At 49.2% G+C, this 102,105-nt stretch overlaps 9 protein-coding genes and 2 long non-coding RNA genes across 37 annotated transcripts; 8 read left to right on the forward strand and 3 right to left on the reverse strand.

Moving 5' to 3' along the window:
* The first annotated feature begins 2,226 nt into the window (after positions 1-2,226).
* Positions 2,227-7,015, forward strand: LOC101156067 (CD59 molecule (CD59 blood group)). Its single transcript, XM_004086043.5, has 5 exons — positions 2,227-2,365; positions 3,917-3,992; positions 4,875-4,976; positions 5,814-5,887; positions 6,357-7,015. The coding sequence occupies exons 2-5, from the start codon at positions 3,938-3,940 to the stop codon at positions 6,477-6,479; spliced, it is 354 nt and encodes a 117-aa protein (XP_004086091.1). The 5' UTR covers positions 2,227-2,365; positions 3,917-3,937; the 3' UTR covers positions 6,480-7,015.
* LOC144983573 (uncharacterized) lies at positions 4,995-5,421 on the forward strand. Its single transcript, XR_013647306.1, has 2 exons — positions 4,995-5,054; positions 5,283-5,421. It is a non-coding gene; the product is annotated as an uncharacterized LOC144983573 (long non-coding RNA).
* LOC144983569 (uncharacterized) lies at positions 5,323-6,357 on the reverse strand. Its single transcript, XR_013647302.1, has 2 exons — positions 6,030-6,357; positions 5,323-5,926 (listed from the first exon to the last, which is right to left on the reverse strand). It is a non-coding gene; the product is annotated as an uncharacterized LOC144983569 (long non-coding RNA).
* Positions 7,016-7,685: 670 nt separating the features above from the next.
* Positions 7,686-16,897, forward strand: mlpha (melanophilin a). 10 transcript variants are annotated; one of them, XM_011494511.4, is made up of 16 exons: positions 7,686-7,958; positions 8,514-8,672; positions 10,206-10,427; positions 10,834-10,946; positions 11,020-11,064; positions 11,351-11,409; positions 11,490-11,579; positions 11,698-11,800; positions 11,873-12,066; positions 12,181-12,261; positions 12,367-12,594; positions 13,188-13,358; positions 15,277-15,438; positions 15,920-15,976; positions 16,220-16,262; positions 16,385-16,897. In XM_011494511.4, exons 2-16 carry the CDS (start codon positions 8,563-8,565, stop codon positions 16,420-16,422), a joined length of 1,716 nt encoding a protein of 571 aa, XP_011492813.1. In that variant the 5' UTR covers positions 7,686-7,958; positions 8,514-8,562; the 3' UTR covers positions 16,423-16,897. The 10 variants fall into 10 exon arrangements, with proteins under 10 accessions (XP_011492813.1, XP_023805239.1, XP_078786403.1 ...); XM_023949471.2 differs by having other exon boundaries at positions 11,701-11,800; XM_078930276.1 differs by having other exon boundaries at positions 7,747-7,958; positions 8,511-8,672.
* A 6,840-nt stretch (positions 16,898-23,737) lies between these two features.
* Positions 23,738-40,976, forward strand: lrrfip1b (leucine rich repeat (in FLII) interacting protein 1b). 10 transcript variants are annotated; one of them, XM_023949460.2, is made up of 19 exons: positions 23,749-24,290; positions 27,228-27,314; positions 28,089-28,106; positions 28,293-28,340; positions 28,881-28,925; positions 29,098-29,148; positions 33,707-33,784; positions 34,105-34,140; positions 34,496-34,621; positions 34,845-35,015; positions 35,090-35,182; positions 35,924-36,016; positions 36,290-36,382; positions 36,724-36,853; positions 39,774-39,823; positions 39,896-39,995; positions 40,072-40,151; positions 40,485-40,589; positions 40,838-40,976. In XM_023949460.2, exons 1-19 carry the CDS (start codon positions 24,201-24,203, stop codon positions 40,946-40,948), a joined length of 1,605 nt encoding a protein of 534 aa, XP_023805228.1. In that variant the 5' UTR covers positions 23,749-24,200; the 3' UTR covers positions 40,949-40,976. The 10 variants fall into 10 exon arrangements, with proteins under 10 accessions (XP_023805222.1, XP_023805228.1, XP_023805216.1 ...); XM_023949448.2 differs by lacking the exons at positions 39,774-39,823; positions 39,896-39,995; positions 40,072-40,151; positions 40,485-40,589; positions 40,838-40,976 and adding an exon at positions 37,053-39,438; XM_078930245.1 differs by lacking the exons at positions 33,707-33,784; positions 39,774-39,823; positions 39,896-39,995; ... (1 more) ...; positions 40,485-40,589; positions 40,838-40,976 and adding an exon at positions 37,053-39,438.
* Positions 40,977-43,706: 2,730 nt separating this feature from the next.
* Positions 43,707-51,803, forward strand: cdk15 (cyclin-dependent kinase 15). Of its 4 annotated transcripts, XM_078930287.1 has the most exons (14): positions 43,707-44,197; positions 45,967-46,107; positions 46,182-46,276; positions 46,601-46,680; positions 46,743-46,837; positions 47,016-47,078; positions 48,065-48,254; positions 48,338-48,458; positions 48,526-48,619; positions 48,931-48,994; positions 49,139-49,187; positions 49,308-49,450; positions 49,566-49,674; positions 51,665-51,803. In XM_078930287.1, coding segments are annotated over exons 1-14 (1,584 nt in total). In that variant the 5' UTR covers positions 43,707-43,858; the 3' UTR covers positions 51,666-51,803. The 4 variants fall into 4 exon arrangements, with proteins under 4 accessions (XP_078786413.1, XP_078786412.1, XP_078786414.1 ...); XM_078930286.1 differs by lacking the exon at positions 51,665-51,803 and having other exon boundaries at positions 49,566-49,817; XM_078930288.1 differs by lacking the exon at positions 51,665-51,803 and having other exon boundaries at positions 48,131-48,254; positions 49,566-49,817.
* A 74-nt stretch (positions 51,804-51,877) lies between these two features.
* LOC101156794 (frizzled-7-like) lies at positions 51,878-54,354 on the forward strand. Its single transcript, XM_004085228.4, has one exon. It carries the CDS (start codon positions 52,523-52,525, stop codon positions 54,176-54,178), a length of 1,656 nt encoding a protein of 551 aa, XP_004085276.1. The 5' UTR covers positions 51,878-52,522; the 3' UTR covers positions 54,179-54,354.
* A 2,020-nt stretch (positions 54,355-56,374) lies between these two features.
* On the reverse strand, positions 56,375-57,392 carry LOC105358118 (claudin-24-like). Its single transcript, XM_023949490.2, has one exon. It carries the CDS (start codon positions 57,247-57,249, stop codon positions 56,509-56,511), a length of 741 nt encoding a protein of 246 aa, XP_023805258.1. The 5' UTR covers positions 57,250-57,392; the 3' UTR covers positions 56,375-56,508.
* Positions 57,393-60,158: 2,766 nt separating this feature from the next.
* Positions 60,159-61,286, forward strand: dph3 (diphthamide biosynthesis 3). The gene is made up of 3 exons (XM_023949493.2): positions 60,159-60,326; positions 60,576-60,650; positions 60,821-61,286. Exons 1-3 carry the CDS (start codon positions 60,219-60,221, stop codon positions 60,887-60,889), a joined length of 252 nt encoding a protein of 83 aa, XP_023805261.1. The 5' UTR covers positions 60,159-60,218; the 3' UTR covers positions 60,890-61,286.
* A 3,390-nt stretch (positions 61,287-64,676) lies between these two features.
* Positions 64,677-73,818, forward strand: adgrg7.1 (adhesion G protein-coupled receptor G7, tandem duplicate 1). Of its 2 annotated transcripts, XM_023949442.2 has the most exons (16): positions 64,677-64,811; positions 66,177-67,283; positions 67,364-67,468; positions 67,536-67,645; positions 68,035-68,175; positions 68,247-68,329; positions 68,591-68,733; positions 68,934-69,059; positions 69,896-70,077; positions 70,361-70,513; positions 70,583-70,695; positions 71,097-71,446; positions 71,626-71,707; positions 71,778-71,930; positions 72,251-72,407; positions 73,052-73,818. In XM_023949442.2, exons 1-16 carry the CDS (start codon positions 64,778-64,780, stop codon positions 73,241-73,243), a joined length of 3,231 nt encoding a protein of 1,076 aa, XP_023805210.1. In that variant the 5' UTR covers positions 64,677-64,777; the 3' UTR covers positions 73,244-73,818. The 2 variants fall into 2 exon arrangements, with proteins under 2 accessions (XP_023805210.1, XP_023805208.1); XM_023949440.2 differs by having other exon boundaries at positions 70,361-70,695.
* Positions 73,819-76,738: 2,920 nt separating this feature from the next.
* LOC101165863 (target of Nesh-SH3) lies at positions 76,739-95,915 on the reverse strand. 5 transcript variants are annotated; one of them, XM_023949424.2, is made up of 22 exons: positions 95,720-95,915; positions 89,250-89,429; positions 88,384-88,452; positions 88,182-88,314; positions 87,316-87,497; positions 87,170-87,222; positions 86,822-86,852; positions 85,157-85,234; positions 84,193-84,387; positions 83,991-84,068; positions 83,467-83,640; positions 82,734-82,799; positions 81,071-81,133; positions 80,865-80,990; positions 80,446-80,535; positions 80,155-80,364; positions 79,309-79,414; positions 78,521-78,600; positions 78,279-78,308; positions 78,049-78,207; positions 77,857-77,979; positions 76,739-77,754 (listed from the first exon to the last, which is right to left on the reverse strand). In XM_023949424.2, exons 1-22 carry the CDS (start codon positions 95,784-95,786, stop codon positions 77,639-77,641), a joined length of 2,409 nt encoding a protein of 802 aa, XP_023805192.1. In that variant the 5' UTR covers positions 95,787-95,915; the 3' UTR covers positions 76,739-77,638. The 5 variants fall into 5 exon arrangements, with proteins under 5 accessions (XP_023805192.1, XP_023805195.1, XP_023805193.1 ...); XM_023949427.2 differs by lacking the exon at positions 83,991-84,068; XM_023949425.2 differs by lacking the exon at positions 82,734-82,799.
* Between the last annotated feature and the right edge of the window lie 6,190 nt (positions 95,916-102,105).

The following is a 102,105-nucleotide window of genomic DNA, read 5'->3' on the forward strand; positions in this document are numbered from 1 at the left end:
AACCACCACCAGACCAGACCAGAGCCACGACCAGAACCACGACCAGAACCACCACCAGACCAGAGCCACGACCAGAACCACGACCAGACCAGAGCCACGACCAGAACCACGACCAGACCACAACCACGACCGAACCAGAACCACGACCAGACCACAACCACGACCAGACCACAACCACGACCAGACCAGAACCACCACCAGATCAGGACCACGACTAGACCAGAACCACCACCAGACCAGAACCACCACCAGACCAGACCAGAGCCACGACCAGAACCACCACCAGAACCACCACCAGACCAGAACCACGACCAGAACCACGACCAGACCACAACCACGACCGGACCACAACCACAACCGAACCAGAACCACGACCAGACCACAACCACGACCAGACCACAACCACGACCAGACCAGAACCACCACCAGATCAGGACCACGACTAGACCAGAACCACCACCAGACCAGAACCACCACCAGAACCACGACCAGAACCACCACCAGACCAGAGCCACGACCAGAACCACGACCAGACCAGAGCCACGACCAGAACCACGACCAGACCACAACCACGACCGGACCACAACCACGACCGAACCAGAACCACGACCAGACCACAACCACGACCAGACCAGAACCACCACCAGATCAGGACCACGACTAGACCAGAACCACCACCAGACCAGAACCACCACCAGACCAGACCAGACCAGAACCACGACCAGAACCACGACCAGACCACAACCACGACCGGACCACAACCACGACCGAACCAGAACCACGACCAGACCACAACCACGACCAGACCACAACCACGACCAGACCAGAACCACCATCAGATCAGGACCACGACTAGACCAGAACCACCACCAGACCAGAACCACCACCAGACCAGACCAGAGCCACGACCAGAACCACCACCAGACCAGAGCCACGACCAGAACCACGACCAGACCACAACCACGACCGGACCACAACCACGACCGAACCAGAACCACGACCAGACCACAACCACGACCAGACCACAACCACGACCAGACCAGAACCACCACCAGATCAGGACCACGACTACACCAGAACCACCACCAGACCAGAACCACCACCAGACCAGAACCTGCAGCTGTGAGGGTCAGGGGTTTTAACGGGCTGCACCCGTCCCACATCTACAGCTGGGTCTGGAGACTCGCATGAACCTCTGGACTCAAGCGCAGGTCTACCAGACCTTCAAGCATCTGTCTGTGGCTGAGCAAACAGACAGCCGCTGGTGCAGAAACGGAACCAAGAGCAGCTGGGGTCTGGAGAAAACTGCTCAAGATAGAACCTCATCTCCATGTGAATCCATCCTGAATTCAGAACATCAACAAACCCAACAGACCCCACTCTCACACCCAACAGACCCCACCCTAAGACCCCATCCATACACAGTTTCCAGTTGGCTCATCCGTGCTCCAGTTCCTGACCGTTTACCTCGTCTCTGCTCCTGCTCCTACACCTGGCTGTGGTTCCTGTCTCCGGCTCGACTCGCGCCTTTGACTGTCTCCCCAACCACGGCTGGATGAAGCTCGTCTGCTGGACTTTTATATATGTAGTTGTAGATTTAGATAAGTTAATTCTTCTCTAAGAGTTCTGGTAAATCGCCTGTCCGTCCTGGGGGAGGATCCCTCCTTCATGTGGGCACCCCTGAGGTTTCTTCGTTTTTTCCAGAATCCGGTTTTTTAGGAGTTTTTCCTTACAGAGAAGGGGGGTCTAAGGGCAGGGATGTTAGAGTATGTTATTGAATTCTATGACTTTATAAAACTTATAATTCATCTTTAATACTCAGTAATTGGTTTGAAGCCCATTGAGACGACTTTTACTGTAATATTGGGCTATAAAAAATGAAAATGAATTGAAATGCAGCCGACCACACCCACAAACCCAGCAGGGTAGTTCTCGTGACCACCCGGGTCACTGACTGGGTTCTGGTTTTTCAGAGGTATTAAATGTGAAAGTCTGAGTTTCCTTTTTACTGCGGCTTTTGTTTCTTCATCTTTCCCCAACTTTTAGTTGATCTAGAACCAAAAACATGGACCTGAGGAGATCCATGGTTCTAGACCTGCAAAGGCAGCACAGAACCAGGCGGATCCTCAGAACATCTTAGATCTGTTTGATGTCTGCTTCCATCAGCTGTCAGCATTGATGGTTCTGCTCAGCAATCAGTCCAGCTGGTCGACCCAGAGAACAGTATGGGCTGCACAGATGCCACCCAAGTTCATGTGGAAAAAAGGCCCCTCCCACAAGGCGGGGCTTCTGAGCTGAACTCTACAGTCAGTCATTCTGTGCTCCTCATCTTTTGTCAGGAACAGTTCTGCTGAGCTACTGCTGGGTGAGTACGACCGCAGAACGCAGGGGGGGGGACTCGGGGAGCAAGACGAGAAAACAGGCGGCAAATGAGGGAAAACAGGCAGAAAATTAGGGCAAACAGGCAGTAAACAGGCAGCAAATGAGGGCAAACAGGCAGGTGAGCAGGTGGCAATGAGCTGGAAAACAGCAAATGGTGTGAGGAAAACAGGCTGCAAACCAGTGAAACACAGAATAGCAGGCGACAAACAGGTGGTTAGAAAGTTTACAAACAGATGTAAACAAGCGGAAAAAAAGGTCCTGGTGGAGAAAGGGCGTCAAAGAAGAGGGCAAACAAGGTAAACCGGCAGCAAAGAGGGGCAACTAGAAAATAAACAGGCACCAAACTGATCAGCAGGCAGCAAACTGAATAAACAGTCTGTTTCCTCTCATGTTCCAATACTTTCTGTATGACTGTTTCAACATGGGAAACATGATAAACGTCTTTAGAAGGGTTTGACACTACAGTTTTGCTAAACGGACCTTAGGCTTGGTTGATGTCCCTTAAACTGTCAGTTGACGATGTTTGCAGTAAACCATCGGGATGGACCATGATATCATCGAGGGGGGGGGGGGGGGGGTTATATAGGTATTACTATATAGTTATTGGATCAATATTATTCGTTATTTTACTTTATTAATTTATTTTATTTCCCAACTAATGACTCATCCGCGATGATCCAGTCTAAACTGAGGGAAGTGACTTTAACAAAAAAAGTAACAAACAGGTAACTGCCAGGTAATGAAGAGCAACGCCCAAGGGGAGGGGCTTATCATTTAAAGGGGGTGACGGGATCCCGTCACAAAACCGTTCAAACAATCATGTGGATTTGTGTTTCCAGTCGTGTCTCGACTAAATAAAGGCTGATGTTATTCCCACATGTTCCCGTGCAGCCAGCATGCAGATTGCAGCGTTTCCCGTGTGGATTTATGTTCATCAAAGGCTAAATGTTGTTAGCCCGTGTTAGCCTCTCTTAACTCTTCTTCCAGCTCCGTTCTTCAACAGACAAAGCACTGACCACACGGATTAAAATTAAAACGATGAGCAAACAGGCGCTTCATCATAACCGTAACTTTAATAAAAGCACGTTTAGAAGATCATCTCCTATATCACGGAGCTGACATGTATCTATGTATGTAGCCTCTCAGTGGAACTCATTTCCTCTTCCAGTTTGTCAAACCCTACTGCACATGTGTGAATGATTTATTCTGACCTAAAGTGTGACCTTAGTGAACGATTGTTATATTCTGAAAACACTTTTCTGGTCCCATGTACACGGTTGGATTCTAATCCGTCCATTGATCCCATCAAGATATTTGCACATGTAACTGCGGTTTATGGGGTCCACTCTCAGCGTGGGGGGGGGGGCGTGGCATCACGATGGTGTCTCTCCATCGTGATGTCAGTCACCCATCACCATCGTCCATCGGCACAACCCTACTGGACGTTTTCTTCATCTTATCTAACGTTGATCAGGTGGTAAAGAGGGGAAACCTGAGAAAACAGCAGCCAACATGACTGTCATGACTGTTACAGGAGAGCTGTGCTGAGGAGAAAATGAAGCGCACCCTGGGATTGTGTCTGTTGATCTGTTCAGCTCTGCTTGGACCGGGTACGTTTGTTTCATCACTCTGCTGCTCTGATATCACTAAAACACCGCGAGTCGTGGATGCAGCCATCATAGAAGAGGAGTCTGTTATTATGGGATGTGCAGCTCTTGAGAGACTACAACTGCTGAAGATTCAGTGTTTTGGGTAGCTTAGGTTGTGCACATACTGATGTGCCCTGCAGGGAATAAACTCATGGTGGCAGAGCAAAGAACAGAGATCTCTCAGCAGGAAAGAGCCAACTTCAAGGAAAGCAGGAGTTCCACCATCAGCGTCTCTTTACTGACCGGAGCTTTGAAACGACAAAAGCTCAGAGAAGGTCCAGATCCACCACCCTGGTGGTTCTGTCATCCTGATGGTTCTGTCACACTGATGGTTCTGTCACACTGAAGGTTCTGTCACACTGATGGTTCTGTCACACTGAAGGTTCTGTCACACTGATGGTTCCTTCAAAAGAGTTTAGAAGAAGAAAACACCCCCAATAGAAATCAGAACCCTTTAATGTCACATGGGAACTGACCAAAGATCAAAGATCCGGGTCAGAACCGGACAGAGAATGGACCTGTGGATGAGACAGTCAGGACCCATGTTGTAAGATGATCGATTTTTGACTGAACACAACTCTTCAGTGTCTGTCAGAACCAAAACCAGGAAAAACCAGCTCAGCACATCTGATTTTGATCCGATTCTCTGACAATAGAACTTGACATCTCTAATAAGCTTGACTCTTGTCCAGACAGAAGCTAACATTTACCTCCAGCTGTAGGTCTTTCTGGTTTTGGACCAAACAAAATCTATGGGGCCCTGAAGAGGAGCTTTTAATGGAGTTGGTGGATGTTTGGAGTTCTAAAGAAAAGGTAGAACATGTTCTGGTGATGTTCTTTCAGGTTCAGCTATCCGTTGTTTCAACTGTAAAGACTACACGGGCAGCTGCACCAAACAACGCGACTGCAGCTACGACGACGCCTGCCTCACACTCAGCGAAAGAGGTATGTCTGCGCAGCTGAGAAGCATCTGCGCAGCTGAGAGGTGTCTGTGCAGCTGAGAAGCATCTGCGCAGCTGAGAGGTGTCTGCACAGCTGAGAAGCATCTGCACAGCTGAGAGGTGTCTGTGCAGCTGAGAAGCAACTGCGCAGCTGAGAGGTGTCTGCACAGCTGAGAAGCATCTGCGCAGCTGAGAGGTGTCTGCGCAGCTGTAAAGCTTCTGCACAGCTGAGAAGCATCTGCGCAGCTGAGAGGTGTCTGCGCAGCTGAGAGGTGTCTGCACAGCTGAGAAGCATCTGCGCAGCTGAGAGGTGTCTGTGCAGCTGAGAAGCATCTGCGCAGCTTAGAAACTAGAATAGAATGGAATGTCTTTATTTCTATAGCACTTTTCACAGAGCGAATCACAAATTGCTTTACAAAGAGCATAAAATCATATCAAAACAAAGAAAAGTAATAAAATACAATAATAATAATAGTAAAACAAAAAAACTAGGACTAAATCAACAAAAAGCTCTCTTAAATACAAACGTCTTAGCCTGTGATTCAAAACTCTCAACGGAGTCGATCTGACCCAACGACAATGGGAGGGAGTTCCAAAGATGAGGAGCAACAGCCTGAAATGACGGATCTCCTCTGGTCTTAAAGCGGGTTTTTGGAACGCTTAAAAGATTCTGGTTGGAAGACCTCAATGATCGGGCCAAAGAGCATGGGGTTAAAAGGTCAGATAAGTACGACAGAGCTTGACCATGCAAGGTCACAAAAGTAGAATTTTAAAATCTGGAGATGTCTGCACAGCTGAGAGGTGCTCTTTTGTCAGTTCTTGACCTGTTTTTGTCCTGTAGGTGGGATGACCTATCGTCAGTGTCTGAAGTACTCGGACTGCGAATACAACCGCCTGGCCCAGATGTTCCCCCAGGTAGCAGATCCTCCAGAACACCTGCATCCACAAAAACTACTGAAGAAGAGAAAGAACAGAATATTGGTTGAATTCTGTTACAACCAGACTTTCTGGTCTGAGTCAACCTGTGATAAATCAAGACTAGGACTAAAACACCTACCATGTTTGGGCCCTTGGTCCAGTTCTGTTTCTGCCAAGGTTTGATTCCAACATAGTTTCTTATGTAAATGTTTGAAGACGCACGTGAAGGCGGGGACTGCTGTGGTCTCACTGCTTACATTCCAGAACTCAGTTCTGTAGACCTGCTGGCTTGTCTTGGAAACTTCCATACTGAACCTTTGCAAAGTAAAGATTTGCTTCAAATCCCCAGTTTGGGTCAAACCGAAGTGGACCACTGCAGATGTTAGACAAGGTTCTATGAAGAGTAAAATCCAGATTGTTTTTTTTTATGGTAAAATGTCTCTGACTCATTTGGTCTCTGTTCCAGGTTTCCAGGTTCACCTTCAAGTGCTGCAACTCAGACCTGTGCAACTCTGCCCCCCACTTTGCAGCGAGCTCTGTGATTGGTCTGCTGTCCTCTGTGGCCATCATGTGGTGGTGCATCCACTGAAAGCTCAGCGGCCCCCCCTGGAGTCTCGACAGCTCAGCATGAAGGCCAAGCTTCAGCTTGTTCATCAACGTCTCAGCTCCATCAGCAATACCCTGATCCAATTGCCAGCCTCCATCCCTCCATCTATCACACGTCTGGGGGGGGGGGGGGGGGTTGTCCTCCCCAGCAGAAACCACTAGGATCTGCTGGATCACAGCTCAGCAATAGACTGCAACAGCTTCAAAGTGTCTTAAATGTTTTCCTTTTTTTCCTCACTTTGTACTAAATGTATCCTGAAACCTTCTTGAATGGTTTTCAACCTGAATTGTTCTTAAACATTTTAAACATTTGTAAAGTGTTTCCAAAATGTTCCTGGAATCCCTAACGTTCCCTAAACGCTGCTTCAACTTTCCTGAACTGTTTCTGAAACTGCTTCCATTCCAAAAATGCTTCCTTAACATGTTTGACCGACCTGAACAAAGAACTGGGATCCATCCTGTCTTGACTGTAGAAGCCGACTGCAGCTTCAGCTTAAAGCAATAAAGGTGTGAACTCCTGTTGGCCTGGACCTGATGACATGAAGAAATAAATGTTGGTAATGTCTGGTGATTAAGAGAGAACCTCATCAAGGTTCTGTTCCTCAAACCTTCCATCAGAACCAGGGCGGGCCATGCCCTCCCTCTTTTCAGAGTAGAAAGACCCAGAAGTGTCTCATCTGATGAGGAAAGCTGGCCAGGAGCTTCATTTGTTCTCTCCTTAACCCTTGTGCTATCCTAGGCACTTTAACGTTGGGAGTTGGGTCATCTAGACCCACTAGACAGACGCTGAACCTATTTTCTTCAATGATTTGTGATCTTCACTGGTGTCCATGGATTCCATGAAATCTTTCCACCTTTATCCACCTTTGTCATGGTAGGGAGAACACGTCAGTGGAAGGGGGGGGGGGTCATCTAAGACAGCACAAGGGATAACAAGGAAAACACATATAAAACCCCACAATCCGCTGAAGTCACAAATTGAAGCCTGTTTTTTCATTACCGGCTGAGGCCCTCTAGTGGTGTAAAGAGGTTACTGTCTGAACCATAGAACACAGCAGGTGTGTGTTGTATAAACCCCTCTTGTATTTAAGGTGGACCCCCTAGTGGATCAGATCCAGGGGTCCACCCATCAGACAATCGGACACCAGCCACTCAGACCAGAGTTGGAGGGACCACCACACGCCCCCCCAGTGCCAAAGAGCAGGGGGGAACAGGAGCTTTCCATAAGTTTTCTTCAAAAAAATGTCCAGGGAAAGACTCCTTCAGTCCAGATGTGTTGTTTCAAAACAGCGTCCTAACCCCACTAAATCCTCTGGATGAGATCATTGTCCCTGTTCAGAGAAACCTGTTGCGTAAGCCGTCAGCCTCTCAGTGTCAGCTTCAGGCGGTGGGTCATGTGATCTGCTGATGATTCTGTGTCTTCTGGATGTGTCTTCAGTCTGGAACTGCATTCAGTGGAGGGGTGAGTTTCTGCCTGCTGCCTAAATGTTCTGTCAGAATTGCATTTGTGACCTTCCTGCTTTTGTTGATGAAACTCTAGTCTTCCTTAACGTGGACGGTTGGTGCACGATGACTGTCAGCAGCAGGCATGCTTTTACTTTGAAAGCCTGAATGCCAGTGTGAGATTTCAGGAGTAAATGTGATGAAACAAACTTTTTAAGAGTCCTGTTGTGATCAGGAAGTTCAGGGTGTGGCATTGTTGTGTTTGTTCAGTGACCCTTCAGTGTCTCCAGGTACTTGAACTGTTTTTTTTATTACATTTATTCCAAAGAAGTTTACTGTACATACAGGTGAGTTTACTTTGGAATCTGGACGTAAACTTAGAGAAAAATCCCTCAGAGATTCGGACTCTTGATCTTGGCGGTCTAACGCTGACCGCCGGTCATTTTAGCTGCTAAACGATCGTGACGTTGGCTTCAGCTGAATGATTTAAAAGTTTGTTGCTTAAAGTTCTGATGTTCGATGCTGATTCTCTAAACTCGTCCTTCTCTGTTTTTGTAAAAATAACTACCAGCAGACCCTGATCTGGAACTGATCGTCTTCAGTTATTGATCACCTTCAGCCTCATGGAGCGAAAACTGGATCTTTCCCGCCTGACAGATGAAGAAGCCAAACACGTGTGGGAGGTGATCCAGCGCGACTTCAACCTGCGGAAGAAGGAAGAGGAGAGGCTTGGGTGCGTTGACGCTTTCTTCTCTTGATTTCTGTTCTTCCTCTTTTCAGCTGAACTTTGCTTTTCTGAATGAAGTGAAGGAATATTTAACTTTTTATAACTGATTAGCTGGATGACAGCAGGAACTCTGAGTTCATTTCAAAAGTTTGTTTTTCACATTATCATGAAGTCAAGCAGCTGACGAGCAGCACGGTGTTGCCATGGAAACAGTCAGCTGAGCTATGTGTTTGTTCAACAGTCAATTTGTTGTGAGCCTGAGAATCGATTGGTTCATGTGACGCTTGCAGGAATGTTAGCATGAAAGACGTTGTTGTTGCTGCTGATCACACTGCCATCACACGGAGCTAGTCCACAAAGACACCTCTGTGCACTTCCAAACTTCAACTCCCATCAGCCCCAGAGCCAGCGGCACAATGAGCAGGGGTACCAGGGGACCTCCAGGGATGTCTGAGAGCATGGGGGAACATCAGCAAAGGGCAGGGAAGATGTAGGAGCATCAAGAGATGTTAAGGAACACATGGAACGTCAGGAAACATGGAGGGACATCAGAAAATGTGGTGACATTTAAAAAGCATGTTTAGAAACAGAGCAGAACCATAAGAAGTGAGAAGGAACACTGATACACATCAGCAAACAATAAGGTGGAAACTTCAGGGGGCATAAGGTAAAGGGGACATGACGGAACAACAGGGAATGACAGAGAACATGGGGGACATTAGGAAAGTCTAGGGATGATGTTGGGATGTCAGAGAACGTGGAGAAGCAATGAGGAATAGAGGACAATGTTGTGGAACTGCAAAAAATGTCATGGAAAGATGGACAATTGAGAGAGGCAGGGAATGTCAGGAACCATCAGGGGATGAAGACAGGAGAACTCCAGGGAACACTGAAAACATCTGGAATCGAGGGTTGTTAGAAAACTGAGGGGAACATCAATAAAGATCCAAGAATGTCAGGAAACATCCAGGCATGTCGGGGAAGAACATCAGGAAAGGTCGTGGTGGAAAGCTAAGAGGATGTCAGCGATCATGGGGGAATGTCAGCGAATGTCAGGGGAACCTGTGTTTTCCAACATCCTCTGCTCTGGCATGTTCTAATTGGCTGGACGCACCAGGTAATCAGTCATGAGTAGGGCTTGGATATCTGGAAATCCTGCAGACACACCGGCCCCCCAGGCCTGGAGTCACCATCGCTGTGCAGGAATGGCTCATGGAGGGACATTGGTAAACACGTGGCTGAACATCAGACAATGTCAAGGAACATGGGCAGAGGGGGGTGTCAGAGGAAGTCAGTGGGAGAACCTTGGGAATATGGGGGCATATTAGGGAACATTACCAGCCATGGAGGGACAAAATAACAGCCAACTTGTTGAGCTTTTTCACCGACAAATGTCTGGACCAATAAATGTGAAATACTTCAGACATGGCAGAAATGAAGACAAAAGATTCAGTTCTTTCCTCTGTGCCATAGTTGCTGTGTCTATTCTTTAGCCCCTCCCTCCATTAAACTTGCATTCGGATTCCCTTTCTGTTGCAGGGAACTGAAGAACCAGATCGAGAAGGAGGACACAAAGAGGGAGCTACTGGGCTCCCAGAGCAGAGTGTCGGACTCACTGTGCATCCGCTGCCTTCAACCCTTCAAGTTCCTCGTGAACAGTAAACGCCAGTGTCTGGACTGCTGCATGTACACCTGCAAGTCCTGCAGCCGCTACAATAAGAAGGAGCGGGGCTGGGTGTGCGACAACTGCCGGATGACCAGGTGAGACTTAATCAAGCAAGAAGACCCTTTGATTCTGACACATGTTGGGTGTTTGGGAGAATCCCTGCTGTCTGAGTGTCTGCTGATAAGATGAGGCTTTAAAAGTTGAATGAGGTGTTCCCAAAGTTAGTCCTGATTGCTGGATGGGTCAGAGTCAGACTCTTTCTAGACTGAGGTCCTGGTCCAAGACAAAAAGAGGATATAAACAAGGTCAAGTATCAGTAAACTGAGAACACAGTTGTTGAACCCAACCCTAACAACAAAGGAGTTGTGGATCCACAGGCACAGAGAGCAGTCTGCGGTCAGCAGGTACAGTCCATCCTGATTGGATGACAGGGCACACCGCTGTGCTTCTACTGAAGGTGAAGACTGCCTTGGCTAATTTCCTTTGTGTTTTGGGTCTTAGAGTGCTGAAGATTGGGACTTTGGGTTGGTACCATGACAATGTCAGGAACCGTTTTAAGCGCTTTGGGAGTGCCAAAGTGATGAGGTCCCTGTACAAGAGGCTGAATGGGGAAGGTAACTCCAAGCTGCTTTTATTCATCAAATCCTCTCTGTCTTTGCCTTAAAACTGCTTCCTCTTGATTTACAGGCGTTCGAGATGACGACACTCAGAGCATGCCAGACGTCCGCAGCCGTAAGATTACTTACCGAGACTGCATGTCGCACAGAGCTAAAGAGTAGCTACAGGAGCACAGCAGCATTAGCTGCTAGCTAACTACTGAGAGAACTTTGTAAACTTAATGGCTGACCATTAACCCCAACGGTTGGAGTTGCTGTCAGTCGAGCCTTGGCTTTAAGTGAACCCCAAACTGCTACAAGTGTCTTTGTAAAGAAAGAAATGGCTAAACCAACGATCACTTTTTTAAACGTTCAGGTGTTTTTCAGAAGGGCAGGTGAGTGATGTCAACTGTTTGTTACAGATGTGTGCAACGGTAACGAGGAGGATGGAGGAGAGGGCGAGGCCCAGCGCTACAAAATGGTAAACACCATTTAACAGCTAGAATAGCATTAACGAACCGCCGCCCACATCAGTAACTGAGATACAGGCTCACCTGTCAGATGAGGAAGAACAAGCGCCTACTATCTGTCCATCCCATGGATTTTGACTCGGAGGAGTATTTTCTTCATTCACGTCGCCCATCTATGCAGGTAAGCAGCCGCCCGACGTCGTCACATTTGGTTTTAAAGTTCACCAAACGGGAAACCACCAATCAGACGAAGTTCAATGTGTTCAATGACCTCATGTGAGTTTGAGTTGTCTGTGCAGCAGATGCAGGAGGATCGGTATTACAGGAACGACGTGGACTACGACAATTACAACCAACGTGCCAACCGCAGGAGGAGTCTGGATCGGCATGCAATGAGAGCAGGTCAGTATTGACCACGGTGACCTTGATGTTTAGTTCAGAAGCAAATCTCATGCTTCCCGCCTCGATCTGCAGATGACCACGCAGAGAACCGGATGGTCCGAGCCCGCTCTCTGTCTAAAATCAGCTCATCTGTGGCCCGTCAGCAATACGTCGACACCTCGGATGAGGAAGAGTACCAGCGATACCCCCTCATGTACCAGCAGCCCCCCCATCGTCGCAGGAACAGCAGAACCACCTCTCAGGAGAACCTGGGCCAAGCCCCACCTGTAAGAGTGGAGAGCCGACTGAAGAGTTATATGTACTCTATTACACAACGGGAAGCTTTTACTCAAAACACTGAGGAAATGGGTCAGAACCAACACTTTGATCCGTTTCTGCAGATAAACGAGCTGAACAAACGAATGTCTGCCATTGAGAGCCTGCTGAGCCGACTGGAGGAAAAGATGACACCAGCTGATGAGGTGAGGCCAGACCAGAACCTTTCATTGGAGCTGCAGAGATGGAACAGGCCAGAACCAGCCTCTCAGAGTTCTGTTCAGAAAGCCGTCACCTGTGTGCTCCTGCAGGCGGCGTCTGCTAAGAACGAAGAGGAGAAACTACGACGGAAGCTGAGCGAGCTGGCGGGGAACCTGAGCGACAAGGGCCTGTCGTCGGACGAGGAGCCCGGGAAAAAGTTCTCCTTAGCGCTGAAAGGTCACAGCAGCTCGAGGTCCGGTCCAGTGGCCCCTCTGGTGGCTCTGAAGGACAAAGAGTTAAGCTCGTCCAGCGACGAGATGCCCACCGAGACCCAGAAGGTACGTGGTCCCGGGGATCAACTTCAGGCTTAGCATGAAACAGAAAGAAGGCAGGAACCTGGAAGTTCTGACGACATCCAGCAGGTCCAGCATGCAGCCCATGTTTGGCTCCACCCACTACAAAGTCCTGAACCCACTTCAGTCTCCAGAAGCTTCCAGGTTCCTGCGGTGACTTGCTTCATGGGACTTCTGCATGGCTTAGCTTCCTCCAGAAGTATTCCAGCTCCTCATTTCAGTGAAGATACTTGTGTAGATGTTTGCCAGGATCTCCTCTGTCCTGGCTGGTCAGAACCAGAGACCGGGCCTGCATTAACTCTGGGTTCAAAACGTGAACATCTGCTGTAGAACCACGGACAGATGGACCAGAACCAGTCTAATCCAGTGTCTGCATGACTAACAAGGCGTGTCCGCAGCCTAACCCATGTCAGGTTGTTGATGTGAAGCTCAGCAGCTACCTGCCTGGACCCCAAGAGGACTACTAGATCTGGTCTGAGTTAACCGATCCTGGACTCCGGGCGTTCAGTGGGGTAGCTGCTGCTGGACTGGTTGTTGTTTTCCAGCTGCTAATGTCTGTCCCTCTACATGGCTTTCAGAGATCCGCCGCCGCCGCCCTCTGTGACCTCACCACTGAGGTCCTGAGAACCATAAATGCCACAGAAAACGCAATGGTCGAGTACGGCCTCGCAGAGCCGATCGACAGATCCTACTTAGTCGGCACTGATGTAAAGCAGGCCGATGATGCTTTCAGGGAACTTGAGGAAAATGTAAGCTTCCACCATAAACTGCCCTCCTCGCCCCCGCTGAGCCCGCCCCCTGGCTCGTCTGAAGCATGACAGAACGTCTGGCCTGGCTTCAAACCTCCCGGCTGCTGTGTGTCCGGTCAAACAGGGCTGGGTTCTGGGAAACATACTGGGCAGGGTCGGCTCCAGTCCGGGTCACAGAACAAGTCTCCCACCATAAACCGACCGTCTCTGTCCAACCTTCCCCATAGCTACCCCAGCAGGAAGCCTCCCCCAGGTGTTATAAGGAGGGAGGAGGATCCACCTGCATGAACCACCAAGTACCTGGTTTGACTTCATAAAACAAGAGACTTTCCTGTTGATGATGGTGAGGGGGAACTAGAACGAAAACAAAACATTGATAAAAAGTGTAATAAATCTTCTGTTTATCGTCAGACACCTGAAATGCAGATTATGATCCTTCTGGTCTGAACATCCATCCTCATGTTTACACTCACCGTCCACTTTATCAGGTCCAGGGTTGGACCCCTTTAACCTTCAGAACCGCCTTAATCCTTGTGTACGGCATAGATCCAACACGGTTCTGGAAACATTCCTCACACTTTGGTCCATGTTGACATGACAGCATCAGTTGCTGCAGATTTGTCTGCTGAACATCCATGATGTTGGTCTCCCGTTCCACCACATCCCAAAGGTTCTCTATGGGGTTCTAGTGACTGTGGAGGCCGTTTGAGTCCAGAGAACTCATTGTCATGTTCTAGAAACCAGTCTGAGATGATTCCAGCGTGATGACATGGAGCCTTATCCTGCTGGCAGCAGCATCAGAAGATGGTCCACTGTGGTCAGAAAGGGATGGACATGGTGAGCAGCAATACTCAGGTAGGCTGTGATGTTGGAACCATGCTAAACTGGTTCCATGACAACACCACCACCACCAGCCTGAACTGTTGATACACGGCAGGATGGATCCATGCTTTCATGTTGTTCTGACCCTAGCATCTGAATGTGGCAGCAGAAATGGAGACTCATCAGACCAGACAACTTGTTTCCATCTTCTATGGTCCAGTTTTGGTGAATCTGTGAGAATTGTAGCCTCAGGTTCCTGTTCTTAGCTGACAGCAGTGGTACCCGGTGTGGTCTACTGCTGCTGTCGTCCATCTGCCTCCAGGTTGGACGTGTTGATGCTCCTCTGCAGACCATGGTTGGAACCAGTGGTTCTTTGAGTTCCTGTTGTCTTTCTATCAGCTGGAACCAGTCTGACCTCTGACATCAACAGGACATTTCTACCCACAGAACTGCTGCTCACTGAATAGTTTCTCTTTTTTGGACCATTCTCTGTGAACTCTAGAGATGGTTGTGGGTGAAAATTCCAGCAGATCAGTAGTTTCTGAAATCTTCAGATCAGCCCGTCTGGCACCAGCAACCATGGTTCAAAGTCACTTCAATCACCTTTCTTCACTGTTCTGATGCTGGTATGAACTGCAGCAGATCGTCTGGACTATGTCTGCATGCATTGAGTTGCTGCCGTGTGATTGGCTAATCAGAAATGTGCCTTAACGAGCAGCTGGACAGGTGAGCCTGATGAAGTGGACCGTGAGTGTACATCTGGACGAAAACTAAAACTCTGAAGGCCTCCAAAGGTGAAAGATCATGATGACAACATTGAACTCTGCAGGTGACAAACGGATGGATGTGGGATAAACATTGAGCAGCTTTCACATCTCAGGTTTTTACCAGATTCAAAAACAGGAAGAGTCCAAATCTTTCTGGACCTGTTCTCAGGACAGAACCGACCTCCAAGGAACTCCAGGATGAAAGTCCTCCAGGAGTAGACCTGGGAAACCACCAGTGTGTTTCCACAGAGACGCAGCCCTGCAGCTTCCTCCTTCTGACCGTCTGTGCCGCCAGCTGACCTGCTGTGTCTGCTGTCTCACCTGTGCAGGTGTACGTCACAGCTGGTCAGTCCTACGATCTGGAGAGCAAGCTGCAGCGGCTGGAGAAGAGCGCCAAGAACAGATTTGGAGGTACCACAGACTCCGATCTCTCCGAGCTGGAGGATGTGGTGGCGCTGACTGCCGCCAGAGTGCAGAGCGCAGAGAGCGAGGTGGGCGGGGCCTGAATGTTTTTTACTATGAATGTTTGTGAAGGTAGCAGGAAATCTGTGATGGCTAAAAATAGAACATTAGAACAAGGCCATTGTGTACACTGGCCTGTGTTACCTTTGTAATCTATTACCTGTGTTGCTTAGGTTATCTGTGTTGTCTCAGTTACCTTTGTAACCTGTGTTACCTGGGTTGACTGTGTTTCTGGCTTACCTGTGTCACCCGCGTTGCCTGCTTACCTGTGCTACATGTGTTACCTGTATTGCCTGGGCTTGGGGAGAACGTTCACACAGATGAGCACCCGGATGTCACCCCCCCCCATCCTTAAATCCCAAATGGCGAGAACTGAAAGAATGCAGACGGTCCTGGTCCAGTCCAAGACCCTGCTCACCAAAAATGTTGACAGCAGACAAACCTTGAAGAAACCCACGTGGTCCTCATGCAGATCACAGAACATTCTGACTGGGCTGTTTTTTCCTGCAGGTGTCCGACATTGAGAGTAAACTGGCTGCTCTGAGCGCCAGCGGCCCCAGGAAGAAGGTATGTCTGAACCAAAACTCTCCAGAACCCTCACAGGTGTGTGAAGAAAGTCCAGATCTTCTAAACATCCATCATGAAGACTCTATTCACACTCAAACCCAGTGGTGTCAGACGCTGCACCATAGCCTCTGCTGCAGGGTCTCCTCCACGTGTGTGAGCCTGTGGATCCAGCTTCATGCATGAACTGGGTTCTGTTCTGACCAGCCTCCACCAGCCGGTTCTGATCAGTCTGGAACTTTGCAGGTTTCTGGATCTCACATGAAGAAGAGGGCCGGTCCGGATCTGAGTAAGAAACATTTCTGGATCCGCGTCTGAAGTTCTGAAAAGATCTGAAACAGCCCTGACTCATGGATGGATGGTGTAGTGTCTGCCTGTTCTCAAACCCAGCACTGTTGTTCCTGTCTGCAGAGACCAACGGGGCTCACTGGAGGTCCAACATGGTCTGATCTGGAACCAGACTGTCCCGGCTTTTCTTCACACCCCTCCTGCTCTTCATCCTCACATCTGTAGCCCACCATCATCTTCATCACAATGAATCACCATGAGAGCCTGAAGGGAAGAGGAGGAGTGGTGATCAATAGATCCACCAACGCTGACGCGTCAGTTTACCGAAAACTGAAAGATCTGGATCCTGAAGGTTCTGACGTTAGACTCACGTTCACCAAACAGTGGAACGGAGAACAGATCTACGATCCATGGATCTATGACCCATGGATCAGTTAGATCCCAAACGAATAACAGATTTATGACCCGTGGATCTGTTAGACACAGATCTAGCTTTAGGATAGATCTATGGTGGATAGATGTGTTAGACACCAGAACCCATCAATCCCCAGAGCTTCCTGTTGATGTTTAAATGAGGAATCATACATTCTAGAGCTGGTATTTATCCCGATCAATAAAACACCTTTTTGAACAATGTTTTTATTGTTTTACTTCTGGTGTGTTCAGTGGCGGTTTTTGATGTGGGTGATGTGGGCGGTCGTCCAGGGCGGCACATTACAGGGGGCGGCATTTTCCAGGGTGCGCTCTTCCAATGGCATGTCTGCAGTGTTACGCATAAGGAAGTAGATCAGCGGTATAGGAGACTTTCAGCTTCTACTTTGACATGCCTTTCAACAGACAGTACTTTGCACTTTTATTTTGACACATCTGACACTGAACATCGCATCCATGTCTTCATCCTCTCCCCCCTCCACACTTATGGTGCAAAAAAACAAAAGAAGTAAACACAACAGGATGAAATAACTAATAAACACGTAAAACTTCCACAGCAGACCCAACGTGCATGTGACCACTACATCTGAAGGTTTCATTTTGAATGTTGCACGGCCTCCTCTGCTGCAAGACACATGCGGCCTCACCTCTTTGCGGTAGTCTTTGGAACATATGTCAAAAAACTCGAGAGGGGAAGCAACTCACCGGTGGCTGGGTGAATCACACCAACAGGTAATTGGGAGTCATTTTAATTTTTTCAGTCTAACACTCATCTCTAAGCCGCAGCTGCCCGCTCCTGTATTAGGCTACGTTCACACCGCAGGCTGAAACGACCCAATTCCAATTTTTTTGCCCCTATGCGACCTGTATCTGATCTTTTCATGACAGTCTGAATGATACAGATCCCATCTGTTCAAATGGGACCCAGGCCACTTGGGTATGTGGTTCTGAATCTGATACGTATCCGATCTTTTGAAATGCGACCTCCGCCAGGCCACATGAATCCGACCCGTACGTCATCGATACGCTACCAACGTCATCAGTCTGAAGTAGGCGGGAACGAGAACACAAACATCAACCATGGTGGACGATGCTGCAGAGACCAGTCAGTGGAAGGGAAGCCAGGTCACCGATTGATTCATATTTGGGGTGACAGCTCTATTCAGGCCAAATTCCAGGGCTCTGATCGCAACCGGGCGGTTTTTGAAAACATTTCCAGCTAAATGGTTGAGCGTGGGTACAGACGATCCATGTGCCAGCGACAAATAAAAAGCCTCCGAGCCAAATCCAAGGAGGCTAACGACTGGAACAAACGAAGTGGCCGTCAACGTATCACCTGTCCATTTTACCAGGAGCTGGACCGCATTTTGGGGATAAGCCCAGCGTTCAGCCTCTAGACCTGTTGGACAGCTGCTTTGGCCAAGAGGAGCCCGAGGAGGAGAGCCCAGGTCCCACAGCTGTCGCGGCCAACCTGGCTAGTCGCTCTAGCCGTGGCCAAAAGCCTTACTCTCTTCCTTTTTAATATTCTTCTTAAAATGAGAAGATTGTAATTGTGCTGGCTCCTTTGTGAAAGTAAATGTATTAATGCAAAAACAGCTGCACTGTTGACAACACTGTTGTTGACGTCCATTGCTAACGTTAGCTACTTCTGCTAACGAGTGACGTTGTTCCCCGTTGAGGGCTCTGCAGTGTGAACGTAGTGTTAGTGAAGGAACCGCGTATGTCAGCAGGAAGGGGGGAGGGGGGCAGACTGCAAGGAGCACAGCCTCCATTACGCAACACCTGGATCATGGCGTGCTGTTGGATCACTCAGCAGCTCATGTTAATATTTATCAACTATTGTAGATATTTTTATTGTTTAGTTGGTGTCAGTATTTAAGACAGCAGGAAATGCAAGAAAACAGCTGAACTTTATGACATCATTACTAAACTAGAGATCATTTTTATGAATGGATGTGGGTTTATGGAGGATTTCTACTGTTGGTGTTTCATAAAATTAGGGAAATGTCAAATATGGTTGGAGTAATCCCACTGATGAGTTCTATGATTTAGTTTGAAATGTTAGATAAGACCTAAAAATGGTATTAACAATAAGTTTATTTACATCCAATCCCTCTGATGTGTTTCACAAAGACACACACAGGACCAGAGACACACACAGAACCAGAGACACAAAGGACCAAAGACACACACAGGACCAAAGACACACACAGGACCAAAGACACACACAGAACCAAAGACACACACAGGACCAGAGACACACACAGGACCAGAGACACAAAGGACCAAAGACACACACAGGACCAGAGACACAAAGGACCAAAGACACACACAGGACCAAAGACACACACAGGACCAAAGACACACACAGGACCAGAGACACACACAGGACCAAAGACACACACAGGACCAGAGACACACACACAGGACCAAAGACACACACAGAACCAAAGACACACACAGGACCAAAGACACACACAGAACCACAGACACACACACAGGACCAGAGACACACACAGGACCACAGACACACACACAGGACCAGAGACACACACAGAACCAAAGACACACACAGGACCAAAGACACACACAGAACCACAGACACACACACAGGACCAGAGACACACACAGGACCCAAGACACACACAGGACCAGAGACACACACAGAACCAAAGACACACACAGGACCAAAGATACACACAGGACCAAAGATACACACAGAACCACAGACACACACACAGGACCAGAGACACACACAGGACCCAAGACACACACAGGACCAGAGACACACACACAGGACCAAAGACACACACAGGACCACAGACACACACACAGGACCACAGACACACACACAGGACCAAAGACACACACAGAACCAAAGACACACACAGGACCAAAGACACACACAGAACCACAGACACACACACAGGACCAGAGACACACACAGGACCCAAGACACACACAGGACCAGAGACACACACAGAACCAAAGACACACACAGGACCAAAGATACACACAGGACCAAAGATACACACAGGACCAGAGACACACACAGGACCAAAGACACACACAGGACCAGAGACACACACAGGACCAGAGACACACACAGGACCAAAGACACACACAGGACCAAAGACACACACAGAACCACAGACACACACACAGGACCAGAGACACACACAGGACCAAAGACACACACAGGACCAAAGACACACACAGAACCAAAGACACACACAGAACCACAGACACACACACAGGACCAGAGACACACACAGGACCAAAGACACACACAGGACCAAAGACACACACAGAACCAGAGACACACACAGGACCAGAGACACACACAGGACCAGAGACACACACAGGACCAGAGACACACACAGGACCAAAGACACACACAGAACCAAAGACACACACAGAACCAGAGACACACACAGGACCAGAGACACACACAGGACCAAAAACACACACAGGACCAGAGACACACACAGGACCAAAGACACACACAGAACCAAAGACACACACAGGACCAGAGACACACACAGGACCAAAGACACACACAGGAGCAGAGACACACACAGGACCAAAGACACACACAGAACCAAAGACACACACAGGACCAGAGACACACACAGGACCAAAGACACACACAGGACCAGAGACACACACAGAACCAGAGACACAAAGGACCAAAGACACACACAGGACCAAAGACACACACAGGACCAAAGACACACACAGAACCAAAGACACACACAGGACCAGAGACACACACAGGACCAGAGACACAAAGGACCAAAGACACACACAGGACCAGAGACACAAAGGACCAAAGACACACACAGGACCAAAGACACACACAGGACCAAAGACACACACAGGACCAGAGACACACACAGGACCAAAGACACACACAGGACCAGAGACACACACACAGGACCAAAGACACACACAGAACCAAAGACACACACAGGACCAAAGACACACACAGAACCACAGACACACACACAGGACCAGAGACACACACAGGACCAAAGACACACAGAACCAGAGACACACACAGAACCACAGACACACACAGAACCAAAGACACACACAGGACCAAAGATACACACAGGACCAAAGATACACACAGGACCAAAGACACACACAGGACCAAAGACACACACAGGACCAGAGACACACACAGGACCAAAGACACACACAGGACCAGAGACACACACAGGACCAGAGACACACACAGGACCAAAGACACACACAGGACCAAAGACACACACAGAACCACAGACACACACACAGGACCAGAGACACACACAGGACCAAAGACACACACAGGACCAAAGACACACACAGAACCAAAGACACACACAGAACCACAGACACACACACAGGACCAAAGATACACACAGGACCAAAGACACACACAGGACCAAAGACACACACAGGACCAGAGACACACACAGGACCAAAGACACACACAGGACCAGAGACACACACAGGACCAGAGACACACACAGGACCAAAGACACACACAGGACCAAAGACACACACAGAACCACAGACACACACACAGGACCAGAGACACACACAGGACCAAAGACACACACAGGACCAAAGACACACACAGAACCAAAGACACACACAGAACCACAGACACACACACAGGACCAGAGACACACACAGGACCAGAGACACACACAGGACCAGAGACACACACAGGACCAGAGACACACACAGGACCAAAGACACACACAGAACCAAAGACACACACAGAACCAGAGACACACACAGGACCAGAGACACACACAGGACCAAAAACACACACAGGACCAGAGACACACACAGGACCAAAGACACACACAGAACCAAAGACACACACAGGACCAGAGACACACACAGGACCAAAGACACACACAGGAGCAGAGACACACACAGGACCAAAGACACACACAGAACCAAAGACACACACAGGACCAGAGACACACACAGGACCAAAGACACACACAGGACCAGAGACACACACAGGACCAGAGACACACACAGGACCAAAGACACACACAGGACCAGAAACACACACAGGACCAGAGACACACACAGGACCAAAGACACACACAGGACCACACACACACACACAGGACCAGAGACACACACAGGACCAAAGACACACACAGGACCAGAGACACACACAGGACCAGAGACACACACAGGAGCAGAGACACACACAGGACCAGAGACACACACAGGACCAAAGACACACACAGGACCAAAGACACACACAGGACCAGAGACACACACAGGACCAGAGACACACACAGGACCAGAGACACACACAGGACCAAAGACACACACAGGACCAGAGACACACACAGGACCAAAGACACACACAGGACCAAAGACACACACAGGACCAGAGACACACACGGGACCAAAGACACACACAGGACCAGAGACACACACAGGACCAAAGACACACACAGAACCAAAGACACACACGGGACCAGAGACACACACAGGACCAGAGACACACACGGGACCAGAGACACACACAGGACCAAAGACACACACAGGACCAAAGACACACACAGGACCAGAGACACACACAGGACCAAAGACACACACAGAACCACAGACACACACAGGACCAGAGACACACACAGGACCAAAGACACACACAGGACCAGAGACACACACAGAACCAGAGACACACACAGAACCACAGACACACACAGGACCAGAGACACACACAGAACCAAAGACACACACAGGACAAAAGACACACACAGAACCACAGACACACACACAGGACCAAAGACACACACAGAACCAGAGACACACACAGAACCAAAGACACACACAGGACCAAAGATACACACAGGACCAAAGACACACACAGGACCAAAGACACACACAGGACCAGAGACACACACAGGACCAGAGACACACACAGAACCAAAGACACACACAGGACCAAAGACACACACAGAACCAGAGACACACACAGAACCAGAGACACACACAGGACCAGCGACACACACAGGACCAGAGACACACACAGGACCAAAGACACACACAGGACCAAAGACACACACAGAACCAGAGACACACACAGGACCAGAGACACACACAGGACCAAAAACACACACAGGACCAGAGACACACACAGGACCAAAGACACACACAGAACCAAAGACACACACAGGACCAGAGACACACACAGGACCACACACACACACAGAACCAAAGACACACACAGAACCAAAGACACACACAGGACCAGAGACACACACAGGACTAGCGACACACACAGGACCAGCGACACACACAGGACCAGAGACACACACAGGACCAGAGACACACACAGAACCAAAGACACACACAGAACCAGAGACACACACAGGACCAGAGACACACACAGGACCAGAGACACACACAGAACCAAAGACACACACAGGACCAGAGACACACACAGGACCAGAGACACACACAGAACCAAAGACACACACAGGACCAGAGACACACACACAGGACCAGTTATTATTAGTTGTTATTTCTTATTATTAATATTTCCAGGCTTTGTTAGTTTTGTTTTGCAGCATGTTCATATATCATTTTGACAAAATTAATGTTCCTGTTTTCACTCATATTTATCTTCAAAAGTTCAGTTTTAAAGGTTTAAAGGTGTAAAAGTTTATCTATAGTGTGTTCACTAAATGTTTATCTTCTTGGCCCAAAACCTAAAGCCTGTTTTTAATTTAGGCCCCCGTGTGACTGAGTGTGACCCCCCCTGAAATACAAGTCTGAAAAAATCATTCATTTTTGTGTAAAATGTTAAATAAAAGATATGGAACACAAAAGGATGTCGTCACATTTTGTGTCTGTGTGTGTGTATGTGTGTGTGTGTGTGGGGGGGGGGGGGGGGGGGGGGTTACCCGCCCAGGGAGTAAGTTAGTGTAGAACCGCCACTGGAGGCTCGTGCTTCGGTCACACCGTTCTATTTCGGTGCATCACCGTTGACGCTCCTTCACAATAAAAGCCTGTCGTGCTGCGTTCACGGCCCCCACGCGCTGAAGGGGGCGGATTAACGGATCTGTTGACGCTGCCGCGCGCGTTTCCCCGGCAGGACGCAGACTGGCGCGGGCGGGGAGTCGCTCCTCTTCCGCCTGACCTCCAGAGATGCTGCTGGCGTTCCGACCGGGACGTAGGTTCTGCTGCCCGAACCCCCGCAGCGCGGCGGTTCCGCATCCTCTGTGGCGCATCACGGTCCCGGACTCAAAGCTGAAATTCGGATCGGGTTTAAGGTGGACCAGCTCAACTTTGGACCTGTTCGGAACGCGAAGTCTGCCTGATCTATTATTGTAGTCATGCGTGTCAGAACCGTAACGCTGGTCCACATGAGAGACGGAAGCGTTTTGGTCCAAACGGAACCAGGCCTCTAAACGCCTTTATTGGACCGCTTTACATCCGCGTGCCTGCAGGGAAGAGTTCTGCTGAAGGATCCAACAGAACCATGGAAACCCAGGGACCGGGCCGGAGGAGAACCCCGAACCGGGACAAGCTGAGCGCGGAGGACGACGCGCTGACGCAGATAGCACGTGAGGTGAGGGGCCGGTGATGCTGCAGGTGCAGCGGTGGGCGGGGCCTGGAGGGGGGGCTTCACTGGACTGAGGAAAAGATCAAGGGAAAAGAAGTTAAAGTCCGGATTTTCAGACTCTGGTCCCAATCAGGGAGAGGAAAGTTCGACCACGAAGAATGTAACTGAGGACGAGGAGGATGGGGATGAAGATGAACCACAGTGTCTGGTCTGTTGAATGTGCGTGTGCGCGTGTGCGTGCGTCTACACACATGGCGCACACAGCAGGCAGTCCCTGACCCACAGAGGCCAGACAACAAAACAAGCCCGCCCCCCTTAATCCTCTGCTGCCGTAATCCTAACCTCCTTCTGGCAGAATCCAGTCTGAGCTCAGAGGTGAAGAGTTGCCTGTTTGAAACTGGCGTCAGATCGGTTTGTAGGGATCAATAAGCTGATCAATAACCAAACATACTGAAGCCTTTGAGCGTTTTTCTAGACGTTCAGACTCTGAACATCAATATCTTTGATATTCTTGCTGATAATCGTTTTCCTTTAAAATTTCAAAATACAAATTTTAAAGAGGAACGTTCAGAGTAAATTCTGAAATACTGGATCAATAACAATATTGATCTATTGCATTAACAAGTAAAGAAAAAATCATGAAAAAAATGACCATGTTAATAATGTTGATCAGGTGTGTTGAAACCTGAACAGGTGAGTCTTCAGTTGAAAGTGTGGAGATCAGGCAGTAGAACGTTCTAGAAGCTAGAACCAGACCAGCTGGTGTTCTCCATCCACGGTGAAAAAATGACGATTAGAAATTCAATCCGATGATCTTTAAAGAGACGCAGATTTGAGGCGTAACCTCAGGGAATCCGTTTCTGATGGTCCAAGACTTTTAGGAGTAAAAATGAAGCAGAATGAGCAGGTTCTAGACCGGGGGACGGTTCTAGACCGGGGATCGGGTCTAGACCAGGGGATGGTTCTAGACCAGGGGTCGGTTCTAGACCAGGGGTCGGTTCTAGTTCAGAGGTCAATTCTAGACTGGGGGTCGGTTCTAGACCAGGGGTCGGTTCTAGATCAGAGGTCAATTCTAGACCAGGGGTCGGTTCTAGACCAGGGGTCGTTTCTAGACCGGGGGTCGGTTCTAGACCGGGGGTGGGTCTAGTCCAGGGGTCGGTCTAGACCAGGGGATGGTTCTAGACCAGGGATCGATTCTAGACTGGGGGTCAATTCTAGACCAGGGGTCGGTTCCAGATCAGAGGATGAACACCTGCGGCCCTCGGTGGTTTAATTTCTGTGGAAAACTGATTCAAATGACTCTAAGACGTAAAGCAGTAGTGAGCAGTAGTTCATGGGTTAAGGATTTTCAATAGCAGTAGTGTGTGGGTTTATGATTCTCAGCAGCAGTAGTGCGTGGGTTAAGGATTTTCAGCAGCAGTAGTGTGTGGGTTAAGGATTTTCAGCAGCAGTAGTGTGTGAGTTAGGCTTTTCAGCAGCAGTAGTGCATGGGTTTAGGCTTTTCAGCAGCAGTTGTGTGTGGGTTAAGGATTTTCAGCAGCAGTAGTGTATGGGTTAGGATTTTCAGCAGCAGTTGTGTGTCGGTTAAGGATTTTTTAGCAGCAGTAGTGTGTGGGTTAAGGATTTTCAGCAGCAGTAGTGTGTGGGTTAAGGATTTTCAGCAGCAGTAGTGTGTGGGTTAAGGATTTTCAGCAGCAGTTGTGTGTGGGTTAAGGATTTTCAGCAGCAGTAGTGTGTGGGTTAAGGATTTTTTAGCAGCAGTAGTGTGTGGGTTAAGGATTTTCAGCAGCAGTAGTGTATGGGTTAGGATTTTCAGCAGCAGTTGTGTGTGGGTTAAGGATTTTCAGCAGCAGTAGTGTGTGGGTTAAGGATTTTCAGCAGCAGTAGTGCGTGGGTTAAGGATTTTCAGCAGCAGTAGTGCGTGGGTTTAGGCTTTTCAGCAGCAGTTGTGTGTGGGTTTAGGATTTTCAGCAGCAGTTTTGCGTGGGTTTAGGATTTTCAGCAGCAGTAGTGCATGGGTTTAGGATTTTCAGCAGCAGTAGTGCATGGGTTTAGGCTTTTCAGCAGCAGTTGTGTGTGGGTTTATGATTTTCAGCAGCAGTTTTGCATGGGTTTAGGATTTTCAGCAGCAGTAGTGCGTGGGTTAAGGATTTTCAGCAGCAGTTGTGTGTGGGTTTATGATTTTCAGCAGCAGTTTTGCGTGGGTTTAGGCTTTTCAGCAGCAGTTGTGTGTGGGTTTATGATTTTCAGCAGCAGTAGTGCGTGGGGTAAGGATTTTCAGCAGCATTAGTGCATGGGTTTAGGCTTTTCAGCAGCAGTTGTGTGTGGGTTTATGATTTTCAGCAGCAGTTTTGCGTGGGTTTAGGATTTTCAGCAGCAGTAGTGCGTGGGTTAAGGATTTTCAGCAGCAGTAGTGCATGGGTTTAGGATTTTCAGCAGCAGTTGTGTGTGGGTTTAGGATTTTCAGCAGCAGTAGTGCATGGGTTTAGGCTTTTCAGCAGCAGTTGTGTGTGGGTTTATGATTTTCAGCAGCAGTTTTGCGTGGGTTTAGGATTTTCAGCAGCAGTATTGCATGGGTTTAGGATTTTCAGCAGCAGTGGGTTTTAAATGTCAAATGAAGTCGAACCAGGAAACTAGAAAGTTCTTCCTTCCAGGAGGCCAACGTCAAAGCTAAGATCCGTTCCAGTTCAAATGAAAATGTGATCACACAAGAGGAGGGAGAGGCTGAGGGCGGAGCCTGGTAGGTAGAGGAGTTCACCACCTTTGAAGAAGATCGCTCTCTACAGGCAGGTGGAGGTACTGCTCACTCTGACTCGGTTACCTGCAGCTGAGCTGCGTAGCTCCGCCTCCAGCTCAGACCAACAGGAGTATTGATCCATGTCTTTGTGTCAGTAATCATTCAATCATTGCTCAGTGACATATTTGATTGACGGGTGTGTCCAGGCCGAGGCCAGACTGGCGGTGAAACGAGCGGCGAGAGCCGAGGCCCGCGAGATCCGGATGAAAGAACTGGAGAGACAACAAAAGGAGGTCAGCTTCCTCATTTTAAGTGACTCTGTGATTTACGACATCAGCAGTGATGTCATCAGCAGTTACCTACCTGGCTGGGGCCAGAACCTGTGAAGTGTTGACCCCCAATCAGAGCTGCCTGTGAAGCAGCAGGTCATCTGACAGGTCATGTGACTGCAGTTCAAAGGTCACCCAGAAGGAGTAAACAGTCTTCAGCCGGCTGCTGTGGTAAGTCTGCTCCAAAAACTCTGGTTTCTGCTCGGTTCTGTCCGACCCGGCAGTTGTCGGACACGTCTGAGTGGTTCTGGTGCTTTTATGACTGCAGAGGAAGGTTTTAAAGAGAGGAGAGGACAGAAGCTCAGGATTGATGTGGTCAGAAGGTCACAGGACAGCAGATTGCAACATTTAACGCCAGAAATGTCCTCTGAGCTTCAGATTCCTGTTGGTCCCACGTGCTCTTATTTTGGTGGGGAAAAACAGGAAGTCAGCCGTTTATCAACAGGTCTGACTCGGAGTTCAGACATTTGTTTTCATCAGCAGAGGAGTGCTGAGCCTCTAGAGAAGGCAGCAGAACCTCCTCATGGACCTGATGGTTCTGTCACAACAGGTGTGCTGCGCAGGTGAACCCGACCAGGTTCTGCTGCACCCAGAACAGCTTACAAGAACATTGTGAGCATCAGTTGAAGACCTGCAGCTTCCACGTGCCTGCAGGTGTTCACAATAACCCAACAGGTGTTACCTGGAGCAGGTGAGCTCACCTGTGCGTCTCCTCTGTGTCTCCTCTCTCTCCTGCAGCTGTTTCTTAGTCACAAGGTAGGCCCACCTTCATTCCAGCATCTGCCTCTGCAGCTGTGATTGGATTGTTCTCCAGAGAGGGGCGTGTGGGTGGGGCCACAGTTCAGACTCAAGCCCCGCCCCTCCCAGCTGGAGAAGAACTCAAAACAGCAGACTCGATCATGTGACCACAGCCAGGTTTCTGAGGCGGGGTCTCTTCTGCAGAGGTGTTACGGCGTGGAGAACAAGTGGGGGCACATCGAGCAGTGGATGGTAGGACCTGCTGCAGGGGTGGGGGACATGCTGGGAGGAGGGGGGGTACTGCATGCGGGGGAAACCACTGCATGCAGGGGGGGGGGGGTACTGCATCCGGGGGGAACCACTGCATGCAGGGGGGGGGTACTGCATCCGGGGGGAACCACTGCATGCAGGGGGGGGGGGGGGGGGGGGCTGGTCCCCCCCACCCTGATGGCGCCATCATGACATCATCAGCAGCAGATGTTTAAAAGCAGTTCTGACCCGGTTCTGCCCAGCTCCTGCAAACCAGAACAGCCTGGGAGGTTGCATGTTCTGCATGAGCTTGCGTCCATGTGGATCAGCGGTCTGGGAACCCCGTCTGAAACCCCGTCACTGTGTCGTTCATAGAACCTGATGTCTGACTGATTGTGACGCATGTCTATGTGCACGCCCTTGTGCACGTACGTGCATGTCTGTTCCTATTCTTTGCCCTGTTCTCGTCTGTCAGGCGCTGCAGCCCTGCACGAGACTCTTCTCCTCCTCTAACCTCCCTCTCCTCTCACCTCCTCTTTGCAGGAGGACACTGAGCGCTGCTCTCGCTTCTCTCGGAGACACACTTCGGTCTGCATCTTTTTTCCTTCTTGTCGCTGCAGTTACCTGCACAGGTGTCACTGACGCAGACAGAGCTCTGCTGCCATTGGCCATGCTAACCTGTGATGTCATTTGGTGGGCGTGGTCCTTTTCAAGCGCGCAGACGTAGATGTGCTCATGGATCTTCATCTCCTGTCTGCAGGTTTCGGACGATGAAGAGAAGATGTCAGTGGGAAGCCGCGGCAGCCTCAGGGTGAGTCCGACCCGTTCAGAACCGGTAGGTTATACAGACAGAATCAGGTCCAAGGTGCTGCAGGGTCAAAGGTCAGCAAAAGGTCACTTGAGCCAGAGCGATGAGAAGATGAATCATGCTGGGACGGGAGGATTGTTCCCTAGAAAAAGTGGCAGGTCCTCGTGGTGGTTTCAGATTTATGGTGACGACGTTTTCTCTTTAGTTTCCTGATGAAAAGACGTTTCCTCATTCCAGCAGACATGTCTGACTTCATGGAGGTCATCTAACCTTTGACCTCTGTGGCTCAGTAGTCTCCTCTCCACTGCTGTGTCCTTCAGATGCTCCCTGTAGGGGGCACCACTGTGACAAAGCTGCCTCCATCTGACCTCCTCCATGTCCTCCTCCTCCATGTCCTCCTTGATGTCCTCCTCCACCATGTCCTCTTCCATGTCCTCCTCCTCCATGTCCTCCTCCACCATGTCCTCCTCCTTCATGTCCTCCTTCATGTCCTCCTCCTCTATGTCCTCCTCCATGTCCTCCTCCACCATGTTCTCCTCCTCGATGTCCTCCTCCATGTCCTCCTTCATGTCCTCCTTCATGTCCTCCTCCTCTATGTCCTCCTCCATGTCCTCCTCCACCATGTTCTCCTCCTCGATGTCCTCCATGTCCTCCTTCATGTCCTCCTCCATGTCCTCCTCCACCATGTTCTCCTCCTCCATGTCCTCCTCCATGTCCTCCTTCATGTCCTCCTCCTCCATGTCCTCCTCCATGTCCTCCTCCACCATGTTCTCCTCCTCGATGTCCTCCTCCATGTTCTCCTCCTCCATGTCCTCCTCCTCCATGTCCTCCTCCTCCATGTCGTCTTCCATGTCCTCCTCCATGTCCTCCTCCTTCATGTCCTCCTCCATGTCCTCTTCCATGTCCTCCTTCCTGTCCTTCTCCTTCCTGTCCTTCTCCTCCATGTCCTCCTTCATGTCCTCCTTCATGTCCTCCTTCATGTCCTCCTCCTCCATGTCCTCCATGTCCTCCTCCACCATGTTCTTCTCCTCGATGTCCTCCTCCACCATGTTCTTCTCCTCGATGTCCTCCTTCATGTCCTCCTCCATGTCCTCCTTCATGTCCTCCTCCTCCATGTCCTCCTCCTCCATGTCCTCCTCCACCATGTTCTTCTCCTCGATGTCCTCCTTCATGTCCTCCTCCTCCATGTCCTCCTCCATGTCCTCCTTCATGTCCTCCTCCTCCATGTCCTCCTCCACCATGTTCTTCTCCTCGATGTCCTCCTTCATGTCCTCCTCCTCCATGTCCTTCTCCATGTCCTCCTCCTCCATGTCCTCCTTCATGTCCTCCTCCTCTATGTCCTCCTCCTCCATGTCCTCCTCCACCATGTTCTTCTCCTCGATGTCCTCCTTCATGTCCTCCTCCTCCATGTCCTCCTCCATGTCCTCCTCCTCCATGTTCTTCTCCTCGATGTCCTCCATGTCCTCCTCCACCATGTCCTCCTCCATGTCCTCCTCTATGTCCTCCTCCTCCATGTTCTTCTCCTCGATGTCCTCCATGTCCTCCTCCATGTCCTCCTCCTCCATGTCCTCCTTCATGTCCTCCTTCATGTCCTCCTCCTCTATGTCCTCCTCCTCCATGTCTTCCTCCACCATGTTCTTCTCCTCGATGTCCTCCATGTCCTCCTCCACCATGTCCTCCTCCATGTCCTCCTCCTCCATGTTCTTCTCCTCGATGTCCTCCATGTCCTCCTCCACCATGTCCTCCTCCATGTCCTCCTCTATGTCCTCTTCCTCCATGTCCTCCTCCATGTCTTCCTCCACCATGTTCTTCTCCTCGATGTCCTCCATGTCCTCCTCCACCATGTCCTCCTCGATGTCCTCCTCCATGTCCTCCTCCTCCATGTCCTCCTCCTCCATGTTCTTCTCCTCGATGTCCTCCATGTCTTCCTCCACCATGTCCTCCTCCATGTCCTCCTCTATGTCCTCTTCCTCCATGTCCTCCTCCATGTCTTCCTCCACCATGTTCTTCTCCTCGATGTCCTCCATGTCCTCCTCCACCATGTCCTCCTCGATGTCCTCCTCCATGTCCTCCTCCTCCATGTCCTCCTCCTCCATGTCCTCCTCCACCATGTTCTCCTCCTCGATGTCCTCCTCATCGATGTCCTCCTCCATGTCCTCCTTCATGTCCTCCTTCATGTCCTCCTCCTCTATGTCCTCCTCCATGTCCTCCTCCACCATGTTCTCCTCCTCCATGTCCTCCTCCATGTCCTCCTCCTCCATGTCCTCCTCCATGTCCTCCTCCACCATGTTCTCCTCCTCGATGTCCTCCTCCATGTCCTCCTCCTCCATGTCCTCCTCCTCCATGTCCTCCTCCATGTCCTCCTCCACCATGTTCCTCTCCTCGATGTCCTCCTTCATGTCCTCCTCTATGTCCTCTTCCTCCATGTCCTTCTCCATGTCCTCCTCCTCCATGTCCTCCTCCTCCATGTTCTTCTCCTCGATGTTCTTCTCCTCGATGTCCTCCATGTCCTCCTCCACCATGTCCTCCTCCATGTCCTCCTTCATGTCTTCCTCCTCCATGTCCTCCTCCTCCATGTCCTTCCTAATGTCCTCCTCCACCATGTTCTCCTCCTCGATGTCCTCCTCCTCCATGTCCTCCTCCTCCATGTCCTCCTCCTCCATGTCCTCCTCCTCCATGTCCTCCTCCACCATGTCCTCCTCTTCCATGTCCTCCTTCATGTACTCCTCCTCTATGTCCTCCTCCATGTCCTCCTCCATGTCCTCCTCCATGTCCTCCTTCATGTCCTCCTCCTCCATGTTCTTCTCCTCGATGTTCTTCTCCTCGATGTCCTCCATGTCCTCCTCCACCATGTCCTCCTCCATGTCCTCCTTCATGTCTTCCTCCTCCATGTCCTCCTCCTCCATGTCCTTCCTAATGTCCTCCTCCACCATGTTCTCCTCCTCGATGTCCTCCTCCTCCATGTCCTCCTCCTCCATGTCCTCCTCCTCCATGTCCTCCTCCTCCATGTCCTCCTCCACCATGTCCTCCTCCTCCATGTCCTCCTTCATGTCCTCCTCCTCTATGTCCTCCTCCATGTCCTCCTCCATGTCCTCCTTCATGTCCTCCTCCTCTATGTCCTCCTCCATGTCCTCCTCCACCATGTTCTCCTCCTCCATGTCCTCCTCCATGTCCTCCTCCATGTCCTCCTCCACCATGTTGTCCTCCTCGATGTCCTCCTCCATGTCCTCCTCCTCCATGTCCTCCTCCTCCATGTTGTCTTCCATGTCCTCCTCCATGTCCTCCTCCTCCGTGTCCTCCTCCTCCATGTCCTCCTCCATGTCCTCCTCCACCATGTTCCTCTCCTCGATGTCCTCCTTCATGTCCTCCTCCTCTATGTCCTCTTCCTCCATGTCCTCCTCCTCCATGTCCTCCTTCATGTCCTTCTTCATGTCCTCCTCCTCTATGTCCTCCTCCTCCATGTCCTCCTCCATGTCCTCCTTCACCATGTTCTTCTCCTCGATGTCCTCCATGTCCTCCTCCACCATGTCCTCCTTCATGTCCTCCTCCTCCATGTCCTCCTCCATGTCCTCCTCCACCATGTTCTCCTCCTCGATGTCCTCCTCCATGTCCTCCTCCTCCATGTCCTCCTCCACCATGTCCTCCTCCATGTCCTCCTTCATGTCCTCCTTCATGTCCTCCTCCTCCATGTCCTTCTCCATGTCCTCCTCCACCATGTTCTCCTCCTCGATGTCCTCCACCATGTCCTCCTCGATGTCCTCCACCATGTCCTCCTCGATGTCCTCCTCCCTGATGTCCTCCTCCATGTCGTCTTCCATGTCCTCCTCCATGTCCTCCTTCCTGTCCTTCTCCTTCATGTCCTCCTCCATGTCCTCCTCCTCCATGTCCTCCTCCTTCATGTCCTCCTCCATGTCCTCCTTCATCTCCAGAACATCTATGATGTGGTCCTCTGATGGATTCAGTTCTGATCCATCCTGGTCCCAAACAGAACCTTTTCTTCATCTCCGCTGCCTCCTCTGCCTCAGAGTCTCTGAACCAACATGGCTGCTCTCTCTGCTTCACCTGTCCTTTGGTGACACCTGCACCTTCCTCCACCTGCTCCACCTGCTTCCCATGCGTCTCTATCTCATGTAGATCTACACAGACCCTCTCTGATCTTCTCCATCCTCATCCTCAGGGGAACCATCTGACGTTCCTCTGACCTCCGTCTACCCTCTACAACCGTTTTTCCTAACTTCATGGTGACTCTTCTCGCTTCCTCGGTAGAACATCTCTGTTCTGCCTCAGACTGGAACCAGAACATTGTCCAGATCCCTCAGAGATCCTGTAAACACCTCGGTCAGAACTTTGTCAGATTCTGAAACGTTCCACCTGTCCGCCTTCAGCAGGCTTCTGAAACTTTAGGCCAGGCTGCAGTTCTGGCTGAAGGCCCGACCTCATTCATTGATCAAAGTCTGACTAACAGAACCGTGTTCTCTCTCCTTCTTTTACTTCTGCTCCTCCTTTTTTGCTTCTCCTGACTCCTCCTTTCTGGTCCCCCCCACCCCCCACACCCCCCCAGCCGTCGGACTACAGCAGCTTCCTGGGTTCTGGTTCTCGGGCCTCCTCCAGGGCCAGCTCGGCTCGTGCCAGCCCCGTGGTGAGCCTCCTCTCTGGGTTTGTCTCTGAGTTTTTGTTCCTCCTGCTGGCCCCTTAAAGCTCAGAACTCCCAGGTTCTAATCTAGTTCTAAAAGGTTCCTCTTTGGTGGTGGAGAACCCTCGGTACTCATCTCTCCTGAAAAACACTCAATGTTCTCCATCTGGTGGTAAATCTGAAGTGTGTTCAGTGTGTGAACCCAGGACCCGTGAGAGTGTGGTTCTGAACCTTTGACAGCTGTGGTTTAGCCAGACTTGGGTCAGCAGGTCCACGGCAGACACACAGGTGTGGGTCGGTTCACTGAAGTGTGGTTCTGTGTGTAGGTGGAGGAGAGAACGGACCGGGACTTCCTGGACCGAGTAAGCTTCCTTTCTGTCACATCAAGTTTGAGGAGTTTTTATTTAATATTGCTTTATTTAGATGAATTTGAATTTCTAATTTCAATCTTTTTCAACAAAATAATGACACTTTTTTATGAGTGTAGTTGTTTTTAGGGCTAGAGAGGGTTTGACAGAAACTGATTAGGATGATTAGAAGTCTGGAGTTGAATGTTTATTGGATTTAAGTTTAGTCTTCTGATCAGCATCTGAGGCTGAAACGTTTCCTCTGCACATCGGATTATGACCGACTTTTAGTCAGACTCCTTCAAACGCGGTGACTTGTAGAAGTCTGAGAACTGAACCCAGAACCTGAACTTGAAATGTCTGGTTTCAGGGCTCCAGGACCGCATCCACGCTGTCAGCGGCCACTCTGGCCTCTCTGGCCGGGGCTTCATCCCGCAGAGGAAGCTGCGACACGTCCGTTTCCCTGGAGACGGAGGCGTCACTCAGAGAGATGAAGGTACAGCCAGACCTGGACCTGGACCTGGACCTGACTTGACATGACTTGAACCAACCTGAACCTAATCTGGACCTGACCCTGACCTGGACCTGGACCTGATCTGTCCACATCCATGCTAATTTAGAATTTAAGGTCTAGAATTACAAGACAGATAACGTTTTTGTTAACTAACCTTCACGATCAGCTGATTCCAAGGGTTTGTCACAAATGCTGAACTCCTCAGGACTCGCTGGTGGAGGCAGAGGAGCGGTACCGGCGAGCGATGGTGTCCAACGCTCAGCTGCACAACGACAAGACCATGCTGATGTACCAGGTGGAGACGCTGCGGGAGGAGCTCAGCGACACCGAGGAGCTGCTGTGGGAGGCCCGACGGCACCGCGACGACACCAGCAAGGTCACATGACGGAGTGATGTCACCTCAGGCCCCTCTACCATGTTTGCGTCTTTGCTAAACACGCGTCTCCTCAGGAGCTGGAAAGAGAGCGGCACTCTCACAGCGTTCTGAAGCTCCAGTTCAGGGACCTGGAGGACATGCTGAGGCAGACCGAGGACCTGCTGACGGTACGTCGTCTCATCTGTCCATCATCACGTGGTTCCTGCCTTACTTTTAGAAACTTTTAGTGTACAGGAACCGACTGGAAACTCCGTTCAGCTTCTTTTGCAGTAAATATGAACACAAACATTTGAATGACCCGTTTTCACGCATAGAAGTAGCAGCAGTACAACAGTCAGATCGGGGCCCCGATCCGACCGGAGCCCCGATCCGACCGGAGCCGCTCACAGGGATGGAAGAACCGCATGTTGCCGACCCCTGACCTAGCGTATTCTGAGTCATTGATAGGATCATTTTCAAACGTCATTTTCCCGTCTGCACCTGATTCACAACGATTGAATAAAGAAATCCTCAGACATGCAGTTCAAACCTTAATTTTCTGCATGTTTGTCCTCCATCATAAGAAAATGCTACAAGAACGTGTCCCAAACAGCTTCCTCAGTGGAGTGGCTCTTAAAGAACGCCATGAAGCATCACTCGCCGTCACCCTGCCAGCATCACAGGCTAAGCCCTCAAACAGACAAACACGTTGTACAGTTAGAGTTACACAAACGCTTGTTCTACAGCAGATGTGTTTGCTAACATCAGGTTTAAGCTCGGATCACGTGACCCTTCATGCTTCCACTAACAAGTACTACCTCCTGCTTTCTCCCTTTTACTACTTCAATGCTTTCACCTCAATGACGCCACCTGCTGGTCTACAACGCACCGCTGACTTGTGGTGCCCCCTACTGGTCTGCTGTTGACAGGAAGTGTCGGATTTGCGCCAGAAGAACAGTGCTCACTGTCAGGAGGTCTCTGACCTGCAGGAGGCGCTGCAGTGGAAGGAGAAGAAGATCGGGGTACTGTGGTTCTGCCTTCACTCTTCAGTTTCCAGAGGCAGGAGCAGAACCGATCCGGAAGTTCTTCTCTGAACCTCAGGTCAAAGTGGGACCTGAAGGATGTCGGAGAGAATTTTTAGAAATATCAGTTTTTCAGTAACTCAGCCAGAACTGGATCTATTCTGGTTCTGATTTTGCCTCAGAAAACTTCTCCTGCATGCGTTAACATATCAGCTTCTCACTTCCTGCTTCCTTCCCTGCCCACTTCCTGCTTCCTGGGCTCCTCTTCGACAGGCCTTAGAACGGCAGAGAGAGGTTTCTGACATCATCCGGATCGAGCGTGACCGGCTCAGAGGCGAGGTTGTTCATCTGCGAGATTCTCTGAAGGTATCAGGACAACGCTGACGTCCCACCCAGCTAAAAGCTCTGAAAATAATCAACAGCAGCTCCGTCTCTGCTAGATTCAAACCTTTTTCTACATCTTAGACAACGTGCAGACAGTTTAGATCCCTTCTTCTTTGTTTAAACGATGAGTTGTGGAAGGGAACTGTCATACTGAGAGCAGTTTTTCCTGTGACTCCTTTTTGCCCCCAGGGCATTTTACCTCTGTGTGATGTCATAACGTCACCTGATGACTTCATCCAAACCTTGACTGTCTGTTTATCTGATGATTTCTAACGCCGTGACTGCGGCTCATGTCCCGTTTATCTTGACTTTGTTCTGACCAGAAACATGGAGTGGAATGTCTGGATGCCAATAATGGAGAGGTGGTTGAGGGCGGGGCTGAGGATGATGTCAGCACAGAGTCTGGCGGGCAGCTGGAGGAGTGGGCTGACAGCGACAGAGAAGGCACTCTTGGTAGGAACACATTCAGACCAGTCTCTAACCTGATGTTTGCATGAACGTCTGCACGTTTTAATCAAAGGTGACCTTGTGATTTGGTCCTCTAACACCCCCCACCCCCCCAGAAGACCAAATCCTGTGAGATCAGAACCTTTGTTCATTTTCCTCATCACTGTGCGACGCGCTCCTCCAATGTTTCCTCGTGATCTTTCAGGGAGAGCTACCCTGGGTCCACCGGCAGAGGGCGGGAAACTCTCTGATGAAGATATTATGGCCCATCATGGGGGAGGGGGCAGAGACTTTCAGCCTCCGAGCTCCACTCCCTCCGTTAAAACTATACAGAGCAGAGAAAAGCAGAGAATGGGCCACAAACACCAACACAGACACGAGGAGACCAAAAGACAAAAGAACAGGAGAGAACAGAACCCAATCAAGAGGTGTCCACCAGGAACCGACGGACACCCCCCTGCCAAAACGCTAATCAAGGACCCGACGGTTTCAGCTGATAGGAACGGCTCTACCGAGAAAGTTTTCAAATCCAGACTTGTTCCTCCTCGACCTGCTAGAGATATTCTTCTGGACCACAGAGCCACAGTGCTGAACCTTCTAGCTGTCGAGAAGAAACCATCTGCAGAAGAAACTACCTGTTCTGTTGGAGGTCTGGAACAGAGTTGTCCTTTGACTGGTCCGGAGAAAGAAGGACTGATGACAAGCAGCCGGAAGAGCTCAGAGGAGGATGCTGGTTCTAACATGTCCTCCTTGACCAAAGAGCAGGAAGGGACATGTGACGTTGGTACTCAGACCCCAGGCAACCATCTGAGGGAGTGGGGACCACATGGGATGGATGAAGACACTGTAGAAGAGAAAGTAGTACCAACAAGATGGCCTGTCGGAGCTGAAGGCAGCTCCTTCTGCAAGGATCATTTAGGTCATCCTGAAGTTCAGTGCTCTGAAACCAAACTGGAACCTGAAGGAGATGGTCCACCTCATTCTAGAGGAACCAGGAAAAACCTGAAAGATTGGAGGATCCATGAGGCCAGAGCCAATCAGATCCTCAGAGGTTTCTTTGAACATACCACAGGGCAGGAATCAGACAGCATGTTGGTTGCTGTGAGGAACACTTTTCAAGGATTGGTCCATCGTTGGACTTCTGTAACTAACATGACCAAAGTCTTATCAGAAGTTCTAATCTCTCTTCACAAGTGGATCATAGATCTGGACAACCTGATGACCACTGGAGTGGAGTCGGACCAAGGAGATGCAGGGCCAGAAGAACCAATGAGACGCGTCTCTAATCTTTCAGCAGAAGGAGGTTTGATGCATTTCAGACCAAATCAACTCAGAGAAGATCCTGCATTTGTGGAAGTTCCCTTAGCTGGGTGGTCCACAGCACCGAGGTCGGTCTGGTCAGCCCCAGAGATGCTACAGCCTTATGGATCCACAGACCAGGAAGAGAAACAGACCATAAGAGAAGAATCTGAGATCAAATCCTCCCAAGAAGAGGATTTAGGAGACCATCCAGCCATGTCCAATTCTGCTGCTTCAGAGACAGAAAGCTTCACGGAGGATTTTGTATTTGTTGATTCATATTTTGCTGAACCGCTTCAGCCGTCATTTAACCCTAAACCTCCCCTGGGTCAGCCAAGAGCAGAAGATGGGAAGCTCCATGTCGGACAAAGTTCTAAGGTCAGGAGGCTAATTGAGACAACGGCGGAGGAAATCAAAGCCATGGCGGTGCCGGAGCTCGTGATGGTGAGTCTACAGGAAGGAAGACAGCTCAACGGGCTGTCCTGGTTGAACGTTGGCTCCACCCAAGAGCAGCCGTCTGGAGACATGGACAGCTGTGAGGAGGCTGATGAGGAGCAGGATCCTCCCCCCGGAGAATAGTCTGGGATCAGAGGAACGACGAACAGTCAGAAGGAGGTTCAACCGGCGAGCAGCACAAATGCAGAAATGGATCAGGAAGGAGGACCACTGGACCATAGGAGAGAAGAAGATGTTGACTGTAAGCTGTCATGATTTCTCAGATCCTCAGCCTCTATTGCTGTTCAGCATCCAACCTTCATCCAACCATGGTGCCTTAAACCAGTGGCCCCCCACCTTTTTCATGCCACGGACCGGTATGACGTCACACAAACTTTCACGGACCGCTCTTTCAAATTTAGGCGGATGATTATTGTAGCAATACTAGAATGATGGAGGATCAAATACGTGACAAGACGAACCCTGTGCTTTTATTTTGACATCGCACAGGTCTCATCATCCTCTCGCTTTACTGTCTATTAAATGTAGCTTTCTTGTTTTGTAAGTGGAAGGCTCCTCTTCTGGGGTAAAACCTCCAACCATCATCCAAACCTCAACCATCATCCAACCATCATCCAGCCTTCCATCATGCAGCTTTCTCCTCCATCATCACTCAATCATTGAACCATCAGGGATGGACAGATACTGGTGGATCTTCTCACTGGTTTCAACTCTGTGATGTAAGCTTCCATGATGTATGGTGATTTCTTTGGATGTAGAAATCTTGGGTTTGTTTCTGACCATCAATTTATTGGATGATATTCTTTAAATAAAAAAATTAAAGAAATGTTAATGAAGACTCTGTTGTGGTTTCTCACAGTCGTCGTCATGACACTTTTATTCTGAAAAGGTCTCCAGAGTGTGATGAGAAGAGAAGCTGGGTATTGTTTCTACTCACTGCCAAACTGATTTCCAGTTCATTCCAGAGGAAGGATTTGTTGTGGTGACTGTTCAGTACTCTGAATTTGGCCTGTTGACCTTCTCATCTCTGAGGATGATTTTGTTCAATGGCTAACAGGTTCAGGTGAAAAACAGCATTTTTATGGATTAGATAAAGACTGACAGCGTCAGTCACCGACTCTCACAGACGGGGAAGCAGATGAATGTTTTCACTGGTTCTGCTGCGTTTCAGAACGCCACCTGAAGAAACTGTTTGAGGAAAGAGAACGCCTACGAGACCAGGTACGACCCACAAATGCACGACCCATGAAGGTCCTCGTGCACTAACGTCAGAGGAGCCTCACCTTTGTCCAGGTAAGGCTGCTGCAGTCCCAGCTAGACCAGAGGAACGCCGCGGTCCAGGAGGAGCGGTCCCTGGAGAACGGGCTGGATTCCCACGTCCTGGAGCTGCAGCGTGAGTTTCTGTCCTCCTGACGTTCTCAGAGGTTTGGCAGACGGAGATGTTTTTGGCTTCACTCTGATTCTTTCAGGAGAGGCCAATCGCCAAATCAGTGAGCTGAAGTTCAAACTAGTGAAGGCGGAGCAGGAGGTCACGGCTCTAGAACAGAACGTGAGTCTGTGCAGCTTCCTGTCAATCAGACGGCGTTCGGTCTGCAGAAAGAAACGGCAACACTGAGGCTTCAGGACCTCAGTCCAACACAAAGTCCAGAACGGTTCTAGGATTCATGAACAAACAGACAAAACCACAGCTGGAAAGAAAGCGACAGAACAAAGTCATGAAATCATCTAATTACATCTGAATCTCTGTAACTCCACATTCAAACCAACAGACTTTATGAAGTATTTGCCTTAGTAACTAAATGAATACTTTGGTATTTCACTACCAAAGTTCAATGTCAGGTCAAATAAACTCAGAGTTCCTCTGAGAGTTCTCTGTGTCCAGGTGATTCGCCTGGATGGTCAGGTGACCCGATACAAGACGGCATCTGAGGCTGCAGAGAAGATAGAAGACAGTCTGAAGGTGGAAAAGAGGAAACTGCAGAGGGAGGTGAGAGCGCCCCCTTCAGGAGGGACCCTCCCCAGCAGGGTTCTCAGATTCTGGGTCTGGAGGGCCGGCCTCCTGCTGGTTACCTGGATCAATAGGGTCTTAGGACGCCGGCCCTCGAGGCCTGGATTCTGACTCCTGTGTTCTGAAGTGCTTTATTGAAAAAGTCAATGCAGTACCTGTTATAGATTCCAGACGTTCTGGTTCTGGAGAGACACGCTGATGTGTCCATGTTCTCCGTTCCCCTGCAGCTCCGCTCGGCTCTGGACCGCATAGGTGAGCTGGAGGCCGCCAACAAACACCTGAGCAAGCGCCTGGAGAAAATGAAGGCCAGTCGGACGGCTCTGCTGGCCCAGCAGTGACCCCGCAGTGGTCCGAGGAGCCCCCGCCAGCAACGGAGCCGAGACACGATCACCCGACGGATCCATGGTAGAGGACGGCTTTATCTGCATCAGCATCTGTGCCGGAACAAAGACTTTCACATGAGCTTCATCCAGGACTTGATGGACCACGAAGCAGCTGGATCCTGGACCCAGGATCCAGCTGCTCATCCTCCTCCACCAGAACTCTGGATCTCTGCTGTGCTACACTTGTGCTTTGGTTTCCTCTCAGGAACAGTGACCTTCAGTCTGTGCTGCGTCTGACCGTAGGAGGAACACCCTGACCTGGATTGTGTGCATGTGCGTGTGCACGTGTGTTTTGGGGGTTCCGTTGGATCTGTGTCAAAAACCAAAACCTTTTGGTGTTCAAGGTTTCTGATGGATTATTGTTACTTAACGGACTCACCTGAAGTCATGTGACTTCTTCACCTGAACACTGACGGTCGAACAGGACGGTTTAGTTCTGACAGAACATCACCCTTCTGTGAACCGCTGCCCCCTACAGGCCAGACCGTCTTTCAGTCCGGTCCAGGAACGAACACATTCAGGCTGGAGCTGTTCTAACCCCACACACACACACACACACACACATTCTCCGCTCAAACGGGTCACAAAGTGACAGAACAAAACCAGAACCTTTGTCGTGAACTGGACCCTTTTCATCGTCTGAGATGTCATTGATTGTAGATCAGATATAGAGTTATTATCAGAGATCAGCACATCCAAAACCAAACCCGGGACAGGTGAGACTGCTGCCCCGCCTACTATAGCCAAGTGGGCGGGGCAGCAGTCTCACCACAGAACATGGACAGATCTAGAGTAAAGAACTTTCTCAGAACTGTGTTTAGTTTCCAGCAAGCTGATCAATCTCATTGATTAGAACTCCAAGGACCCCCCCCCCCCCCCCCCCCCCCCCCCCCCGATTTCAGTTCTTGATGATCAGAAGATGTTCTGCTCCAGGAACCATGGATAATCCATGAAGGTTCCCTCTGGTTTTCTTTGGAACCTACAATAAAAAACGCATGTGTCTCTGAGGAACAAGTTTCTGATCCTCCATCACAAGTGCCTTTCACTAATGCAGGTGCTAAAGCAAGGTTCTACCTGCAGGTGAACCTCTACCTGCAGGAGAACCTACACGTGCAGTAGAACCTTCACCTGCAGGAGAACATAAGGCCCTAAGACCTGAGACCCTTAGAACATAAGACCCCAAGACCTGAGACCCTTAGAACATAAGACCCTAAGATCTGAGACCCTTAGAACATAAGACCCCAAGACCTGAGACCCTTAGAACATAAGACCCCAAGACCTGAGACCCTTAGAACATGAGACCCTAAGACCTGAGACCCTTAGAACATAAGACCCCAAGACCTGAGACCCTTACAACATAAGACCCTAAGATCTGAGACCCTTAGAACATAAGACCCCAAGACCTGAGACCCTTAGAACATAAGACCCCAAGACCTGAGACCCTTAGAACATAAGACCCTAAGATCTGAGACCCTTAGAACATAAGACCCCAAGACCTGAGACCCTTAGAACATAAGACCCTAAAATCTATGACCCTTAGAACATAAGACCCTAAAATCTATGACCCTTAGAACATAAGACCCTAAGACCTGAGACCCTTACAACATAAGACCCTAAGATCTGAGACCCTTGGAACATAAGACCCCAAGACCTGAGACCCTTAGAACATAAGACCCCAAGACCTGAGACCCTTAGAACATAAGACCCTAAGATCTGAGACCCTTAGAACATAAGACCCTAAGACCTGAGACCCTTAGAACATAAGACCCCAAGACCTGAGACCCTTAGAACATAAGACCCCAAGACCTGAGACCCTTAGAACATAAGACCCCAAGACCTGAGACCCTTACAACATAAGACCCTAAGATCTGAGACCCTTGGAACATAAGACCCCAAGACCTGAGACCCTTAGAACATAAGACCCCAAGACCTGAGACCCTTAGAACATAAGACCCTAAGATCTGAGACCCTTAGAACATAAGACCCCAAGACCTGAGACCCTTAGAACATAAGACCCCAAGACCTGAGACCCTTAGAACATAAGACCCTAAGATCTGAGACCCTTAGAACATAAGACCCCAAGACCTGAGACCCTTAGAACATAAGACCCCAAGACCTGAGACCCTTAGAAATTAAGACCCCAAGACCTGAGACCCTTAGAACATAAGACCCTAAGATCTGAGACCCTTAGAACATAAGACCCCAAGACCTGAGACCCTTAGAACATAAGACCCCAAGACCTGAGACCCTTAGAACATAAGACCCTAAAATCTATGACCCTTAGAACATAAGACCCTAAGACCTGAGACCCTTAGAACATAAGACCCCAAGACCTGAGACCCTTACAACATAAGACCCTAAGATCTGAGACCCTTAGAACATAAGACCCCAAGACCTGAGACCCTTAGAACATAAGACCCCAAGACCTGAGACCCTTAGAACATAAGACCCTAAGATCTGAGACCCTTAGAACATAAGACCCCAAGACCTGAGACCCTTAGAACATAAGACCCCAAGACCTGAGACCCTTAGAACATAAGACCCCAAGACCTGAGACCCTTAGAACATAAGACCCTAAGACCTGAGACTGCTGACAGCTGCATAATCAACAAGTGAAAGCAGAAGATCTCGGTGCAACTGTTACCTGCCAAAGGGCAAGCTGTCACTCAGTCAGGAAGGGTTGCATAGGCCTCGCCTTCCAATGTTACAGAGAAAGGAGGAGGGGCTACAGGAAGGAGGTGGGGCCTCTTTGGTTCATAAAAAGGTCCAAACATCCTGACTGGCTGACTGCAGTGGCAGCTACACGCCACTGGGGGGCAGCAAACATCTCCCAGCACTGAATAGACACTGTTGTTCCGGGGGGTCATGAGACCCTGTCTGCTCCTCCTGAACCACGTGAGTCACATGAACAGGAGAAGAAGAGCAGGCATCACGGAGGAGAACAACATGGAGGAGCTGTCCCGCTCCGTCAGGGAGGCTGGCTGCTGGGTCAGGAGGTGCTTCTGTGGAGAGGAAGAGGAGCATGGAGAAGAGAAAGACAGCAGGAAGGAAGAAGAAGAGGAGGAGGAGGAGGCCTGCTCTGGAAAGAACAGGAGCTGGACCTCCCTGGCTGCTGCTGAGGTATCTCTTCAAGAGTCAGGAGAAACACCCGACCGCTGCAGCGCCTCCCTAAAGGGGGGTCCTCTTTATGTCCCCTTGGTGGAGGTACGTCACCGACCGGTAGAGATGCCGTCAGCACTGAGCCGTTCATGACGCCCAACCACCAGGAGGCGCTGTGTGCAGGAGCCGGTTCCATTTGGTTCTTCGGACTACAACATTGTTTCTAACCTGATGGTTCTTCTACAGCAAAGCTTCTTATCCTGAAGCTGATTCCACCAAATGTTCTGGCTGTTCTCCACAGCAGCTTCAACTTCATATGAGCAGCGCTGTGGAGAACACAGGAACGCTGCGTAGAGACAGAGAGATTCAGGTTCAATTCCTGTAAAACCCACAGAACACCCAAACAATCCTGATGGAGGAAAACGCTTATGAACATTGATGTGAAGCAACAGAAGGTTTAAAAAGACCGGAGACAGAATGTAAGGGAACATGGAAGAACACTGAAAAAGAACAAAGAAGAACATGGAAGAACATGGGAGAACATGGGAGAACATTGAAGAAGAGCTTAGAAGAAAATAGAAGAACATTGAAGAAGAACAAAGAAGAAAATGGAAGAACATTGTAAAACGTAGAAGAGCATGGGAGAACATTGAAGAAGAGCGTAGAAGAAAATGGAAGAACATTGAAGAAGAAAATGGAAGAACATTGAAGAACATAGAAGAACATGGGAGAACATTGAAGAAGAGCGTAGAAGAAAATGGAAGAACATTGAAGAAGAACAAAGAAGAAAATGGAAGAACACTGAAGAACATAGAAGAACATGGGAGAACATTGAAGAAGAGCGTAGAAGAAAATGGAAGAACATTGAAGAAGAATATTGGAGAACATTGAAGAAGAACAGAAGAAAACGGAAGATCATTGAAGAACATTGGAGAAGAACATAGAAGAAAATGGAAGGACATTGAAGAAGAACATTGTAAAACGTAGAAGAGCATGGGAGAACATTGAAGAAGAGCGTAGAAGAAAATGGAAGAACATTGAAGAACATAGAAGAACATGGGAGAACATTGAAGAAGAGCGTAGAAGAAAAAGGAAGAACATTGAAGAACAATATTGGAGAACATTGAAGAAGAACACAAGAAAATGGAAGCACTTTTAAGAAGAACATTGTAAAACATAGAAGAAGAAAACGGAAGAACTTTGAAGAAGAACGTGGCATAACAATGAAAATTAATGCTGTGTTTCCTGATTATGTTTCCTAGGGGTAGCATATAAAGCGTAAACAGGATGGGTCCTAAAACTGAGCCCTGTGGGACTCCGTAGTTGACTCGAGTGCACTGAGAGGAAGGCAGAGAGGCATTTATCATTGTTAATATGGGATCATTAATTAGGGGAAAAGTTTCTTTAAAAAGTCTACTGGGAATTGGGTCTAACAGACACAGTGTTCAGTCACTGGTCCCAGTTGGCTTGAGTCATCGTTTCTATGGTAACCACTCTCGCCAATCAGGAGTGAGCTTGTTGGAAGAGGCCACGCCCCTTCCACTTGAAAGCAACAGGAGACCTGTCAAAGGTTTTCAACGTTGGAGGTGGGGGCCAGGGGGAGGGGGTCACTCAGTCTAGTTCTTCTAAACAGTCAATAGGAAGAACATGGGGGGGGGGGGGGGGGGCAGTGACAGGGAAGAATCATCCAGAAAAAACAGAACAGATTATCAGAGCACCATGGCCGGTTTTCAGTCTCATCACCTGGAAGAACACATCAGGGCGGGGTTATGTGGAAAACCACCCCTCCCTTTGTGCTGCAGTGCTGGTCGTCACATGACGACACCTGTCGTCAGGATTTCCCTTAGTTGTAATTGGCTGACTGTGCTTCTCAGGTGGATTCTGAGACCGGCTCCTCCTCGGTGTCCCGGTCTCACTGGTTCCACACTCTGCAGACCCGACGGCTCAAGGTTCACCGAGGACGCAGCAACAGCGACCCCCTGAGAGGAGCGCCGGGCCCCAATCCCTTCACCTGGGTCAGCTACTGAGTCACAGGGGTGGGCGGGGCCATGACCATGTGACGTGTGACCTAATGTGTACACGTGTTCAGAAACCGGGCCTGGAGTTTGGAGCAGTGCAGTCGTACCTGAGTCTGGAGAAGCTGGGAGAGGGAGCGTTTGCCTCCGTCTACAAGGGCATCAGCAGGTTAGAGCGCCGCACGCTGATGACATCATAAGACTGAGTCACATGACAACCTCCACAAGAACCAGCAGGTTCTGACTGAGCACAGGACCAAGCACTCTTCTCAGGTTTGAACACAGAGTGATACACAAACAGGACTGCAACAATCGCACAACAACAACACAGTAAGGAGACCAAAACCATGTGGGCAGAACAGGGACTAAAGTCTTCCTGTCATCTGACGCTAAAGATAATCTGGATTAAAAGCCTCTTTAGTCCGGTTCTCGTGTTCCACTGCTCTGACGCAGAGTCGACTGAAGTTGAAGAGTTCCTTCTTTTTCTGTCGAGGATCAACGGGCAGCTGGTGGCTCTGAAGGAGATCCGGATGAACACAGAGGAGGTCGTCCCGTTCACCGCCATCAGAGAAGGTAACCAATCACAGCCTGACAGGGTTGACATGGGCGTCCACTGATGCATGCGTGTGCTGCAGCATCCCTGCTCAAACGGCTCAAACACGCCAACATCGTCCTCCTGCACGACATCGTCCACACCAGGGAGACGCTGACCTTCGTCTTTGAATATGTGGTGAGGAAGACCTCCACAGCATGTTCTGTCTGACCAGCAGAGGGAGCTGTTGATGCTTTAGATTGACCTGAACCCCGCAAACACCAGGAAGCTTCAGGCAGAAACAGCTTTCTGTTAACGTTTAATCCGTGAACGCGTCCATCCCATAAACCTCTGCAGTGGTTCTGTCTCGCTGCAGCAGACGGACCTGGCCCAGTACATGACCCAGCATCCAGGAGGGCTGCACTCCCACAACGTACGGGTATGTCCACCTCACAGGAGCTGCAGGCCCCTCCCTTTCTGCTGCAGGCACCTCTAGGGCTGCAGGCTCCTCCCCTTTCTACAGGCCCCTCCCCCTGCTGCAAGCCCCTCCCTTTCTGCTGCAGGCTCTACCTCTGCTGCAGGCTCTTCCCCTACTGCAGGCACCTCTAGTGCTGCAGGCTCCTCCCCTTTCTACAGGCCCCTCCCTTTCTGCTGCAGGCACATCAAGGGCTGCAGGCTCCTCCCCTTTCTACAGGCTCTACCTCTGCTGCAGGCTCCTCCCCTACTGCAGGCACCTCTAGTGCTGCAGGCTCCTCCCCTTTCTACAGGCCCCTCCCCCTGCTGCAGGCTCCTCCCCTACTGCAGGCACCTCTAGGGCTGCAGGCTCCTCCCCTTTCTACAGGCCCCTCCCTTTCTGCTGCAGGCACATCTAGGGCTGCAGGCTCCTCCCCTTTCTACAGGCCCCTCCCCCTGCTGCAAGCCCCTCCCTTTCTGCTGCAGGCTCTACCTCTGCTGCAGGCTCCTCCCCTACTGCAGGCACCTCTAGTGCTGCAGGCTCCTCCCCTTTCTACAGGCCCCTCCCTTTCTGCTGCAGGCACATCTAGGGCTGCAGGCTCCTCCCCTTTCTACATGCCCCTCCCCCTGCTGCAGGCTCCTCCCCTACTGCAGGCACCTCTAGGGCTGCAGACCCCTCCCCTATCTACAGGCTCCTCCCCCTGCTGCAAGCTGCAGGCTCCACCTCTGTTGCAGGCTCCACCTCTGCTGCAGGGTCCTCCCTTTCTGCTTTCTGCTGCAGACTCCTCCCCTCTCTACAGGCTCCTCCCTTTCCTCTGCAGGCTGCTCCTCTGCTGCAGGCTCCTCCCTTTCTGCTGCAGGCTCCTCCTCTACTGCACGCACCTCTAAGGCTGCAGGCTCCTCCCCCTGCTGCAGGCTCCTCCCCTGCTGCAGGCACCTCTAGGGCTACTGGCTCCTCCCTTTCCTCTGCAGGCTCCTCCCCTTTCTTCAGGCCCCTCCCCTGCTGCCGGCTCCTCTAGGGCTTTGTGTTTGTTCCAGATCTTCATGTTCCAGCTGCTGCGCGGTCTCTGCTACATCCACAGCCGCAGGATCCTTCACAGAGATCTGAAACCGCAGAACCTGCTCATCAGCTACCTGGGGGAACTGAAACTGGCCGACTTTGGTGAGGAACGCCCCCTGCAGGCTGTTGTGAGCCGCTTCACAGTCGGAGCAGGAACATGAACCTTTCTCCGGGTTCTGGTTCAGGTCTTGCCAGGTCCAAGTCCATTCCCAGTCACTCTTTCTCCTCTGAGGTGGTGACCCTGTGGTACCGCCCCCCCGACGTGCTGCTGGGCTCCACCGATTACTCCGTGGCTCTGGACATGTGGTCAGTGCGCCTCCTGCTGAGCGCCCGTTGCCGCTGGGCTCATTTAAGTTTACCGTGCTTCCATCAGGGGGGCGGGGTGCATCCTCATCGAGATGCTGCAGGGGGCGCCGGCGTTCCCGGGGGGGCCAGACGAGCTGGAGCAGCTGAAAAAGATCTTTTCGGTCAGTGAATCTGTGGTTCTGTAAATGCACCCAATTCCTGTGAGCGTTAAAGATTGTGTTATTTGTGTATTTAATTGATCCTGTGTGTGAAATGTTGCATTATTGTGTGTAACATTTGTGTTAATGTTTATGACATTTGTTTTGGTGTGTGTGTTTGTGTGTTCTATGGTGTTTGATAAACTTTGTGTTTGTAGTGGTTGTGTTAGCATGTGCCAAGTTGGTTTTGTGTGATTGGTTGTTGTGTTTAAGTGTGTGTTGTGGGTCATGTTGTGTGTTCCAGTGAGTTAAAAGTTCCCCTCCTTTGTTCTCAGGTTCTGGGCGTTCCATCCCAGATCAGCTGGCCTGAACTCCGCCTGCTGTCCAGCGACAGTCCAGGTGAGTGTACCTGTCTGCTCCTCCTCCCTGCATCTGTGGAAGAAGTTTGTGGTGTTTTTGTGCGGTTTGTGTTCAGGTGTAATGCTGAGGGTTTAACATGTTTGCAGATGATCTAATGTTCTCATGTCTCTTTTTTTCCCCCAGACCATTTTGTTCCCTGTGAACCCAAACATTTCAGAACCATTTGGACCCGGTAAGCTCAGCTTTTTAGAGGAACCTCACTTCCTGCTCATCCAAGCCAGTAGCAGCAGCTAGCATGCTAACAGCTGGCGTGTAGACCTGCTGGTTCTAGGCCTCCTCTGTCTGTGATCAGGCTGGAGCAGCTGCCGCCAAAAACTGAAGACCTGGCCCAGGAGATACTGAAGGTGGTACCAGCCGAGCGGATCTGTGCCCAGGAGGCCCTGCATCACCCGTACTTCAGCACGCTTCCTCCCGCTGTCATGCACCTGAGAGACAGTAAGAGCGCCACCTACCTGCAGAAAATGCAGCACTGGTCATTGTGCTGTTCTCACTGCAGGTTCTAGTGACCCGTCTCACAGAGCCGGGTTTAAAGTGGGTCCCTGTTTTTCAGCCGTCTCCATCTTCAGAGTTCCTGGAGTTTATCTGGAGACAGAGTTCAGCGATATCTTCCACCCCAGAAGAAAGGCCAACTCCTCCATGCTGACCGCCAACAAATATTGGTAAAGAAAGGTCCAGTCAGAGACCGCCAGCAGCGCCTGACAGACAAGCAGAGGGGAGAAAATATGACGGACTGCTGCCATACATCTGAACTATGAACCATAAAGACGGTCCGTCAATAAAAAAATGTTTGTTTTGGTTAAAATAGCACAGGAGGCGGAGCTCCGACCTGTTGGGTTCTAACTGAGGACACTGAGAACCTCCAATGCTTTCTGTCTCGTGATTCAAGAACCCAATTTGGTAGAACCAGAACCAGCAGATTAATCCTCACATCCATAGACAGTAATAGCAGTCAAATGTCCGGTTGAAAGACCGGTGGGGGGGGGTCTACAGGAGGGGGGGTGGATGCAAAGATGACGCAAAACCAGCAAACATCTGCATACTGCCCTCCCCACGGCAGATACAGGTGTAAGATGGACAGACGGACGGACGGACGGACGGACAGATGGATGGACAGACGGATGAAGGGATGGATGGATGGATGGGTGGATGTGGGTGGATAGATGGATGGATGGGCGGATGGATGGATGGATGGGTGGATGGATGGATGGACGGATGAATGGATGGATGGATGGATGGATGGATGGATGTGGATGGATGTGGGTGGATAGATGGATGGACTAATGGATGGATGGATGGACTAATGGATGGATGGATGGATGGATGGGCGGATGGATGGATGGATGGATGGATGGATGGATGTGGGTGGATGTGGGTGGATGTGGGTGGATAGATGGATGGACTAATGGATGGATGTGGGTGGACTAATGGATGGATGGATGGATGGATGGGCGGATGGATGGATGGATGGATGTGGGTGGATGTGGGTGGATAGATGGATGGACTAATGGATGGATGGATGGATGGATGGGCGGATGGATGGATGGATGTGGATGGATGTGGGTGGATGTGGGTGGATAGATGGATGGACTAATGGATGGATGGATGGATGGATGGGCGGATGGATGAATGGATGGATGTGGGTGGATGTGGGTGGATAGATGGATGGACTAATGGATGGATGGATGGATGGATGATGGATGGACTAATGGATGGATGGATGGACTAATGGATGGATGGATGGACTAATGGATGGATGGATGGATGGATGGGCGGATGGATGGATGGATGGATGGATGGATGTGGATGGATGTGGGTGGATAGATGGATGGACTAATGGATGGATGGATGGATGGATGGGCGGATGGATGGATGGATGGATGAATGGATGGATGTGGGTGGATGTGGGTGGATAGATGGATGGACTAATGGATGGATGGATGGATGGATGGATGGGCGGATGGATGGATGAATGGATGTGGATGGATGTGGGTGGATGTGGGTGGATAGATGGATGGACTAATGGATGGATGGATGGATGGATGGATGGATGGATGTGGGTGGATGTGGGTGGATAGATGGATGGATGGGCGGATGGATGGATGGATGGATGGATGGGTGGATGGATGGATGGACGGATGAATGGATGGATGGATGGATGGATGGATGTGGATGGATGTGGGTGGATGTGGGTGGATGGATGGACTAATGGATGGATGGATGGATGGATGGATGGATGGATGGATGGGCGGATGGATGGATGGATGTGGATGGATGTGGGTGGATAGATGGATGGACTAATGGATGGATGGATGGATGGGCGTACTGATGGACGGACGGACAAAGGGCTCCGTTGAAGGTCCATTGACCTCAGATGGTGGACCTAGAACAGTGTCTGAGTTCTACTGGTTCTTTGCAGACGTTCCGTCTGAGCGCTGGTTTGGTTGGTCGTTGCTGAAGCGTTTCTTCCTCTCTGGGGTTTCCAAGTTTCTCCTAAACTGGTGTTTGTGGAGAAACTCTGCAAACTTTTCCAGTCTTCACATTTGACGATGTTTTGTCACAAAGGACATGAATTAGCATAGCCGCACGAAAACAAGTTGGAGGCTTTTGTTGTGCTCATGTTGTGCATGAATATTTAATCCTCATTTTCAGATTCTTCTGAGTGACAGGTCACATCAAAGGACGCTGTCTGATTGATGGCAGAGATCAAAGACAGACAGAACTTTGCTGCATACTTAACTGTTATCTGCTGGTTTGATCATGAAATCAACATGTTCTGAAGACGGCCCGACTCCTTTTGATGGTTCAAGTCTGTCGTTTACATTATCTTTGAGTGGCTCTTTCTCCAAACCGCCATCAGTCTGATCAGAACCACCAGAACCAGGTGTGGTTCCTTTCAGTTTGGTAGAATGTTGAGAATCCTGATGGTCTTTGAACAATCAAATCTGAAAGGAGAACTGAGGGCAGGTCTGCATCAGTCCACCCCCCCATGGACAGTCCAGCCCCTCCCATCAGCGACTGAATCTACACAGAACCAGCAGCCACCAGTGGAAGACTGCGCAGAATCAGAGGTTCTAGAGGTCCAGCCTGAGATGATGTGATGCTGAGAAAACACGGACCTGGACAGAACCAGGATCTTATTTTCCAGTTCTAGTGACAGAACAGAACCTCTGAGGAAGCATTCTTTCTGGATCCTCCATATGATCCAGTCAGAACCAGAGCCACGCTCCATGCAGGGTTCAGATCTGGTTCTGGGAGCAGTGCCCAGAGACTCGCCTCATGTAAAACGCCCCGCCTGTTTCAACCAATCAATGGCTGTGCTCTCACCGTGTGATAGGCGGATGCTGGGGGGGTGCTGCCCCACCCTCATCCTCCACACACTAAATAGGCCCGTCACCCCCACACAGCCCGTCAGACTCGCAGCAGGTCAGTGTGAACGAGTCCAAATCCAGTCTGATCCAGATCCTGAAAAGCCTCTCTGACCCGTCAGGACCTTCTGCCGCGGCTGTGATGACACCTTGCTGGTTCTGGATAACCACCTTGGTTCTGGGATGGTTCTACCCATCCGCCATCGGCCAGCACGACCGCAGTTTTTCGGTTCCAGACCACGGTCTCTGCCAGTCCATCTCTGTCCCGCTCTGCGCGGACCTCGCCTACAATCAGACCATCATGCCCAACCTGCTGGGTCACTTCAGCCAGGAGGATGCTGGGATGGAGGTGCACCAGTTCTTCCCCCTGGTTCAGGTCCAGTGCTCGGCGGACCTGCGGTTCTTCCTGTGCTCCACGTATGTCCCGGTGTGCACGGTTCTGGCAGAGGCCATCCCCCCCTGCAGGTCTCTGTGTGAGAGGTCCCGGCAGGGCTGCGAGCCGCTCATGAACAGGTTCGGGTTCCAGTGGCCCACAAAGCTCGGCTGCCAGAACTTCCCGGCTTACGGCACGGGGCAGATCTGTGTGGGGCAGAACTCCAGCGACAGTTCTGATCCGAACCTGGAGCTTGAGACCAGAAAAACCAGCCCAGCATTCTCCTGCCCTCTGCAGCTCCAGGTGTCCCCCCACCTCCACTACTCCTTCCTGGGGGTGAAGGACTGCAGCGCCCCCTGCGACCCCTCCAGACCCCACGGACTGATGTACTTCACGGAGGAGGAGTTACGGTTCAGCCGCCTGTGGGTGGGAACCTGGGCGGTCCTGTGCTGCTGCAGCACCCTGTTCACCGTCCTGACCTTCCTGCGGGACCCCAGGCGGTTCCGGTACCCGGAGAGGCCGGTCGTCTTCATGTCCGCCTGCTGCTTCATGGTGGCAGCCGTCCACGCCGCCGGCTCTCTGCTGCAGGACAGAGTGGCGTGCTTGGACCAGGACAGGGGGTACAAGGTGGTGGTCCAGGGCACCCAGGTGGAGCTGTGCACGCTCCTCTTCAGCGTCCTCTATTTCTTTGGCATGGCCGGCTCCCTGTGGTGGGTGGTACTGTCCCTGACCTGGTTCCTGTCTGCTGGGATGAAGTGGGGCCATGAAGCCATGGAGGGGCTCTCGCTGTACTTCCACCTGGCGGCCTGGGCCGTGCCGGCAGCGCAGACCTTCATCGTCCTGGTGACCGGGCAGGTGGACGGGGACCTGCTGACCGGTCTCTGCTCAGTAGGAGTGTACAGTCTGGATGCGCTGCGGGGTTTCATCCTGGTCCCGCTGTCCGTCCACCTGGCGGTCAGCGCCGGCCTCCTGCTGGGCGGCTTCGTGTCGCTGCTGCGCGTTCGCCTCATCCTGAAGGTCAACGGGAACCGCACAGAGAAGCTGGAGAGGCTGATGGCGCGCCTGGGCCTGTTCAGTGTGCTGCACGCCGTGCCGGCGGCGGCCGTCGTGTGCTGCCACGTCTACGAGCTTCGGATGCGGCCGCACTGGGAGACCGCGTGGCGCGTGAAGACCTGCGCCTACTTTGACGTCCCGTGTCCAACAGAAAACACCCGGAACGTCACACCGGACCTCAGCGTGTTCCTGATAAAGGAGTCCATGACCATGATTGGAGGCGTCACGTCGGGGGTTTGGATCTGGTCCTGGAAGACCCTGCAGTCCTGGAGCTGCTGCTCTCAAAGACCAAGCACACGAGGATCCAAGTCCAACGGTTCTGGTAAACCACTGAGGTTCTGCTGCAATAAAGAGCCGTTTGAACTGGAATGATGTGGTTCCAGGAAAGAACAGACATTCTAATTTGAGGTTTTTATTTATTCATCAAGGTGGGTTAAAAGCAGCCGTTCATGTTTGTATTTGGACCTTTGAAATCACAGATTCTGCTGAGTCGGCACCAGACAAAAATGTGTTTCTGTTTCTAAGAAAAATAAAAACGGATCAGAACATGTGGTGTTTGGTTTTCCTGCTCAGTTAGTAAAAATCTAACTCCTGGTTTGGGAACGCATGAAGATCCCAGGGGCCTGTTTCAGAAAGGAGGTTCAACCAACTCTGAGGTTGAACTTGAACTCTGAGTTGGTCAATCGGGAGATTAACAACTCTGAGTTTTCTGTTTCAGAGAAGCTGATCCGAGTTAGATCAATCAACTCTGAGTGGACTGATTCGGAGGTAAGCGTGCGCACCGCGACTATAAGAAGCCATTATCAATGGAGCGCAGATATCACGAGTCACCATGGCAACCGTGAAAAAAAGAGGTCTGCGTATTTTTCTCCAGCTGAACTTGACGTGCTGCTGCAGAGTTACAGTGAATATGAGCACATATTCCAGAAGAAAAGCAACACCGCTGCATCTGCAAAACAGAGACAGTTAGCGTGGAAAACATAGCTGCTCAAGTTAATGCGTAGGTTTGCTTTTAAATCATTGCTATAAAATATTGGCTGTAATAACTTTTTAAATAGCGTAAGGTGTGAAATAAAAAATGGTGATATTTAGGAGTACTTTTGAAGTGTTATTCCTGGTTTAATAGCATGAAATGCTGCATAGTGTACAGAACCAATCTGGGGGGAAATGCATTTAACGTCGGTAATGTTTAGAGGACTTTTCTGTTAACCTTCCCCTCTTGCAAACGTTGGTCATTTTAATATTAATACATGCAATTGTGTTTTTCAAAGTGAACTTTTTCGGGGTTCACTTCCCGTTGGAAACCCTCAACCTCCAGAGCGGATTAAGAATGACTCCAAAACAGTTATTCTGGGAATGACACCTTCTCTTTATTTAACTAAGTGCTCCGTCCTCCGAACACACAATATATACCACGCACACACCTTCGCTCCGTGCTCACCCCCCCCCCCATCTGCACCTGCACTCGCCCCTCCCCTTCTCTCTCGTGGATCGCACCCCGCTCAGCACACACACACTGCAACACTACCCTTGTATTGATCAAGTGGTATAGGTTTATATGGGATTAAGAAAGTAAGCAGTGCTAGCAAATTGTGTTTCCAAAAAGTAATTGTTACATTAATCTAATTCAATGTCCCTGATTTCATTTTCATGTAGATGCAATCCTGCAGGAATTAAAAGAACATGGCAGCAGCTAAAAGTGAAAAAAAAATCGAGTCTTCTCAAAATCCTCCACGACGTAAATGTAATTTTCTATGAATTAATGCAGCCTCCTCGTCTATTGGGTCCTCCAAAAAAGAACAAGCCATTCTTGTCACTTAGACCGTCTCTGTGTGACGGAAATGTGGGCAATGAAGGTTAAAGCGAAAAATACCGCTTCGTCTTTAAAAAGGGGAGGGGACCGGCAGAAACCTTGAGTTTAGAGAATAAAACCTGCTCCCGACCAGGTTAGGTTCACAGCGTAAGTAACCATGGACACTGACTCCGAGTATAAGTTACCTCTCTTTCAGAAACGGGTTTGACTTACTCTGCTTTCTCTGGTTTAACAAACCTCCCATTCTGAAACGGAAAACCCAGGGTTTCCCTGATTTCAGGGTTAACGCACTCAGAGTTTACACTTAACCTCCTTTCTGAAACAGGCCCCAGAAGTTAAAGCATAACCCAAGCTAGGAACGTGTGCAAACGGACCATAGACCGTCTGGTTCTGTTGAGTCTCTAAGGACCAGCACATCCTGGAGAACCATGAAGGAGGCTCCAGGATGTCAGTCCCAGGACGGGTTCTGTGGTCTCACTAAAGCACCTTCAGCAGCAGCAAATAACTCTGACCGTCACTCCATTATCAGCTGTTTGTCAAATGAGAGAACATTCTTAGAACTCAAACCACACGTGGTCCAAACACACGGATTCTGACTGCAGGAGCAGAGCGTCCAGCACCAGACCTGGAGGAACCAGAACCCCCCTTTGGTTTTGGACGAGAACGACCGTGATGCCATGAAACCAAACTCGGACCTTCAGTCCACAGCTCAGCACCAGCATCTCCGTTTTCTCAGAAAACTGCAGGTAGAGTCCGACCCGTCCAGATGTTCATCAGAACAGTCCGGTCCGGATCGTACTGTTCCTCTACATCCGAAACACAGAACCACCAAAGACCTGGAAGCTTCAGAATCAATTTCCAGGTTTGAGTCCAATCCAAAACACTTATGTCAGACATACTCTGTTCTGGTTCTGGCCCGGCGGTGGGCTCCCTGCAGCTGGACCAGCGGGATTCGGACAGGAAAGTTCTGGTTCTGTGTGTCCAGGTCCAGACAGGAAGTCAGCAGCAGTCCTCCCGCCCCCAGGTGCAGCACTCCAGCCGTCCAGCCCCAGAAGAGGGCATCTCCAAACTCCCAGCGAGGAGCCACGTCCGGTACCGACCCATCAAAGAACCGAACCACTGCCTGGTGGGCAATGTAGGACACTGGGACCAGAACCAGCAATCCAGAAACCACACAAAGAGCGCCCCCTGCTGCTTTCAGGGTCCTCTTGCAGCTCCTCTCTTGCAGGCGACGCCAGCATCCGTTGACCAGGTCCAGACCCGGGATGGCGAGCAGCAAGCCCATCATCCCAAAGCCCAGCGAGCCGCACACCAGGACCCGGGCCAGCCTGATGTCGGGGGGCAGGCCCAGCAAGTTGTTGTAAGGCCGGCACTCCCGCAGGCCCGGATCCTGCAGAACGCAGGTCCCCCACAGACCCAGCTGGAAGGTCTCTGCCGGCAGAAGATCTGTGGACAAGCTGAGCCAGGACGGAACCAGGGCGGTGGCGAGAGAGCAGAGCCAGGCCGCCAGCGCCACCAGAACCCCCAGCTGCTCCAGGACCTGCCAGACCTGATCCATGACTGTGAGGCTCTGACTTCCTGTCATTGAGACTGTGTGAGCGGGGTGGGGGGGGGGGTGTTCTCTTTGCATAGGAACAGAGCCTCACAGTCTGGAAGCCACTGCTGCCCCCCCCCAGAGCCGTCAGCTGACAACAACAGCTGTCTGTGAGGCGGAACGCATGTTTGACTTCCTACGGCGTCACGCTGCCCCGTGTCACCCTGTTCCCCCAGGAAACAGCTGATGCTCTGAGACAAAACTGCCCCCAGCAGCTCACAACTGCCCCCAGCAGCACACAACTGCCCCCAGCAGCACACAAATGCCCCCAGCAGCTAACAGCTGCCCCGAGACTTCCTCTGTTGATCCAGAACCAGCATCAGTCCAGAGTCCAGTAGGAATTCAGTCCAAACACTAACAACTACATAAACCCACTCTGAGACTAATCCGTTATGGATCCATTTCTGTCTGAAAACGGATCCATTTGTTCGGTTAGAATCCAGAAACAGGAACCTCCGTCTGTGGATGAAGGTCAGGAAGGCTTCAGTCAGGAGGAAACGTCGGTTTAAATCTCACGGCTTCCCCTGAAGTTCTGCCCTGATCCTAATACCCCTCCAGAGATGCCCCCCCATAGCCAGACTCCTGTAGACCTGGATGGAGCTGAAGAACCGGGTTCAGCCTCATTTAAGGCCAGATGAGCAAAGTTCAGAATGACTCTAATGGAATTATTAATAAAGAAAAGTCGTCATGAAGCAGAACCAGCAGGTGGATCCACCATTATGGTTCATGTTGACTTATGGTTCACCTGACAGACGTGTTTTCTGTGTCTACAATGTGAAAGTACTGATTCAGAATCTGCTACAATGTTTTAGTATTTGTAAAAATCACAGCAAGTCATCAGGAGTCTGGGCTTCACTAGACCCCCCCTTCATCCAGCTGTTTGTAAAAACTTTATTTATTCTGACACATCTGTCATGACAGACATTAAAGAATGTAGTAAAAATCACTTTTTATGTGTGACTCCTTTCTGAAGTATTTGAACAAACATAAATAATAATTATGTTGAGAATTCCTGCCTTCCTCATAAAGAAGCGGCTCAACTTTAATTAAATGTTAACGTCACAACAGAAGAGAAAAAGTTTGGACTATTTAACCCTTGTGTGGTGTTCATATTGTTGTTACTCAGCCAGTGTTCGTGGGTCTGTTGGACCCGTTGCTTGTTGTGGTTTTTAATGCCTCACAATCAAACACTTTGATGTTAAAATACTCGACAGATGTTTACCTCATCCAATTACAATCAGTATATTTGGTTAATATTTGCCCTTTAGCTTTGTTAGATCACATTCATAACTCATTATTTAAAACGTGATAAAGAAAATCAATTAAAAGCAAGATATGAGTGGAAACAAATTTTCAAGTGAAGCAATGGTTTTCAAAACTACTGCCTTTATTTATTTGAACACAGAAACTGAACCCATTCAGGTGCACAACACAAGCTGAACACATAGAGTAAACCTATTAGTCTAGACAACACATCAGCCCCATTGAACACATGGCCTCCTAGCCACTAGCCTGTACAACACATGGTCCTGCTGCTGACAGCCTGGTCCTGTGGCTGGGTGCTGATGCTCAATCTAAATGGCAAATGGTAAATGGCGTATACTTATATAGCACCTTTCTTCCAACAAGGACAAAGCACTTTACAGTCACACACACATTCACTCACACATTCAGACACTGATGGCGGCTCCGCTGCCAAACACAGGGGCCCGCCTACCACCAGAGGCAAGGTGGGGATCAGTGTCTTGCCCAAGGACTCATGGGCGTGCAAGGCGGGAATTGAACCTGCAATCTTACAATCATGGGTTGACCGCCCTACCGCTGCACCACGGCCGCCCCAATCTAATCATCTTCTTCAGAGTCACTGTCAGACTCTGAATTTTCAGAAATGTGATCCTCTAATTCTGAAACCTCCTCTTCTGAATCGTCTCCCTCTACATCATCATCAAAAACGTCTCTCTTCTAAAATCAATTCCATCTGCGCAGAAAGCCTTTTGGCCATTTTGATCAGTTGTGATAAGAAACCACACTGGCAAAGCTATGTTTAACGTGTCCCGCCTCCAATTTGTAGCAGATAAAGAGCGAGATATTAAAGATTCCCGCAAGAAAGTCGAATGGTCAAATGTGCGGGAGAACGAGAGCAAACAGAGTTGATTCTTGAATTATTCTAACAATGTTGTAACCTTGTGCAGGAACCGCAGGTGCAGAAACAGAACTCACATTTACAGTGAATCTTTCTCTCTCTGCCTCTCTCTCTCTCTCTTTCTCACTGGTCACACACACACACACACACACACCCACACACCCACACACACACAGCAGGCCCAGACAGGTGGAGGACAGAGTGTAGGTACATAAAACATAAATTTCCACACTTCTATTAGCCCCGGGTCCAGTGGACCCGAACATCTTATATGTAATAGAAATGTGTTGGGGGGGTATACGGTGTGTGGTCATTAAAAATATCTGTTCTTCACAGAAAATGAGCCAAGGCCAGTGAGTTTGAGTCTGAAAAATTAATTAATTGTATCATTTTTCTTTTGATAAAAAATGAAAACGGGTCCCACAGACCCGAACACCACATAAGGGTTAAATAAATACATTTCTATGTCCAACGGTAAGGGTCAAACATTCTAGCTCCTTTTGGTTTTAGTGATTCATCCTTAAATTATCTGGAGCCTTTTATTCCAGCACAGATATGAGAAATTCTGGAGATTTATTTTAATTTTAGAAGAACTTCTAACAGAACTTAAACAAAAAAAGACTAAATAAGGCAGAACTTTCCTAATAAACAGATGAAAAGCTGCAGAAAAACAAATGAAGTTTAAACATAAAGAGTTTACAATTAAACTTACGGACTCCGTTCATTATTTTCAGCTCCTTTACACCTGAAATCTGAACATTTAGGACTGAACGTTAATCACAACAAACACGTCACGGGCCGTATTCACGGGGCGCTCGTCGGTGACGTCATCAGGAAGCGCCGGCCCGGAGCCGTCAGAAAAATGTCCGCGTTCCACGATGAAGTGGAGCTCGAGGACTTCGAGTACGACGAGGACACGTGCGCGTACTACTTCCCGTGTCCGTGCGGGGACCGCTTCGTCATCACGGAGGTGAGCTGGGCGCGAGGAAGATGAGGGCATAGAAGGGCTGGGTCCTGACGGAGGGCTGCTGACGTCATGAACATGTGCACGCGCTCCTGCTGTTCCATGTGGTCAGACGGAGGGGATTCGAACACTTAAAGAAGTCCCTTTGAAACGATGTTACCGTCACTTTAGGGGAACATTCCACCTTAAATCCCTTAGAGCTGCTTTTCCTGCTGTGACGTCACTGAAGACCTGAACCTGATTTTGGCATTTTAGGAGGATCTGGAGAACGGAGAGGAGGTGGCCACGTGTCCCAGCTGCTCACTCATCATCAAAGTCATCTATGACAAGGTAACCCCGCCCCCAGGGGAGGGAGGGGGGGGGGGGTCCAGAGTGGGAAGGGGGTCCACAGAGGGGAAGAGGTCCACAGTGGGGGGAGGGGTGGGGATCCACAGAGGGGGGGGGGGGGGGGGTCCACAGAGGAACGTTCAGGATCCAGACTAAAGTTGTTTGTGTTACAGGAGGCCTTCATGTCTGGAGAAACCATCCAGGCGCCGCTGGAGCCCAAACTGGAGCGGGCCCAGTCCTAAGGGGCGGAGCTTTTAACCAAGGCTGACTTAGACACACCTGGAGGGAACGCTTCCACTGAACCAGCAGCCAGGGTTCTGCAGACCGGTTCTCATGAGGAGCATGCGGTCTGACGCTGAAGATGACCCCACAACGCCGCCATGACAGACGCCGCGCACCTGAACACGAAGGGGGATGAGCGTGCTCAGAAGGTGTAAAGTCATGTGACCTCACACCTCTGAAGATCAGAAGACTGAACTGCAGAGGAGCCAGATCTCCAGGATCTGCTTCGCCCTCTGGTGGTGAACTGATGAAACTGCATGAAGAAAAACGTGACTGAAAAATTAAATAAGTTAAGAAATTTTTTATTGATCCCACATTGGGGAAATTCAATTAAATAAAGAGTTTGTAATCCTGCCAGTCCACGGCTGGTCAATCCTGGTGCTGAAGGCCCACGCCCGGGTCCTGAAGGCCCACGCCCCGGTCCTGAAGGCCCACGCCCCGGTCCTGAAGGCCCACGCCCGGGTCCTGAAGGACCACGCCCGGGTCCTGAAGGACCACTGAAGGCCCACGCCCGGGTCCTGAAGGCCCACGCCCGGGTCCTGAAGGCCCACGCCCGGGTCCTGAAGGCCCACGCCCGGGTCCTGAAGGCCCACGTCCGGGTCCTGAAGGCCCACGCCCGGGTCCTGAAGGCCCACGCCCCCGTCCTGAAGGCCCACGCCCGGGTCCTGAAGGCCCACGCCCCGGTCCTGAAGGCCCACGCCCGGGTCCTGAAGGCCCACGCCCCGGTCCTGAAGGCCCACGCCCGGGTCCTGAAGGCCCGGGTCCTGAAGGCCCACGCCCCCGTCCTGAAGGCCCACGCCCGGGTCCTGAAGGCCCACGCCCCGGTCCTGAAGGCCCACGCCCGGGTCCTGAAGGCCCACGCCCCGGTCCTGAAGGCCCACGCCCGGGTCCTGAAGGCCCACGCCCGGGTCCTGAAGGCCCACGCCCCGGTCCTGAAGGCCCACGTCCCGGTCCTGAAGGCCCACGCCCGGGTCCTGAAGGCCCACGCTCGGGTCCTGAAGGCCCACGCTCGGGTCCTGAAGGCCCACGCCCCGGTCCTGAAGGCCCACGCTCGGGTCCTGAAGGCCCACGCCCGGGTCCTGAAGGCCCACGCCCGGGTCCTGAAGGCCCACGCCCGGGTCCTGAAGGCCCACGCCCCGATCCTGAAGGCCCACGCCCCGGTCCTGAAGGCCCACGCCCCGGTCCTGAAGGCCCACGCCCGGGTCCTGAAGGCCCACGCCCGGGTCCTGAAGGCCCACGCCCGGGTCCTGAAGGCCCACGCTCGGGTCCTGAAGGCCCACGCCCGGGTCCTGAAGGCCCACGCCCCGATCCTGAAGGCCCACGCCCCGGTCCTGAAGGCCCACGCCCCGGTCCTGAAGGCCCACGCCCGGGTCCTGAAGGCCCACGCTCGGGTCCTGAAGGCCCACGCCCCGGTCCTGAAGGCCCACGCCCCGGTCCTGAAGGCCCACGCTCGGGTCCTGAAGGCCCACGCCCCGTCCTTAAGGCCCACGCCCGGGTCCTGAAGGCCCACGCCCCGTCCTTAAGGCCCACGCCCGGGTCCTGAAGGCCCACGCCCTGCTTGTGATTGTTTCTCCCTCAGCAGCTTGCTGCTGATTGGCTGAAACACCAGAATGAGGTGGTCAGCATCAAGCAGTCCAGGATGAACTGGAACAGGTTTGTGGTTCTTCAGGACTTCAGGGTTGGAGAGTCCTGCTTCAGGCAGCAGCAGACAAACATCTGCAGCCTCTACTCTCTGGATTCAGGAACCCAGAAGAACCCTGCAGACCTCCAGAACCTTCAGCCAATGAGAACGCTGGAAATGGAACAGCTGGTCTTTACTGAGCGTTTCACACCGAAGCGTCTGAGGAACGACCGCTGCACCAAAGTCTGATCTTTGGAGAGGCTGCTGGTTTCTTTGGACCAAAAGAGGAACTCAGTCAGGGTTCTGGTTCTTCCAGGTTCTGCCTGCTGTCCATATGGAGAGGAGCTGAAAGCTTTTTTACATCCAGAACAGAAAAAACGAAGTCCTGATGAAATGTTCTGTTGTTCTACTGATTCAACAATAACGTTCTCCCAAACCTTTATTAGGATCTGTCTGCAGACAGGCTCCTCCTCTTCATCACCTTCACTGTTTTCTTTAAGGTTCTACCTTCTTAACCAGCAGCAGTTCCACCAAACATTTCAGAATAAAAGCATCCGTTTGATTAATCAACTCTGGAACCAAACATGAAGAAAAACAGCTTTAAGAACCCTCTAATGTTTGGATGGAGATACAAGAACAGACGTTCTCATGTGGCGTTCACTGCCCTCCTCTGGAAAGGTTGGTCTGCAGACACGTTTCATTTTAGAACAAAGACTCGGACGTTCTTGTACATTTAAACTGATAGAACATCAGAGAACTTTGATCAGACGTTCTGCATCCTTAGAAACGTTTGGGACACCGGTTCCATAAAGAGAATCAGCAGACTCACCGTCCCTCCTTCAGACCAGACCAACCTCCACCTGCAGACATCAGTCTGTTTGCTAAACTCACTGCAGGTGGAAGCAAAGGGGCGGAGACTAATTCCAAGGTGAGTTCAGGAGCTGCAGGGGATTTTCTTCCAGCAGATGACGGATAAGAATTTGTTTATCAATGTAGTGTTTTTCTTGGAAAGAACCACCAGGTTCTTCACGGTGGAGGTCAGAACCTTCAAAAACAGAGAAAACCAGAAAGAAATCACAAAAAGCTGAAATAAAAAGACCTTCAATGTGTTAATGAGTCTTTGAGGTCAGTGGAGGACATGAACGTGACAGAAAGATGACCAGAACCGGAGGAGCAGAACAGCTGGGTGTCCATGAACCGGCACATCAGCGGTTCTAGGGGGAGCGTGTGCCGCCGGTTCCTCAGGTCATTTCTGACTCTTAAGCTTTTCAGTGGAACGATTGAAAGTGATCAAAAACATCAAACGCTCCAACATCCAGATCCTGATGGATCAGAGGAATCAGATTTTACTTTGAAATGTTCTCCTTTGATACTGGGTTCTGTTTGGCAGCGGTTCTAATGTTCAGGGCTGCTGCCACTGGGGGGCGCTCCAACACAAACCATTTCAGCCAGAACCACAGACAGAATCTGGTTTGACGGTTCTCATCTTCTCCAGTCCTTCAAAGACTCAAACTTAAACTGATGTCTGAACATGGATCTAGACCCGAACTAGACCTAGACCTGGTCCCAGCGACCTGTTGATAAGTCCACATCAGACCGGTCAGAGATGTTGGAGGAGGTTCTGTCCGTCCTCAGATACCAGCGGGTCCAGCAAAGGTCTCCAGTGCGCTCTGGGGAGGAACATGGACTCAGGATGAGGATTGGTTCTGGTGTTCTCCAGACTTCATGTTCACCCGCTGACAGAACCCAGACATGTCTAGTCTCTCTGGTTCTATTTTTAGAAGCTGTAACATGATATCCGTCCTACCACATGACCCCCTCCCCCCTCCACGACCTGATGATCCAGATCAGGTATGATCCACACCTGAAGGTGGTCTGGACTGCTGGAGGACATGACTGTCACAGAGGATGGAGGAAGAGGAGCTGGCTGCAGCTCAGGAGGAAGGTTCTCTAAAGTTCTCATGGTTTGCAGACCTTCTCCATCAGACTCCTCCTATGTAAATCCTGGACACACCTGGATTCACGGAGATCAGATTTTGTCCTCATCTCAGATCTTCTGGAGAACCTGAGGCTCTGCAGATGAGCTGCTGGTCCCTTACAGACGGACTTTGAACCGCCGCCGCACCTTTTACAACTCGGCCAGCATTCTGGAGCATATTTTCACGGACACTTCCTCCTCTGCAGGTGACATGCTCCGACATCAAGAGCTCCTGGTCTTCGCCACGTCATGGAGCACTGCCTCTGCTGCATTTCCGTGCTTGGTAAGAACCACACCGACATTTCAGAAGCAGAGGGTCCAGAACCGGGTCTGGTTAAAACCTCCTCAGAGTTTCTGAGGGTCAGGAGGAACTTCTGCACCTTCAGTCACAGAGACTTCAGCTGAAGGTGAACGTTTGAGAGAACAGATCACTTTGTGGGTAAAAATGTCACTCTGGTTAGAGATCCGGTCCTCAGACCCGGGTCCTCCAAAACCAACCAAGCCTCTTGAAAGACCGAGCTGCTTTCGTCAGCAACCTCCTGCAGGCTGAGCTCTCCTGGACGAGGAGGCTCCTGCTAGAAGCTGAGATGAACCTGATGTTCCTAACGTTCCTCTCATGGAGTAAAGACAGAGCATCAGCTTCAGCTCCTGTCTGCCTGTTGGTGATCGTCTGCAGTTCAGTTTCAGGTCATGGCTAAACTAAAGTAAAGTAATCAGTGGACAGGATAGGCTCCAGCACCCCCGTGACCCCGAAAGGGAAAACACGGATTAGAAGATGAATGAATAAATGAATGAATGAATGAATGAATGAATAAATGAATGAATGAATGAATGAATGAATGAATGAATGAATGAATGAATAAATGAATAAATGAATGAATGAATGAATGAACTTCTTACAAACGGAGATTCCCAAACCAAATGAAAACAGCAACAGTAATTCCTATCTATAAGAGTGGAGACAAACTAATTTACAAACTGTAGACCTGTTTCTATAGAAAACAGGGTCTTTCTCGGTGTTGCTGTGAGCGATAATGTCGATCAGGCCAAAGGAGGACACTTCACACCAGGAAGTTATGCAGGAAACTCAGAGATTTACGATTCTGGCAGATCTGTTGTTGTGGATGAACCTGTTTCTACGACATCACAATGGACTGTAATCCCAGTGAAATCTAGCACTGAGATAAGGTCGTTGTGAGTGTTTGAAGTGTTGCCACTTTAGAAAGGATAGTGATAACGGAGGACAGCATGTTTGTAAACTCACCTAAACACATCTGACCCATGGAATCAAATGGTGCCTTGGTTTTCCTGTTAGCAGTTCATAAACGGTGACACATTAACCTCTTGAGACCTGAGATCCTCGTGATCCTCTGGATGTCCTCGTACCTGGGCGCTGTGGCTATGCGTGCAGAGGGTTATCTGTAATGTTAGCTCGGCTCTTAAGAGGTTCAAAAAAACAGTTTGTTCAAGTAGATGCTGGAAATGTGGTTTTACCTGAAGGTCGACACTGCTGTGATGGTTTTGTCTTCACAGCTAAATGTTGCTAATTCGCTAAAGAACTAGCAAAAAAAAACAAAAAAACACAAACAGAGTACTTCATGTCAGCAAGATTTTTGATTACTCTGACACCAACGTTTTGTTTTGACAGCTATTCTGTCCTCTGGAGCGCAATCCAGCCGCTTCTCATTGGTTAGGATGACTTCACCAACAAGCACTTCAGTTTCCATGGAAACAGAGAATACTGTGACGCCATTTGCTCCAACTGACACTACTATGGACACCCCTGCATTCACTGGGACTACCGTGGACACCCCTGGATTCACTGAGACTACCGTGGACACCCCTGCACTCACTGAGACTACCGTGGACACCCCTGGATTCACTGAGACTACCGTGGACACCCCTGCACTCACTGAGACTACCGTGGACACCCCTGCACTCACTGGGACTACCGTGGACACCCCTGCACTCACTGGGACTACCGTGGACACACCTGGATTCACTGAGACTACCGTGGACACCCCTGCACTCACTGGGACTACCACAGACTCTCCCACAGAGACAATTGGTCCCACTGACGCCAACACAGACCTGCCTGTTGTCACTGAGACCACCGCAGACCCCCCAACTACCGCTAAGAACACCATGGTGCCGTCTGATCCCACTACTGCAGACCCCCTCTTTACCACTGAGAGCACTATGGACCCACCCAGTTCTCTGGAGCCAACTGAAGCTCCAGGCAGTACTGTGGTCCCCCCAGATGGTGTAACTGAACACTTACAGAGTTCTCTAGGTACAACAACTACACCCAACGAGTCCCCCACCACCATTAGATACACCACTGTGAACCTGACACCAGAGTCCACCAATGATACAGACCTGACGAACGCAACTCAAGGAACTCCCTTTACCACACTCACCACCACATTATCATACTCCCACACCATGCCAGACATGATCACAGATGGTACCTCTCCAACCCACCCGACTACTCAGATTTTAACTTTATCTCCTCAGAATCCAACTACTATTACTACTAATACGTCTACTAATACTACTACTGCGTCTACTCTGGCACCTACCCCCACTACCCCTTCCAGCCCCACCCCCATCCCCACTACCCCTTCCACACCAACCCCCATCCCAACTACCACCTCCACCCCCGCCCCCCTTGTTTGTGCTAATGGTGGGACAGCACTGGGGAGCATGGTCTGCATCTGTCCGGATGAGTGGACTGGACCAACATGCTCCCTGCGTAGGTGTTTTTTCTTAAGGCCACGCCCATTCCATCAGGTGGTTTTCCAGGTCAGACCTTCTCTGATTCTGTCTTCTCAGAAAACTTCTGCAAGGCCGCAAAGGTTGAAGAATTTCAGTTCCCGCGCACCTTAGTAGGCTTTTTTGCATATTCTGAAAGAAGGTGTCCGGCTGGAACAAGTGGTGGTAAGTCTCCACCCATGAACACAGACCTGACGTAGTTCCCACTTTAACCCTGAAACTGCCCCCTCAGCTGGAAAACCTCAGGCTTCAACCAGATGTTTGCCCAAAGGTCCAGTCCCTGGATTTGGCCCCGTTCGTGTTTTTCAGTGTGAACAGACGCTGAGCGACATCCTGCAGAATGTGAGGAATGACCGTCTTGTACAAATGTGTTCACCTACATCAGGGCTGCTCATTCCTGGTCCTGGAAATCTACCACCATGCCTGTTTTCCAGCTCTCTCTGCTCTGCTTGATGCTGATTAGCTGGACCAGGTGTGTTCATTCAGTCAAACTGTGGAGACAAATGATTTTGCGAATCAGCAGCTAGCAGGACTTGGAGATCTGCAAAACAGGCAGAGTGGTAGATCTCCAGGACCAGGAATGAGCAGCCAGATCTAAATGATCAGATGATCATTAAAAGGAACAGTCTTTCAAAGATCTCCAGATTAGAGTTCTCTCTAAAATCTCCAGATTAGAGTTCTCTTAGAGACCTCCAGGTTCATTCTGTGACACTCCTGGTCCTGATCATCAGCTCACCAGTGGAGCAGATCTGGAGCTTCTGGCTTCCAGCACGCAGATTCTAACTTCTCAACCAGAGGAGATGAAGTCAGAAAACATCACAGCCGCCGCCCAGATCGCCAACACTTTGCTGCAGTCTCCAAACGCCACAGAGGTAGAAACAGACTGGTGGGGGGTGAGGACCTGGGCCAGCGGCTGGTTGGACTGTGATGTCATGTGTTTCAGGGCGTCAGGGCAGCAGCCATGGCCACCGTCAGCCAGCTGATGAGCGCTCCCGTCAACACAGAGGAAAACAACGCCACCCAGAGGTAGAACAGAATGACTCCACACTGCTGCCAAAGGAGAAAGAGGCGTGGTCATAGGCTTTCACACAGGGTTAGGGATATGATGGCCTTTATTGAAGCTCCGCCCTCCTCACAGTCTTCTAGCAGAGAGATCCTGTGATGACCCCACAGTTCCTGTGTTCCTACTGCGCTAGCTAACGGTGGAAACCACATTCAGAGCAGCCAAAGCTTCAGAACAGAATCCGGTTCTGAGTTCTGGTTTAGCTGATGTCTGTTTGTTGACAGTCTGACCCAAACTCTGGACAACCTGTCTGTGAACCTGAGCCGCAGTCACAACACATCTCAAGTGGTTCAACCAAACCTGGTGGTCCAGTCGGCCCACGTCTTGGATGGTGACTCTCAGGGGATCCAGTTCACCTCCCTGGCAGGTTGGTGAGACACAAAGAACCAAACGGCAGAAGGAAAACTGAAGCGGATTTCTGTGGTTCTGCCCTACCTTTAAAAAAAAGACATCTTCAGTTTGAAAAAAGCATCAGTATCATTTATCAGTATTTTGTGTGATTGTCTATCAGTTTGTTGGGGTCATGACCCTCCAGCTCTGCTTTGATAAAAACTCTCTGGTTTTTAGGAACGTCTGGGAATTTTTCCGCCAACAGACTCCAGCTGAACACCAACGCTCCAGACGTGGTGGTGGAAAACGGGACGACAGTGGAAGCGCTGGTTTACCTGCGATTTCGCTCGGGTCAGCCAACAGGTGAGGTTCCACACGTCTAACCAAAGAGGTTTAACAGCCGCTGACTAATTCAGGTACCAGCAAAACAGAATCTGACAATAATTAACGCTGTCAACCAACACTGACTTATGCACTTAACCAGCTCATGGCTGCACTAACTAATGCAGGTAATCAACGTCTATCAGCATTAATAGGAAATGAACTAGTCCAGTTATTTATGATGGAACCTGCAGATGAATGAGAATCTACACTGATGCATTGGTTACAACCAACTGTTCTGTTCTGCTTGACCTCCAGCAGCTGTCGTTCATCCTCCTCATCCTCACCTTTTCTGAGCTGCATTCATTCCTCTGCTTCTCTGACAGACTGTTGTTGTTTTCTCCACTAAATCCTACTTTTGTTGACTCTGTTTCTGTTTTTGGACCGCGAGTTAGCCGTGGATTTACCAAGTGTCCCGGCGTTCCCTTACGATCTGGATTAACCCTTTGGACCGTTTACTGGAGCTCCCTCTCACCTCTGACCCTGATCATCATGGCTCCTCTCCCTGCCCACTTTCAGTGAACAGCTCTGCTCATGTCTGAGCTTCTACCAAACCTTTAACTTCTGAGTCTCCGTTTCTCCTGGGTTATCCATCCTATAACGTTACGCTAACCAATGCAGTTAACCATCACTGGTCATTACTAACTATTGCAGGTAACCAGCAGTAAATTTTGCAGTCAACCGGCGAACCTGCACTAATTCCTGAGTTCTTAAATTCATTTTTTTCAGACACGTTTTTGTCAAACGTAGCTTACATGTTTGGTCAGAACACCTTCGTCAGAGTGGCACTAACTCCTGTGTTCTCCTCATGGTGTCAGGAGGTTCCACTCAGACGGTGTCCAACATCTCCATGGGTTTTGTCCTCTACCAGAACAACCGCTTCTTCACATCAAAACGGTTCAGGGGGCGCCAGGCTACCATCCGGGTCCTGTCCGCCACCGTCCGGGGCGAGGAGCGCAGCATCACACCAGAACACGTGGAGCTGCAGTTCAGACCAGCAGTGAGAAGACTCAATGTTCCACCAGACCCAGAAAGAACCCCGTGGTTCCCATCATCGTCGTTTAAACACCAATCACTGATATCATCTACTTAGGACTATCAAACACATCCTTTCCCCACCCCCACACTAATCCAGCCAAACGCAATCAGATCCATGACCAATTCTGTTTCCCAGGTCCCCCCTTGCTAACATCAGCTTCCTGTTTATACACCCCACCCCCCGGCAGCAGGGAACAGAGACACAGCTCAGCTCAGAGGTTCTGACAGCAGTTCTTGCCTTTCAGGTCCCTGAGGGGTTCCTGCTGCACGACTTCTCCTGCGTGTTCTGGAACTACAGCCTGCTGGACTGGAGTACCACCGGCTGTTCTAAGAGAGAAGCTTCAGATGGAGTTCTGAGATGTTTCTGCAACCACACCACCAACTTTGCTGCTCTTTGGGTGAAGCTCTGCAGGAACGAGTCTTTCAGAGTTCTGGATGACTTTGTTCTCACCCTGTTTGTGCTTCAGTCCTACAGAGAGGACTTCAAATATGCAGAAGCTCTGAACATAGTATCCATCGTGGGTTTGTCGTTTTCCATCCTGGGTTTGGTGGTCACCATCCTCCACCACATCAGAGAAAAGTATGGTTGATTCACTCAGAGGACAGTTACTAGGAGGTTTGAGGTGGATTACATGAGAACTCTTTGAGGAAGAACTCAAAGGGTTCTTGTTCAAGTTTAGTTCCCAGTTTATCTCAAGTTCTGTTCAGAAGAGGATAGAAAGCCGGTTTAGGTCTAGACCAGAAGCGTCAGACCGTCTTCAGAGCCAAAGTCCCTTTCTGAGAGGGACCAGGACTTTGGGATGTGGTCTGAAAGTGGGAGGAGCCAGAGCTCCAGGAACAGCTGTATGGGGGGGTTTACAGGTGTAAACCACACAAAGAGAGTAGAAGCAGAAAAGGTCCAGATGGCACACATGAGCAGATAAACAGAACCACGACAGAAACGACCTAGAACCTTCTCATGAACAGACTTCCTGTCCTCAGCTTCCTCAGGACGCCCCGGAAGCAGACCACCAGTGTCAACTCCAGACTAGCTCTTCTCTTCATCTATGTCAGCCTGCTGGCCTTCATCATCACCTTCATCGCTGGAGTCCAGAACCAGCCTAGGAACACAGAACCAGAGGACGTGGACGACAACGTCATCCCGGACTCTGAGGAGCACGTGTGGCCCGACCGCGGCCCGTGCACGGCGGTGGCCGCCCTGCAACACTTCTTCCTGTTGGCCACGTTCTCCTGGAACAGTGTGTATGGAACCCAGTTGGTGCTGCTGGTCCGCTCCATGCGCCGGAGCCTCCCGCCGTTCTGGAAGCCACTGAGCGTGGCAGTGGGATGGGGTAGGTCCCGTGTGTCAGCTTCCACGAATGACTGAACAAGGTGAAGGACACGCAAACATGGCCGACAGACAAATAAATAACAATCGGTGAACGGAGAACAATGGATCTTTGATGTTCCAAAGGTTTGTGTTCTTCATTGAAGGACGGTTTTGGTTTCAAACGCTGCTGTTTCCTGTCAGGATTTCCTGCTGTCCTCACGGCGGTGACCCTGGCGGTGACCTACAGAGCAGACTCGCCGTTGGGATACCGGCAGGAGGAGTTGTGGGTTTGAGTTCCGTTTGGTCGTCCCGTGTCTGGTTCTGCAGTTCTCATTGGTCGCTCTGTGTTCCAGCTGCTGGCTTGCTGGTCTGGAGAAGGATCGCTTCAGCTTCAGGAAACCTCTGTTCTGGGGCTTCCTGCTTCCAGTGGGCCTGATCCTGATCTACAACATGGTTCTACTGCTCCTCACATCGCTCATCACCTGCCGGGACTCAAACCTCAGAAGGTCAGATGGTCCTCAGACTCTATCCATCCTGGAACTGAAGGATCTTCTGGATCTGCAGAGATGTGGACAGACGTTTTCTATTTACAGACAGGTTCTAAAACAAAGACCAAAAACTGGTCTAGACCAAAACTAATATTCAAGACTTTGTTTTTATTTGACCAAAACTCAGGAAGAAACTTTGAATTCCGAATCAGAACAGGACATTCTCCTTTAAAGAAATTCAGAGTTTGCTTCAGTTCATACTTTGAACAGATCGTAGTCAAATATTCTAGTGAAAGTCTTCGTTTTTAGAGTATCTGAGCCTCCTGGTCTGGTTTCAGTTCCCGCCACTCGTCCTCCACCAGCAAAGTTCTGGTCAGCGTCTCTCTGGCGGTGCTGCTGGGTCTCTCCTGGACTCTCGGGTACCTGGTTCTCGTCCCCACTGGACCCGCAAAGACCACCTTCAGCATCTTATTTTGCATCTGCACAACAACGCAGGTACGGCCCCGCCCACCTCACCATCTATGATGTCACTGAGCAGGAAGGAGGGTCCAAAGCAGAGCTGCCCAGGCCTGGTCCTCAAGATCCACCAGGTCTGCCTTCACTCCACACCACTGATTGGTGTTCCATGTTCTGATTGACTGAACACACCTGGTCCAGGTGATCAGCAGCAAGGAGTGCAGGGAGATCTGGAGAACCGGCACAGTGGTGGATCTTCAGGACCAGAGTTGACCTAAGGACTTCCAGAGTCGGATCAGACCTTTTCTTCACAGTCTGGAAAATATCCACAGCGCTCCGGGTTTCCCACCTTTCCCAGAGTTGAGTTCTTATTTCACGCAAAAATCAAGAAGTTCTTGGTTTTCTCCGAGTCTGAAAGAGAAAAAGATTTTGGCCCCTTTGAAGGGAGAACTTCAACTCTTGGAAACTTCCAGAAATGCTTCGAGCTTTTCTTTAAACATCCAGATATTTCACCCAAATCAAAGTAGATTAGACATGAAAACTATCATTTCTAATTCTTCAATCTAGAATCATCATCAGATTTACTGACTGAAATTGAACACAACCCAAAGATGTGCGCTCTCATGCAGGTCTTCAGGGTAAAGATCTGAGGAATGAAACCACGGAACCTTCTGTGTTTTCAGGGTTTTCAGATCTTCATCTTCTTTACGGCCAGAACCCCGACCTTCAAAAACGCTGTGAGGCGCTCTCTCCGGTTCGTCACCGCGGCCCGACACAGCCTGAACAGCACCAAGTACCATCTGTGGAAGAACTTAAGGGAGAGCTTCACCACCGAGACCTACAGGGACGTGAAGGAGGGAACCACCAGCCTGTAAGATGGAGGAGGAGGGAAAACCAGCCTGTAAGATGGAGGAGGAGGGAAAACCAGCCTGTGAGATGATCAGGAAGGGGGGGGGTTCCACAAATCTATCAAAGACCATCGACCATCACAGCTTCAAATCCTGCTTTAGGTCCTTGATCTCTGTTTTAACTCATTCTTTGTCTTGAAGTATTATGTTACTAATTTTGGTCTTTTTTGAAATTCTGGTTTTCATTTTTTTTTTTTTAAGTTTGGTCTACAGTTTTATTGAAGTGTGTTTTATTTTAACTTTAACCCTTGTTCTATCCTAGGCACTTTAACATTGGGAGTTGGGTCATCTAGACCCACTAGACAGAGCTCTGAACCTTTTTTCTTCAATGATTTGTGATCTTCACTGGTGTCCATGGATTACATGAAATCTTTCCACCTTTATCCACCTTTGTCATGATAGGGAGAACACGTCAATGGAAGGGGGGGGGGGGTCATCTAAGATAGCACAAGGGATAAACTACAGTTTTTTGTGGAAGTTTTTTTCCAGTTTGTCTCAGAGTCTCACGTAAGTGTGAATAAAAAAAGATTCCTCTTCCTGCAGCTGATGGTTTCTTCTACAACATTTAAAGTGTTTTAAGGAACTTGTTCACATTCTGAGTCCGACCCGATGGTTTCAGGTCTTTACAGAACCGTGTTTGTTCCTGTTCAGGTTGGATGTTGTGGATTTCTGGTTGCCTCTTGGTTGGACGTCAGGGGGGTATTCCAGGAAGCATGTTTAAACTCCCCTGACTTTAACCCTGAACTCTGGCTGAAATCCTCCTGAACTTGTTTACTCTGGGTATGTCGGTTCCAAAAGACCGGATATGAGTTAGCATAATTACGCTCCACTTGGTAACCCTGGGTTAATGCACGTGCACAGCAGGTACATACAGACATTCTCAATGGATCAACGATTTCCAGAGTCACCATGGAAACGCGTGGAGAGAAAAAGAGAGAGCTATACTTCAGTGAGACGGAGTCTGAGATTTAAATGACGGCGTATGAAGATTATACGTCCATCAAAAAAGTAACACGGCTTGTGACGCATATATACTGTGTATATATAACTTATCCAATTTTGCCAACTTAAAAGAATTACTTCTATTGGTAATAAGTAATTTAGTTACATTTATTCAACCTAATTTATGTCTATAAAACTCAGTAATTGTTAATACAACTCAAATTCACATATTTATCTAACTAAATGTCATATTACTCCAATTCAATTAAATTTTTTTCCATCTCAATTTATTATAATTATTGAACTCTCATATGTCTAAGTTTGAGCCGGCAGATATACTCATTTTTATAATGATAAAAAGAACGAAACAATATGCACAAAGTGCATAAATTCAATTATGTATCCGTCGTTGCAATTCAATGTAGGGGTGCTATATAAACTCATCATCTTCTCTTTCACTCTCACTCATGGTGCAGAGACTTAAGCACAGTAGGACAAAATAACTCGACAAAACACAGTAAAACAGCTACACAACTAAACACATTTTGTCAAAAAGCCACACTTAAACCAAAATCTGTCCAGACAGGCAAAGGAAATGGTATCCCACAATCCCTTGCGGTGCCGATCTAACAGCAGCACCAACGTTACACCTACTTAATTGAATTAATTTGAATGAAAGTAAACATAAATGTCTGAAAACTACGTGTTATTTTTAAACTGACTTAACTAAAAAAATGATTTATCTTAACTGAAGCAAATAATTAACCCTTGTGCTTTCTTAGATGACCCCCCCCCTTCCATTGAGGTGTTCTCCCTACCATGACAAAGGTGGATAAAGGTGGAAAGATTTCATGTAATCCTTGGACACCAGTGAAGATCACAAATCATTGAAGAAAAAAGGTTCAGAGCACTGTCTAGTGGGTCTAGATGACCCAACTCCCAACGTTAAAGTGCCTAGGATAGACCAAGGGTTAAGTTAGATCAAAGTATAAAGTTTCTCTTTCCAACATCCATATGTGGTCTTATCACCCCCTTATGGTGGAAAAAGTATTATCTGAGCTTCTTCATCCACTAAATCATCTTTAAATGGACACGCCATGCTGCTTCACCTCTCTGAAAACAAACTAACCTTCAACTAAACCTGCTCCGGACCAGGTTATGATCAGAGCATGAGTTGCTATGGCAACTTGACATACCCTGAAACATACCTCCATTTCTGGAACCGAAAACTGAGGTTATCAACTTCCTTAGCCTCAAACTTACCGTGGGAGCTAGCAGAACCTGCTTTCTGGAATACCCCCCTGCTGTGTTAGGATGGAGCGATTTCTGAACACTGTTTGAGCTCCGAGCTGATCCTGTTTCAGAGTTTAGTGCTGCACACCAACACTTTGGCGTTTCCACATCCCATAGTTTGTCACCTCCTTCACTCTCTAAACATCAGGAATGAGAGGTGTAGAACCTAGAATGCAGCAGAGCAGAAAGTAAAACAGAAGAGCTACTGATGACCTGCAAAACCAGAGATCATCAACTCAAATGAAAACAGCTGTGGAGGATCATCAACCTGAACCTGGTGAGACTGAAAACAGAACCGGACCAGAACCACAGGAAGGTCACCAAAAGTCCAAACCAGATCCTCACATTAGAACAGTTTTAGGATTATTTCATGATAACGTTTCTCTGCTGTTGTTCACCTTTCAGTATAACCCCTTTTAGCGGTCGCCACAGCCAATCAGCTTTCACAGAGTCACACAGCCCCACCCTGTATTTTTTCCGGGCTGGGGACCGGCACAGGAGGAGCCAGACTTTGATGGACTATGTGTACATTCTGGTGGAAAATAAATATTTGTTCATCTACAAACAAAGGTTTCTGTCTCTCCCAGACCTGTAACCTCTGCTGTAGAGGATCCTCTGTCCTCCACTGGTTACCTGTATTACTGTCACCTGTTTGCACTGGTCATCTATAGAAAGACACCTGTCCACACCAGAAACCAGACTGCTGACCTGCACCAGGCTGGAAGACTGAATCTGGTGAGCAGCTTGGTGTGAAGAAATCAATTATTTGAACATGGAAGACATACAAGACCACTGAGAATCTCCCTCTTTTCTGGATCTTTTGGTCTCACTTAGTTGAGGTTTACCTATGATGAAAAGAGGAAAACCTGTGATAGCCAGATAAATGGACGGATGGATTCATCTTTGAACAACTAGGTTTTTCTTATCACAGGTTGATCAGAACCAAAGATGAGTTTCCTTGCTTTATTCTGGCTCCATTTTAATGTGAACAGAACCGAGCTGGCAGCCCGTCTCTGTCTGTGATGGTGGTTAGGCCACTCCTGGGGGGCCTCCACTGCTCGTTTTTGGTTCATTTCCATCTTTCTGGCTCTTGCTCGCTGGAAAACCAGATTTAGTTCAGGAAAACGTCAAGCATGGAGGGGAAAGTTCTTCGATTGTCGATAGCAGAACCACAAATCAGTTTGCATGTTGAACATTTGAGCCACATGGAGGCAAAGAGAGACAAAAAAAGAAACCAGAACTTTATTATGGAATCCAGAATACACGAAAACAGACGTTAAAGACGTCAGAAGATTGTCCTGCTGTCAGTCTGACTGTGGAAGACCTTCTGGGTTCTGCGAGTGAGTGTGGAGAACAGCATCCCACCACAGACCAGCAGGACGGGAAACAGACAGAACCAAGCCAGGTCTGATCCAAATAGACGTACGAGAGGAACCGGCAGGTTTGTTCCACTGAAGGTCTGACGAACGTGGGAGGACTGAAGGAGGTGAACAAAGGACCAAAGAGCCGAGCTGAAGCTCGGGAACATCCTGGAAGTTTGATGGTTCCCGTCTCTGAATGTTCCTGGTTTCTACAGTAAATCCTCATGATGACCTGCAGGTTCATGAGACCAAAACAAACTGAGGTTCAACTCCATTCCTGCACTTTCATTGAGAACTTAGATGTTCTCTGCAGGAACACCGCCGCCTTCTCCTCCCAGAGGTTCAGCTGCAGAAACATGCTGGATGGTTTGGTAGAACCTTTGAGGAACCTAATCCACCTAGAACAGGCTGAAGCTGCTGATGTTCCTCACTCTGAAGAACCAAAGAGTGTCTGATAAATAACAACTCACGAGTTATGGAAAGATTCCTCCAGGGAACCAGCTCCCCATGACGGAACCACAAAGTGAATCTAGAATGAGTCTGAGGAGCCCACCCCCCCCCCCCACCCCCCCCCCCCCCCCCGCTCTGACCCCCATGAGTACAAAGATCAGGCGCTGCTATAGTCTGAAGATGCTCTCTGCTTACAGCCCCCCCAGGAAGTCCTGTACATTTTTTACAGCTCTGGGTACTGCAGGGGCTCCACTGGCCTTTGGCCCCCAGCTGGCGTCCCAGCCCAGGTGAGGGTTCTTCACGATTCTCTCCAAGACTACCATTTACCAGGGATGGGGGTTCCACACTCATACCAGGACACGTAGCTGATGTGGGAATGTCCACCAATCTGTCCAAAGTGGACCGGTTCCTGCCGGAGAGCCCTGAAGAACCCTAGAACACAGAGGATGAGCTTCAGAGCAACATCTGGTGACAGAGACCAAGACCCCCCTCAAACAGGGACCTCCACAGAAGGGGGCTGGACTCAGAGCTTACCGGGTCTGGGGGGGAGCAGATCCGCTCTGAGCTGCCGGCCGGTCCGTCCATCCAGGAAGGAGTCCACGAACTGGCAGTGATCTTCACTGAAACCGCTCAGATCTCCAATGTTGTAGAACTTCCCTGAAATGAAAGGAACCAGATGAGGTCCAGAACCTGCATCCAGAACCAGGACCAAACGTTCACACTCACCATTCAGGGAGTCACTCAGGTAGATCTTGTACCTGAGGGAGTTGCACAGCTGGACTCCAACAAACTTGCGGTACCAGGTTCTCTTGATGTACTGCTTTCCGTGGCAGTCGGAGTAAGAGTCGGTCTTGAAGGGAAACTGAGTCCAGATGGCGTCTTTTCCTGAAACAGGAGCTGCAACTTCAGACTGGACTGCTCAGTTCCTCTAAGCTACAGATCAGAAACCTGCTCACCTGAAACGTTCTCGCTGACACGGGGGTCCGCTGCAGAGAGAACATGAAGACAACCCATTAGCGTCATGACAGTTTTAGGAACATTGCATGTCTGCTGATCCATCGGTTCCACTCAGTCACTGCTGCTCATCTGAAGCCAGATCAAAGCATCAGTGGATGAGAGGAACTCTAAACATCTTCCAAAGTGAAGATGACTGTCAGTTTCTGGACTGATGACGGTTTGACTGTGAGATGGTTCTGACCCGACTCTGTGCTGAAGGACACGGGTTCACTCGGAGGACCTGCACCCAGCTCATTCTTGGGCTTCACCTTAAACTCATATCTGAAAGAAGAAGGTTTGGATTCATTAGGGTGGAGGAGAGGGACAGAACCAGAGGAACGGAGGTACGCCAAGGAACATCTGAACCTTCAAGGTGTACCACAGCTATAAAGGAACCAAAAGCTTTTATAAAAGAACCTACAGCTGATAGAAGATCTACAACTGCTAAAATAGGTTCTACAGAATTTGAAATTTGAGATCGAGAGCTGCTGAAAAAGGAATGTTAAGCTTGTCCTTCTATAGTGCTGAACTACCTTATAAAAAGACCTACAGCGTTAGAATAAAGACTTAAGGCTTAGGAATGAAGACCTATGGTCAATAAAAGGTTCTGAAATCCCACCACCACCCGGGACTTCCGGGCATACACCCTCCACAACCCCAGGCACAAGCCAGGGCCCCCCAGGGGAGACCCGCCCCATGCTCCAGGCAACCACCCGCCCACCCTGCGGGAGGTTGGGGAGAGAACACTGAGAGGACATCTTCTTGTTTCTCAAAGTGATCTCCATACACCATCCCACCAAGAGGCCCTAAATGTCTAAGGTGCAGTTCAAATTGGCGGGTGGAGCACTGAGAAGACATCTCCTGCTTGATGGCAATAATGTCAAAACACCCCACCACCACCAAGGGTTCTAGATCTGCCCCTAGTACTGACCCACTAGGGGCAGATGTATTGGATAAGAGAATCATATATATGAAACATAATCCACTTACGTGCTGTCAGGTTTGAGATTCTCCACAGGAGTGTGGGTCTGGTTGGTGGTCAGGACAGAAACCTGTTCTCCATCAGGACCTTTGGAGGTGGAAATTACTTCGTACTCTGTGAACGGGGGTGGAAGAAGCAGAAATCAGCAGAGGAAGCTGACTTGCTGGAACTGCTCTGCTCTCATTGTTAAAACAGTAATCAAATATTTTCCCATCAGGGTTTGTTACAACAAAATTAAAAGCTTTTAAAATAGAAGAGAAAATATGCGACTGAGAGAGATGGAGAAACATGGCAAGAGTCCAAGAGCTACTTCTAGGAAGTGTAGGTACAGCAGGTGTAGGAACATCAGCTGTGGGTACATCAGGTGTAGGTACATCAGTGGAAGGTACAGCAGGTGTAGGTACAGCAGGTGTCGGTAGAGCAGGTGTAGGTACAGAGGCTGTAGGTACAGCAGGTGTAGATACAGAGGCTGTAGGTACAGCAGGTGTAGGTAGAGCAGGTGTAGGTACAGAGGCTGTAGGTACAGCAGGTGTAGGTACAGCAGGTGTAGGTAGAGCAGGTGTAGGTAGAGCGGGTGTAGGTACAGAGGCTGTAGGTACAGCAGGTGTAGATACAGAGGCTGTAGGTACAGCAGGTGTAGGTAGAGCAGGTGTAGGTAGAGCGGGTGTAGGTACAGAGGCTGTAGGTACAGCAGGTGTAGGTAGAGCAGGTGTAGGTAGAGCGGGTGTAGGTACAGAGGCTGTAGATACAGAAGCTGTAGGTACAGCAGGTGTAGGTAGAGCGGGTGTAGGTAGAGCGGGTGTAGGTACAGTGGTGTGTCAAGGTGTAGGTGGGTGGAGCTCAGAGATCTGTACCTGTGGTGTCGTTGTCTGTTTTCTGCCAGTCCAGGATGACGAAGGACGGACATCCCTCCACCGTCACCACCGTCAGGTTGGAAGGAGCGTTCCTGGGAGGAGACGTCACGTTGGCCTCGCCACGATCCTCTTCAGGGAAGTAGCTGAGGGAGGTGGTGATGGAGCAGGGTTCCTCCGGCTTCTTACCAGTCTGGTAGACAACGTGAGGAGCTGCGGGTGAAGCCAGACAGCCAGCGGCGTCAGAGAACATGAGAACAAACCTGGAACAGACTCTGGTGCATCCGTTCATACCTACGTAGCGTTTCTTCCCCATGGCGTCCAGGTCTGAGGCGGGCTCAGACTTGAAGAGATCAGACTCCTCCCACGTTTCCTGTTTTGGAGCTGAAGCAGAAAGATGAAGAACCTGTTGGTGTCTGCTTCACCCTGTTCTTTGAGGCTGTTAAGGCGGAGCTTAGAGACAGAAGAAAAGGTCCAGCTGGAGAACTTCAGGGAAAACATCCTTCATGAGTTGCTTTGGGTTCTTGCCCCTAAAGATTTTTCAGGTGGGGTGTGGCAGCAAGAACCTTTCTGACCTTTGACCCTGCAGCCTGTGGAGTTCTAGTGATGAGGAGGAACTCTTCTGTTCCTCTAAAAACAAAAGGCCCCACATGCCTGGTTCCTTTTTTGGGTTCTGTTGGGTTTGGTTCTGGTTTCAAAGTGGAAGGTTGTACCTGTGCTTGTGGGCGTGGCGGTTGAGCTCTGCCGCCAGTCCTTCTTGGTGGGCTTGGTCGTCACCGCCGGGACTTTGGGGTGCAAGATGTGGAGCTTGTCAGAAAGCTGGAAGATGTTCTCCTTGTCTGGAAAATAAAAGGTGACTTTGTGGAACTTAACAGTCTTCAGAAGGACGGGAAGACGTGGAACCCTGCTGAGACCTTACCGGTTCCTCCAGGTTTGGCCACCTTGTTAGTTCTGGTGTTGATGACCGGGTGAGGAGAAGATCCTGGAACAGAGAGCCACCATGAGAACCGGAGCTTTTCTCCTCATGACAAACAACTGAGCAGAGCCCCCCCAAACCCGGACCTTCACATGGAGGGAAAACCTGCAACCAATTACCCCCCCCCCCCCCCCCCCCCCCATTATGTCACTTCCAGCCAACATTCCTCACAATCAAGGAGTTGATCCAAACACAGAACCGCAGAACATTCCAACAATGTGGTCAGCACCCCAAACCACATTTCACGGCTTTAACTTCGATAACTGAGACCGGGGGGGGGGGGGGGGGGGGGTAACACATGTTATTTTGTTCTCCCACACCAACAAGCTGCAGAACCACAGCTTCTCCAGGAACTTCTGTTCTGTCCTTCAGGAGATTCTGGGTGTGGTGGTAGGAGGTTCATGGTTCTGATCCTCCTATTGAGTGGAGGTGTGTGGTTCTGCGATGGGCTGCTGACCCGTACCCCGCCTCTGCCCTGTGGGAGGGCTGGGGCAGAACCACCACATGGGTGAGGAACCTGAAAGAGCTCCTGACTGCAGCTGGAGACATTTTCTTGTTGGACTACGGTCCCGGCGGACTCTGGAACCCACATTTCATCTCCAAGGGAAAAGTCTTCGTGAAAACACGATTCGGGCTTTCGCATTTCAACAAGTCCGTTTTCTGGGCCCTCTAAGCAAAACGCTCAATCGGGGACTTTATAGCGACGTCTTTTCTTCCAACTGCAGACTAAGAACACGTTTACAGAGGACAAGCTCAGAACTTTGGTGCAGTTCTGGAAAACACTGACAGTGACCCAACAGCAAACATCGATTTAACGTTAACTAAAGTATTGTTTTTCAGGAACACTTTGTCCCGCTGAAACGTTCCTATGGAACGTCTGGATCATATCTGAGACTACAGAACAGACGGCCCCTCCTCTCTGGGTTCTGCTCTTCTCATTATTCTTCAGTGGAAGAAGAACCGGTTCTCTGGTTTGACCTTGAAACGTTGGAAGTGGTCTAACTTTTTCCACAACTGGAGGCCTTTTTGCTGAGAGGGAACGTGTCTTTGTGAGGCAGAACAGAGAGCGCGTCCTCCAGAACCTCTGGAGAACCGGAAAGCCCTGTGGGATGGTGTTTCTCAGAACCCCAGTGTGGTTTGAGTCCTCGTGAGCGTCCAGAACCGGACCTGTTGGCTCACTGAAACCGTCTCAAAAAGGTTGGAGATGATTTCAGACAGGAAGTGGAGGTTATCAAAGGATGGGCGGAGCTTAAAGATGGTGATTAGAAGGAAACCAAACATTACATCAGCGGCGGAGGATGTTTGTCATTCCAGACGCCCCCAAAGATGGAAACAAACTCAAACCAGACAGAGAGGCGGTGAGCACATTGAGCAGACAGGCTGGACTTATGTAACCGTCTCAGAACATCTACACACCAGGTTGTTGGCAGAACTCTGCCAGAACCTGCTAAAACTCAGCTGAAGAACGAAGGACGGACAGATGGATGATGGACAGACGGATGGATTAACGAAAAGATGGATGAATGATGATGATGATGATGGATGAGAAACCCCAGGAAGTGACCGGGGTTAAAGACGACACGGACGGAACAAAAGCTCCTTTTACCCTGTCGGTGTCGGTGCCATATGGCTAGTTTGGGCGCCGAAAAGCCCCGGCGCCGGTGTCCATTTACTGCAGGGAGAAAACCAGCGTTAAGACGAGGAAGAGACCGTCAACCAACCCTTTAGAGGTCCTTCATTAGACACCCATGTGACTGCTGAAGGCAGACTAGCATCATCGTAACCATAGCAACCCCTGTTCAACTCTCAGATCTGGACCAAATGAGGGAGAAGGTCTGCACAACAGCTAACGCTACGTTCACAGCAACGCGTGTTCCAGTCCACGTGAACATGTGTGAAAGCGTGTCAAAGCGTGTCAGCACGCGTGAACACGTGTTCTGGATTTTTGCGTTCAAAACTCTTGGCTCACGGGTCGCTATGTACGTTTTTATGTTCGTTTTTGGTTTCGTGTCCAAAATTGAAGACACATTTTAACAGTAAAACCATTTGAACTTTGACCAATCAGGGACTCTGGTTTGGTGACGCTGGATGGCGTCCCTTTCAAAACTCAGAAGTACCGACCGTCTGAAAATGAAGCAGAAATGAATATTTGTGTCTAGCTGGAGTCTTTCATGTATGGGAATAGAGCTGAGAAAGAAAAAGATCCACCAGATTTACAGCTACGACATTTTCCAGCTGTAGGAACATGCGCTGCTATCGAGGAGCCGCAGATCTGCACCGCCAAAACCCGCGTCACATGTGAACGTAGCGTTTCAGAGGAGGGGCTGCAGGACATTTACCCCCAAGCCTCCCTGTCGTCGGGGAGGAGTTACTGGATCTAGGAAAAGCTTGGGGTGCTCTAAGGCCGTTAGACAATGGATAGAGGTGGTTTCTGGACGCTGGGCTGGAGGATCCGGCCTCTGTGGGAGGTGGCGGGCCGTGGGGCTGCGGGGGCAGCGACAGGTTTCTGTGACCTAGGAGATGAAAAAGGTCTGCGTTACAGACTGAGGTTCTGGTTATCCACACTGCAGATCAGCCAGCCGGCAGCAGCTGTTAGTGATGGACCACTGATGAGTTTGAGTGATGGAATGAATGCAGACGGGATGAAGATGAAGCTACAATCTTCACAGAGCAGTCACTGAGGCCGCAGCCGCAGTCGCAGTCGCAGCCGCAGCCGTATGTCCTGACTGGAAGATTGTAAGCTGCATGCAGACCCTGGATGAGGAAGCTCCTGCAGCAGCCAGACCTGCACATCAGGCAGTTCAGACAAACCCAGCCAGATCTGATAGCAAGGCGGAGGTCAGAGGTCAGAGGTCAGAATTACCCCAGGTGTTAGCTTTGGCCCTTTCATTGGCCAGAGCGGGCCTCAGCAGGGACCAGTCCCCCCGTGACCTGTGGACGGCTGTGCGGGAGGAAAAGGTCAAGCAGAAAGGAGACACAGTTCAGCTCAGGAGAAGCTCCACATCCTGGTCTTTGGGGGGGGGGGCAGAGTCTGCAGACAGAAACCAGTCACAGGAGGAAATTACCCGCAGCGTTAGGAGGCGTCGCGGAGACACCAGAGGGCGCTGTGGTGGTCCGGTTAGGAGATGAGCCGTTCCTGGGGGGCAGGTTAGCGTGGGGGGAGGCAGTGATGTTGGCAGAAGGGGTGGAGGTCGGCAGGAATTTAGAGAGGGAGGGAGGATGCTGGGCCCGCCGGGCGCCGTCGTTTCTGACCCTGCTGCCTGTGTTGGAAGCAGAGAGGACAGAGGCGGCATGAGGCCCGGGACTCTCAGACCCTCATGGGTCCTGGACTCAGCTCTTCAAACACACAAGACCCCAGACCCCGATCCGATCTGAGCCGGCCCACATGCAGTCAGTCATGCAGTCTGAGGACAGAGGGAGGAAGAGGAGCTCCTGAGGAAGATCTGGTCTGAAACTGGATGGTTTTGTCAACTTAGCCTCATGGTTTCAGGTCGTTGAGAGTCCTTTGATCTCAGCTGGGGGTTGGGGAGCCAGTGACTCCCTCCCCAGACTGGTCATCTCTTTCAGCTGTAACGACCCAGGTGGAACTGGTTCTGTTTGTTTGGGTTTCAGAACACTGCTGTGGATGGATGGAAGAATAAACCTGAGACCACCATTCTAATTCAGAAAAGGTTCATCCTGGAATGGCTGAAAGTGAGCAAATATCCTGTTACCAGGACGTTCAGGGAGGGGGTTGAACTGAGCGGTGCTGGGAGGGGGGGCTGTTTCCAGCGTGTGTGTGGTTGTGTGTGTGTGTGTGGGGGGGGGGGGGGGCAGCTACTTTTTGAAAAAGGAGGAAGCAGATGAGAGGAAGAACAGAAAACAGCAGACTCAGGCGGCACCAACAAAGCCCCAAATGTTCCCGAGGGTTCTTCCCAGACGGGACGGAGCTCTGGTTCCCATCAGGAGGCTCCCGCCGTCCGGCTAAAGCTCCTGTGGCCTTGAGAGGAACAAACCACACACAGCAGAGGAAGGAACAAAGAGGATTACCGAAGGAGCCCTGCGATCCGGGAAAGCTGTGGACGCCGACGGCAGAGGGGGGGCGAGGCCTCGTAGCGTTATGCAAAGCTGCAACAAAGGTCGCCGTTATCAGAGAGACGTTCTGTGACAGAACCAGCCAAAAACAAGAAGATAAGACAGAAACCGCTTGATCTTATTTACACAGGTTAGTTATCAGCAAAAACAACAAGGAGTTCCTGGAGGGACCTGCAGAGCAGCTGTTCTTGGTGTCTGTGTCTGTGTAGACCTTCACACACATCTGCACATGTATGCACATGTATGCACATGTATGCAAGTCTCCCTCTTCATCAGCAAACATCCACACGTCTACAAGCTTCTACCAAAGCCTGCAGGCCTCTGCAGACATCTGTAAATATCTGCAGACATCTGTTAACATCTGCAAACATCTGCAGACATCTGTTAGCGTCTGCAAACATCTGCAGACATCTGTTAGCGTCTGCAAACATCTGCAGACATGTCTTAGCGTCTGCAAACATCTGCAGACATCTGTTAGCATCTGCAAACATCTGCAGACATCTGTTAACGTCTGCAAACATCTGCAGACATCTGTTAGCGTCTGCAAACATCTGCAGACATCTGTTAACGTCTGCAGACATCTGTTAACGTCTGCAAACATCTGCGGACATCTGTTAACGTCTGCAAACATCTGTTAAAATCTGAAAACATCTGCAGACATCTGTTAGCGTCTGCAAACATCTGTTAGCGTCTAAAAACATCTGCAGACATCTGTTAGCGTCTGCAAACATCTGCAGACATCTGTTAACGTCTGCAGACATCTGTTAACGTCTGAAAACATCTGCAGACATCTGTTAGCGTCTGCAAACATCTGCAGACATCTGTTAGCGTCTGCAAACATCTGCAGACATCTGTTAACGTCTGCAAACATTTGCAGACATCTGTTAACATCTGCAAACATCTGCAGACATTTGTTAACGTCTGCAAACATCTGAAGACATCTGTTAACGTTTGCAGACATCTGTTAACGTCTGCAAACATCTGCAGACATCTGTTAGCGTCTGCAAACATCTATTAACGTCTTAAAACATCTGCAGACATCTGTTAACATCTGCAAACATCTGCAGACATCTGTTAACGTCTGCAAACATCTGCAGACATCTGTTAACGTCTGCAGACATCTGTTAAAGTCTGCAAACATCTGCAGACATCTGTTAACGTCTGCAGACATCTGTTAAAGTCTGCAAACATCTGCAGACATCTGTTAAAGTCTGCAAACATCTGCAGACATCTGTTAACGTCTGCAGACATCTGTTAAAGTCTGCAAACATCTGCAGACATCTGTTAAAGTCTGCAAACATCTGCAGACATCTGTTAACATCTGCAAACATCTGCAGATATCTGTTAACGTCTGCAAACATCTGCAGACATCTGTTAACGTCTGCAGACATCTGTTAACGTCTGCAAACATCTGCAGACATCTGTTAGCGTCTGCAAACATCTGCAGACATCTGTTAGCGTCTGCAAACATCTGTTAGCGTCTCCAAAATTCTGCTAATGTTAGTTTAGGTCTGCAAACGTCTGCTAACGTGTCAGATCTGAGGACGTTCTCAGGTCCACACACACGTTTGATCGTTTTTGCTGAACTGGAACATCTCCCCCACAGGAGAACGGTCTTACCGAGCCGCGGCGGGAAGAAGGAATCCGCTTTCTGCAGAAACAAAAAACAGAGTAGATCACATGAAGATGAAACTATGTGGAAAGAAAGTTTCCATTTTTCTTTTATCAGTTAACTTGATGCTGAGTGTGAAGAAATCTCCTTCCTGTTTTTTTTTCAAAGTAAAATCCTTCAATTAAAAACTTTAAAATATAAAGTTAAAATTTTTGAAAATAAAAGTCTCCATTTATTTTATCCCCCAGATGTTTCAGGTTGAGGACAAGGACACCAGGTCAAAAGTCATCTCAATTTACATGCACATCGGGTCAAACGTCGTGTCAGTGAACAGTCGTCTTACGGGAGTCGCTCACCATCGGCTTTCTAGGAGACATCCGCATCTTCACGGGTTTCTTGACATTTTTATCTGAAAGAAAAAGCAGGAGGAAGATGAGAGCTTCTGCAGGAGGAAGGAGGAAAGAGGAAGAAGGAAATCCAAAGGAGGAATCGGACTCCTTACTGCCCATGCTGGTGCTGTGGAACAGCGGCTTGCTCCACAAACCGGCTTTCCCATCCGTGTTGGAACGGACGCCAAACTCGTACGGCGTGTTGGGCTTCAGTTTGTCGATGACCATGTCGCTGGTGGGACACGTCTGGTAGATCCACTCCCGGTTCCTCTCCCTGTGGCGGACGGTGTAGAACCTGACGGAGAACACGGGACACTTGATAGAACTGGAACCTTCTCAGGGTGACAAACTTTTCAAGAAGTTTCATTTCAGATTTCTGCAAAGACCCCGTTCTTTTCTTTCTTTTGATGTATTCGGTTGGACAGACGGTGTTCTATCACTGGAGGTTCTGCTCTGTTCTGCAGCTGGTCTGAATAAACCCTTCTACTCTCTTTTTGTTGCTTTTCTGTCGTTTCTGAAGGTGTTTCCTCTTCAGGCTGGAGTCTGGCGGTCTGGTGGGCGGGGTTCCAGCTCCTAACGAGCAGATGACAAACGCCGGTTTCCCTCCAGCTGCCGATGAGCTCAGCGTGGAAACTGCTTCTCAGCCATGTTCCTTTGGCTCAGGTCGGTTCTTGGGGTGTTTTTTAGAGGAATCCAGCAGGCAAACACTGAACAGAGTGGAGGTTAACCGCTGAGACGCGCGGTGTGGCGGGGGTCAGGCTTTCCGACGAGCCTTCCAGCTCCGAGGAAGGAAAAACGTTCAGGGGCCGTAAATCGTGGTCCTGATGGGGTTTTGTAAATCCCCTTAAATACTCGTCAAACTCAGATTTACGAGCAGCTGGAGACGAATGCATCACACAGGTGAGTTCAACCTGTTCCTGCTTCAGGGGTGCGTCCAGCCCCCCACCTCTGAAGAAGGGAACCAGAAAAGCAGAATCACCCGTCCTCCAGGCACTCCCTCCGGATGTCCCCTTCGTAGGGGGTCTTCAGGTGGTTCCCCCAGGACAGCAGCACCGCCGTGGGGCTGACGGAGGTGATGACGAGGTGCAGCATCTTCTCCAGGTCCACCTTACCTGCAGGAACACCACACTTCCTGTCAGCGGCTGCAGCACCGCCGACCGGGCCTGAAGCCGTGGACTCACCTGTGCAGGTTTTCTTCACGTCGTTGGCCTGGACTGGCTGGACCGCCACCAGGTACTTCGGTTCTGCGTCTGAAACAGAACCCAAACAGAGGTCAGGAACCGGTTCCAGATCTGAGGAGTAAGACCAGAGATTTTGGAACCTTCAAGTTCCTCCATCTCAGTAGTAGTCAGTAGAAGCAGAAAGGTTCTGATGTTCTGCTCAGAACCAATGCCAACCCCAAGTCCCAGCAGCTCCTTAGCTGTGATGATGATGATGATGAAGCGTCCCACCAAACCATCAGTGAGTTGGCCCCGCCCCCTGGTTAGAGTTCCTGATCATCAGAGGAAGCTCTCAGCGCTGCATCGTCTTCCTCTGATGATGAAGCTCAAACTCTGTCAGAAACCTGACCTCAGAAGGAACCGGCCCGGGTCAGAAGACGGTCTGAGGTTTCTGCTGAAACCAGAACGACCAGGTTCATCTGAACGTAAAGCAGCAGGAAGATGGAAACGTCGGATTTTTCCCACAGCACTTAAACGCCTCTGCTGGCTCCCATCAGAAAACCTTCTGCAAACATCTCAGGATGTCCAGCAGGTCGGCTGACAAGAACCAGAACCCCCTGGACGTTCTCAGATCCTAGCCTGTTTTCATGAAGCGGATCAGAACCTCCTGTTGTTTTGGTGAAGCTCTGTTGTTCCACAGATTCTCACGTTCTGCCTGTCTCACCAGGATCCACTTTGATTCCGAGGAGGAAACGTTTGGAGGACAGCTGCTGGTTCTTCAAACGCTGAAGATGACGAGGAGGACGAGCACACCCACATGGTTTGACCCGGGTCACGGTGCCCCGCCCACAGGGACCCTGAAGGAGGAGTCAGAGTGCGGCTCTCACCTATCTCCGTCTCGTAGGTCTGTCCATTCTCGGGCAGCTGGATGAACTGTCTGGAGAACATCCTGCTTCCGTATCCCAGGATGTAACCTTCCAGCTTCACCGGAGCGCTGGGACGCACAAACTTCATGACGATGGTGTCACCGGTGGCGTTGATCCGGACCTTCATGTTCTGATGGCGAGCTACAGACAAAAGTATCTTTCATCAGTCAGAGGACAGGATTTCAGGGACATTTTAGCTCAAAACAAGAATTATTTGTTAAGGGATTTAAACTGGAAAGATTAAAAATAAATAGAAAAGAGGAAACATTGCAGAAACATTAGAAATGACAGGAAAAGAAAAATGAACAAAGATTTTAAAAAAATACGTTTAAAAGGTACGTTTTAAGAACTTTTCAGAGTAAAAGAGGAACATGTTCTTCAACCATCAGGACCTACACTGCACTTCTGAAAATCACCTTTAACCAGCACACTGGTGTCACTGCAGCGTCTCTGATGCCTGTCGCACCTGAGGCCACGCCCCTTTCATGTTTGATAAACGGAAACAGCAAAAGGGAGCTTCAAAGAGGTAGAACCTGGACCTGATCCAGAACTGCTCCATCAGGGAGAACAGTGGGCCTCTAACACGGAACTGGGGTTTGGAGTCATGAGTCGCTGTTCTGAAAGTAGAGTTACATTCACACATCTATCGTCTAAAAGTAGAGTTACATTCACACATCTATTGTCTAAAAGTAGAGTTACATTCACACATCTATGGTCTAAAAGTAGAGTTACATTCCCACATCTATTCTTTAAAAGTAGAGTTACATTCACACATCTATTGTCTAAAAGTAGAGTTACATTCACACATCTATTGTCTAAAATTAGATTTACATTCACACATCTATTGTCTAAAAGTAGAGTTATATTCACAGATCTATTGTCTAAAAGTAGAGTTACATTCACACATATATTGTCTAAAAGTAGAGTCACATTCACACATATATTCTCTAAAAGTAGAGTTATATTCACACATATATTCTCTAAAAGTAGAGTTATATTCACACATCTATGGTCTAAAAGTAGAGTTACATTCACAGATCTATTGTCTAAAAGTAGAGTTACATTCACACATATATTGTCTAAAAGTAGAGTCACATTCACACATATATTCTCTAAAAGTAGAGTTATATTCACACATATATTCTCTAAAAGTAGAGTTATATTCACACATCTATGGTCTAAAAGTAGAGTTACATTCACACATCTATGGTCTAAAAGTAGAGTTACATTCACACATCTATTCTTTTAAAGTAGAGTTACATTCACACATCTATTGTCTAAAAGTAGAGTTACATTCACACATCTATTGTCTAAAAGTAGAGTTACATTCACACATTTAGTATCTAAAAGTAGAGTTACATTCACACATCTAGTATCTTAAAGTACAGTTACATTCACACATCTATTGTCTAAAAGTAGAGTTACATTCACACATCTATTCTTTAAAAGTAGAGTTACATTCACACATCTATTGTCTAAAAGTAGAGTTACATTTACACATCTATTGTCTAAAAGTAGAGTTACATTCACACATTTAGTATCTAAAAGTAGAGTTACATTCATACATCTAGTATCTTAAAGTACAGTTACATTCACACATCTATTGTCTAAAAGTAGAGTTACATTCACACATCTATGGTCTAAAAGTAGAGTTATATTCACAGACCTATCGTCTAAAAGTAGAGTTACATTCACAGATGTATTGTCTAAAAGTAGAGTTACATTTACACATCTAGTATCTTAAAGTACAGTTACATTCACACATCTATTGTCTAAAAGTAAAGTTACATTCACACATTTATTCTTTAAAAGTAGAGTTACATTCACACATCTATTGTCTAAAAGTAGAGTTACATTTACACATCTATTGTCTAAAAGTAGAGTTACATTCACACATTTAGTATCTAAAAGTAGAGTTACATTCACACATCTAGTATCTTAAAGTACAGTTACATTCACACATCTATTGTCTAAAAGTAGAGTTACATTCACACATATATTGTCTAAAAGTAGAGTTACATTCACACATCTATTGTCTAAAAGTAGAGTTACATTCACACATATATTGTCTAAAAGTAGAGTCACATTCACACATATATTCTCTAAAAGTAGAGTTACATTCACACATCTATGGTCTAAAAGTAGAGTTACATTCACACATCTATGGTCTAAAAGTAGAGTTACATTCACACATCTATGGTCTAAAAGTAGAGTTACATTCACACATCTATTGTCTAAAAGTAGAGTTACATTCACACATCTATTGTCTAAAAGTAGAGTTACATTCACACATTTAGTATCTAAAAGTAGAGTTACATTCACACATCTAGTTCCTTAAAGTACAGTTACATTCACACATCTATTGTCTAAAAGTAGAGTTACATTCACACATCTATTCTTTAAAAGTAGAGTTACATTCACACATCTATTGTCTAAAAGTAGAGTTACATTTACACATCTATTGTCTAAAAGTAGAGTTACATCCACACATCTATTGTCTAAAAGTAGAGTTACATTCACAGATCTATTGTCTTAAAAGTAGAGTTACATTCACAGATCTATTGTCTAAAAGTAGAGTTACATTCACACATCTATTGTCTAAAAGTAGAGTTACATTCACACATCTAGTATCTTAAAGTACAGTTACATTCACACATCTATTGTCTAAAAGTAGAGTTACATTCACACATCTATTCTTTAAAAGTAGAGTTACATTCACAGATCTATTGTCTAAAAGTAGAGTTACATTCACACATCTATTGTCTAAAAGTAGAGTTACATCCACACATCTATTGTCTAAAAGTAGAGTTACATTCACAGATCTATTGTCTTAAAAGTAGAGTTACATTCACAGATCTATTGTCTAAAAGTAGAGTTACATTCACACATCTATTGTCTAAAAGTAGAGTTACATTCACACATCTATTGTCTTAAAGTAGAGTTATATTCACAGATCTATTGTCTAAAAGTAGAGTTATATTCACACATCTATTGTCTAAAAGTAGAGTTACATTCACACATCTATTGTCTAAAAGTAGAGTTACATTCACACATCTATTGTCTAAAAGTAGAGTTACATTCACACATCTATGGTCTAAAAGTAGAGTTACATTCTCAGATCTATTGTCTAAAAGTAGAATTACATTCACACATCTATTGTCTAAAAGTAGAGTTACATTCACACATCTATGGTCTAAAAGTAGAGTTATATTCACTCATCTATGGTCTAAAAGTAGAGTTACATTCACACATCTATGGTCTAAAAGTAGAGTTACATTCACACATCTATTGTCTAAAAGTAGAGTTACATTCACACATCTATGGTCTAAAAGTAGTTATATTCACAGATCTATTGTCTAAAAGTATAGTTACATTCACAGATCTATTGTCTAAAAGTAGAGTTACATTCACAGATCTATTGTCTAAAAGTAGAGTTACATTCACACATCTATTGTCTTAAAGTATAGTTACATTCACAGATCTATTGTCTAAAAGTAGAGTTACATTCACAGATCTATTGTCTAAAAGTAGAGTTACATTCACACATCTATTGTCTTAAAGTATAGTTACATTCACAGATCTATTGTCTAAAAGTAGAGTTACATTCACACATCTATTTTCTAAAAGTAGAGTTACATTCACAGATCTATTGTCTAAAAGTAGAGTTACATTCACACATCTATTGTCTAAAAGTAGAGTTACATTCACACATCTATTGTCTAAAAGTAGAGTTACATTCACACATCTATTGTCTAAAAGTAGAGTTACATTCACACATCTATTGTCTAAAAGTAGAGTTACATTCACACATCTATTGTCTAAAAGTAGAGTTACATTCACACATCTATTGTCTTAAAGTAGAGTTACATTCACAGATCTATTGTCTAAAAGTAGAGTTACATTCACACATCTATTGTCTTAAAGTATAGTTACATTCACAGATCTATTGTCTAAAAGTAGAGTTACATTCACACATCTATTTTCTAAAAGTAGAGTTACATTCACAGATCTATTGTCTAAAAGTAGAGTTACATTCACACATCTATTGTCTAAAAGTAGAGTTACATTCACACATCTATTGTCTAAAAGTAGAGTTACATTCACACATCTATTGTCTAAAAGTAGAGTTACATTCACACATCTATTGTCTAAAAGTAGAGTTACATTCACACATCTATTGTCTAAAAGTAGAGTTACATTCACACATCTATTGTCTTAAAGTAGAGTTACATTCACACATCTATTGTCTAAAAGTAGAGTTACATTCACACATCTATGGTCTAAAAGTAGAGTTACATTCACACATCTATTGTCTAAAAGTAGAGTTACATTCACACATCTATTGTCTAAAAGTAGAGTTACATTCACACATCTATGGTCTAAAAGTAGAGTTACATTCACACATCTATGGTCTAAAAGTAGTTATATTCACAGATCTATTGTCTAAAAGTAGAGTTACATTCACACATCTATTGTCTAAAAGTAGAGTTACATTCACAGATCTATTGTCTAAAAGTAAAGTTACATTCACACATCTATTGTCTTAAAGTATAGTTACATTCACAGATCTATTGTCTAAAAGTAGAGTTACATTCACAGATCTATTGTCTAAAAGTAGAGTTACATTCACACATCTATTGTCTAAAAGTAGAGTTACATTCACACATCTATTGTCTAAAAGTAGAGTTACATTCACACATCTATTGTCTAAAAGTAGAGTTACATTCACACATCTATTGTCTAAAAGTAGAGTTACATTCACACATCTATTGTCTAAAAGTAGAGTTACATTCACACATCTATGGTTTAAAAGTAGAGTTACATTCACACATCTATTGTCTAAAAGTAGAGTTACATTCACACATCTATGGTCTAAAAGTAGAGTTACATTCACACATCTATTGTCTAAAAGTAGAGTTACATCCACACATCTATTGTCTAAAAGTAGAGTTACATTCACACATCTATTGTCTTAAAAGTAGAGTTACATTCACACATCTATTGTCTAAAAGTAGAGTTACATTCACACATCTATTGTCTAAAAGTAGAGTTACATTCACACATTTATTGTCTAAAAGTAGAGTTACATTCACACATCTATTGTCTAAAAGTAGAGTTACATTCAGACAGGACACTCTGCTGCGTGGAACCCTCGCGTTGAGGGTTCCACGTAGCAGAGGGTTACAGAACTTAAAGTCGCGTCGCCCTTCCCTTAAAAACAATGTCAGACACCCCTGTCCTACCAAATACCCCTACAACTGGAGGGGTAGGGGAGGGGAAGTGTTGTAGAAACACTGGTATTAGAAAACAGAGTAATATTCACAATATTCATTCATTGTCCTGTTCACACCATAAAAATGATGTTTGTGACGTTTACATAATTCTGGACCAAACTGGTTTGTCCTGGATGCTGCTGGTCTGAATGGTTGTTTCCATTTACAGTCAATCTCTAGATCTTTGCTGTTTCTTCTGTTGATAACATTCAGATTAAGTCAGTCATTACCGTAATACATGTGTTACAATGACCTATGACCTTTATATTTAGACTGCACCTGTAGCTCTTTAGCTTAACTTAACGCTGCAACCTGGAAATAGAGGATATTTCATCACTCCTGGGTTCTAACAGCTACATGACATTCACGTGACAGACGCGGCGTCCAGCAGTGGCGTGTGGTTTGAGGTTAGGGTCATGCTTAGATCATCTGGGTTTTGTTTGGTAATCTGCTGCTTCTTCTCCTATCAGACCGTTGTATTGTTCCTCCTTCCAGGAAAGGCCATTACCTTCTTACATAACTTTGGTCAGTGATGTGGAAAAAGCACAGATCCTGTTAGGAATAAGCCCCGCCCACACCTGTCTGAAGGCCAAGAGAACCCAGTTCAGGACTGGGAGCCAAATCCTTTAGGTAAGCCGTCATTGAGACGTCCAAGCCTTAGCAGGTGTTGAACACACACCATACCTAACCCATCAATAAACACGCTTCTTTTACTGTTAAAACACTGCAGGACCGTGTCATCTAGAGTCAAATGAGCTGTGCCGTAGCGTCCAGCCTAATGCAACTTCAGCCAAATGCCTTCTGGGAGGGAGGCAGAGGAGCAGCAGCTGCAGTTGGAGCTGGAGGATGGAGGCAGGAGCAGTTTGGAGGAATGAAGAGCTGCAAGCTTCAGGTTTCAGCTGCAGATCCTGAGGAGGAACCAGCTCTGATGAGGAGAACGTTGGAACGTGTTCTGCAGACGTTCCTTCACATCATGAACTCCGTTTGTTCTGTTCTGGGAGAAAGAGTCACCAGAACATTTTCTGTCCTGCTGCTCGTTCAAACCCTCCAAACCCTCCTTGATTTGGACCCCCCCCCCCCGAACCTCCTTCACACCACCTTTCTGCACCTCGACCCCCATGACCCCCAAAGCCCCCCACAGATGCTCCCTGCACTTGCCTCGGACGCTCTGAGCATCGATGCAGCTGAGCAGGAACGTTGCAGCGAGCAGCAGAAGGACCGCCATGACCGCACAGCTTCAGCCTGCAGGGATGAAGATGATGAAGATGAAACAGCCTGAGCGGGACTGAGAGGCCCCTTAGAAGATCCCAGAACTACTTTGGCAGAGGGGCGTCCCTGCTGTGGTGGGGGGCGCCGCAGACTCGTCACCATCTATAGGCCGTGGGTGGTGGGTGTGGCTTTGGCCGTGGACCCGCCCCCAGACCTGCCCCTCCGTCCTCCCTGCATCTTGGACAGGATTTCTTTGACCTGCTGTCCCAGCTGGAGGCAACAACAACACAAAGTTACCACAATCTCATGTTTGACTCAAATGTGTTTTTCTAAAAAGAAACAAAAATCCAGAGTCCTTCGGGCCGTTCATGTCTCCTCTGTGTGTTGTTTTGTGTTTGCTTGCAGATGTTTGTCTGTTGATCCGGTCTTAGTGTTGATTCTCTTTAACAGTTGTGCGTTGATGTTGTGTTCACCTCTGTGTGTTGTTCATCACCTGATGGTGATGTTGGTTTGTGAACTTAGTTTTTCTTTTTTAAATCTTGTTCTTTCTATTCTGAATGTTTTTGTTGTGCGTTTGTGTTGTTGTTGTCATCTTTACGTTTGCCAGGTTAATTGTTTTTATTGACCTTGTGTGTTGTGTTAGTGTAGTTTTGTCAATGTTAAGAGTGTGTTGTTTTCTTAATGTTGTTTTGTCAGTGTTGGGTTGTTAGTGTTGTGTTTGTGTGCAGGTGTGTGTTGTGATCTTTTCCCGCCTTTATTGAATCAAACGCCATTTCTGTCAGAAACCCCCCTCAGCCCTTGTGCCCCCGCTCGCCCCCCCTCGTTGTGTTCTGGTGTTTTGTACGCTGACACGTGTTGACAACGTGAGGCCGGAGAAATTGAATAATTGTGTAACTGCGAACACATGTCAAACCGTCACCGCGCTGATATTGATCTGAGTCTGGATGTGGGCGGGGCAGCATCTTGAGTGTGGGCGGGGCAGAAGGGAAGAGAGGAGCTGTAATTGGCTGTGGGGAGCTCCATTGATGAGTGCAGCATGCTGAAGCTTGTGGGGATCACTATGGGGTGTTGGGGGGGGGGGGGGGGTTGGGTCAAATATTCCCAGGAAATGTAAAGCAGCAGAGCATGATGGGAAAACCACGCTGCCCTCACACATGAAAGAGCCAAAGCCATGAAGAACAGAGGAGTCACGAAGAAGAGGAGGGGGAGCACTGACGGAAATCTGAACCTTCTGGACTCTGGGACCGTGGACCCAACACGTGCTGCCTCACGTGGAAGCGAAAGGAGGAGGAAGAGGATGGAAAGAGCAGCTGAAGGAACGTCTGCTGATGAAGATACAAGGAAGACTTGGAACATCTGCTGATGAAGACGTCAGAACCTGATGGCTCTGCAGAGAGAACTTCACCCGAGTCAGGAGAAGACGTTTTTCTCAGGTCCTCACATCTTCTGTGTCTGAATCAGAGCAACAGAGACCACACACACACACACACACATGTACACAAACACAAACACACACACACAAAAACACAAACACGTCTGACAAGACTGATGAAGATCAGGCCAACATCGTCAAACACGTGAACCGTTGAGACGACACCAAGTGGCACAACAACGTCAAACACGTGAACCGTTGAGACGGCGCCAAGTGAACAACGACGTCAAACACGTGAACCGTTGAGACGACACCAAGTGGCATAACAACGTCAAACACGTGAACCGTTGAGACAACACCAAGTGGCACAACGACGTCAAACACGTGAACCGTTGAGACGGCGCCAAGTGAACAACGACGTCAAACACGTGAACCGTTGAGACGACACCAAGTGGCACAACAACGTCAAACACGTGAACCGTTGAGACGGCGCCAAGTGAACAACAACGTCAAACACGTGAACCGTTGAGACGGCGCCAAGTGAACAACAACGTCAAACACGTGAACCGTTGAGACGGCGCCAAGTGAACAACAACGTCAAACACGTGAACCGTTGAGACGACAGCAAGTGGCACAACGACGTCAAACACGTGAACCGTTGAGACGGCGCCAAGTGAACAACGTCAAACACGTGAACCGTTGAGACGGCGCCAAGTGAACAACGACGTCAAACACGTGAACCGTTGAGACGACACCAAGTGGCATAACAACGTCAAACACGTGAACCGTTGAGACGGCACCAAGTGAACAACGACGTCAAACACGTCAACCGTTGAGACGACACCAAGTGGCACAACAACGTCAAACACGTGAACCGTTGAGACGGCGCCAAGTGAACAACAACGTCAAACACGTGAACCGTTGAGACGGCGCCAAGTGAACAACGACGTCAAACACGTGAACCGTTGAGACAACACCAAGTGGCACAACAACGTCAAACACGTGAACCGTTGAGACAACACCAAGTGGCACAACGACGTCAAACACGTGAACCGTTGAGACGGCACCAAGTGAACAACGACGTCAAACACGTGAACCGTTGAGACGGCGCCAAGTGGCACAACAACGTCAAACACGTGAACCGTTGAGACAACACCAAGTGGCACAACGACGTCAAACACGTGAACCGTTGAGACGACACCAAGTGGCATAACAACGTCAAACACGTGAACCGTTGAGACAACACCAAGTGGCACAACAACGTCAAACACGTGAACCGTTGAGACAACACCAAGTGGCACAACGACGTCAAACACGTGAACCGTTGAGACGGCGCCAAGTGAACAACGACGTCAAACACGTGAACCGTTGAGACGGCGCCAAGTGAACAACAACGTCAAACACGTGAACCGTTGAGACGGCGCCAAGTGAACAACGACGTCAAACACGTGAACCGTTGAGACGACACCAAGTGGCATAACAACGTCAAACACGTGAACCGTTGAGACAACACCAAGTGGCACAACGACGTCAAACACGTGAACCGTTGAGACGGCGCCAAGTGAACAACGACGTCAAACACGTGAACCGTTGAGACGACACCAAGTGGCACAACAACGTCAAACACGTGAACCGTTGAGACGGCGCCAAGTGAACAACAACGTCAAACACGTGAACCGTTGAGACGGCGCCAAGTGAACAACAACGTCAAACACGTGAACCGTTGAGACGGCGCCAAGTGAACAACAACGTCAAACACGTGAACCGTTGAGACGGCGCCAAGTGAACAACAACGTCAAACACGTGAACCGTTGAGACGACAGCAAGTGGCACAACGACGTCAAACACGTGAACCGTTGAGACGGCGCCAAGTGAACAACGTCAAACACGTGAACCGTTGAGACGGCGCCAAGTGAACAACGACGTCAAACACGTGAACCGTTGAGACGACACCAAGTGGCATAACAACGTCAAACACGTGAACCGTTGAGACGGCACCAAGTGAACAACGACGTCAAACACGTCAACCGTTGAGACGACACCAAGTGGCACAACAACGTCAAACACGTGAACCGTTGAGACGGCGCCAAGTGAACAACAACGTCAAACACGTGAACCGTTGAGACGGCGCCAAGTGAACAACGACGTCAAACACGTGAACCGTTGAGACAACACCAAGTGGCACAACAACGTCAAACACGTGAACCGTTGAGACAACACCAAGTGGCACAACGACGTCAAACACGTGAACCGTTGAGACGGCACCAAGTGAACAACGACGTCAAACACGTGAACCGTTGAGACGGCGCCAAGTGGCACAACAACGTCAAACACGTGAACCGTTGAGACAACACCAAGTGGCACAACGACGTCAAACACGTGAACCGTTGAGACGACACCAAGTGGCATAACAACGTCAAACACGTGAACCGTTGAGACAACACCAAGTGGCACAACAACGTCAAACACGTGAACCGTTGAGACAACACCAAGTGGCACAACGACGTCAAACACGTGAACCGTTGAGACGGCGCCAAGTGAACAACGACGTCAAACACGTGAACCGTTGAGACGGCGCCAAGTGAACAACAACGTCAAACACGTGAACCGTTGAGACGGCGCCAAGTGAACAACGACGTCAAACACGTGAACCGTTGAGACGACACCAAGTGGCATAACAACGTCAAACACGTGAACCGTTGAGACAACACCAAGTGGCACAACGACGTCAAACACGTGAACCGTTGAGACGGCGCCAAGTGAACAACGACGTCAAACACGTGAACCGTTGAGACGACACCAAGTGGCACAACAATGTCAAACACGTGAACCGTTGAGACGGCGCCAAGTGAACAACAACGTCAAACACGTGAACCGTTGAGACGGCGCCAAGTGAACAACAACGTCAAACACGTGAACCGTTGAGACGGCGCCAAGTGAACAACAACGTCAAACACGTGAACCGTTGAGACGGCGCCAAGTGAACAACAACGTCAAACACGTGAACCGTTGAGACGGCGCCAAGTGAACAACGACGTCAAACACGTGAACCGTTGAGACGACACCAAGTGGCATAACAACGTCAAACACGTGAACCGTTGAGACAACACCAAGTGGCACAACGACGTCAAACACGTGAACCGTTGAGACGGCGCCAAGTGAACAACGACGTCAAACACGTGAACCGTTGAGACGACACCAAGTGGCACAACAACGTCAAACACGTGAACCGTTGAGACGGCGCCAAGTGAACAACAACGTCAAACACGTGAACCGTTGAGACGGCGCCAAGTGAACAACAACGTCAAACACGTGAACCGTTGAGACGGCGCCAAGTGAACAACAACGTCAAACACGTGAACCGTTGAGACGACACCAAGTGGCACAACGACGTCAAACACGTGAACCGTTGAGACGACACCAAGTGAACAACAACGTCAAACACGTGAACCGTTGAGACGGCGGCAAGTGAACAACGACGTCAAACACGTGAACCGTTGAGACGACACCAAGTGGCATAACAACGTCAAACACGTGAACCGTTGAGACGGCGCCAAGTGAACAACAACGTCAAACACGTGAACCGTTGAGACGGCGCCAAGTGAACAACAACGTCAAACACGTGAACCGTTGAGACGGCGCCAAGTGAACAACAACGTCAAACACGTGAACCGTTGAGACGGCGCCAAGTGAACAACAACGTCAAACACGTGAACCGTTGAGACGGCGGCAAGTGAACAACGACGTCAAACACGTGAACCGTTGAGACGACACCAAGTGGCATAACAACGTCAAACACGTGAACCGTTGAGACAACACCAAGTGGCACAACGACGTCAAACACGTGAACCGTTGAGACGGCGCCAAGTGAACAACAACGTCAAACACGTGAACCGTTGAGACGGCGCCAAGTGAACAACGACGTCAAACACGTGAACCGTTGAGACGACACCAAGTGGCACAACAACGTCAAACACGTGAACCGTTGAGACGGCGCCAAGTGAACAACAACGTCAAACACGTGAACCGTTGAGACGGCGCCAAGTGAACAACAACGTCAAACACGTGAACCGTTGAGACGGCGCCAAGTGAACAACAACGTCAAACACGTGAACCGTTGAGACGACAGCAAGTGGCATAACAACGTCAAACACGTGAACCGTTGAGACAACACCAAGTGGCACAACGACGTCAAACACGTGAACCGTTGAGACGGCGCCAAGTGAACAACGTCAAACACGTGAACCGTTGAGACGGCGCCAAGTGAACAACGACGTCAAACACGTGAACCGTTGAGACGACACCAAGTGGCATAACAACGTCAAACACGTGAACCGTTGAGACGGCGCCAAGTGAACAACGACGTCAAACACGTCAACCGTTGAGACGACACCAAGTGGCACAACAACGTCAAACACGTGAACCGTTGAGACGGCGCCAAGTGAACAACAACGTCAAACACGTGAACCGTTGAGACGGCGCCAAGTGAACAACGACGTCAAACACGTGAACCGTTGAGACAACACCAAGTGGCACAACAACGTCAAACACGTGAACCGTTGAGACAACACCAAGTGGCACAACGACGTCAAACACGTGAACCGTTGAGACGGCACCAAGTGAACAACGACGTCAAACACGTGAACCGTTGAGACGGCGCCAAGTGGCACAACAACGTCAAACACGTGAACCGTTGAGACAACACCAAGTGGCACAACGACGTCAAACACGTGAACCGTTGAGACGACACCAAGTGGCATAACAACGTCAAACACGTGAACCGTTGAGACAACACCAAGTGGCACAACAACGTCAAACACGTGAACCGTTGAGACAACACCAAGTGGCACAACGACGTCAAACACGTGAACCGTTGAGACGGCGCCAAGTGAACAACGACGTCAAACACGTGAACCGTTGAGACGGCGCCAAGTGAACAACAACGTCAAACACGTGAACCGTT

Source organism: Oryzias latipes, chromosome 2, assembly GCF_053564925.1.
Source record: "Oryzias latipes strain Hd-rR chromosome 2, Olatipes_Hd-rR_3.1".
Classification (NCBI taxonomy): Eukaryota; Metazoa; Chordata; class Actinopteri; order Beloniformes; family Adrianichthyidae; genus Oryzias; species Oryzias latipes.

What these genes read in the sequence shown, in the direction of transcription:
- LOC101156067 (XM_004086043.5), top strand. Translation starts at nt 3,938, where the DNA reads ATGAAGCGCACCCTGGGATTGTGTCTGTTGATCTGTTCAGCTCTGCTT. An exon ending in CCTCACACTCAGCGAAAGAG is followed by an intron (nt 4,977 to 5,813) that starts GTATGTCTGCGC and finishes TTTGTCCTGTAG; the next exon opens with GTGGGATGACCTATCGTCAG. An exon ending in TGGCCCAGATGTTCCCCCAG is followed by an intron (nt 5,888 to 6,356) that starts GTAGCAGATCCT and finishes TCTCTGTTCCAG; the next exon opens with GTTTCCAGGTTCACCTTCAA.
- mlpha (XM_011494511.4), top strand. Translation starts at nt 8,563, where the DNA reads ATGGAGCGAAAACTGGATCTTTCCCGCCTGACAGATGAAGAAGCCAAA. An exon ending in CACGTCGCCCATCTATGCAG is followed by an intron (nt 11,580 to 11,697) that starts GTAAGCAGCCGC and finishes TTGTCTGTGCAG; the next exon opens with CAGATGCAGGAGGATCGGTA. An exon ending in TGCCCACCGAGACCCAGAAG is followed by an intron (nt 12,595 to 13,187) that starts GTACGTGGTCCC and finishes CATGGCTTTCAG; the next exon opens with AGATCCGCCGCCGCCGCCCT.
- lrrfip1b (XM_023949448.2), top strand. Translation starts at nt 24,201, where the DNA reads ATGGAAACCCAGGGACCGGGCCGGAGGAGAACCCCGAACCGGGACAAG. An exon ending in GAAGCCGCGGCAGCCTCAGG is followed by an intron (nt 29,149 to 33,706) that starts GTGAGTCCGACC and finishes ACACCCCCCCAG; the next exon opens with CCGTCGGACTACAGCAGCTT. An exon ending in GGAAGGAGAAGAAGATCGGG is followed by an intron (nt 36,017 to 36,289) that starts GTACTGTGGTTC and finishes CCTCTTCGACAG; the next exon opens with GCCTTAGAACGGCAGAGAGA.
- cdk15 (XM_078930286.1), top strand. Translation starts at nt 43,859, where the DNA reads ATGAGACCCTGTCTGCTCCTCCTGAACCACGTGAGTCACATGAACAGG. An exon ending in GTCTACAAGGGCATCAGCAG is followed by an intron (nt 46,277 to 46,600) that starts GTTAGAGCGCCG and finishes TTTTCTGTCGAG; the next exon opens with GATCAACGGGCAGCTGGTGG. An exon ending in CCTTCGTCTTTGAATATGTG is followed by an intron (nt 46,838 to 47,015) that starts GTGAGGAAGACC and finishes GTCTCGCTGCAG; the next exon opens with CAGACGGACCTGGCCCAGTA.
- LOC101156794 (XM_004085228.4), top strand. Translation starts at nt 52,523, where the DNA reads ATGACACCTTGCTGGTTCTGGATAACCACCTTGGTTCTGGGATGGTTC.
- LOC105358118 (XM_023949490.2), bottom strand. Translation starts at nt 57,249, where the DNA reads ATGCAAAGAGAACACCCCCCCCCCCACCCCGCTCACACAGTCTCAATG.
- dph3 (XM_023949493.2), top strand. Translation starts at nt 60,219, where the DNA reads ATGTCCGCGTTCCACGATGAAGTGGAGCTCGAGGACTTCGAGTACGAC. An exon ending in ACCGCTTCGTCATCACGGAG is followed by an intron (nt 60,327 to 60,575) that starts GTGAGCTGGGCG and finishes TTGGCATTTTAG; the next exon opens with GAGGATCTGGAGAACGGAGA. An exon ending in TCAAAGTCATCTATGACAAG is followed by an intron (nt 60,651 to 60,820) that starts GTAACCCCGCCC and finishes TTTGTGTTACAG; the next exon opens with GAGGCCTTCATGTCTGGAGA.
- adgrg7.1 (XM_023949440.2), top strand. Translation starts at nt 64,778, where the DNA reads ATGGAGCACTGCCTCTGCTGCATTTCCGTGCTTG. An exon ending in CTGCTGCATTTCCGTGCTTG is followed by an intron (nt 64,812 to 66,176) that starts GTAAGAACCACA and finishes TTGTTTTGACAG; the next exon opens with CTATTCTGTCCTCTGGAGCG. An exon ending in GGATACCGGCAGGAGGAGTT is followed by an intron (nt 71,708 to 71,777) that starts GTGGGTTTGAGT and finishes TCTGTGTTCCAG; the next exon opens with CTGCTGGCTTGCTGGTCTGG.
- LOC101165863 (XM_023949424.2), bottom strand. Translation starts at nt 95,786, where the DNA reads ATGGCGGTCCTTCTGCTGCTCGCTGCAACGTTCCTGCTCAGCTGCATC. An exon ending in GGCCAAAGCTAACACCTGGG is followed by an intron (nt 83,641 to 83,990) that starts GTAATTCTGACC and finishes TTCATCTCCTAG; the next exon opens with GTCACAGAAACCTGTCGCTG. An exon ending in AACAGACAACGACACCACAG is followed by an intron (nt 79,415 to 80,154) that starts GTACAGATCTCT and finishes CCCCGTTCACAG; the next exon opens with AGTACGAAGTAATTTCCACC.